Source organism: Pseudopipra pipra, chromosome 5 (assembly GCF_036250125.1).
Source record: "Pseudopipra pipra isolate bDixPip1 chromosome 5, bDixPip1.hap1, whole genome shotgun sequence".
In the NCBI taxonomy this organism is placed as follows: Eukaryota; Metazoa; Chordata; class Aves; order Passeriformes; family Pipridae; genus Pseudopipra; species Pseudopipra pipra.
In genome coordinates, this window is record NC_087553.1 from 24,732,659 (window position 1) to 24,858,183 (window position 125,525).

Below are 125,525 nucleotides of genomic sequence, written 5' to 3' on the forward strand. Positions count from 1 at the left end.
AAGAGCCTGGCCTCGTCTCCTTTAGCGTACTGGATATAGGGCTATTAGGTCCCTCAAATCTTCTCTCTAGGCTGAACAAGCCCCTGTCCCTCGGCCTCTCCTTCCAGGGTGGGTCATTCAGACCCTTGAGCACCTTGTTTGGCCCCATGCTGAACCTGATCCAGTTTATCAATATCTTTCTTGTGCTAACAGATCCAAAGCTGAGACAAATATTCATGTATGGTCTAGTAAATACCATATGAACGAAAATAAACACTTTCCTTAATCTACTGGTTACAGTCGTGTTTATACAGCCCTATGTGTTCTTAGCTGCCTGTGCTGCTGGGGCAGAGCACATACTCCTGAACTTTTCTTTGGTTTAAAGCATGCTGTCCAATTTGGCCAGTTGTGGAGCTGAGTGGGGATCACCCTGCTTGACAGTTGACTGCTACCCATCTGGGTCCCAAAGGGAAGAGACATGGCTCATCATTTCTGTTATGAATTTGGCATGTGGGAGAGACAGTCTCCTGAGGGTGGTAAGGGCTCTGAAGGTAAGGTGGAACTGCTGACCTTGCCATCAGAAAAAAAAAGGGAGAATTTGATAGTGGGTGGAAGCTATTGTAAAGGGATCTGCTGCTTGGATAAGGACAAGCTTGCCTCTTCTAGGGAAAAGCAAACAAAAAACCCCACTTGTCATAATCATTTATTTAGAAATACTGATGTTTTAGCTTCTATCATTTAGCAGCATTAAATTAGACCCAATGGAAACAAAGCACTTTGAATTTCTATGGCCAGGTACTCATATGGAAGAACATGTGTTGCCAGGTACTGCTAGAAGACTAGGATCTTGTTTAGGTCTGGAAGGTAACTGTCATGTTGTCCATCTGTCACACAAGAAATCAGTTTAAATAATTTCAGTCGTCCAGCAGTCTTAGGCCTCTCTGAGTGTGGTCAAGGGCAGAAAACAGTCTGTGAAAGTGGTGCTCAAGTAATCTATTTGGACTCTGATGTGTACTTTAAATTCTGAGTCCCAGCGTGCTGTGATAGACCTTTCCATTAACATGGTAGACACTTTTCTTCATGCAAGCAGGTGTCCTCACCTACGTGGTTTGATGTGACCACTGAACTATGGGTTCATGAAAATATAACTTCCAGTAGATTGCTCAAAAGCTGTTTTGTTTCCGATGTTGATTTTATATGACCATGTGGTTATGGGTTAGAATTATTCACTTGTACATCTTTGCATCTATATAGCTGTAATATAGTATTAATGAATTACATGGCATTTCCTAAGCAATTTGAATATTCAGAAATACAGTAGAAAATCAGCAAAAGGAGTAACAGATAATTTTTAAGGAGAAGCCATTCAGAACTGTAAGCTGAGTCTCGTTTCTTTTGAATTTGGTTATAAATCATTCATGATTAGGGTCTGTAGGAGGATGCTAGAAAATGGAGATGTAGGAAACTTCTAGGAAGCTGAGAAGAGTGCACTGTCCTGGTGTAACCTGAAATCAATAAAAACTTTGCTTCAAACATGTGCTCTGTCTACATTTGGGGGAATCTCCAATGGAGCCAAGGATTTAGTGTTGTAGCAGAAAAGGGCCCAGTAATAAATCAGCTAGTCCAACTGATAGCCATGAACTGTATGGATGTTCACATGCTTAAAGTGATTTCCCTCTTGGGGTCTACATCAGAGGGCAGGGTTTGGATGACAGGAGAGCTTCTGGGCAAGTTGCGGTTTCAGGCTGGAGTAGGAGTTAGACTGGGGTGAATTGGACACCCTTTCAATGAGAAAGAGGGGTACATGGTGGCTCTTGGCTATCTGATGTGGCTGGTTGGCTTAGGAGCTTAGAGGTTGTCCATCTCCATGCTGCAAAGGAAAACACTCACTAGATACTTCAGGGCTGTGATGGACTTTGCTTTACAGAGTGTTTTAAGGTTGACTGCGTGGGTGATGGATTGTTGTTACTGGAGCCATTTTGGTAGCACTAGACCAGACAGTTCTAATGCACCACCATTGAGTGTAAATGGTGAAAGATCTTGGAGGCAGAGCCATGACTTCAGGGAATAATGATCTGCAGCAGGAAATGGGTGCTGTGGTTTCCTCTGCCTTTTGGTATCTCCTGCTCCATATCCTGTTGACGGAGAGTCTGGAGAGACTCCCTTATCCAGGATTGAGGTGACTGTATCATGGTGGGAGCTGAACTTTGCTGCTCAGGGAGTGGAGCCCTGGTACTCTCTGTGCCCTCCTAGTAGGGCTGTGAAGCCCCCAAGGAAGGTGGCAAAACATGGACACAGAAAGACGCAGGTGATGCAGAAAGGCTGCATTGACAGGGGACTGTACTTTTTATCCTGTAGCTATCCAAAGCCAGCCCAGAGGCCCCTGGCTGAAACACGTTTGAGCATCTTTATCTGTGGCACGCTAAACGCTTGTGATTAGTTTTAATTCCAGCTATTTTCAGCTATTAAAGCGCTGCTTTCTTTGTATGGCCTCGTGCTTCTAATTAGCCAAAGCAAACCCATATGCCACAAAATCCTTTCCTTCATCCAAAAGGAGGAGAGTGTTATCATTTCTGCCACAGCTCTTCTTTCAGACACACAAATCAGGACCCAGTAGCTGGGCAACCCCCAGAGCTGCCAGGAGCCTGTGCTGCTGCAGGCTGTTTCCTTGGCATAGGAAGGGAGGGGTGGAGGATCCCTTTTGCTGCATGTATCTGCTCTGTTCCGTGGTGAGCATCACCTGGGACGGTGGGAACTGAGGGTCTGTGACACACATGTGCCATCTCCCCCTGGCTATTTGCTATTGAGTGGCACATGCAGTGCCACGAGGCAGTGCCCACCTCGTTGCTCTAGTCGAAGTACCTTCACAGACCCCCCACCCACTTTTCCTGTAAGTGCCCTCTCTCCTCCTTTCTCCTCTGCTGTAAGCACAGATTTTCAGATAAGTGATACAATATCATCATATTTTGTGAGCTATCTACCATGCTAGCTGTATTCTCCGAACACAATAGCACAAATTACTTTACATAACAGAAGTAGGGAATTCAATAATAGCAACAGCGGAGGGAAGGGAGAAATCAACCACTGAAAAAATGAGATGTTTCCAGCTACGAGCTTTAATATTCACAGGAGTTAAATTCAATGCAAGGCAGATTCTTCTGTGCCGGTTCTGAAACAAGGGAAACAGTTTGGTAGAGAGTGACATGGGGGGAAATCCAGGTGACTGTTTTGCCTGAAATGCAGTGCAGAAGGTAGGGACATGTGGAATGGCCTTAGGCTAGATGGGTACTCTATCTACAAGAGCTGTCAGTGTTTCTCTTCCTAAATTTGTAGCGTGATCAGGGTCACAGCTTCGTTTTACCCACCCTCCCCATTTTAGGGTCTTTTGCCTTTTTTTTCCCCTTTGAGATGGTGACCAGCGCTGCATGTAATAATCCCAGTGTGATCCCAGCCCTGAACTATAGAGGTCTCAGCACAGTCTTTGTATGGCTTCATCCTGTTCCTCCTGTGTTCTGACATTAGTTGCGTTGGTTTTTTGGATTTGTTGGTTTGTTTTGTTGGGTTTGGTTTGTTGTTTTTTTTTTTCCCACAGCTGCACTGTAAGCTGAGCTCAGCATTCAGCTGTTCCTATTGCCATCTCAATTCCTTTCTTTGGTAAGAGAGTTATTTCATAAATTTGAAAGATGTGTGAATAATGTACAGTTTTCTCCTTTTTAGAGGTATTATTTGCATTTAGCAACATTGAATATAACTTATTATCACATTGTCTCTTTGCTTAGGTTTCACTCGGGTTCTACCTTCTTCCTTCTGGTCTTGGCTACCTCACATAACTTGGTGTTGTTTGCAATTTTGTCACTCACTGGGTGTCCTCATTTCCAGCTAACTGTGTTTAAGTATAATGTGACACAACCTAGAAATGAATCTTTATCCGTCTCAAAATTCACTGCCATAGTAAGGATTTAAACACTGGGATATATACATTGACTGATTTTATTCGTTCACCAGCTTGTCATGTTTGAAATATTCAAGGGGTGGCAAGACACAATCTTCTTTAGAGTATGCGTAAAAAAAAAAGCACAGAGTTTGTCATGGCATATTCTTCCAGATGTTTAGGTATTATACTTTTGGAGGTTATTTTATTCCAATTGCTGGACCTTAATTGAATAATTCCTTGTATAGAAACTTCTAGACTGGCTTCTTAAACGCTTTCCTGCTGCAAAGTGTTGCCTTGCTAATTCCCCAGTTTGGTTTATGCTACTGAATTATTAAGTGGTGCAGTTCCTGCATGCTGCAAGTCACTTAGAGATCATTGGTGTAATATTTGGGAGTAGAAGCTTTTTGCATTTTACCATATTGGTTTCTTCCTGAGCTGCTTCTCCTCCTGGCCCCTCAATCTTCACAGGTATTGTTTCACTTTTAGTGCAGAAAAGGATGGAAAAGAGGCCACAATTTTTTAAAAGGGGTAATATTAAACTAGTTTCTTCTAAATGCATTGGAGATTAGTGAAGCTATTCAAATGCAAGAAAGATGATAGTTTTTCCTTGTACAATGTGAACAGTAAGAGAGTGATACTAGGGACATGGTCAAGTAAAGTGGGACTTGAGGCAAAATAGGGAAATGGGTCAGGATAAGAAGAAATAAAAGTGTGGATCAAGGTTGCAGTGAAAGCAGACTTGAAAACTGTAATGATGATTAATTAGACTCCTCTCTAAATAACTGTTTTCACCTGTACATCTAAAAGCCATTCAGATGTGCAGCACACCTTTAGAAAGTCCTACAGATAATAAAAGTAAGTAAATTAGCTATGAAGTTGCAAATCAAAGTATCGGAGGAAAAGTTCAATGCAGTCTTGAACTGCACTGTTAATGTTATTACGACTGTTATTTTTAGCTCTGTTCCCTTAGGAAATGAAGTGGATGCGATCGATGTACCCCTGTAAGAACCTTTTGGCTGATTTGAGTCTCAGGTGGGTGGGTGGAAGAGAGCAGTCCTACTAATGCTCTCACCAAAGGAGAAGGATGGACAGGGCAGAGCAGAGATCTCATATAGTCTGCTTGGTACACCAACTGCGGAAAGGCAATGAGCACATGGACAGTCAGCCTGCCATGCCTGATGGCCAGCCAGCACTTGTGCAGTGCAGGTGCAGCCATGGTGGCTGCTGCCACTTGTTCTGCTGGTAGGGCACACTATGCTGAGTAGGTTGCACTGGTGGGAACAAGGAATGGACCTAAGCATAGTGGCAAACTGTTGAGAAGATGTTGGGAACACTGGGAGAAAGTAAAACACTGTGGTGTGATGCAGAGTGCACAGAGTTGTATGAGAAGTTGACCTGAGATGTGCTGGAAGGTGGGGAAACCCAAAGAGGATGAAGGAAATAGTTTTATGAGCAGGATAACCAATGATGCCTCATGTTTGTATCCCATCCCTTGAAACCCACTCTCCCTGAAGTAAGAAGGGTCACCCCCTGAAGCACTGGGAAAGAGACCTGTTCCTGAAAAGGGGACTTTTGGAGGGATAAGACATAAATCATAAAAGAAGCTTGAATTCTGCAGCTCAGAGCACCTTGCTCTCACTAGGATCCTAGTAGGATCAGGAACTGGTTGTAGTAAACCTTGTATAATCATAGGAGGAGAAAATGGTCCCTGCTTTAAAGAGTTTGTTTAGGTGTACAATAAGACATCATAGTGTAGACCTGGCATGTAGTTCTTTTTCCTGTGTGATTGGGGTCATTACATGTTAAGTACTCTGGACTCTGGGGGGATTTTGAAAAAAGTAAAATGGGAAGAGCAGTGAAAGAGAAAACAAGGAAAATACCAAAGGATCTGGAAGGATTGCTGGTGTTTTTGTTGGTGGTTTGTTTGTTTTTTTCCCATCAGGAGAGATTGAAAGTTCCACTTGTGGGTTGTTTGACTTAGCAACGAGTCAAAGGGAAACCTGGAAGGAATTTAGAACAATGGAAAAAGTTTCTGTGCCAGGGATAGAGAGAAGGCTGTAGAAATGCTGAAGGCTTACGGTGGAGGAAAAGGACAAAATATTTTGAATATTCAAAAGAGCTTCATGCCTGTGAAGGTGTTAAGCTGATGAATGCCCCATGGCTTGTGACACTTGCAACCCAGCTCAAATGCACTACAAACTGTGTTGCTAGGATCCTTCAAGTCAGAGCCCAGAGAAAAGGTCTGGCTGCTGCATGTGACTGTCACTGCTGACTCACATATTTCTAGGGAAAGAAGCATCAGCTCAAGCACAAAATTAAGAAGGAACATGGCAATTACTAATCAATCAGACTGGAAGCCCTATCACTGTTTCCCTGGTTCTAGCCAAACCCTACAGGCCTCAAGAGTGTCCTAGATTTTACTGGTTTATCAGGAGTGATAAAGGCCTGAAGCATCCCAATCCACAGTGGCAGCAGTCCCTAGTATTGCTGCAGTCTAAGAGGGACCATTTATGGTTTCCTTTTAAAAAGGGGATCAGAAGGCCACAGCAGGCAAGAGTGTGTATGAAGATAGCTCTGCAGAAAAGGAGTTACCTACAAAAAGAGGAAGAGCAGCTGCATGAGGAAAAATGAGGAGAAGCTGGGGAGGAACAAGAGATGTCAATGCTGAATTCCAGAAGGATGGAGCAGCTCAACATTTAAGGCTGTGCTAAGGCCAAAGAGAATGAGCAAAGAGAAAATCTCATGGTTTGCAAAAGATGAGATCATTAGCTATCCCAGGCAATTCCACTGCTCTAACTGTCAGAGCCTGATCTAAAAACAGGCTGGATTTATACTGTGTATAAAAATGAAAGTGGTGTGTGTGTGTCCCTCCCTTCCCCCCCCCCCCGCTTCCCTGAGAAGATAGAGGGCTGCAAAGTGAGAATATGTCAGGGCAAAGGTGGAATTGTGCAGGGAATATATGTAGTGACATGTAGCAAGGTGGCAGGAGAGTCATGGAGGAGAAGAAATTTGGAATTGTTACATGGGGTCATGGAAGTGGGAGGGGGGTGAAAGGAGTAGGAAGTGGTGCAAAAAGAACAAGAGATGAGGAATACCCTGAGTGATGTGAGAAGGAATAAATAATATCCTGGGAGCAGTAAAAAGCAGCAGCAGCAGGGAGCAACGTTATTGAGACTTAGACCATTCCTTACATTGAAAGGAAATTACATGCTCTAGCTGCTCCTAATACACGTGTGTAAGCTGCAATCCTGCATATATACACTCTTTCAGCAATAAGGAAATGAGTAGCAAATTAATTAGGAATAGGGAGCACTGTCCAGATTGTCTGGCAATACATAAAGAAAAGATTGTCAAGTGCCATGCCTGAAAAGGAGTTTGGAACACAGAGAATGCTTGGGCACTTGGCAGTCAGGCTAACTGAGCTAGATAAAGCATTGCAAAAAAAATTTGGCTGGCAAACCAAACTACTTATTCTGAAACTGGCTTGTGTCTCTTCAGCATTTCTCAGTGCAATACCATCTTGTAGCTGCATTTCTCTGGGCACTGAGTTAAGCAGACATTCCTCTGCCTGTTTACCTTACAGAAGAAGCTGTGAAGAGGATAAGGATATTGAGCATCTCTAGTGTTGGGTTAAGTCTGATATGTTGGTCTGGCTTTTCTCTGACAGTGAATGGTGGGGAAGGTAACAGCTGCCTGAAAGGTGTCTCTACATTCTGGGCTGTTAAATAGCATGAATCACAGCAGCTTGTACTAGTGCAAACAATTGTTTTTATAGATTGAAAATGGGGTGTTAAGGAGGGTTTGCTTGGTCTAATCTATGAAGGTCTGACTCAAAATGATGGGAGCAAACTGATCCTGGAAGGAGAAAAAACCCAGTTGATCATCACAGAAGTTAATGCTGATGCCCACTTATCTGCTGCCACTCATAGCTGCCCCTCACTTGCTCCATGCTCCAGCTTGGAGATGAAACCTGCTGCTTGTCTGCTTATGACTCCAATATGCTTAGGTACTTAAAAAAATCAAGAGTAAATTTGATTGCCTTGATTATAAATGTCATCCAGCCCAGATGAAAGAGGAATGGCTGAGCTGGGGCTGGTCCAGTACATAACTGCTGGTGATTAAGCACAGCAGGGAGCACCTCACAAGAAAGTGTCCAGACCTTGCTGCAGACAAGTGGGGATTTATGCGATGTGTATGGGTTAGAAATTGGTGTAAGTGCTGGGGCTTTGAGTCTCTCTAATGATAATTCTGCATTTGGTTTTATCTTCCTATGGATTACTTAGTTTGTATTGAATGAAGGTCTTGCTACCTTCTGTGACAGTGAGTTCTGCTGTTTAATCATATCTAGAAATTGGCGACAGGGAAGGGTAGGGGGAGGAGCAGAACAAAATTTCATATCTGACAGCTTTGGATTTGCTATTTGCTATAGTGACACGGAGTATCCTCTTGGCCCTGCTCTGGGGGCACAGAATGAGCTCGGGACCAAAAAGGATGGCTGGAGTTGTCTTACCAAGCACCCTGCAATCATGAGCCACTGTGCTGTTAAGTCCAGAATGAGCTGCCAAAAACATAATCTCCTATGTCAGAGGCTGTGAAATATTTTTGTGTGCTTTACAGCAGATGTAGGACCAATCCACTAGCAGATCAAAAATCTCAAACAGTAATATATTGTGGTGGTATCCCTGCCTGGCAGGAATCCAGGGTATTGCTAATGTAGTCGGTGCTTGTAGTGGGGAGGAGGATTTACTTGGTAAAAGGGACCAGAAACCAACCCAAAGTTTCCCCTGTTTGGAGACAACAGTATTCCTAGACTGTCCATTACTTCTGTCACCTTTCTCTGAACACCACCACCTCTCCCTAGGTTCTGCAAAAGCTTGCAACCTGAGATGACCAGTCCTACCTACTGCTATCTGTGGCTTTCTCCTTTTCAGTCCTTCTGTAGCTGGAGACATTGCCTGATGGCACTGTGCTTGGCTGAGGAGTGCTGAGTTGGTTACAGGGACCCCACTCCTGTGCATAGGCTGCTGCTGCTCAAAATCCCGTGAGATGACTTGTAGCAGCCTGAATGTGAGTTTTCCAAGAAAATCAGTTTGTTTTTATTGACAGTCACTTACCACTGTATTAACCATCCAACTTACTTTGGTTAAGACTCAGTCCAACATCCAAGACTCCTCTCTGGTCTTGAGAGGCTATTTTGAACTATCCAAAATAACTTGTATCCTGTGATGTAACCAAGAGGTTTCTTCCCACATCACTTATATATTATTCAAACCATCTACACAGCACTTGCTTCTTTTACTCTGAACTAATGTCCTTCTGAATGACTCCTGCTGTGCTCCAAACACTCTTCTAAAATCTAGTGTCATTCGTGCATCTCTTCATTCACTACCTCCTCCTAGGATATTGTACTTAATTACATTGTGAACCCTATTACTTAAGGGCTCAGATATTGTCACTTCTTGAATTAGCTCCTGCATGCTGCTGAAATTAAGTCAGGAATATCTGCTTTTGCTCGTGGGTGCTCGAATTAGCTGTTCCAATCAGCAATTGTTTAAAGCACCGAGGAGCTGTTGTGTCCTTTGTGCCAGTTTACAGGTGAATTTCCTCATATTCATTTTATTTAAATTGTGTGTTTCTTTCAAAACTGTACACCAGTTGTCTTTAGCTAGAGCCCTAATGATAGATGTGCAGCATGGAATTATAAATGTATTGCAGCTCCTGGGGTTGTGAATTCACGCAGAGTTGATGGTATGATCTTCTGCACGTAGTTTTCCCCCTTAAGAGTTTTAAGGTTTCTGAGTTAACTCCATGGAGGTATTGAAAAGACTGCATTCTTCCTCCAACCCTTTGGCTTCAACGCACTTTGCTATATAACTTGCAGCCAGGTATTATAATATCGCTTTTTAGTGTTCCACCAAGTTTCTGTCATTCATAGTGTATTAGTCATCATCCATTGCCAGGATTTCTTGTTCACCTTAAAATCAGCCCGTTTTGAGATGTTTAAAGCTAGGCTTGAAGGGGAGAGAGGGGAGTAAAGGAACAAAAATGAGGCAGTAGTAGAAATGCTAATGTTGAACCTTCCTCCTTATTTAAGTCTGTGTAAGATGTTACTTGTCTGTCTTTCCTGCTTGTCTCCTCTGAAACTGTGTGAGTTGCTGTGGGAATGTGATTTCTGGCCTTCGATTTGCCGACTAACTGGTTTATGTTTTTTTATCTGCTGTAATGAAAGCAAGCAAATTGGAGTCAGCAGGTGAGAAAGGACTGTCAGTAATTCCCTTACTTCACTCTGCTGTATAAACCTGATAGGTTTAAGGGGTGAGGGCTATTGGGCTTGATTCTCTGCCCCTACTAGCATGATACAAGGTGCTGGGAGCAAGGCTGCTAGCTCCAGGGTATGAAAAATGAGTGCAATCTCCTGCCCCATACCACTGCAAGCCTCCCATGTCCTTCTGGCTTGGCCCTTCCCTGAAGGTGAAGGCAGGCACTGCAAAGGGGCCAAGCCCAGTTTGGAGAACAGGATTGGGTGTCCTGGGGAATGTGGTGGCTTCCTCCTGGGTGGGGGGCACACAGCATAGGCTGTGAGATTATGCTGATTCTTCACTGTAGGGCTCTGCAGGGAAGGGGCTGAGGAGATCTCCTGCAGATTAATCCGGTTAAACCATTCTTCACAGGGCAGATAATCTGTGTCAGCATTTGTGAGTTCAGACCCACTGACGAAAGTTACTCTACAGCCAGCTGGGAGCTGGATAAATAGAGCAGATACTGCTGAATGTAATGACTTTCAGCACTCTGTGCAAACATCTGAAAGCCCCAAAAAAGAAGCTCATTGAAGAAAAAGGGGCCAAAGTTGAATGTTTGAATCTGTCCGGATGTGCGTAGTGTCTCAGATGAACACAGGGGACAGCATATGAGTTCCCGCTGATGCTCTGGAGAACTTTGTCCTGGAACTGGTTTCAGTTGGAAATTGTTGATTCAATGAAACCAGCATTAATTTACTGTCACCCTTCTACCCCCTGGAAACTATGTGCATGTTTTAATCAGCTCAGTGTGTTTCTTTTGGCTTTATATGCTAATGTAAAAGTCAACATGGTGATAGTCAAAACCCTTAGGTCAAAACAATGTACTTCAAACAAGTCAAAGCAAAATGTATTTTTGAATATATTGTTTTGGTCATTGTAAATTAAGACGACACAGGCTTACAGCACATGGCATGACATTTGGCTTCCAACAGCCTATTAGGAATCTGTGGCCTTAATTTCCAAACAAACTCAATGTTCAGTTTGTTTCTCTTATTTTTAATAGTTTAGTTTTGATAGTGGCTGTGGGGCTGACAGCTCTGAAGAACGAGCCTTAATGCATTTCTGCAAAGCATTTCTTTAAAGCTTGATGCGTCCTGGCAACTCCTCTGTTTCTGAAGCTATCTTTTATAATTTTTCTCTCAAAGCTTGTAATGTTTCACTACATATGTCAAAGCACAAGTTTAGCTGTGATGTGGACAGTGGGGTCTGCAATGCAGCCCATGTGGTTTCCCACACGTTGCTGGCTCTGAGCCCACCCCCTGTGCAGGCTTGGAGGGTTTGTACTGTGCTCAGGATGCCTGTGACAGCCCATCCAGACTGCACAAATGAGAAGAGGCAGTGCAGGGCTGAGAGTGCAGCACTTGGGCTGGCACAGAAACTTACTGTGGGCACTGGGCTTTGCAGGGGGGTTAAGGATGAAGCCCAGGAGGGATTGTGGCTTTCGGATTCCTGCTCAACCCACCTGTCCAAGACATTTGCTCTGCTTTCAGTTGGTTTTGGATAGTAATCTACTTGCAAGCTTATGTTAGAACTGGGACAACCCCGCAGGAAACAAGGAAGGGATGAGTCCTGAAGGGAGAGCTTCCTGCTTGTCCTCCTGCCATCCCTGCAAGAAGGGAGAAGGCAGGGGTAAGCATTCCTAGTCCTCCTTGCTCTTTTGTTGACAGTTTCTCGGGACAGGTGAGCAAGCAAGGGCCTGTGTAGGACACCAGGCAGGAGACAGGGCTGCTGCCTTCCCCCTTCATCACGGCATGGAGGAAGGGGTGAGATACAGGACCAAACATGTCAGTTGTCCTTGCTGAGCATAAGCAAAAGTATATCTCACTAGATACCATGACAGCACGAGCTTGTTCCTATAGAACAGAGCCTGCACCACCCCTACTCTTGTATCCTCCCCCATCCCACAGCAATGTGGGGCAGTGGGGGGAAACAGAGTACAAGCTCCCTTCCAGAGCTGGAGTGCTGCAGGGAGATGTACAAGTAATGGAAATCGAAATGCAAATTCTTTTTCTGAGTGGAGAAAAGGCCCCCATAAATCAAGAGTGACAAGAACACAAAGACACCATCAGGATGCATTTGCACAATCAAGGGATGTTTCATATATCTGAGAGAACGAAGGCACAACCTCCACTCCTGAAATAAACCAAATCCATTTTTTTCTCATCAGTGAAGCAGTCTGAAATTCCCTGTTTGAGGATCAACAAAAAAACAGAAAGGAGATTTGAGCTAAATTTTACTCAGACATGGCATGTTTTCTAATCCAGACAGGAAAACATTTGTTTTAAAGGGTCAGTGAAAAATAAACAGTTCTTCCCTTCCTACACATCCAGCAACATTACAGGGATCTGCATTTCTTTTTTTTCTCTAGATTTGATCATCTAATAATAAATAGTACTGCTGCTGAGAATGATGATATAATTGTGTAGTCTAGAAACAGAGTAACCTCATGGCAAAGAAAAAGAGCAGAAATGCTTGAACAGAGACCCTGTCCACAGGACACCAGCAAAATGAGCCTGGCAGCATAGAGAGCTCTTTCCAAAGCTTGCTCATACAACCACAGCTAAATGTTACACCAGCCTGTGCATAGGTCTAGGCGAGCTGGAGGTGCTGCTATAGCAAGAGGTGGAAGTTTTAATCTGAAATCAGAAGTGACATTTCTGAGTGATGGAATTTGGTCGTGCAAGTCCTGCCCTGGATTTTGGCTTCTCTCTTCATTATTCTGTCACAAGCACCAAATCCATCCATCTTTTACTGTAGTAACTGATAAAACCCCTGTGTCTCACTATCTTCCGTGTTAGACTTGAGACAGGTCTTTTCAGGCTTACCAACTGGCTTTCCTAACTAGACAATACATGCTGGGTGTTTGTCTACTTCCATTTAAACGTTCTTGCAGAGCCCAGCTCCCACGGGTGAGATATCTTTATCCCAGCCTTGCTATGAGGTTGCTTTTTCTGCAGTTTTTAGTGTGTCTCAAAAACAGGTTGATTGTCCAACGTTATCTCTGCATTGCAGAAAATGTGATTATTTATGTGCAAGTGGTCTAATAAATCAACTGTAACAAATCTGAGCTCTGCTTTTGACTATAATTGTGTGGTCCTGTCCCACATGTAGCACTGGATTACACTTGAAAGACTAAAGCAGTTGCCATCTTCTGTTCCCTGGTTTAAGGCTGGATTGGATGAGGCCCTGAGCAACCCAATCAAGTGGGTGGTATCCCTGCCCATGGCAGGGGGGTTGGAACTTACATGATCTTTAAGGTCCCTTCCAACCCAAACAGTCAACCAAGATATGATGCTATGTTGACAGGTAAATGGGTGTAGAGCTCCACTGACTGATGGAGTCACAGACAATTCCTGCTCCTGTACAAACCTGGCTGGAAAGCCACTGAGTGGTAAGCACTGGAGTTGTCCTAGTTTCTATTTCCTTCAGCTGAGCCACCATTCTCTGCTATTCCAGCTGTAGAATGGGGATTAGGCAGACAGGCTTTATTGACGTGATTTGGAATGGATTAAAACCTACAATTGAATTATGCAGGTTCTGTGTTAATAAAACCTTTCCATCACAGCATCACATCCTCTAAAGTGCATTAAAAAGCGGCTGCATTATGAAGGGCTTGGGGAATTCAGATCTGTTCTCCTGCAGCTGTTTTTCTGTCCCTGCCAGGGTCAGGTGTGTAATGTGCAGTCAGCTTCCATCTGCTGGGGTCGGAAAGAACCATCTCTGTTCCTAAAAGATAGCCCATGATAACTTTCTCCAATGCTAAACTGCTTTTTCTAGTTTTTTTGAGCCATTTCAAAACTAGAAGGGAAGCAGAAGAACTGCTAGAATGTGGGAGGCTCCTTCCTATGCAAGGGTGATTCCCCCTGGATCAGGAACAAAACTGGTTGCATTTCCATAGGAATGATGTGTTTCATGGGTTCCTGCTCTCCTCTGCCCTGATCACTTTATCCCAGTTTGTGCTGTGGTAGAACTGTCAGTGAGGACAGTGCTCTGGGAGGAGAAACAAGAAGCAAAAACCTGACCCAGAGTGGCCACAGTGTCTGGAGGGAAAGGGAATGTGTTAGTTCTACTCTTGCCCCAAACAAGCAGACAAACCTGAACATGCATGTCCATGCTGGTCCCGCTTTATGTATTATGTACCAAAATAAATATGAATTGCCAAATTTATGTGCTATTGAGATTAGAGGTGCAGTAGCTAAGATTTGATGGAGTCTGGGAAGGGGAGCTGGAAATGGTTGTCTGACCTTAACTCAAGCTGTTAAGGCTTAATCTGTGTTTGGAGAAATTCTCTAGGCTGTGGGCTGACAGATGGACCCTGTCTGTGTAGTGTGGAGGATTTTGCTGGCTTCAGTGTCTTTGTTTTGGACCTGGATGGTGGTAGTTACAGGAAAAGGTGCTAAAGGATCACAGCAGCTCCTTATGCAGAGCACAGGGTTTCAGTGCAATGAGGAGAGAGAATAATGATTTCTTATTTCTCTGTTTCTTTTAAACTAGGGTTAATTGGAAAACGTGGGGGAATTCTCAAACATGGGAAGAAAAGGCCTTCTCAAGAGATTTTTTCCAAATAGGTATGAGTGGTTTAAAATTGAGGATTTTGACAAATCGAATGTATCATCAAAACGCCTGGGCTTTCTATGGGAAGAAACAAAACACTTGATAGACCATTGAATCACCTGAATGTACATGACTCCCCAGTGAAAGAGCTCTATCAGCTGATGATTGTCCTTTGTACGTGGTCTCTATCCTTGCATGTTACACATGCCTGGGCATACTTCCTTTGAAAAACTGTAATGCAGCAGCCTGTAATGGGCCATTATTCTGTGAGTTTTTTTTAATGCACTTTCAAACAAAACTCTGTCAGGCAGCATATGGGAACCTGAAAGGAAGAGTGTGAGAGAGAAGTGTGACTGCTAACAGGAGAGGAAAGGATCAGCTGTGTGTGTGGAGTCTTCATGGAAATGGTCTTAAAGCCCAGTGAGACAGATAGGACCAGTAAAAGCTTTGTACATGACAGTGCAGCCTGTCATGACAATTGCCACTTGGAAATTTACGGCTCTGTGAGGCTGAAAAGTTTTTTTTGAAGGGTTGCTAGCACTAATTATCCTGGAGAAACGAAGCTAGATTTAAACAAAAAAAATTATAATAGGGGTCACCATACACAAAATATTAGCGCAAATTTGATTTTCCTTTGTACCCTCCACCCCAATTTTAGTGGTAGGTGGGTGGGAAGGGTGCAGAGTGAGGGAGAGTGGTGTGGGGGAAATTGCTTTATCAGCCTGGTGCAGCATGCAGGGGTTTGAGTGCATGGCTCGCTCCTGACCTGGCATGCTGTGGCTGCCCTGGCCCCTATCACTCCCTGGCAAGAGTCCCTTACCCCATGGGACCACAGGAACTCAGCTATCTTGCTGTTGGCTGATGATTTGTCATCCTCCTTGATGGCAGAGGGGTTGGGAATAGAAATGGCTTTAGGGACAGGCTGTTCTTTCTGGGAAAGTGATGGGAGCTCTTTTGGTTGCTTTTTGAGATTTACTGTGGGTTCACAGTGACTGTCTCTTCCAGGCGTGCCAAGACTGTTTTTACTATCCTGACCTACGCTCTGGTTTTTCTTTTCCCTCCACTCACTGTCATAAATATGAAAGCTTTTTAAATGTGATGAAGCTAAGTGGGCGCTCAAAGCGTGCCTAAGAGGAGGCTGTGCTTTACATGTTGTGGAGGCGCAGATGCCTTCTGCTTCAGCTTCCTGCCATAGGAACAGGTATGGCAACTCCTTCCAGAAAAATTTGGTGATGCAGAGGAGTTTTCTCCTTTTTCAAAGAGGTGCTATGGTAGGACCATCCTTTTATCTCCTTTCTGATAAATGGTCACTGCATCTATTTGAGGGAAAATGTTTCTGACCCTTATCTGACAGAGACCAAAACAGACATCCTTTCTACACAGCACAGCATCCCATGGGAATGGGCACATGAAGCAGTGTGTGTTCAGGTCCCAGCAATGACTTCTCACCCCTCAGGTCTCTATCTGCATCCTGACTCTCTAAGAAAACTCTTCTGCTTTTTTTTTTTTTTTTTTTTTTCACGTTCCTTGTCAAGTCCTGTCATTGCTGAGTTGTCATTTCCAGATAAGCTGAAGTGGGACAGGCCAAGGACTGTGCTCTACTTCTGCTTGGAGAAGCACATGTGGTCAGCAGAGTTATTAGACATGCAACTAGACAAAGGGACTTCTTCCCTCCAACTCCCAACTTTCCTCTCCAGAACTCCCATCCTTGCTGATTGTGATGAGGAGGATGAATTTGTTACTGTCAGTTTGCATCTGTGCTGCTTTCCCAGTCAGGTGTCATTCTGAGTTTAAGAGATGTTGGCTTTGCAGTAGTGCAGACAGCCTCTGGTTTGCCTTTGACAGTCACTATATAGGCTGTGTAAGCTGAGCAGGTGTGATGTGCAAACAGGTTATGAGGGGAGGAGATAATTCTGTTGTCTACCACGCAGACAGTTGGATGTGTGATGGCCATAAGATGTGTAAAGTGATTTGCCTTCTGGATACAAGGGTGTCAAATCACACAAGGTATATGAGTACATTAGAGACAGCTGTGGTTATGGTATAGCTTAGTGTCAGGCATATAAGAATCTGCAGGAAGTAAGTCTTGAAATATAAAGGTAGATTATTAGCAAGAAAGCCTAAAGCTAAAGCTTCTATGATAGTCTTTTCTAGTACACCTCTGGGTCCAAGTCTGATTGTATCTGGATGGGAAGAATCATTGTCAGCTGAAAAAAAAGATTATGTAGAGAAGATGAGCTTTGTTAAGTCACTGCTAAATCTGTTTGAAAAAGGATACTGCATGTAAGGGTTTGGAGAATAAATTTGCAGAAGTTGATGGGTCTGCCAGCTGCAGGTACCCTGAGTCTAGTAGTAGCTGGTGTGTTGTCTTGGAGAACAGCATACGAAGCTACTGCTCCTGATGGGCCCTTTGACAGAGCTGCACTGGGCATGAATCAGCCATTCTAATCTACAAAGAATTAATTTATCATGTATATCTGGTCCCTGGTGACAATGTCTCATCTTGCTCAGCTGGGCAGGTTATCAATAACTTGGTGTCTCTTTGCCTTGGTGATCTACTGATCCAGGGGCTGAAATGTCTGCATCATGATGCAGCCTTCCCTGCAGTAGACCTTTTCAGGCTGCTGAGACCCTACTTGAGCCCTCCTCTGGGGTAGGGGATGATGACTGGGTTTTGTACTCTGCTCACCAGCATTTTGTCCTAGCTATGTCCTAGCAAAACAATCATCTTTATTCCATCTTCATGGCAAAGTCTCTATTGCTATAAGTGAAAGGGAAGCATTCTGCTGGAACTTACATAGTTAAGTGTCATAGAATAGTTTGAGTTGAAAGGGACCTCACATCTCATCTTGTTCCAACACCTCTGCCATAGGCAGGGACACCTTTCACTAGATGAGGTTGCTCAGAGCCTCCTCCAACTTGTCCTTGAAGATTTCCAGGTTTGGGAGTCCTTCTCTGAGCAACCAGTTCCAGTGCCTCACCATCCTCAATAAAATCACAGAATGGTTCAGGTTGGAAGGGATCTTAAAGATCATCTAGTTTCAACCTGCCTGCTGTGGGAAGGGATACCTTTGCAGTGGGCAGTGTTGAATCAGTATGTACTATGGAGAGGACGCAGGAATCTGAGGATAGCTGACTAGGGAAGGTAATGGAACCTGTAGGACACAATGGAAATGCATATGATCCTTTGGTGCTCAGTAATTAATGTGACAGAAGACGGATGTCTGTGAGACAGTGAAGAGCAATCCAATAAGGGAGCAGGTCCTGTAGAATCACACAGAATTCGGGATGGTTGTTAAAAGTTAAAACAAAGCCAATACGCTCATAAGACTCTGAAGAGAGAAAGGGAAATACTTGGCATGGCTGGATAGGATGGGGTAATGGGCTAAGCTGCAACTGGTATGTCCAAAATAAAATGGGTTTAACACACGTCCATAGTTTGTGAGTGGAAACAGTAGGGAAAAATAATTTAGACTGTAAATAAGAGGAAGAAGCATGTATTTCCAGAGGCTGTCAAAAACTCTAGAATAAATAGAGTGTGAAGTTGAATCTATATGAAAACAAATAGGTCAGAGGAATACAAATACGGTACCAGTCCTAAATCTGAAGAGAGGTGATGAATACAACAGGCAGAAAGACATCAAAGAGGCAGCAGAACTCTGCTGTACTGATGATGGAGACTTTAGCTAGCCTGTGCTATTAGCAACACACTGTGTAGGAGCTGCCTTTTTCAGAGATGGCCATTCTGCAGTCAACATGTTGATAACTTGTGCTTACACAGGATGATACAGCATGCTTTTATTAAAGAAACCTGGAGTGCCCTTGGGAGGTAGCAAATTCTTTGGCAGATGGAAAAAGAGAAAGGTGTGATGGGTTTTAGACTGGCTTTAGTGTTACATTATCATAACTATCTACAGGCTGAATTTTATCTTGAGGTCCCAGTGAAGGTATCAATGGAAGATGGAGGTAGAGAACTTAGGTATTCTGGCTCTTGCTTGTCCATCCACTGCACACCTGAACAGCAAGAGACCTCTCTGGGTTCTAGGGGGTCCTACACTTATGGTAATCTATATGCAGTACATTACTTGCCTCTACAAAGTGGAACTTGGACACTTTTCCCATTGTTCTCAGGAAAGATCTATGGGAGAGACATTGTCCCTGTGAGCACTGTCCTCATCAAATGGAGTTGTAATTGAGATAGAGAATGATCTTAGGTCAAAGATGCTGGAAAAGAATTTGGGAGACTCTTGCTCAGTTTCCAGCTGTGCCCCATGTCTCCTGTCTGCCCTTGGGTAAATGCGCTCATTTCTCTGTGCTCTTGCTTCTTGTGTGCAAAGCAGGGATCATAATGCATCGTTAGTCTGTCCTGTTCGGTTAGATTAAAAACTCTTTGGAGCGGGCAGCATGTTATACCGCATGTTTATGTAACATTTTGCATAATTTGATCTTGGCTACCATCATCTAGGACACGTGGAGATACCTCATAAATAATACTAATAACATTTTAATATTGATAATGCTTAGCACATTCACAGCATTTAACTTCCCCCTAAAACAGCACTCAATACTGTCGACATCGCAGTGATTGAGCATGAGTCATGTTGGCTCCTTTCCCTGGCATGGTGCAATCTGTCAACTAGCCAGAAAGCTGAGGTCTTCAGTGAAAATGTACTGGGTGTCAGGAACACCTGAATCTTAATGCAGTCCCAGGCAGTGACTTACTGTGTCGTTGCTGGGTAATGTTTTTGGTTTGTTTTTTTTAAAGTGAACTCTGATTTTTGCCATCTGACTTGAGATGTTGGGAGCCAGAGACTTGGAGCTTCACAAATCCTGTTGGCTGTATTAGAAATTACAAGTGTTACACACTCCTGAAAACCGGTCTCTGTGAAGCTTGTGCATTGGAAAACCCAAACCAGGGGACACTTTTAAAAAAACCTGCTCATCTCCTGCTTGTCGCCTTATCAGTAACAAAGGTGAAGTATTTATGCACCTTAAGGGGTATATGTGCTAATTTAGTGAATTTAATGAAAATTTACACAGCGTTTGGAAGGAAAGCACTATACAATTTAGATAATCTCATTTTCACCGACTGCTCTTTGTTGCAGGATATAAGAGGAGGGATGGAAGAGAAAGAGACCAGATGTACAAGGAGTGCTGACACATCTGCTCATCCACCACAGGGTCCCTTTTCCTCCTCAGATGAGAAGCTTAAATAATGAAAATCATTCCTACCCTTCGCAGGTATCTCTGTCACACAGATACAACAGGACCTTCCTTTTCAGGAGTCCATCCATAGCCCATTTGTGTCCTCGAGGAGGTTCCAGCAGCTGCTGTGATCCTGCGTGCTGGCTGAAGCTCCTAGCTTCCAGTTATCTGCTGAGACAGATTGGCTCAGTCATTTGCAATCAGTCTTTTCTCCAGGCACGTGTCCTGCAGGCCATCAGTGCCAATTTTTGCAGCATATTCTGGGAACCAGGGTAGAGGGGCCAGCGACAAACCTTCAAAAAATAAAAACTGTTAGGGGAAAAATGTGCATTCAAAATATGGGGTGGTGGCAACTTAAATTCTGAAAATTGTTTAAATTACACCCAATAATGAAAAAACCAACAGGAGTTCATACCCAGCTCTTTCTGTTATTGCCCTATGTTTTGCTTAGACTGTATGCAATTTCTTCTGAGTGACCTTACCGAGCACTCCCTACACTTCTGAATTAATCTTTATTTACTTTGCTGCAAAGCTTTGTCACCACATGACTTTCTTTTCTGTACTGAAGCACTCATCAGAAAAGCCTGCTAAGCCAAGCAGCAAGCATAGGATTTAGTGAGGCTGTATCCACTGAAAGCGTCACCTACCTGGGAGAAGGGAGAAAGGCAAAGTGGCTTTATGTCCCTCCCGTGCAGTACTGCTAAGGGAGTCAGAGTACCCTCTAGGATAATTTAGCCTTGGAAATGGGCCGTCTGGGGGAGCAAGGTGCTCACTTCCACATCCTTCACCAAGTGATGTGCTGGGGTACAGGGTACTGCCATGACACTTGCAGAGAGCAGAGCCCCTGTGCAGAAGGGCACACACACCTCTTAAAACTGTGAGAAGATCCATAACCTGTCTTTTGTACTTTCATTGTCATCTTCACATTCCTGTAAGGCAAGATGGCCTTTTATTAAAGGTGCTCTGTACTCCCTTCAGAGATATTTGAGTTGTACGTCCCTGTAAGCTCAGCTTGAACTCGTGTGACATTTTACAAGGATAGGTGGGAAGTTGCAGAGAGTGGAAAAAGTAATGTTTAACATCTGAAGACTAGTATGGACTAGAAAGACAGCAATTATGAACAGAGAGATGAGTGCAAGAAAAAGGAACAGGAACACAATGAGTGTTAAGTGGGCTTTAGACCTTCAGTGCTGGTGAGGCTTCTGCTGCTCTTTTCCCTTTCCATAGAAACAGCTTCTTATTGAAAGACAAATGTTTCCATCGTTCCTTGTATTTGCAGTAAAGTTCAGTATCCAGGACCCACATCTGTCTGCCCCTCTGTCTGCCCCTCCACCTGTCTGTCCCTCTAGTCTTGGGGAGGTGACTCCCAGTCCTCCAAACCTGGGCAGTTGACAGGCAGCTGCACAGCAGCACCTGTTTCAGGAGGTTCTTTGGAATATCTTCATGCCCCACAGACCATTTCCCAAGGCCCACTAAGCCTTAAACCCACAACAAGAGAACAAACTCCACACCTATAAAGCATCAAAAAGTAAGATAAGAAGATAACCTTTTACTGGGAAGGTGAAAGTTCTGCTGGAAATTGAAGGAATTGACCTTGCTTTAGATGCTACAGAGCACTTTACAGCCAACTGTCCTTATTCCATGTGTGTCCTCTTTGCACCTGTTTGAGTTTGTGAGCTACCAGAGAGATCATCTTGTAGGTTTGAGGGGGACAATTTGGTCTCACCAATGTCAGTGGGGAGGCAGGGATCTATATGCTGTAAAAGGGCCCAGAATGTTCCTCTGCATTCTTAAGGACCTGCACGTCTTCTAAAACGTGGGCCTTTGTTCTTTGTTCCTGAAGAAACACTTATTCCCCTCTTTATGCTGTTTCATTCCAAATATTTAAGCATTTCTTTTTGGTAGAGTGGGGAAAGAGAGATCTGGAAAGCAGAAGAGAGATGCCAAGGCAGAAGAAAAAACCCCAGACAAACCAGAAAACATTAGGAGCAATAGGGAGGTATAAAAGCAAGGCTTTCCTTTTTTTCTGTCTTCCCTGTCCTCCTAAATCCATTTTCACTAGTTTGTTCCTCTCCCTTTCTTGAAGTTGGGTCACACAAACACTGCTATTATGGGACTGTATTTATTTAGTGGTTATGTCTAGTGGGCCCAGTCAAGATAAGGACCCCATTCAAACCTATGATGACATGAAGGCAAAAGAAGGAACTTCAGTACCACCAAACATGTCAGGACTGTTGCTTTAGTTTGACAAATGCTAAGGAAGACTTACACAACTTTGGATGGGGTTGCTGGGAGGCAGGGCAATGAAGTGGAGGGAGGGTTGGGAGATATTTTGAGCTTTTTTTTTCCTTTCAAAACACTGTTTTTACATTTTTGGAAGGAAATTTCCACCAAGTAAGCTTGACCACATCCAGATTAAATCTGATAAAAAGTCAACGCTCATCCCAACCTCCACGGCTCAGGCTCTGGTTTAAGAATGGTAACTCCACCAGTCTCTCTGATCATGTCACTTCCTGGGGTCATATATGGTGGGGCATATATATATATATATCTCAGAGCATTCAACTGCACTGTTCAAATTCAGATTTTGTCACTCTGGAGCACATTACTGAATTGCAAATTCCTTCCTGTTTTGGCTGCCAACTTCAGCTCTTCTCTAGAGCAGAGGTCCAACTGAGTCCAAAATCAAAGACTAACTCTTCTAAGGTCTGTATTTTGCCACTGATGCCAGTAGAGAATTGCCTCTGCTGGGTGAAATATCAGTAAACAGTAAGGATTTTAAAGTTTGGACCCTGGTTTTGTGGTTCAGGGGGTTTCCTCAGGTGGTCCTTCTCTGATATCTGTTACCCCTACAGCTCCACCTGCAGCAGGAAGCAACTGCTAAAACTGCCACTTGGACTAGGAGATTTTGGAGCAAAATTCTTTCACTTGTCATATAGCACAATAATGTTCCAAGCTGCAGTCCTATTGCCTCATACTGTGACCTTGTTGAAGCTCCTAATGTGAAGCTGGGTCAGGTTTTGGATGGCAGTCTCCAAGGCAGAGCCAGAATGCTGCAGGAGGCACCATTTGGGAGTCAGCGGGAGGTGTGATTCCTCAAGTCAGTCTTGAACTGGTTCCACAGCATGGTGGAGTATTGCTTTCCTGGCAAGAAAGACAGGCAGCCACAATCCCAGCCATCTGAGGATATTAAAAAGCTCTTTCTCCAGGAACAGTCATTACCTCTAATACCCTGCTTAAGTTTAAATTTGGGTAATTACTTTCTTCTGACCTAAAAAAAGATTCTTGGGTGGTTTTTTTTCTAGGTACTATATTTTTTCCATGCTTTCTACAGTAAACAGCTCTGTAGGAATGATACACACTGTTAAACAGATGCTCTGTTGTACCCTGAAAGCTAAATGCAATTTGAAGGTGGGTCATTATCAGTCAAGAAGCTCTGGGGCTCAGCTGCTGCAGGCAGGAGGTAATCATTAATAGCAGGACTGTGTAGCAGCATTGATGAAGATGCATGGCATTTTTGAGATATTTGAATAATTAGCAGTGGATCTGCATAATTCTTCTGAGGAAAACACCAGGTTGCTTTAGAAGACCAAGTTATATCCATCCAGGTACCGTGACAGCCAGCCAGAATTCTTGGTGTAACTTGTACTGGTTTTAGTACCAGTGAGTCCTGGGGTTGCTGTGGTGAAGAGCATCTTAAAGAAGCCTTGCTTTCTCCCTGCAACCTCCCATTTGATTAGGGGCCTACTGTGGCCTGTTGTGGCCCTACACTAGGTCAGAGATCTCCCATTGTCTTCCTGTTTCTGGAATATCTGAAGACTTGTCTCATTGTGTTAATACATCTGTTTATTTGTTCTTCAGATTCCTTCTGAGCTTCTTAATCCTTATTGTATGTTTTTCCTGACAGAAATTTTTTTTCTATTTTTGGTTTTACTGGACTTGAGATTTTAATGGATGCAGTTAGAATAACTGAAGTAAATTACTATGTAAAGAGTTTTAAGAGAGGAGAGATTTGCTTCATTTTGTTTCCCTAATAATAAAAAAAAACCCTAACAAAACTTTTCAAAAGCCATCTTCATCCTTGCCTAACTCTGCAGGGGAATATGATGTGGTGCATAAGAAACAACTGACTTTAATGCAAATAAAACTTAGAGCCTAATGAAAACTGAGCTATGCAGCCAAAAACCATTATAGCCTCATACAGGACCCACTTTCTGAGCAGTTCTTGGAAGTTAGATCAGAGAGGCTGACCTATGGTGCTCTGTTTTGTTGCGGTTTATCTGATTTAACATGGATACAACAGTCTTTCTCTTTTCTAATGAATCTGTTCTTGATAGAAAATCCCTTCCAAATGGCAGAAACATAGAAGCGTTGCCAAACATTTAAAATCTCCATACTGCCTCCCAGTAACATCATCACAAGTTATTTAAACCTTCCCTAGTGCCTCTCATGCAACCAGACGTACCTGTCTCATATTGGCCTCTTTAACCACCAGTGCGCTTGTAACAAATGTGGGTAGAGCCCTTCCCAAATCTTCGTTCACAAAGCCTGGCCATGAAAAGTGCCTCTCAAATCAACGTATAAGTCTTGCTGTGGTTGGCAGCGTTAAAGTCCTTTCTTTGGTATCAATATTATTGAAGACTTGAAGACCTTAGTGATGCATGTGGCAGGTGTCTAAAGTTCAGGTGCTCCTCTTTCATGAGAGGAGTGTGTAAACGATGATGTGATGAAAGCAGACATGTACAAGTTACGTGACATGGGAACACCTAGAGCATGTCTATCTCGAGTACTTGCAAAAAGGCTTTATAAATTGCCCCTTGTGGCTTGGCCACCATGAAACCCCCCAGCACTGCAATGCTGGATGTTGGCATTTAATTTCCAGTGGACTCAGAACTCAAACCCAGTCTTCTATGTAGGTCAAAAAACTCCAACCTTTTTCTGTAATGCTTTGCTCTAAAAAAGACAAAGCCGAAATGCTCCAGTCTTTCCAAAATAGGATTTTTAAAGCTTTTTGTTCTGAGAAATGTTTTGATTGTTTTGATCTATTTGAACACAAACACATTTTGAGAGGTATTTTTCTTTGAGTGAACATTAAGTGTTACATTCAACTTTTCTAGTGAGTTAGCTTAGCAGATTGAGGCTGAAGAGAAAGAACCCTGTTGATTCTGTCAGCTTGTTTTGTAGAAAAAGACAATGAAGCTCCTATGTATCAACATAGAAAGAAAAAAAACCACAGAAGCTAAGTGGTAATAAGAAAAAGTAGGAGGGGGCAAAAAATGAAACTTGCCTGTGAGAGCATTTGGAAAAGACAAAAGCAATGAGATAGAGAAAATGAGCACCCCTTTCCTTGGAGCTACTTGTTTCTCTGATCTTTATAAGAAATCACTCCTTCCACTCTAAACGAAACATCAACTGTCCTGCTGCAGGTACAGCATCCTCCTGGCTCCTTGCAGGACAGTCACAAAGCAGGTGAGGAAAGTAGGGAAGGAACACAGCTCTGTCCTTAGCTCATTTCAAAAAGGAGGGAAAGAAAATCTAATCACTGCAGACTGGAATGACAGGGTGAAGCCATTTAACTGGTGGGAAGGATGGTAGGATGAGTGGTAGGGCTCAAAGGGGAGGCAGAGAGGAGTGATGGAGGTGTGACGTTTCACCTGCACATTGCCCTCAGCTGAGTCTGCCTGGCACCAGCTCAGAGGCAGGAGGCCACAAGGAGTTGTATGATGGTTGGCTGGTGTTTGGGATGCATTGCACAGGGCTTCACATTTCCACTGCAGTGACTGAACTGCTCTTCTCTCCATTTTGGGGCAGGAGCAGGTTCTACTGTGATTAGCCATACCACAGGGCTGGCTTTTCTGCTTTGCTGTAAGCGCTTTCTTCTCAGGGATTTCTACTGCAGATGAACCAGGTCTGAGATATTCAGGATCTTAACTGGCACAAGGACCCCAGGAGTGGTTTGTGGACAGCAAAAGGAAAGACTGAGGGATTGTCATGCTTGTAAAGCTTATATATTTTCTGTGGTTTCAGGATTGCCAGCCAGTAGGGAGCTCTTCATGCCTGCTTGTACTGTTCAGCTGATGATAGAGAAAGAGCAGAGGGGACTCAAAAGTACTGTTTTATTTTGCTCTGTTGTATTTTTGTCAGTGATAGAAAATAGAGATTAAGGCCAATCCTAAGAATGTTGTTGTACTCAGTTTTTTAAGTGCAAGCTATTTACAGCTCCAACATAGCAGACGTTGCTTCTGCTATTTGTCATTCAGGAATCGAGCCCAAAAGCTTTGCCTGTCTCCTATCATCTGTTTCTAACATCATCTTCCATTATATATAGTCATGTTATCAAGCACTACCACAATACGTCCAGCTCCCAGAAACACCTTAACTGTCTTGCTACTTGTGGTTTTTGGCATGTGCTGGATGGTTTGGAGTGGATTAAGGGTCTCTCCTGGCATGTGCTGGTGATGCATATCCCTCTTGAGTCTCTCTCTATCCCAGACTTGCCCTGTCCGTTGGAAGACATGGTGGTCTGGCCAGCAGCTGCTCAGGTGAGGTCCTGCTCAGGGTGCAGGACAGGGATGGCACCCAGCAGCAAAGAAAAGTGTTGTTGCCACAGGCAGGCACCAACTATAGAACCAGTACAAGTGTTTTAGTCAAAATATAGTTAACCTAGATATGGATCTTGATGTCACAAGACAGTACTGAAACCAAGAGCTTAACAGGACTTTTATAAGGTGGAGATATTTATGTGCACAGTGAGAATAGTCCATGGTTAAAAGGAGTCAGGAAATACTTTTTATTGTTTTTCTGTTTTTCAAATGAGGGCCATGACCCTTTTATCTGAAAGGGCTTGAATCAACTGTGAACTGTCACTGTTAGGGGAAAACACTCCCTTTAAGGGCAAATTATAACATAGCAGATTGCTGCAGGTTTTCTGGTACCTTCCTCTGAGACACCTTCTGGTGGCCAAGGAGAGGAGCTGACCAGAATGGGCAGAAATTGAGTGTGTCTTCTTTTAGTTTTTAAAACCTGCTGGAGGCCTCAAATTTCATGGGGAAAGATACTGGGAGTGACGCTGTGGGAAGGGAGAACAGCACTGAGGAAGGGCTGGGGTGGGGAGAACATGTGCATGGGTTTGCTTGTAATTAGTAGATTTAAACTTTGAAAGAAGTTAATTAATAATGAAACTTCTGACTGAATGATGCAGATTATGAAGACTGGCTTTGTCAGCAGCTGCAATTAATTACAGGCTCAGGCACGGGGAAAAGGAGGGGGGTGAGGGATGTGGGAAAGGGGAGGTATCACCAAGAGAAAGATGATAAACCTGGCTGCAGGCTGTTGCTGTGGTGACAGGAGGCAGTAGCTATGGTTGAGAGCAGCGACGGATTGAAGGAAGCAGGTACTTCTAATTACCCCCTCAACCAACCCAAGCAGGCAGCAACCCCTCTTGGGGTTGGGGCAGGAGATGCTCAGGTTTTCTCTTTGTACTTTCTTCCTTTCTGCTGCAGATTGGATGTGCTTTTTCAAGGTTCCTAACTGCTCCAAAAGGAAAGCAGTGAGGCAGTGGCTTTTCCTAATATCACTTTGATAGCCTGGGAATGGCCAGCAATCCAGCACCGTCCTTGGAAAGCATAGACAATGCTGGCAAACTTTGAGAGCTGATATCCAAAAGGCAGGGAAGAAGAAATTGTATAGATGGCCATAGCTTTTTTAACAAGAAGATGAGGGCCTTGCACATCTGGCCCAAGTTACAGCCTTTTTGGGAGCACTTGTTATGACTGGTCAGATCTTGTGCTTTGGGGTTTTGCTAGCTGCCCAAAGACACTCTGCCCTGGTCTGCATGTTCTTGGGGGGGGACACTGCAAGAGGCGTGAGAGGGGCACGGGACCATCCTCACCATCCACACAGTGCTGCTGCCAAAGCATGTGCATAGACGTGTAGATCTGCATTAAATAAAAACTCCTGACTTTCAGCCCCTTTGCCTGAATTTCCTGAGTTTGGCTGCAGTCAAAGAGTAGTACTCTTTGCCTTCAGTTCTCTTGTGTCATGTTTTCTGAAGAATAAAAAAAAAAACACTTTGGCTGTTAAAACAATTCCTGCTTTCCACTTTTTTATGTATTAATTTCATCCAGGGCTGTTCTAAAGCCCTGGTTTTGTCCATTTTTTGACTTCCTTATGCCTAGGGAGAGGGACTTTTGCAACCATTGGCTCAGCCCACTCTGACACTCTTGACCCCTTGCAGAATGTCCTTCAGCACTGCTCCCTTCACCAGCACTTCACTGGTGCTGCCTTTCCAGTAACTGTCAAAGCACCTCCTGAAAAAGGGAGAGACTGATAGAGCTGGAACTGCTCAGCCTGGTGGAGAGAAGGCTCAGGGAGGTCTTATCCATGTGTATCAATACCTGATGGGAGGAGTAAAGGACAGAGACTGCTCAGTTTTGCCCAGTAACAGGGCAAGAAGCAATGGGCACAGCCTGAATAGTGGGATGTCCTATTTAAACATAAGAAAACACTTTTTCTATGAGTAAATACTCAAATGCTGGAGCAGGTTGCCCAGAGAGGTTCTGGTGCTTTCACACTTGCAGATATTCAAACCTCAACTATATGTGACCTTGACCAATCTGCTGTAGTTGATGTTATTTTGAGCAGGGGAGTTGGACAAAATAACATCCAGAGGCCCTTCCAACCTCAACCATTCTGTGGTTCTGTAATTCTGTGAATGATGATGCCAAATAGATTTTGAAGAGTCCAGAGGAGAATTGCAGTCTTATCTGAAAAGCCTGTGTGAGCTAGTGGGAACCTCTCAAATTGTTTTCCTGGACTTTGGATCAGATCATTAAAGAAACTTGGAAGGGAGAGAAGGCAAAAAGCTGAAGTTGTGTTGTCTAGACTCCTGAGGGCAAATACTTTATTTTTACCCCTCTTTTGGCACAGTCCTCTCAGAAAAGGTCTCTGGTTTTGAAGCCAGCCTACATCAAGGGTGGTCTCCATGTGCATTGCTTTGTACAGCACTTGGGATAAACTTTGGGAGGTATAGTGATAACACATTCTTGAAATCACCTTATGGCATAATTGGCACGGTAGAACTAGTGCCCTGCTCTTGTCTGATTTTGCAACTGAATGTAGCTCACCGAAAAACAGCTGGGGGAGAAAAGAAAGAATTAATAATCTTTTTGATCAGATTGTACAGGTTAGTCATAAATCACTGTCAGAGAACGAGCATGGAAGACTTGCTCAGAACAAACCATAGTTGTTGAATGTCTTTCAGAAGTGATCAAAGATACAGGCCACTGTTTTTAGATGCAGTACTGCAAGGACTGAAAAAGGATGTGCTCAGAGGATTGTATTTTAAGTGGATAATTTCATGGATTTCATTATTGAAAAAAGATAGAAGACAGTTGTCTGACAGTGGAAACTGGGCAGATATGTTGCTGTGAGGTATATAAAATACCCAAGAATGATGGTTCTGCCAGAGGCTGGAGGTCTACTCTCATTAGTTCTACATCACCACTTTACAAGGGGAACACTGGAAGAGTATCACAGAAACGCACCCACTTTCAGAGCTAAAATTCTGTAAATGAGTTCTTGGACAAGTGTCTATCAGACCTTAAGACTCCTTCAGTCTTAAGGAGGAGGGATGGTGAAGAGAGGGCAGATAGAGGGTGTGGAAAGCACAGAAAAGGTCAGACAAATACACCATTTTTATCCTCTTCTCTAATATATAAATGAAGTAGCACTTGATGAAATTAAAAGGCAACAAATTAAAAATAAATAGGAGGGAACAATTTTTAATGTAAAGTATAATTAGCCAATGTAGCTCAGGGCTGCCAACTATTATCAAAGCAGATATTTTAGCAAGATTATCAACAAAGGATTCAAATGAATAACCAAAGCATCTGCAGGGACACAAGTGTAGCTGAGAAAACAATTATAAGGACTATCAATCCTCTTGCTTTAGGCCATAAATAGATCACCAGCTGGGGTCAGAAACACAATTTCTCCCCATAGTTACTAAATAACTTAGGCACATCGTGGAGTTTATCCATAGTGGGTTACTGCTGGAAGCAGAATAACCAGATGGAGCACTGGAAACTCTTTACCCCCAGGTTCTTCTTAGAGGGAGACTTCTAGCTTTGCGTTGTACCTGCTTCCCAGAAGGGCAATAATCGCCAGGATTAAATAGACATCAGTCTATCCATTTTGATTTAGATCCCTAGATCTTAAAGGTCTTTGATGCATTTTGGTACAGGTCACCATGGAAAGTCTCTTCCACGTATTTGGAAAATTCAGTAAACCAATCAGGGGAGAGGCTCAGCAAACCAACTGGAGAGGAGCAAGCATCTGTTTAAGTATAGCAATAATTTGACTTGTATAAATGCCTTAGGCCTTCTGTGCTACCTCTACTTTCCCTTTTTTAAAAGAGTTTTGGCTTAATCAAGGAGTGGAGTAGAGATGAACTGAGGGGGGGGAAATGTAAGAATGTAATGAATCAGCCTTCCAACACTTCTTTCCCTTAATCTTCCTATTTTGCTACCCCAAGCCTAGAGCAAGCTTGTCTCAGTCATGATGCTTTTGCAGTTTTCCTTGACTCTTTTCCACCTGGTTCGAGTGTGTCAGCATGATGGTGATTTTGCTAAACTGCGTTACCCTGGGAATGTACCAGCCATGTGAGGATATGGACTGCCTTTCTGACAGGTGTAAAATCTTGCAGGTAAGCGGTCTTCCTTCTTGTTGTGATGGTGCTTCGGTCCAAGTCACAAATTTTCACGCATGCTTTCCTTCAGCGTGTGGGCAATACCTTCCCAGAGAGGTTGGCAAGATTGTCCCTGGCAGTAAGCTATCCTGTTGTAAAGTGACAAAAGCTTGCTTTGAGGAGAGGAATGGGGTGAGAAAGAGAATGAAGTCTACCTGTGACCATGCAATACAGAACAGCTGCTAATCCTCCGGATCCTGCACGTAAGCAGGAGTTTCCTGATGTAGACAGTTACAAGATATATAGCTCAGAGTTCAGCCAGCAAGAGGCAGGCAGGAGAGAACAGCAGCCCCCATTGCATTCACTGCTCTGCTGAGGAGCCAAGAGTATTACTGATTCAACAAGTACTGTGGCATTTAGGATGCTCAAAGGAAGAGGAAATAAGAGGAATGCTTAGAAGGGCCATGAGTACATCCAGCTAGCTGTGCTTGCTGCTTCCCCAAAGAGAAGGTGACAGCAAAGGGTGTCATTCATAGTATTGTTGTGACTAAGACCTTCAGATATCTGAAGGTTTTATCTGTGATTAGTATGTGCTATTCAGACTCTGCATGAAGCTGCACTATGTCCTCAGCTCAGCTATTTGCAGCAGGGTGATGAGGAGCCCATCCTGGGGGACCTCAGAAGAACAGTGTTTTCCTGGCTGGATTTGGACCTGCTGGTGCTGAGCCAACACCTCCTTTCAAGTCTGTTTAAGGAGTCTCTGAGTCTGCATCAATTATTTCACCTATAGGGGAAAAAGAAGCTACAGAAACCTTCTGCAAACTTGAGCAGCAGGAAGCTGTGATGCCAGGCTGCATGGGAGAAGCTTTTCCAGCCCTTCTAACTCATTTTCAGAAGTACTTAAATTTGTATTTATGTGCATTCTGGGTTTTAAAGTCAAAGGCTGGGAACGCTTATCAGATGTGCTCTTGGGTTTCTGTTTGGCAGGTATTTGATGATTTCATCTTCATCTTCTTTGCCATGGAAATGGTCTTAAAAATGGTTGCCCTGGGGATCTTCGGCAAGAAGTGTTACCTTGGAGATACCTGGAACCGCCTGGATTTCTTCATTGTCATGGCTGGGTAGGTTGATATTTTCTGGGTTTATTTGTTCTGTGTTTACTAGATTCTTGCATAAAACAGAAATGATGTAACTGAAGGGAAGTTTCTACTCTGGTGCTACTCCAGTACATCTGCCAAACTGGAATCAGGCATGCTGGGGTTAGCAGTCTATGGAAGAAAGAGTAGACAAGGTAGCTCCCCAGCTGATGTGAAGCCATCTGTCTAGCACAACTTCAGCAGAGGGTGTTAATTTGTACCAGCTGAAGAGCTAACCCAGAAACTTTTCTGGGGTTTTTTTGGTTTGTTTTTAAAATGTCTGAGTAGAAGAGGTGTAACCTTTACCAGAACCAAACTGAAGCTAATGTTTCTGTTTCCAGCAGTTTCAAAGGTAGGAATGTAATTTTTGTTACTATGGGCTTTTTGCTATTGTACTGCACCAGGGTTATCCACACTACTATCAGGACAAGCTGACATTAGAGTGTTTTTTACAGAAAAGTTGCTATGGTGAAGCTCTGATTTGCCCCTCTGCATATATGAAGTGGAAAGTCTATCAGGATTTGCCTTTTGAATCACAGCAAAATGTCCATTTCTGATATCAGTGGGATGTGCTTTATTGGAATTATAATTTTCAATTAGAATGCCTTGTGGTATAATAACAATAAAAAAAAAGGTCAGAAATAAATATGTAATATTGCTGTTCTCACTGTAAAAAAGCAAATATCTTTCAGAGAGAAACCCTCACTTTTCTCTTCCTCACAGTGAGGAATTACTAGCATCCACCGTTGTCTGGAAGTGCAAGTATTGCTGACTGAGCTAGCAGTGATTTCGAGCTTACTTTGCAGAGTTTTCCCCTGTGGTGTGGAGCAGCACTGTCTTTATATTTGCTTTTGACACAGTTCTTCTACAGCAAGGCTTGAAAGTCATTCTCTCTAGAGGGGCTTATAATTGTTTGCTTCTGGGAGGAGCAGAGAGTTTCAAACTCAGTGCAGTTGTAAAAGTTTGAAGGCTGATTCTGGGCCAGGTAGTGCATGAAAGGAGGACAGGTAGATGAAAGCTGTAGTCTTTTCTGAATTAACACAATATGTGTGAGATAGGAAGACCTTTCTTGTGGCTGAGCTTGCTGCGATTAGTGTCTGGTTTTAAATGGCCTGACACGAGGACTGTGAGCTAAAGTTAAAGCTCATGGCGATGAGAAAAGCCAGATCATTGTATGTTCTAGTCTGAACTCCTGTTGGCAAAATTGCTGGAAACTGGATGCAGTGAAAGCAAGACCCTAGCAGAGCAGCCTTTGAGGAAGAAAGGGAAGAACTGGTATGCTTGAAAAGGGGACATGGGACCCCATGGTGCTCCTCTGCGTGGGTGATATGCTGCGGTGTGTTGGGAGAAAGACTCTGCTCTAGGTGGGCACAGGAGCACCAGCATATGAAGTAAAAGGCTTGGGAACTCAAGGTCTTACTCTGCCTGGTGTCTCTGCAAGCATGGTATGTGAGTGATGCTGTCTGAAGAGATGATGAAATCAGTGGGACAATGTTAAATGAAAGAGGGCGAGCTCAAGTACTTCATGTAGAAAATAAGTGAAATCCACACTACATAGACAAGAAGGGAGAATATTTGATTTACATATTTCCTTCAGTCGCCACTGCTGGCAGAATTTTGAGGAGAGAGAGGCTCTTTTGTGCATCTGATAGCAGTACTAGAAAAAAAAGCTCATATCTGAACTCTTTTCAATGCCAAAGAGACTTAGTATCAACTTCTTAGATATAAAATAATCAGTGTGGAGGACTTTTCAGTTCAGGTCCAAAACGGAAAGAAATTTGTTTCCTGATATCTATGCAATTGTCCTCATGAGGTGTCAGGCTGAAATGATAGCAATCTCATTAGAATATCTGATCTCAAAAGACTTCTGCTAAAGAAAGATTTTTCCATTTAGTTATATAGAACTAATGACTATATAATGTATTTCGAGTTAAAAAAGCTTGTGGTTATTAATTCATTTAAATCAAATCCAAGGCTTAAACTTGCCCTTATGTACTGTAGGCTTTTATTTAACTTGAAATGTAAGCCCCAAGCTTTATCTTTATTGATTCCACACCTGGATCATGGCTTCAGCTTATGTTGGTCCAGATGCTGCCTTAGCGTTCTGACTCAGAGAGGACAGCCTGCATTAGGTCTTATACGTTTTCTCCATGCCAGCAAGTTAGATCTTGATCAGAGACTAATCAGTTTTCTCTAAGAGCTTTATCCTTTTCATGGTCTTAGATTCTCATTTTCTGCAAGGGAGGTGATAAACTTCACTCTTAAGAAAATGTCCGTGGTGTTGGGAAGTAATGCCCAGCCTAGAGTACACGCAGCTTCTCTCAGTTTCAAGAACAAGGACTGTACTTCCCAGCCCATTCTTCTCCCTTCTCCCTTTCCAAATGAACACCAAGGCAGCAAAGGCTGGAAGAATAAGCTGTAGCATGGAAAAGTGAAGTGCAGGCAAGGGACCATTCTGCCGGTCATTCCCAGGCAGCTGAGATATCTCCCTCTGGCTCACTGCACGACGGTAGGTTTTATCAAAGAGCATAACAACAATTGCTGCTATTGCCCAAGATGGTGTTTTGGCTACATAAGCAATGTATTCAGGCAATAATTTGTAGTTTTTTCCTCACTTCCTTGTAAAGCCAAAAGCTATAGTTTTAGTTACCTGAATTCCCTAATGTGCCCCTGCCCTGCTTGCCTCTGCTCCCCACACAACCCAGCAGCTCAAGCAGGAAGACTCCACTGTGACTAAAACTGTTCAGTTTCCATGGCAATAGGAGATGACATCATCAGAACTTTCTCCACTCTCAAACACTCCTTCCCCCAACCACCTTCAACAGGTTTTTTAATTAAAGGATTAGAAAAAACCCAAAACAACAGTTGTAAGTCAATGCTCTACCTCATTGTTCCTCTCAGAGCTCCTAAAACCATGCAAGGCAATTTGGTTTAAAGAATGTCAATGCCCTTGTGTGCACAAACAACCAGGGCTGCAGATTCAGCTTGTCAATACTCCCGTTCCAACTGCTTGTTGGTGACAGGAGGTTGCAAGTTCCCAGGCATTTCAAGAAGACTGTGCTCATCACCAGCTGTCCTGGTGGGAGTCCCTCTTCCCCTGCATTTGTGATTAGGTCTTGTCTGTCATCATTTGTTTCCCACAGTGATGGGTGCATTTGAAGAGCTTGATCTGAGGCAACTTCAGAGGGCAGCTTCCTAAAGTTGAGAGCCTGCTACGTGTTGAAAGTTGAGATAATGCGAACACTAATCACATTGGAAATGTCAGCCAGAGTCTATATGTGTGTGAATTTAAGGGAAGAGTCACTTATTTTTGGGCCCATACTCATCAACTTTTTAAATCAGGCAGTTCTCCAGCAATAAAAGAGTGAGCAATTTCTCCTACTCACCCTTCTGTGAGACAGTTGTGTTCAAGTGTGATTGGAGATGATGCCACTGTTCCTCTAGGAAGGGAGACATCATCCCTTTATGTCACTGGCTCAAGTGTCCCCCTGGCCTTGAGGGCATGAGTTCCACAGAGGGAGTGGTTGTTCTGCCTCTCATGAACCAAGTGCTGTAATTAACCGTCTATGGTGGGAATTTTGTCTGTCTTTGTCCTCTTCTGTGGCATTCCTAGAACATGTCCTGGTATACAATTTACTTGTGTAAATAGGTAGGTAGGTACATAGGTAGGTTAAGGGGGAGAGGACTTCACTACATTGCTAGAGGGCATGACTGTGGTTACGAGTGTGTCCCCAAAATATGCCCAAAATCTTTCCTTAACTACTTGTTGCTTAGAGTCCAATGGCTAAGGAGAGGCTGGTCTGCCTTTCAGAGAATGCCGTCTTTACCTCTCCCCATTATTGCTGTGGAGTTTGCCATGTAGATTTCATGCTGCGGTCAAATCTCAACCTGACCTTGCCTCTGATGAGAGGAATGGTATGTTGGTTATCCCGGCATTTTGAGATATTTTTTCAGTGTTCTTAAGCAGCTTTTAAAAGTGGTGGATATCAGAACAAGACACAGTACTCTCTGTAACTGCTCCAGTGCCTTTGGCGGTAATATCGTCTCTCCATTCCAGCCCAAAATTTCCTGGTTCCTACAGCCAAGTATTGCGGTATCCCATCCAGTCATTTATGGCATCTCCCTATCAATTAATTCAGCTGCTTTCTTCATTGGCTCAAGCTTTATTCGTTGGGGTTTTTTTCCTGTCTCCTCTTCTGAAGAGAGAAAAAAACCTTCCAATTAGTAGGAACAGGAAACTTTGTCCCCAGATATATGTTGGTTTCATTTTTTCGCATTGGAATACTGGAACGTGTATTATTTGCATTTCCAAAGCAGTTCATGCTTTTCTATCACTGACTTGTCCTCTTCATTTCTTTTGTCTTCTCCCAAAAATATGCTTCAACTGCAAAATCCACCAGTGACTTTTTTTAGTTTTCTGTCAGGTTGTGATAAATAAATAAAGAACAGAGTGGCAAGAATTGTGCATTACAGAAGTACATCTGCGCACAAATGAGTTCCCATTTAGTGTTGCATGTGGAGTCCATTACTTAGCCAGGTTTTTGTCTCCAGCTAATGTATGTCATGATGATTTCATATCATTCCGGCCATATCAACATAATTACTCGTGTGAACTAGACTTGTAATCTCGTAAAAAATTATAGCATATTAGTTTGATGTCTATTTTTCCTTAAACTTGTGTTGATTATGGTTAATTTTATTATCCACTTTTAATCCATAATCTATCAAAGCAGCATATTGGCGATTTTATTACTGTATTGTGATGAGCATCAGTCCAGTCAGCCTATTGAGATCACTGTGTACTGGTGCAACATTAGAATTCCTTCAACCCTTGGATGCTTTCCCAGTTTTCTGAGTCTAATCAAAAATCATCAGTACTGGTCCAGATCTTTTCTGGCCTTTTTAAAAAATCTTTTGCAAACAAATTCTCCAGGCTTGCTTATCTTACAATGTCTCTATTTAGGTACAGCCTAAAATATTTGATCACAGCTGGAGCTGAAATTAGCTCATTATGATCTATGGTGTACATATTTCATCTGACCTTCCCCACAGAACTTTTTTTTAATTGACATTTTCTACTTTTTTACACTGTTCATGACAATTCTGTTTTCTTGTTCCAGGGATTAACTTGTACGGTTTTATGTGCTCATTCAGTTCTATTACAATTTTTCTACAATTTCTATCTCCTAATTTATATTCACTGGTATTAACTTCCCTTCTCCTGCTATTATGTTGCTGCTTTTGCTTTCCCTTATGTTGTACTGTTTTTTTAGCCTGTTTGCCTTTCATGTCTCTCTTAAAGCTTCTTGGATACCTGATAAATATTCCTAAACACTGCTTGACTGTCATGCACATGTCATGAATTGAAGTCTGTCTGGTTTGATGCCTGGAGGTGTTTAAAAGATGTGTAGATGTGACTGGCTCGTGATGTAGTGTTGGACTTGGCAGCGCTGGATTAACGGTTGGACTCAATGATCTTAAAGTTTTTAACCAACCTAAATGACTCTGTGTTTCTAGGGCTGTTTCTATGTCGTTTCAATTTCATGAGCAACGAGGCTGGTGAAGGGACTTGAGCACAAGTCCTATGAGGAGAGGCTGAGGGAGCTGGGGTTGTTTAGTCTGGAGAAGAGAAGGCTTAGAGGCGACCTCATCACTCTCTTCAACTACCTGAAGGGAGGTTATAGCCAGGCGGGGGTTGGTCTCTTCTCCCAGGCAACCAACAATAGGACAAGGGGACATGGGCTCAAGCTCTACCAGGGGAGGTTTATGTTAGATGTTAGGAAGAAATTCTTTACAGAGAGGGTTATCAGGCATTGGAACGGCCTACCCAGAGAGGTGGTGGATTCACCATCCCTGGAGGTTTTTAAAAAGAGATTGGACGTGGCCCTTAGTACCTTGATATAGTAATTGGAGTTGGATCAGGGGTTGGACTTGATGATCTTGGAGGTCTTTTCCAACCCAATCTATTCTACGATTCTATGATCTCTAATCCACAGAATATATCTAGTACTTTGATGATCTTACTCGATTTGTACATAACATATGTAACCAAGTGTTTAAGTCCTTTAATAAATTTTTTGTTAAAACGAAAGCACTTAAAAGACAATCTCTATATCTTCCATCCTTGAATGCAGTTGTCTGTGAGTTGTAAGGCTGGGAACTTGCAATGAGATTTAGATACCCACAGTGCATTGCCCAAATTCAGCTCTTAGAGATGGATGAAGAGAATGCTTTTCTTCTATGATTTATAGACCAATATCAAGAGAAGCTAGTCAGTCTGTTTTTCAGTGTGATCTGGACATACCCAATTGCATTCAGAGGATCATAGGTAATCAGGGTTGGAAAGGACCTTGTGGAGTCTCGAGTCCAATCTTCTTGTTTGAAGGAGGGTCAACAGCAAACTCAAGTTGTTGCTCAGAGTTGTCCAGTCAAGTCTTGAAAACCACCACAGATGGAGATTGTCCCATCTTTCCTCACCCCAGCCCCAGTGCTGATGTATACTGTAAGTAGTTTGAACCTCCTTTCCCTCTTTGGATTTATGTCTATTGTGTCTTGTTCTCCTGCCATGTAACACTGTGAAGATTCTGGCTTAATCTCCTTAGTGACTGCCTAACAGGTATCAAGGAACTGTTGTTAAGTCCCACCAAAATCGTCTCCTCTCCAAGTTGAACAAACCCCCACCCTTCAGCGTCTCCTCACCAACCAAATGCTCCAACCCTTGAGCACCTCGGTGACTCTCCACTGAACTTGCTCCAGTTTATCAACACCTTTCTTTTGTTAGAGGGCCAAAAGTCAGCACACTATTCTAGATGTGGTCTACCAAGTGCAAAGTAAAGGGGATAATCCCTCCCTCATCTACCAGCTGCACTCCTGTTGGTGCAGCTCGGTATATCATCAGCCCCCCTTGCACGGACTGTGTGTCACCTGCTGTCCCCCAGGACTAACAGGTCCTTTTCAGCAGCACCACAATCCATCAATCCTTGTCCAGCAGGTCAGTTCAGCACAGATGCAGGACCTTGTATTCATCTGTTGAATTTTATGAGGCTCCATTTCTCAGCCAGGAGGAATTCTGTACTTTATATGGCAGAAAATTAATCCATAAGTACTCATTTCCAAATAGTCACTGATTCTGTTCTAGAAAATGCCATTTTTGACAGAGTATGTTACTCCCCCTCCCTTTCTGTCCACTCGAGCCTCCCTAGCTAGGTTAAAATCCTTGATTTTAATATTCCTTTCATGTAGATTTTCCCAGCAGGCTACCCTAATGTCATTTAGGCTGTTTATGTTCATAAAATGGACAATTCTTATTCTCTTTATTACTCGGGCCCCTGGCACTGGTGTATAGACGACACTGTTTTTCTCCTCTTTACATCTTTTAGTGCCTTGATTAGTTTTGTTCTTGATATGGAGGTTCTGTAGAACCAACTTTTTTTCCAATTTCATCACTTTCCCCTTTGTTCTTTCATTTAACAATCTCCTGACTGGTGTCTCTCAGTTCTCCAAAACCTAATTATTCTTCTAATGAAATGCTGGTTAATATTTCTGCACAGGATTAGCCCAGTGCTTTGCAAGTCTCATGCCCTATGTGGCTGGTCAAGCCAGCAGTTTATCACCAGATTCCTCCGTCACCTTTTTTGCCTATTGTCCAGAATGTGCCACTAAGGAGCTCAGTTGAATATTTCTTGTCCACCTTCTTCAAAAATGGACATAAATCTAAGTCTATAATGTGTAGTACATCTGCCATGATAAGAAAAACTATTAGTTTCAAAACACATCAGCATGGTTAAATACTGTCCTTCCGGTCTGGAAAACCTTCCTAAATTTGCTTTCTAAATTTCATATCACTTATAGTATGGCAGCACAGCTCTCCTAATATCTTCATTTCTTTTCCAAAGCATCCTTTCTGAGTAGTTACGCAGCCTTCGGAGAGGATTTTCTGGCATCTTTATCCAGCTGAAGATCTCAGGCAAACCTGATAGTCCCTTAGATTGAGCAGAACATTTCTTCTCACTCCCTCTGCCTTTTGGCTAGTTGCTTCTTCAGGAGTGCTTTGTGCAGCTTCCACACTGGGAGCCTGGAAAGTATTGATATTAACCGAGGTATTATTTTTACTTTCTTTTTCTGATAGTTATCTACTGTCCTTGATTTCTGCTTCCCATAATTCCTTAGGTAATGCATCCTTTCCATAAACTTGCAGTGATGATGGTCCCCAAATTCACCCATCCAAACTCTTTTCAAATCTGTGCAGCATCACTGTGTGTACCTCTGAACACCAACTGTGTCCTTGCATGGAAAGCACTTATGACTCCAAGTTCATCCTCCACATTTCAGTCCAGGAAAGGGAGATCTCTGAAGGATGTGAGGAACCAGCCTCCAAGCCTTCAATGCCCACCTGTTCCCAGGAAACAAAATTGTCTCTGCGTGATGCCCTTCCATGCTGGGAAGATGCCGCTTAGCCTGAAACACACTGATTGGCCTTAATCTCACAAGATGGGGGAGTGTGTTGCCAGTCTTCTACTTTTTCTTTGCTTTTAATTAACTATGGTTCTTCAGGGACCTGGCCAGAATTTGCATAGTTATGACTTCAAAATCTCAGATCATTAAATACTTATTAGCAGCAGTGTAAACAGCAGAATGCACAGAAAATCTTAGTTAGCTAACACTCTTCGCCAAATGAAAGTTTCTATAAAATTATGGCAAGTTAAAGAAAACTGTAATAAATATAGCAATTAGGTGTTTCAAGTAGTGATCAGATAAAGATGGAAATCAGCAAGCAGCAGGCTAAATAGCATCTTAACCAAGGGTAGAAATATCAGTAGAACAGCCCTTCCCTCCAACATGCACTCTTTTTCCATCCTTAATGATACTAATTATTTCATTTGCTTTCTCCTAGTAAAACTATTGCTAGATGTGCAACATATTGAAATGAAAGCAGTCATCAAAATGAAATGAATCATACCAGAAAAGAAGGAGGGAGTGGTACCCTCTCTGTGTAATGTGTAGTTCTCAATTATTGCCTCTGATTTTTTTGCCTTCCTAAAAGCTAATTCCCTACTCTGTGAATGTTAGGTTTATTTAAAAAAACAAAACACACGTAAAAAAACCCAAAAAGCCTAAAACCCAGAAGAACAAAGCAAAACCAGCAGGCTCACAGGACCAAATGCAGACATTCTTTTTTCTTTTTCTTTTTTCTTTTTTTTTTCCTTCTCTAAGCAATGAAATACAGAGCTCAGAGCCTGTGTTCTGACTCTTGATTTTTAAAAGTGAGGCCCCATCATTCGTATTCAGTCATCTGAGCTCAGCGACTCCTTCTGGCTTTCTTATCACAGTGTGAAAACCTGCTTATGTCTTTTTGTATCATGTCTCTGAAACTATTAAGAAACTCTGACATTTTCTCCTAGTACACAGTTTGGAGAGAAATCTGAGTGTTCCAGGGTGTGAAATAATCACATTCCAGGCAGCAAGGGACCAGGCTCACAGGCTCTGGAAGCTTTCAGCATCTTTTGCTTGCACAGCAATAAAAAAAAAAAATAAAAAAAAAAATATATTTTGCACTGGAAGGGGGGACAGTTGCAGGTTATTTTTTTTAAGAATACAAAGCATCACAGCTCTGGAGCTGACTGTGTAATTAGCAATTGATCTAACATTCCCTGAGGAAATGTCTTTTTACTAACAGAATTATACTCTCTTTATTATTATTATTTTTTATAAAGGGGAAAAAAGGGTATAATTTTTGCAGTCCTTGTTTTACTAGCAAGGGATTTTTTTTCTTCACTTATCTTTCAGCTTTTATGTCAGCAGAGAGTTGTCATTTTGCAGCGTAATGAGCTCTAAATTTAAAAGAGATAAGCAGGACTACTTAGCTTAGTACACTGTGGTTTGCAGAGCAATTTGGAGGCCTACTGTGTAATGTCTGGCCACACCCCATATGATGTTATTCTGTTCTTTCTATGGTAGGTGTTGAAAGGAGTTCAAATCAGCTGTTTAGGATGGATTTTGAAGCCTGGCCCTAGAGGCACCAAACTGTGCAAAATGGGGCCAAATGCACAGTTTGCTCTTCCAGTATATCTCAAGTGATCTGACAGCAGGGTCAGTACTGGGGACTGCCTGGCAGCCCTATGCCTCCTGCACCATGGAGCAACCAACGTCCATATAGCAAAAAATCAGGTCCGAATAACCCATTAGTTGGGAGTCAGAGCATCCATGAAGACAACACTTTTAAGGAGTCATCCATGAATGACTGCAGCCCTGATGTGACTTGAGGGCTTCATGTGCTTAGCACAGTCCATGCAGTCTTGCCGCTGCCCATTCCCAATGTACCAGGACATGTTCTGCTTTCTTGCAGCTGTGAGCAAGTAAAGGCAATGGGAGCACAGGCCACGACTCAAAACTGACCAGGGGAAAAGGGACACCTAGAAAGAGTCTAACTTTTACCACAGCCCCCAGGACCTTTAAGAAAAGTGAGGATGTGGCTCTGGTTGGAAAGGAGAAGGGCAGGCATGGTGCAGCAATCTTAAAAAAATAGGTCCTGCTGGGCAGGCAAGTTTGCATCCACTAGTACATGTGCATCCTGTAGCTGCAGACTCAGAGTGGAAGCAGTAGCCCTCCTCTCTTGCCCAGCATCTGGGCAGACCTCATCAAAATCTCCTGGCTCTGCTTTTAAAATGTCCAGATGGGTTTACAAGAGATTGGATTCATGCCCTGCTCTCCTTGTGTACAAACTCAGGCATATCCAACCTTAGCAAGCGATGACTGGAAGTGTCTTGGACGTCACACATGCCCCATGCTCTACCTCTTCAGCTCTGTGCTCTTCCTCCTGCCTCCTTGCTGTTACTCCAATGCAGATAGTCTCCACTATCCAGGCAGTTGTGGACACCAGAAAGCGGATTTTACTGCCTGCCCTCCCTTGGAACACCAGAGATTCAGCTCATAGAGCTTCTGAGGGAGCCTAGCCAGCCCTGTTCTCCACGTTCCCCACACATTGCTACACCTCCAGCCACAAAAGACCCAGGGCTGTGTGGATCTAGTGATGCACATGCTTTTAAATTTCTTTTCATCAGAATGGCTCAATAACATAACAGTGGAGATGCAGGACCATTAGGAGTACGGACTTTGCTCCTTCTTTGTGTTGTAGCCATAGTCTTTGAAGCCAGAACAAAGGTAGCAGGACCTACTTCTCATCCTGATGTGTATGACAGAAGTGGAAGTATTTAGGGGTAAATCAGTCTCCTACCACCCCACAAACTGCAGGTGGGAGATTTGAGCTGTAGGATGGCTCATCTATCAAGGGGGTGGACATTTTGGTAAACGGAAAGACGCCAGCTCCAACTTTTGGCATAGATATCTGAATAAAAAATTCAGATAGGGAAAGCTGACAGACTTAGTCTTATGTTTTTCTTATGCATCCTATGTTTTTTGAAGTGGTAGAAATTAGTTTGTAAAATTTGATGGCTGAATCAAGGAGACAAGGATGGAAAGGCATATTCTTGTACACAGAAGACATCGATTAAATCCCATCTAGTCATGGCATAGGTGCATGTCAGTCTTAGACCCCTGACATAGCTGAAAAGCTGAAGGAATTCAGAGCAGAGAGCAATTAAAGTCTTCTGCCTTGTTCGTATCAGATACTCATAGATGTAAGAACCAAATAAAAGTCCACAGGCAGGAAAAGCTTCACTTCCCACAGACACTCACAGCAAGTCCAAAATTACAGCTAGGAAGTCACAGCCTTAAAGTTTTTGGATTCAGTGCCAACCTCAAATTTATTTGACAAAGAAATATGAATTGATTAGACTGCAGTTAATTAGATTTCAATTGAAAACTTCTATCAGAGAAGGGGAATTAGGTAGCTTTTGAATTTGACAAAACATATTGGCTTTGTGTCATAAGAAAAATACTGCCTTGGTATTTTTCATGAATGCTTCCATTATACATTTTAAATACTGTTTCTTGGCTTCTAATTTTTAGCAAACAGAAGTTCAGAAGCTAAGATTAGGAAAGTTAATGAGTGTTTAATAAAGGTATAAGGAGATGTAAATATGAAAATGTAAATGGTAATGTTTGAAGTGTTTTAATAATGGATTTCATTGAATGTAATTGTGAGGTAGCAGGTAGCCAGGCATTGCATAGCTACATTATCTTGGGTTTCATGTGCAGCAAGATAAAGTCTGAATTTTCTGGACTCCTTACGTGTTTTTCATAATCTCTATTTTAAATAGCGTTAGTTTTTATTCCTCTGTCCTGCTGGTCAGTCTGCTCTCCTGTGTCTGGCACAGAGCCACTCTGGCCATGCATTTCTGCTGTTGGACAGTGAGCACTGCTCTTCCTGAGTGCCAAGACAGATCCAAGCCCACGCTTGAGCTCACAGGTACAGAGGAGCAAAATTCCAGGCTGTAGCTGATGAAGCTATTCTGCTGTTGTTGAGGCCTCATGAGCACTGAAGGTTTGTAAGCCAGTGGTTTGCACGCCCCCTCATCCCTGTGTACTTGCTGTCTACTCCAGTGGCTTGGCCTGGGGCGGAGCTATAGGAGACCAGATACTTTCTGGACAGGGTCAATGTGCTAACAAATTGCTCACTTGCTCCCTGCGCTAGCTTGGTCTCACCTGTCTTTAACCTGAGGTCTATTGTGTGCTCAGCTGAGCAGACGTACCTGGACGTAGGCTAAAGTTTATCAACAAGGCAGAGACTAAGTTGGAGGAGAAAGCAGAAAGATGATCAGTACGGAAAGGGACAAAAAGAATAAAGATGAAGATGGAAAAGAAAATAATGGATTGGGAAGGGAATTGAAGGATATGAGGAAAAGTGAAAAAATCTGAAGGAAAGTCAAGGGACAAGTGGCAAAACTGTAAATTAAGATGAAAGATTAAATTGCAAAGTGGAAATGTTGCAGGCAGGTGTGAATCAGAGTGATGTAGAGAGAGAGAGAGGATAGGAAACAGGTGGGATACCTTGAGAGTAGGGAGGGAGGCAGAGCTTGAGTGGAAAGGTGTTCCCTGCCAGGCATCTCCCGGCTTCTGCAGGATGAACCCCATACATGCAACTGGTGTCCCTATCCCATTTCCTATCCTGACAGTGTTCCCAACATGCATCAGTCTTGAGCTGTGTGATGTTGGCACAGTGGACGTGTCAATCCCCTCTCCTTCTAGAAGAGTTTCATATAGAAAGTTTCAAAGAAGAAAATCTCCAGCGAGGGAAGAAGTAAATTATTGTATATATTCAATTATCTTGACAGCTCAGCACTCAAATTCCATCACAGATCAGGAGTTTCTGCATAGTTTAAGCTTCTGAACCTGTCCCTCCACTCGTCCACCCACACCAGAGGCCACAGAATACTTTAGTGGTGCCAGAAATGAGGTGTTGTTTCCCTCAGAAGAGATGCATTCCACCCTGCCCCCTCATGATAAAGGGAAAGGACTCACAACCAGCATGGGCTTTTTTTTTTTAATTTCTCCCGCATCCTAGACTTTGCCTGACTGCCCCTGGATGTTAAAGAAGCTAAGGTGTTTACAAACAAGATGTGCTTTAAGCAGCCAATAAAGGTGGGAGAACTAGATGAAGGGTAGTCAGGAGGTGGGGATTACCCTTGCCCGTGGCACTGAGCTGCTACAAAGCAAGAACAAGGAGCCTGGAAATCTCCTGGAGTTCAATAAGGAGGCAAACATTTTGTGCTAGCTGTAATGCTCCTTGCTCTTGGTTTACAAACACTGAGCAAACGTGGGGTTCTGCAGGTTGCTGGCATGATAAGGATCCAAGCACTGAGGGTTGAGTGCCTGCCTGAGAGTCCAAATAAGCACAGTACACCTGATTCACCATTGCAAGATCTTTAGACACAGACACAGCAAACGTGAACTTCCTGGCATAAATGTGCTGCCAGTTGCTGACTGATCACTTTTTGCGATAATCCCTTTTGACTCTCTGTCAACCCAACGCCACCTCCATATATGGCAGTAGGAGATCGGGTGCAGCCCAGACCTAGAGGGGGTTATGTGTCTAGGGTGTCCAGGCAGTGGGGAGCAGGGCTGGCTGGAGAATGATAATAACAAAAAGAGCTGGGCTAACAATCCCCGAAATGCTGCAGATGCCTGCAGACTCCAGCAGAGTCACTTAGAGATCCCATTTCATTAGAGGAAGGAGGCAACATTTGAATTTATCAGTTTTACTTATACAGAAGATGTTTTTTTTTTTCTTAATGGAGTTTCATTTCACCTTGGTCATCTGCCAGCCTTGCACAAATAGGTGTGTGAAGGTAGCTGATACTAAAGCCATCACTAAGAATGAAAATGCAAGAACAAGAGGCTCTAATACAAAATACACTGGAATTGCATCGGAGTTGTTTTGGTTACAGTTTGCGTGACTACAACAGACATAACATCCATGGGGATTCAAGCATCCTGGATGTTCTCTGTTATTACAGCCAAGATCAGGAGGTCTCAGGAAGAACTGTAGGCAGAAGGGGTCTGTTCATCGAGCTGAAGCCCTGGGGCCTCCTAGGGCTGAGTTCATTTTTGTTAGTAGATGATCTCTGAAAAATTTAGCAGTTGCCCTTTTCTAACCCATCCTTGGGAACAGCCTGGTGTTTTCACTGGCAGTGTGATTGTCTGTTCGGCTTTTTTTGTCTGGCTATACTGGAATGTAATCATAGCAAATCTGCAGTCACTGAGGGCTGCAGGAGGCTGGCTTGCTGCTGTCTGAACCGCACAGTTGCAGCTAAGACAGCATTTGTCTTGCCCTGAAAGGACCCACAGTCACTACTCTGATGATTAATAATTTTCTAGTGACACATGGACTGTACTACATAGGTGGCAAACTCATTCCAGCTAGGAGAGGGCAATGATGTGCACCTGGTTAAGGTTACTCCCATTGTAATGCTAGCAACATGGCTGTAGCCACAAGAGGACAAAACTTAAATGGTTTGTAAACAGCAGTTCTATATTAAAAATAATTTTGCATGGTTAAGGCTAAGAAGAGATGTCACCTCTGTCCACTGATTTCTTGTCAGCCTGTTGCTTTTCCCCTGCGTTCAGTTTCTGTGAGGGTCACCATGTTCTTCAGGACTTCTCATTTGGTTCCTTGCAGTTCAGAAAAGACCACTTTTTGGAATTAAATGTATTTTGAACTATTTGCTTACTTGGCATTTGACTCTGTTTCAGGTTGTTCTGCTGTTGCCCCAAAAGAATTTTTTTTGCCTTCAGAGATTGGATCTCAACCCAGTGCTCTAGTGGATGCATTTTTTTAGGAGAGGAAAGTTCTGTGGGACTTCACCAAGCTTGGACACCTTCATGTTTCTGTGCATATACCTACCCCCTGTAACAGACTGCAGTGTAGGGACTCCTTCAGCCGTGAAGCTACCTCTTCATGTCAAGTCTGTGCTGTGAAAAGCTGTTAGCTCATGTCCTAGGAGCAATACACCTATGTCTATAGGGTGTTTTGTCCATAACTGTAGTTCTAAAGTTTCAGCAGGTCTGTCTAATTCAGGAGTAACAGCAAGCTGATGAGGCAATCTTGCTTTATGCTTTTGGAGCAAGGTTGGTCAGTGCTTACAAAAAGCCCTTGGTTCTTTGAACCACACAGGTATGTCCTTTGTATGATGTTCTGTAGTCATGTCTATGCATTTATATTTGTGTGCATTCCTCCTTTATACCCACTTCCCACTTTGATCTGACCAGATAGATCCTAAGCCTCTATCAGTGTCTATCACTAATGCTTTCTGTAGGCTAGTTGAATATTGCTGCTTGATTTGAGGTGGGTTTTTTTTAGGTTACATTTTTTTGGGGTGTGAATATTTTGATTATCTGCATGAAATCCCTTGTTTCTCCTTCTGCATTTGGCATATGTGGAACTGACAGCTCCAGGGAGGTAAATGAATGCCACTGTGTTTCAGAGGAAAAATTATTGCATGCAATTACCCTAAAAGTGCATGAGAGAACAGAGTGAAAGGAATGAGGGAGAGAAAGAGAGAGAGCATGAGAGAGAGTAATCACAACACTTCGACAGGTTTACCCCATCGTGTTTGAAAATCTTTCACTCTGACAAGTCCCCTTTGTGAAAGGTGCAGACAGATAACCAGGCAGTAGCTCTTTGAGTTCCTCTTCAGTGGAGGGTAATCAATAGAATGACCAGTGCACTGGTCCATTTCACTAAAAGCCTCTCCCTGATATTTTTTACAAACTAGATGTACCCCATTTCCCTCTTGATGTCTCACTTTGGCTCCCTCATTCACTTTTCAGTGGTTCCTCGGCAGACGGATCTGAGTCAATATTAGGTTGACTTGTGGGTCTTTCTGTATAAATTATAATGTATTTGTTCTGAGAAGGGGTGCAGTAACAAAAGGCTGTGTCCCCAGTCCCTCTCTATCTCTTGAGCCTTATTAAAAGGCCAAGGAAATGGGAGGCTTTGTAGCTTCATTATTCATGTCTGAGAAGAGATTCAGTAGAAGCAGTCCTTGTCCTGACTCTGCTGCTATTTCACCCACCAACTCTGTTACCCCCTTGATCCCATCTGCACATCAGGGGAAGCTGGTGACAACAGCCCATGTCCACCTGGAGGCCTCATGCACCTACGTTCACAAAAATATGTAAAACGTTTTGAGATCCTCAGGTAGAAACTGCTGGCCAGGGTAAATGGTTAGTGTAATGGTTTCTCACCATGCTTTCAAAGAGGCAGGACATTTGCCATACTGGCAAGGAGGGAAGCGCTGGGCTAAGGGATGCTGAGCCATGTCACTTTTTGTCACCTGCACCTGCAGCTCTCACAGCAAAGCCAATGCATTAGTCACACCTATTTACACTTTGAGGTTATTTAGATAGCAGGTTGTTGTGTTAGGGAAGCTAAAGTCTAGCATATGCCCTAAAATTAGGCTTTTCCCCTTTTGGTTGGTGTCAGAAAGGAGTGATTCACAGGTATGGGGGAAGCCTCTCCACCTAGTCAAAGCAGTTACCATTTTAAGTAAGAGAGTTATTTTCTAGGTGAGATAAAACAGGTTAGCTGAAGCTGCCTCCAGGGACTGTATCCTGCAGTGTGAGATGAGGAGAACACGGGGAGCACCGCACTGTGCTGCAGGTAACACTCAACAAAACTGGCTACACAGCCCTCTTTTCCTGGCCTTGTGTGAAATGGCCACTCCATGTGTGTGCCCTCACCAGCAGCACATGCTTCTTGTCAGTGCATCTTCATGCAGCTCCTTCCCCTCCTGATGGTCACAGCAGGTACGTGTTATCACATCTCCCAGCCTGCATCATGTGCGTTCTCACTGCTCACTGTGTTTTCTGCCAGAGGAGCTGTGGGCTCTGGTCTTGTTCCCGGAGAGCTAATGGAGACTCCAATTTTGCTTCCAAAAACTCAGACTTCATCCCCATGGCTTCCAGGAACTCTTCAAAGAAGAAATGATAAATCTGTGGCTCAAGCCAAAATTCTGGATTCTTTTAAACTTTCTTTTTCTCTCTTTCTCTCTCTCTCTTTCTCTCTCTCTCTCCCCTTCTGCAGGATGGTGGAGTACTCCCTGGATCTCCAAAACATTAATTTGTCTGCAATCCGTACTGTCCGTGTCCTGAGACCCCTGAAAGCTATCAACCGTGTGCCTAGTAAGTCATGTTTCCCTGTCACACCTGCTCAGCTCAGTTTTTGGAGAGTACATGACCAATAAGGCTGCATGTGGTGGTGTTCTCCAGGCAGGGTTCGGGTACAAAATGAGTGGAGGCTTCTGCAGGGTATGTGCAGGTTTTCACCGATCAAAGGGCCAAGAGGTGTCATAGGATGGGCAGGAAAACAAGAGTTTCCCAGCATATCTGGTCATGGGCATTCTGTGCACAGCCATTTTGATGGCACAGGAAGTGAACAATGTGCAGTAAAGGAAAGTGGTTTTTTTCTTCCCTTTACTGAAGAGCGTTGCAGGTTTGACAATGTCTTCAGCCTCAAAAAGGGCTGTGCGAAAGGTCTAAAGAGGGATGAGCTTGGGGAAGCAGGAAGAATTGGTTTGCTCAGGCTTTCACATGGTTTTCCAGATCCTCTCCTCTGAAAAATTTTCATGCCATTACAGCTTAGGGTCATGTAATACTGACTGTTTTTTCTTTCCTCCTTGCCTTGTGCTTTGCACTCCCCCTTTTGTGCCAACTATCCCCGCTGTGAGCTGGCGTGTGTATGAGCCAGGCTGAGCACTACTGGGAATGGGGATGCCAGGCCTGTGCCTGAGCCTGGATGTGTCAGTAGCCAAATTGCTGCTCACCAGCACCATTCTAGTCTGACATACAACCCTCAGCTCAGGTCTGCATCTAAACCAGAGACATGTTGTAGCCCTGGGGCATATCTGTGCACGTGCACTGCACCCACAGTGGAGGTGGTCCCTTCATAACCCTTGCATCTTCCCTTCCCAGAGGATGGGGAAGAGACCACCCTCTTCACCATGGTTTGAAGTTTTCGGTGGTGCTGAACTTCTTCCTTCATCTTCCCTTCCTTTGTCTCTCTTGTTTTTCTTTTTCTCATCAGTGGTGCTCTCCTTGCAATCCTGAAGCAAGTAAGCAAGAATTGCTATTGTTATTGAACTGCAGGAAACATGCAGGTGGCTCAGGTTTTTCAGTGGTTGTATCTAGGTGTATGGAAGTGAACTGGCAGACAGGATGCATGCCCTTGAGATCAGGGGATTGTGAGAGCACTGCACTCAGCCTGCCGTGTCACTCTGATGTTTCTGGCTGTTCCCTGTGCAAAGGCAGCAGCTCCCACATGCAGCCCCATGAGACTTCAGGTATTTCTTCTGCAAGTTTTTCAGTCTTACAGAACGGTAGGAAGTCTCTTTGCTCTTCCCCATAATCTCCCTAATCAGGTTGTATGCAGTGGCTAAGACCTCACCAGAGCTCTCCTAATCCTTCTCTCAAGCTCAGATGCTCCTTTTTCTTTTCCAGTTCTGAGGGAGTTTGCACAGTTGACCCAGTCTGCATCATATGCTTTTCCTTGTGCTAAAGTCACTTCCATGATGACGCTTATTTCCTGAACATGTTGTGGAGGTGGATTTGAGGGTCTCTAGTTCCATGCAAAGCCCTTCTAGAACAGAGTCTTGTCCCTCTTCCTAGGTACACTTTTGACTTTGAGCAACAGCCGTGAGCAGAGAGTGCTGAAAGGTGTGATGGAGAAACTGAGGCGCAGTCCTCTGTGCCCAGCATGGCAGGAGGATGCCAGGCAGAAGAGCGGCTGGTTGGGGCACTGAGAACTACACCCAGGAACATAACAAGTCCATCATGGGGTGATAAGGATGGGAGTCAACACAAGCTTTTGGCTATTGACTGTCAGCAGAACAATTCCCCCAGCCTGTCTTCATCTCTCTGGCCCTTCTTCAGAGGGGGAAGAGGACTGGGAGCCAGTCCTGGTCCTGGCAGTGGGTATGCACTGTAGTGTCAGGAAGCACCCTTTCTGTGAGGGGTAGGCTGGAGGTTGTGCGTGGCAAGCTAGCTCCTTGCAGAAAGCGTACTGCCAGCTATGTGAGAGCAACACCATCATGTTATGCAGCCTCCTTTCCTCCCTGCTTCATCAGGAGTCCCATGAGTTTGTGCTCAGACTGCTTTGAGACTGATCCCTGTTACAGGGTAGACTTAACCCTGATGGAGAGCGGAAACATCCTGAGTGACATCCAATTACCTCCTACAGGTGTCTGCCATTTTAATTGATGGACACTGGTGGTCAGGAGCAAAGACTGACAGAAAATCAAGGCCTTCTTCTATTTCTGTTTATCTTCTGGAACAGCCAGAGATGCCCCAGGGAAGAGTAGTGTGAGCCACGTCAGAACTGACCCATCAGGGACCTGCTCCATGCATGCAGAGGCACCAGGGATGCTTTTCATCATCTCTCCTGACCTTTGCAGAGCACAGGCCATTGAATTTCCTCTAGCTGTCCCTGCCATGACACTACCTGTCTGCTCCTTTTATCAGTATGAAACTTTACCTGTATGAAATTGATGCTGTTTTAATTTCCACTCTGTGGTTAAATATTTATGTATTTTTCTTGCTATGTAAATCTGTGGTTATATGCAGAGAATGTTTTGGAAGAAAGACATCATGTCATTAATTAAAAAACAAAACAAAACAAAACAAAACAAACCCAAACTCAAACTGGATTCCCTGGGAGAGGAAGCAATGACTTGAGGGCTAAAAACTGGCGAAGAGGCTGTAAACAAAGGCTGGTGATAAATGGAGCTGCGTTAGAAGAAGGTGCCTAGTGGGCTACAGCAAACATAATTAATGGGACCTTTGGCCACAAATCTTTTTTTAATGCCTTTTTAAAGTTCTTCATTACAGATCTGAAGTAAGAGGAAAGTCTATTAGTGAGATGTACTGATGATATGAAGCTGGAGGTGTTGCAGGTGCTAACAAAGAAAGTGGGAAATCACACAAAAGGAGGTAGAGGGAGATTGAGGTCATGGTTGTGAGTGTGAGATATCTGGAGAGAGGCGGTAGGGTTAATCCCAGAGGCAGATATTCAGCCATGTCCAAAAGGCTGTGATGGGACATTGTGGCCCAGTGTTCACCAGTGGCCATTTCAAAGGCTTCCACGTGGGAACCCGGGTAGGGACAGATTTTCACTGAGAAGTCTGGTTGTGTGGACTGAATAAAGGCAGATTATTATTAGGAGAATGGACAAAGTGATTAGGAACCTGACTGATTACAGTATGAGTGGAAGAATGCTCAAGTGTCTGTCGGGGTAGATTATTTAGCACCCAAAGAACAGTAACACTCTACCAATTAGCTAGTGTTTGAAAAGTCCACATACTGAAGTGAAAAATTTCTGGAGAATTTTGAGAGAAATTTCATATTACATGACAGAAAAAAAATAACGATGTCAGAAAATTAGAAGAGAGGAAATTCACAAGGAATTTCTAAGGAAACAGTAGCAAACATGGTAGAGGAAAAAGTGTCACCTATTAAATAAGTTAAGTAAACTTATTTTATACTCTTGGCAGGTGGGCAAGGCTGAAGTTTAAATGCCCAAATTGGGTATGTCTAAATACTGCTTACCCATGCTCATTTCTTAACATGTTACTGAAAGCCCTTCCTTACAGTGAGACTTCTGAAGCTTTGAAACAATATCGCACAAGGAGCTGACAAATGCTATTTGTGTGTGCCATGCTCATTATCTATGGTGTAAAGGATGCATAGACTCTCTGAATCATGACAGTAGAAGAAAAAGACATCCAATGTAATCAAAAGGTGGTAAATGTCCATTAAGAATGACATTCTATACCCAGTTCATAATTAGGCTGTAAAACTCTGCCTTTGGGAGTCCTTCCAGTCTCAAATCAACTAAGATGCACTGTGTAAGTAAAGGAAGCAAAATGGGATTTTCCAGGGGAAGCCCCATCCCTGGAAGTGTTCAAGGCCAGGTTGGATGGGGGCTTTGAGGAACTAGTGGTTCTTGTCCATGGCAGAGGAGCTGGAACTAGATGATCTTTAAGGTCACTTCCAACCCAAACCATTCTATGATTCCATGAGAGCTCACACACAGACACTTCTAGATTTCCAACTTTCTTATGTCAGGGTTAGAGCTGATCTTTAGCTACTGGTTATAAGCAACTGATTGCATTTTTTGCAGTTCTCAGCAGGATGTGCTACTGACCATTGACAGATTTCCCTTCTGAATGAAGAAGCCTGGGGTTCTGCCACACTTGATCATGTCATTTCCATTCTCATGTCATCTTTGAAGTGTACTAGAGAAAACATGAGGAGCCCTAGTTTTGTAATATGTATCACGCCTTCTTCAACATTCCTTCTTATCTCTTGCATTCTTGATTACAGCCCCAGGAACTCAGCCTTTTGGGGCTTTTTTGAAAATGTGAGGGAAAAATTAGAGATAGTTCTGGTCCTATTAGCACGTGATTTGATTCCATGGCAGTGAGTCGGTGTGACAAGCCCTGCAAGTCACTGGAGAAGTGTAAAAAGGAAAAAAAATACCCTCTAGATCTTGTCAGGGGTAGTTGCTTTCTACTCCAGGCATGTCTGTGTCCTAGTCTTGGGGTGAAATTCCACATCCATTTGTTGTTATTATCATTTTGTGATTGTGTGTCAGGTTGCTAGGTGAAACATTGCTGTTTGCAGCTCTTTCATTGCTCCTCATGGCAAGGCACAAGATCTGGAGGGAGAGGCTGGTTTGGTTTTATTTCTGCCTGCTTTTGAGTCATTTTTGATAATTTGAATTTCTTGCACTTCTGTTATTAAGTTTTTTGACATTGGAGCAGAAAATGTTTCTTCAGTTTATTCTTTCTTGTTGCATTGGCCTTATGCAAAGAAAAGCCCTTGCATTATGTTTGATGTCTTCCAGTTTCCTCTTATAATTTAGGAACTGATTCATCATTTGGAAGCAGATTATTTCAGCTGACCACACTGTATGGAACTGAAGGAGTCTGTTGCAGTGTTGCATAGCAGCTTTATGGAGTAGAAAGGGTATACATGTGCTAATACTCGGTGTGTAAGTGCAGTAATATGTATGTGGAGTTATAAGCATTAGAAATATGTTATATGTTTATTACTAGCTGTGCAGGAAATAGAATTTCAGATTTGTGGGGAGTTCTGCTTTTTCTAAATGTGGTTTATTTTTAGTCACAACAAAAATAATCTTTTCCAATCCATTTTAACATGGCCTTATGCTGCCTAATTTTAGGTGGTGTGTTTGGTTTTTTGATTTTTTTCCTACACTTAGTCATGACAAAGAAATTTAAAAATCAAAAATCCTCAATCATACCATTCTAGTATAAAAATGATTTTCTCTCATCTTGTCCTCTTTTTTGCTTAATGTTTTAATAACTATTGCATCATTTTTATTTCAATGAAATAATATTTTTTGCTGGTAAATGTGCTGTGTAGGAAAATCTTGATCTAGTTTCATTTTTCTTTATCAATGATTGTAATTATAGTAGCTCCATGGGTCCAAATAGACTGGAGTTTTCTACTTTTCTTCTCAAAGATATAAAGATCCTAAAGATATAAACCAAGATTTTTTATTTCAGTCTTTCTCATGTTTCAGACCAGGTGAATGAGACCCAGTGATTGTCATCAGCAGAATACAACTGACATCTCCTAACTCTTAGCTCTGCATTCATCTCACTAGACCGAAGCACTAATATAAAAATAGTCTAAAGCAGATGAATCCTGGAGTTGGAAAAACAGATGTTTTGCATTTATATGCCTGCCTTAAATCTGTATTCCACACCAAGCTACCTGTGCTTGGTGCTGTAACAGTGCCTAAGATAGAGCAATCTGGCTATGAACCCTGCACTTGGCATGGGGAAAAAGTGATGACATTTACTTCTCTAAATGTGTTTTTGAAGAACTAATTTCACTGATGAGTGTGTGTGAAATTAGCTTCTGACTGAGATATATTAGGCTGCAAAACAATCTCTTTTAAAGCTAGATCAGACAAAGAACAAGTACATTTGACAGGCACAGTCCTGCCCTAGCAGTTGGAAATGCAAAGGGATTATGAAGTTCCTCTTCTAAATCCCTCCCCCCCCAGGGTCTTCGCTTCAGATGCTTCCATCTTTTTGCAAGTGGACTGTCACTCGCTTGTTCTCTTCCAACGTTGATTCCCCTTCAAAACTGTCCTCTTCTATTTGACTCTTTTGGAAGTACATTTTTCCCCTTTCAGCTTTATTTGTGAAGTAATAACTGAAAATCAGATACTGTTATATTTTCCAAATATTTAGACTTACCTCATTCACAGTTCTTTTTAGAAGCTGCTCTGTAAATCTTTATTGTCACATCTCAGTGACACACAAACCAAAATGGGCAAATGTGTATACATACAGATATATCCACATGCAGCCAAAGTCTTGTGCAGGTTAGTACAGGTACAGGAGTGATGTTCTCTCACCAAAAAAGGTCACAAAGCACTTTTCATTCCCTAGTCAGGCTGTGTGACACAAATGTATTGAAAGGCAAAGCTGCCAGCTTTCTGTAGACTCTGTCCCAGACAGGTGGGCAGTGAAAGGATGGAGAGAAGCTGACAGGGAATGGACTTGACCAATGGGGTCAAGTTCAGTCTGTGTCCTCTGTTCCCAATCCAATCTCCTAGCCAAATGGAGCAAAGCACTCAATAGAACAATGTGATTTATGCCTGGAGCAGGCCATTAAAGGATGTCTTTCCTCTAAGAAGGGTAGAGATCAGAGATGGAAACGTATTCAGAGCTGCAGTATCCTGTATGTGCAGCTCTCTATCAAGTCAGTCAAGCCCTAAATGCTCAGGCTTGCTCAGGATACAGGGAGCAGTGCAAAGGGGAGCAGAGCAGAATGAGGATCAATAGAGATGAGAGCAGAGAAGGAGCTTGGCTAGAAAGAGAAATGCACAGGAAGCAAACAGGGGGGTTTGCCGGGCACAGCATGTGAAGGTGTGATGCACCTCTGTGTGTAAGATAATGCATAGACAGTGGGGGGGGGGAGGGAGGGAAGGAAACCAAAACCAAAACAAAGTCAAGGACTAGTATAAAGAAAATCTATTGACTCTCAGATAAATATGCTGGATGAGTTTGTGAATTGATGCTTTTCTGGAGCTGTTTAAAACTGGCCCACATATTGTAGTGATGGAGGAAATCTTCATAGAATTATAGAATGGTTTGGGCTGGAAGGGATCTTAAAGATCACCTAGTTCCAACCCCCCTGCCATGGGCATGAACATCTTCCAGTAGACCAGGTTGCTAAAAGCTCCATCCAGCCTGACCTTGAACACTTCCAGGGATGGAGCATCCACAACTTCTCTGGATGTTCCAGTACTTTGCAACTCTCACAATAAAGATTTTTTTTTCCTGTATCTAATTTAAGTCTTCGGTCACCGAAGACAGGTTGCAATTTTATTTACTTGTTGTCTGATCTCAGTGCTGTTTTTCATGTGGACTCCAAGTGTGTAATATATTGCCAGGTAATCATGGGAGAAAGTAATCTTTCCCTCTCTGAAGCAGTCCACTCAATTTCACTATTATTAGCAAGTATTCAAAAGTCACAAATCGTGTGCTTGTAGGTTATCAGATGGGTTTAAAGCTGTGAGATTTGAAAAAGCAAAAGGAAAACCAATCACAGATTATATTTCTTTTTCCCATGGCTTTCAGACCCTTAAATCTGTGACTCAGATCTTTTAGTCCTCTTTTTTTTCCCCCATAGTAGTGGGGAATAGAAACTTCTTTTTTTTGCTGTAATCTGGCATTGTCAAGTCATAACAATATTTCACACCTAAAGGTTTCTGCCATGCTTCCCAAGACTCACAATAAAAATCACAACAGTCAGTAACAGAATCTTGGAGTTTGTGTAAAGCAAACCTGGAAAAAAACAAAACAAAACAAAATCATAAAAAGACCTTTGTTGGAATCTTTCTTTCTTCCTTCTCCTGGAGGAGAACCTGCACAGCCAGAATTTTAAAAAATGCTCATTGCCTCACAGCTCCCATTGTGACAATTCTACTGCCTGTTCAAACAAGCTCAGCCTCCAGTGTACACAGCGCTCATGAAAGCCCAGCCATGTATTTTGCTGCCTAAATGGGAGCTGAGCTGTTTTGCAAAATCTGTCCCATGGGACCTATCAAGAAATGGATACCATGGAAATGTGAGCAATAATGACAGTGTATTATGGGGTGAAAGATAATGTCATATTACACTAATGCAAATTACACTTTGTGTGTGTGGGCAGGGCAATTTACAACCATAACCTTAAATTTCTCTATCTTTGTGTATTTTGGGCCCGATTCTCCTGTTCACACTCATTTCACCTAACATCATGTCACTGCCTGCAGTAGAAAGAAACATGATTCATGCCAGTGACAGCAAGAGGAAATTAGCTCCCTTAAATCTGAACCAGAAGTTGCATTAACACTGTTTTACATAATATTTTGCATTATTCTGTCCCACTTACACAGCGCTAGAGATGTGTAAAGAACTTGAGGATATTTATAGAATGGAGGCAAGTGGCTCACAGCCACAGCACTGAAGTTACCTTACCTGGCGTTGGGTGACCCCAGCAATTCTGAAAGAAAAGCTGGCGCTGTATGTTTTTAATAGACTCTTCACTGAAAGTGAATGCAGTCATCATTGCAGTGATAAATGGGGAAAAAAATGAGATTATCAGTGAATGAACTACTGTAGCAGGTGGTAGTAGGTGTTGCTTATTAGATGTTCAGTATTACAAAAAAGAACAGAACGACAGCAATCCCCCAGAGAGACACCTCTCTAAGAATTAATCTGACACCTGTCATCACTCTCCAAGACAAGGTTGCTTAACAGTCCAAAGCTTGCAAGGTGATAATGGAGAGAGAGTGAAGAAAGGGCTGCTGACTGAGACCTTTGCCTGCATTTGTTTCTGCTCATGTCACCGATTATGTGGCTACCAACCATGCTATGGTGGCACATACTGAATGTGAATGCTTTTGGTGGAGGAGCTTTCTGTCGTTATCCATGAAACCTCAGCTGGGCTCATAGCACCCATAACAAGGTGTAGCTTGCTGCAGAGCTTGGATGTCTCCTTTGTGGATGACAGGAAAGCCTGGACTGGGGCCATCCTTTTTCCAGAGATGTCAGCATTTAGGTGTCAAGACAAATTCGCTGGATTTCACCCTCTTTCTTGAGGCCACTGTAACCCTGGGGTCAGGTCTGCAATTAGGAGGCTTCACTTCTGAGCTTGCTTCTTCAAAACACCTGGAAGCTCCACCTGGGCCCCCTTTGGCAGTCTGCTGAGCACTGTGGCTATGCAGCACCCATGTGTTTATTTGCTCATCTTCCCCCTGCCCCAAGGAAAACTGCTTATCTCTGGTTTCATTTGCACTCTCTTTTTGGCAATTGTTTTAGCTGAATGCCTGTTGGGAGATGTTCTAAGTGGTGTATTTTTTCTCCCCTCTTACTTTTCTTTTTGATCCTTATGTTGACCTGACCCCATCCATATCTTGCTCTCCAACTGAAAAGAGGTGAGGTCTGTGTCAGTCCCTGGATCACAAGGGATTTGTTTCTACAGCCTTGGAGAAAGCTTAAGAGAGTTCTTTCTCTTTTATGAGTATACTCTAAACATACTCTGGAAAGCTCTGTTGTCCCAGCAGGGGGAAGCTCTGGCCAACAGATTTTTTTCTGGAGTTTTTTACCTCAGGCTTAACTTGAGGAATACTTTAAAGGTAAGGACTGAGGAAACTTAATTCTTGAACTTGATTCAGTATTCTAAGGGAAGTCACTGTACCAAGATGAGGCTTGATGTGCCCATGTTACTGTGAAAATGAACAACAACTCTTTGTACTGGCTGAAGCTTTATAAGTGCTGGAAATGTCATGTTTTGATATTTTCTGTGGTCACACTGAGGAGTGACAAAGATTAAAATAATTTGAGGTTATGTCATGAACAGGCTGTACAGGATGTGTCTGAGCCAGTCAGAGCTGCTAGAAGGCTTTGCTTGTCTGTAAGGCAAAAGTGAGGAATTTCTGAGGAACTTAACCAGTGCTCCTGAACTATGGATCATGCTGAAAATCTGCAAGTGCAAATCTGCAGGAACTTGACGAAGAGATCAATGGGAAGACTTTGCTCATCTCTGAATGAGGCCAGTGTTTCTGAGGCAGTTTTTCCATAGCAGCAGAACTGGCTTAAGGTCTCTCACTGTCTCATATCATCAACTGGATCTGCCTTTCCATAGAGTTCATTTAATTTGGGTTTGGCTATCCATCTGGACATGCTCTCTCTTGCATTGGTGATGGTCTACAACGTGAATGAGGCTGGATTTGCAGCTTGAGGACAAGGCACCCGGAGCTGCGCACCGGCTGTTCCAGCTGAGCTCATTTCACTTACACTTGTTGTTTGCAGGAGAGGCCTCAGTTAGGAGGAATGCAGCAAAGGGAAAAGGTCTGTGTGGCAGGGAAAGCTGTGAGTTATAGTATCGGTGAGCTTGGCAGTGTGTCTACTATTGGACAAACAGCTGACTGGTGTCTCTTTGCAGCAGTTTGGCTCCACAGTTTAGCTGATGTTCAGGAATGTAATGTGTGAAATGATAGCTAAACCTCAGATCAGCAAGAGATCAGTGAGAAGGGCCACAAGCTGGAGCACCAGCTTGCACTGTGCACAAAAAATGAAATTATTTTAACTACAGGCATTGGCTGCAAAAAAAAAAAAAAAAAAAAAAAGTGCATTTCTTTCAGTGTACTTTCTGCATAACCTATCTGCTGGAATGGTTCCTCAGTTCTGAAAATTTCCATAATGGAGCATGCACAGGAAAATCCTGCCAACCACATGCTAGCGGGATGGACTGCCATGTGTCCTGGGGCAGGGGAGGAAGGAAAGAAGGCACGCTTGGACAAGCAGCCTGGCCAAGGAACATAATGACACTTCACTCTCTGCATTCTGCAAAATATCCTGCCAGCTACGGTCACAAGTGCTGATGGGAAGGAGATTTGCTTTTGCTCCAGTTAAAATGACAATGGGTGGCTTGGTTCACGATGCAGATGAGATGGGTGCTGAGAATTATGTTCTCTTCCATCTGGTTTACTCAGAGCGGGGGAATGATGCTTCAAACAGCTATCTCCTTTTGACTTCACATGCATTAGCTTTCTCCCTCACTCTATAGCTGGGTAGGATTTGAAAGCCTCAGAGGTGTGTGAGATATAAGAAACCAGAAACAACAGGATTTCTCACCCCCCTCCTCAGATCACAGTGTGATTAGCACTAGGGAGTGAATCAGCTCAGCTGTCGGCCCTCACTCTGGGAAAGAGGCAGGTGGAAAGAAGGCGAAGTGACAGAGCGATGCTGAGCTGGGGCAGGCGGGGCGTGCCTCCGGGCACACCTGCACTGCACAGCCGGCTCTGGCTGCCCGGAGCCTCCTCGCCAGCCCTGCCCCGGCTGCTCGACCCCGCCGGGCCGCTGTGCCCGGGGCTGCCACGTGCCAGACGAGTCTGCTTGGCTGTGACGGCCGGGCTAACCAGGGTTGATGGCAAGTGTCTGGAGGGAGCGAGGGTCACTGAAGAGTCTGTCAGGAAGGGCCTCTGGATGCTACCGGGGTGAGACAGACGATTTCCTTTTTTTTACAAACCCAGGAGGGAGCTCAAAGACGGCTCAGCCCTGTGCTTCCTGCTGCTAGCTCACTTCCTGGCACTCCTTTCACCCTCCCACCATTTTTTATCCCTGTAACATACTTTGCCCCATCTACTGCTGTGTTTGAGTGGTGGCTTTGCTCCTGAAGGATGTCCTATCAAGATTAGCCCTGCCAGCAAGGTACAGTCGAGCACCCTTCTCTACCCCTTGCCCAAGGGCATGGGTAAGCAGCAGGGAAGCATTATGTGGGCATTGTTTCGTGGAGATCCTTCCTTGGATGCCCACAGCTGAGGCCATTTTGTTTCTTTCTTTCCCTTACTCTCCTTGTGAGAGTGAGTGGAGAAAAGACCTTTCAGAGCCCACACCTGGCACTCATGAATATTTCATGTTTCTTGCTTTTCTTTCCCTTGAAGAGCAAAACCTTTTCATATTTGATGCCCTGGAAGGCTGTTTGGTTGCTGAATGTTACTTCATCAGTGCTCTCCCTCCCTGCTTTTCCTCCAGACTGCCCAGCCCTTCTTCCTTTCTCTTCTTGAGCAGTGTCTTCTTTTTTTAAAAGGATGCTTAGGAAAAGGTCACTCTCCCTTTCATATCCCCTCCTTGCTGTGAGCCAGCATGGCTTCTGCTCTGCCAATGGTAAAGGATAAATGGGGATGTGGGTAAAGGCAGCACTGGGGAGGGAGGCCAGGAAATGTGTGCACATAAGCTGAGGACCAGCACAGAGGCAGAGAGGAGTTGTAGGCACAGCAAGAGGAAAGTAAAGTGACAGAGGCAGCAGAAGGATTTTGCTGAAGAACTGGTTTTCCAGCACCTTACAGAATTTGTCATGCAAGATGCACTGGTGTTGCTGTGGGTGACAGCTTGTCCAGTGAAGGCCCTTTGGAAAAAGGGAGGCATCCCAGTTCCCCAAAACAGAATGCTCCCGCAGCTGCGCTGACAAATATGCCTTCTGCCCATTTCTGTTGCCCAGCACTTGCTTTAAAGACCTCATTATTTTGGCCTCCAGGCTCTACAGTATATCCTCCCCTATTATCCTTAGGCTTTTCAGCCTTTCTCCCTCTTTTCCCTTGTAGTGTTTGAGGAACCAGGGACTGTTTGCAACTGTTTGCTTCCAGTCAGGCTGCGTAGACCCTGAAACACTGTGAGTCCTGTCTGAGTGGGGTGCGTTCCCTCCTGCCCATGAAGGTGTTCAGACACCTGGCAGTGAGGGCCTTTCCTTGGAAACCTGCAGCAGATGCCCTAGCTTGGCTGCTAGACCAGCCCCTTCCTTCCTGGGGGATGGAGGACTGCAAAGAACTAGCCACAGACAGACTGGGCTGCTGGCTCAGGAGTGAATAGGGAGGCTGAGAAACCTTCCACTCAGAGTTCTCATGGTGACATACAGACACAGCACCAAAATGCCATAGCAGAGGACGGGGCTCAGGGACTCTGGCCTGAGTATTGCAGGTGGCAGGGGAGGCTAACAAGGAAGGAAAGAAAGGTACTGAGCTTGTATTTACACTGTGCCTTTCATCTATGTGGAAGTAATAGCTGAAGTACTGCCACTAACTGGGTGAACTCAGCCAAGGAGGTCCATTTGATGGACCAAACTGATGCATGTGGTGAGAAACAGGTTCTCAGAGCAGTTGCTTTGTAGTTTAGGTCAGGAAGCAAAAGAGGCTTTGCATAAAGTGAAGTGATGGATTTGTTTTAGAGATACTTGGCCCATAGGAGAATTGCAGTTGATGTTTGGATGGGTGTAGCTTCCGCGTTCCTGCTTTTGGAAGAGCCAGTCTCATATCCACAGTCGGCATAAATGGGAAGAGAAAGATGAATCTGTTTTAACAATGAGATTTAAAAAAACCAGACATTTAGTTTCATTTAGACTTAGAAGTGGAACCTATCCATGCTGAAAGTCTTTGTGATGTAGAAAAGATGCCAAGTGATGGGTCCACCTGCCAGTTCTTGGGTCATGGCCCCAGGTACCCAGAGGGCCTATCATGAGGGCATTAGCTATGATCTTGGTGCTGTGGTTAGCATAATCTTGTACCATCAGTAATCCCTCTGAGAGTCAAGATGGACAATGTATGGGTAGGCAGGGATGTTTCCAAGAGAAAGGCAGACAAGTTTCATGAGTCATTTGTCTTCTCTTGGAACATGGACAAAATCAACATTTGCAAATTATGATCCAACAAGTGTGTTGTCTGTAAAATTCTGGTGACAATGTCTTTTTTATCTGTTCTGTGTTTCAGCATAAGGACAGTCTCCTTCTTGTCATTACCCAGCTCTGAAATGGAGCTAGCATCGATTGTTCTGAAAAACATCACCCCCTCTTGCAGTGCTACTGGCACAGCTTCCCATGTCACTTGGCTCTCCCTAATGTACTGACCAGGACAGTTTATGAGAACTACAGAGTTCATGCTGTGAAGCAACGTTAATGCTGGGAACATGCTGTACTGCAGTGAGGGTACATGGTCCTGAAGTCAAAGTGCTATCCAGAGTCTTTCTCCAGGGCCTGACAGGTCACAGCGACTGGCAGCAGAGTGCTGTGGCTCTGCTGTTGGACTTTGTGTAGTGAGAGATCAGACAGCTGTCAGTGACTCATGGAAGGTCCATGATCCCCAGTGAGTGACTGGAGCTGTGCCTCCGCACTACTGAGTTACTGATGTACTTGTCTGGAAGCTGCCTTACATGGTGACCAGTGACGCACCTGGGCAGTCATGCAGCAGGGCTTAACTACTGCTCCACTCCCTGACCTTAGAACTAATGCCATTGTTCCTTGTCCTTCATGATCCCGCGTAGCCATCATTAAGCATCTTCTTCCTACACATTGCCTACAACTCCTGTCTATTCCACCCCTATTTGTCCCCAAAACTTTCCCTGCTAATATAAACCAGTCTGATATCCCACATCTGTCCCACATCTCCCTCTTCTTTCAGTGTGTGTGGATCCCATGCCTGCACACTCCACTGAAGGCACCGCTTCCCTCCCTTCTCTGTGGCATGAGCAGTCCGGGGAATAGACATGGAACATAATGTGTAGCATCATGTGGCTAATTACTTGATGCTGGGCACACAAGGGCGATTATCCTGTGCCTCAAAGGGCTGTCAGAGAATCCTAATCCTATCTTTCCCTCCTCTTTCCCCTTCTTCTGCCATCTGAAGTAATGAACTGGTTATAAATACCTAATTAGCTAATTATTTTCTGGCCTATATGGAACATCTTCAGTGAAGGAAGTCCCTGGGCACTTGGGGGAGGGACCTCCATGGAGGCGAGACAACCTCATGAGGTGTGTGCAGGGGTAAAGGCAGTATGGGATGCTCAGAAGAATTTCCAGACTTTCACCATCCCCAGAGAGCAGAGGAAAAGTCATTAGCTCCACCGAGAAATGAGCCTATCTTTACCCCTACTTGCAGCTGTGTGAGCTGAAAAGCCAGGGGCAAAATAAAACCACAGAAATAATTCATTAAGTAATTAGAAATTTTTTTAAAAATGGCTTTTTGGAAACATTTGCATTGGGCAGAGGTTCTGTGCTGGCAGCATTTCGGGCTGTGCCTGCTACTTTTGTGTTCCAGTCCTGTTGGGGCAGGAGGACTAGCCAGGGAACTGTCTCTTGATAATACTGTCACTAAGAAAACCAATATATGCTGGTTTATATGTGACAGAGAGGTTCCTCCCACTGGCAGGCTGGCCTTAGTCTGTCAGTACAATTCTCACAGGTTGCAGCATGCAGTTGTTGAACTGGGATGGCTTTCAGTCCTAGACTGAGGATGGGGCCGTTGAGCTGTGTCTTTGGGACAGTCATCACTCTGTTGTTTTTCTGCAGGAAAGGAGAAGCAGGGGGTATCAGTCAGATAGCTGATGGCACCAAAAGTCTCATTCCCCTTTCTTCTCTCTCCTGCAGATAGAGGCCGAGGGTTAAGAGATCACAGCATCACAGCAGCTCTGCTGGCTGCCTGTCAGTAAAGGTTAGGACAAGAAAGGGCAATAACCATAAATCTAGCCTGGTTTGGACAGTAGCTAATTTCTGACACTCTGCTTTTATCTTCATGTGGCTTTTTTTTTTTTTTCTGCATGTCTTGTAAACTTCTTTCCTTTTCTTTTCCTTCCCTTCCTCTCTCCCTTTCTCTTTCTCTGTCCCACACTTGCTCCTTCTGGCTCTCTTTTTCCTTTTCAGGCATGCGCATCCTTGTGAACTTGCTCCTGGACACCTTGCCCATGCTGGGGAACGTCCTTCTTCTCTGCTTCTTTGTCTTCTTCATCTTCGGCATCATCGGGGTGCAGCTGTGGGCTGGGCTGCTCCGCAACCGCTGCTTCATGGAGGAGAACTTCACAATGTGAGTGACCGGGAGACAGTGTCTCCTTCCTTTCTTCCAGGAATGTTTCTCTTTCCCCTTCCCCGCTCTTGTCTTCTACTGCCTGGCTCTCTGTGTATCACTTACTCCAAAAAGCTGTAGGGTGATAGCGTGCAGAGTGTTGGTCATGTCTTGCAATGGTAAGGGAGGGCAGGCAAAGACAACTGCTTTTCATTTGTCTTCACGATTCACAGAAGAACAAGGCTGGGCTCATTTGGGTTGGATCAAGGCACAGGTTAGCATGGCTGCCTCCTCCAGCCATGTCCAGTAATACAAGATGCTGCTCCTACACCCAGAAAGAATTGAAACTCTGAAACACCAGCCATGCTGTCTTTCTTCTGAACTTGCTCCCTCTTCAGAAAACAACACACAGAGGAATCTTACAGAAAGCCATAGCGCTACCTGATGCTTCCAGGGTCATCTTTGGCACCTCCAAGATAGAGCTGAGGTCACTGTTCGAACATTACCTTTGGAGACTTTAGAGGGACACTGGGAAATTATTGGAAAGCTTCAGGAGTAGAAGTGCATGTGAGTGGGGCCATGTGGAGGGTACGGAGGGCTGGGGGAAGAGGTATCCCACAGCTGGGTTAGCAGAAGTGAGAACATCTGAATGCAAAGAATGGCTGTTTGAATGGGACAAAAAACTCATGGGGAAATGTGGGCACAGTTTGGGCAGAGCCTGAAGTCACACGGGGATCAACTACAGGTATCTGGGGTTTTAGGGGCAAGTCTGCAGAACACAGCTTTACTCCTCTCCACAGGCAGTGGGGTAGTAAAGCTCCCACCTGCCATGAATTCTCCAATTACCCATTTTCAGGGTACAGCTCCTCCTGTTGACTTTCTGACTTTAGCAGATCTCAGGCTTTAAAATGTTTTCTTAAAATCCTATGCTAATCCCAGATGTGCTGTCAGCTTAGACTGCTTAAAAAAAAAGCTAGAACTGTAGATCAGTTTAGACTGATTAAACAGTTCTGAAGCTTGGGAAAAAAAAAAGTGTGAAAATACAATCTGTAGAACAGAGTGGAGTTGGAGAGTAGGAGCTGCTTAAAGCAGGCATTTCCTGTGATTATTTATTCCTTGGGGGAAACTAATGTTTAGGATGATTGTCCTTTATGTAAATCAGGAGTAGTACTACTTTAATGAGTGTAATTAAATCTGTGCAGAGTTAATGTAACTGAGAAGTGAGTTGGTGCCACAGCCTTCAAAGTGACAGATATTAGAAAATCTTTGGCTGACCATTACTAGAGAAATCAATTCTGAAGGTACCTAGTTCACCAATTATGAGGATGAGTTACGACAGATCTTTGTGGTTTAGTCCTGATTAGTTTAGAATCAAAGACTTTCTGTCTTTTTCATCAACAGCTGTCCTCTTCCAGTGACATTTAATGCAAAAGTCTGCGTTCACAAAGTGTGAAAGTTGTATATTGTAACAGTGCAAGGACTACACCAGATAAAGTTTAATCAAAAAAAGTTTAATCTCCACCTTTCACTTTCCTGATCATTAACACATCTGCAGCTAGGCAAGCATAGATTATTTTAACTGTTTGTGCATTTGGAAGGTGCTTGCATTATTTGGAAAAAGGCACATGAACTTGTCATGAAACATTGCACCCATAATGCCAACTGCCAAGGAAGAATCAAAGTTAAGGTTAAGTCAATTTTAACTTTGCGTTTCCAGATTTTAGGGCTTATCTGTGCAGCCTTAATTATGCATGAACTGGATTTTTTCTTTTTTTAGAAGTACAGAGGGCTCACTGCCAAATGTTACAGAACGCGTCTATCAACAGTTACATACATGAGCACATCACCGTAAAGCCTGATGAACTACCTTAATATCATTGCCTCTGATTTAGCTTGATGCTAATGGAGAGAGTGATCAGACTGCAAATTTCTGCATTCCAGCTTTTCTTCATCTCCATGCAAGCAGATTGTATAATTTGGCTTCAGATGATCTGATGGAAGACAAAACTCTGAAAACTGGGGACTCACCCTGGAAATTTCCTGTTTTTCAGGAACCTTGTCTTCCTTTCCCATAAACCTGGAAATCCCTTACCCAGTGCACTCTCTGTGTCAGAATGGGAGCTCCCAGCTTCACCAGTGTCACTGATGGGAAACTGTCTGTCCCAAAAAATTTATGACCATGGGTTTTTTTACTCTTGCAGACAAGGTGACGTTGTCTTGCCCCCCTATTACCAACCTGAGGAGGATGATGAGATGCCCTTTATCTGCTCACTGTCAGGAGACAATGGAATTATGGGCTGTCATGAAATACCCCCACTGAAGGAGCGAGGCCATGAGTGTTGTTTGGACAAGGATGATTATTATTACTACAATTCAGTGCGGCAAGAGTTCAATATCAGTGGCATGTGTGTCAACTGGAACCAGTACTACAACGTGTGCCGTACCGGCAACGCCAACCCGCACAAGGGTGCCATCAACTTTGACAACATTGGGTATGCCTGGATTGTGATATTTCAGGTAAGTTCGAGTTAGCCTTCTAACAAGGCTTAAGCTATTTTTCTTTTTTTCAAACTCAATAGTTCTGGGCTCCAGTGGTGGTTTCTGCAGCCTGTGACACAGATGCAGAGACTAAAGGGCCTAGTAACTACCCTAGCAAGGGAGACAGCCTGCACACCATGAACAGTGTTCCTGAAGATGGGGAGGGACATAGAGCAATTACAGACCCTTGCTAAAATAATCTGCGCTCTTCAGGCTGACTTGTACAAGTTTCCCCTTCAATGCAAACTGCTATAGTAAAGGAGTCCTTTTTTTTTTCCTTTTTTTTTTTTTTTAATTCCCAGCGTGCGTTGCAGATGGGAGCTAAAAATCCATGCCTTTTTACTTTTCCTCCGGCTGTACGCAGTGTCCAGTCCAAGGGGCACAGAAACCTGCTGCAGGTTCTCCCCCACTGCGATCCAGGGAAATGAACTATTTTAATGAAATATTCCTGCTGTGGACTAGAATGATCTCACAGGCTTTGACAGTATGCCAGTGTCACCAAGCAGTACCATGCTGATTTCCTGAAATGGAAATTTGGCTTCGTTGAAATGAATTGTTGTTTCTCACCTTTCTTGGGTTGCAACAGCTCTACCAGTATCTGTCTGTATACAATGAGGAATGAGCTCTGGAAGCCCACTTCCCTCCTGTTTCTCTTGTTGTTATTTATCTTTGCAGGTGATCACACTGGAAGGGTGGGTGGAGATCATGTACTATGTGATGGATGCACATTCCTTCTACAATTTTATCTACTTTATCTTGTTGATAATCGTAAGTATAAGACTTGATGAATGTCAGCAATGCAGGCTAAGAGCATACAAATAACAGGTCTGAGATCAACATACATACTGGGGAAGCAAACTTCTGGGAATCTCAGAAATCCGGCTAGTTGATTTTCACCAAGAGTCTGTGGCAGAATCACAAACATAATTGTCAGCCAAGTTATTATCTTTTACTCCAAAAATATCCTTAGGGTTGATGTCTGGAGTTCTACGTACCCAGTGTAGGATAATGTTCTCATTAGCAGATCTTCTTGCAAAGTAAGTTCCCCAAACCAATTGGCTCAAAAGAACAGAAAACAATTTCTTTATCTGCCCTTCTACTTGGTCTCTTTATACATTTTAAGCTCTTGAGTAATTTTTGAACCATGTTGAGCCAGCAGTTTTTGGCAGCACCTGGATTTCTCAGGTTCACAGTCTCAGATTCACATTTTGTTAGATTCAGGGTCTGTCACGCTGAATTACTTCCTCACCATGAACAAAAAGGAGCTGCTGCTCCAAAAGTGTCAGCAGTCCAAAATAAACTGGCTGTGTGAGATCCCTTGTGGATGGTGGGGATGGAAAGAGAGAACTGTGTCCATGATGAGAACTTAATAAGCAGTTTATAAGCCCTGTGGATTTACACAAATAAAGTCTGAAGGTTGGTTTTCTGTAAGGATGTTTGCTGTCTGTACCTGGGAAGAAAGGTGAGAAACATGGTGCTGTTGCCTCTCCATTCCTCAAGCCTCCTCACATAATTGCATTTTCTTCGAGGGAATATACTGTTTCTGACAAGGAAGGGTTTTGTTTTTATGAAAACTCTTGCACTTTTCTCGTAGGGGGACCAAAGTGAAGAATAGAAGGGAAAGACGTAGGATGAATTATGGGAAGTATAAAATCTGTACAGGAAGTATAAAATCTGTACAGGAAGTATAAAATCTGTACAGGATAGATGCAATGTAGTTCTGGGTCACTGACCTAGGTCAGTAAGGACCTCAGTGTGTATCTCCAAGGCCTATATGCATTTGGATGGGATGACAAATGGATCTGGCTAAGACTCTGATCTTCACCTAATACTTGTCCTGGGGGGCTGTGCTCTCCTAGAAATAAGATCTCTAGAAGCAGTCACCCAGTAACATTAACAGACTCACCTAGCATCTAGTTTAAATTCAAGTTGACATGTTGTGACTTAAGAGAAAGCAAACTTTAATCCAGTTTCTGGGAGAAATTCTGCAGCGTGTGCATATGGAAAGTGGCACAAAAACCAATCCCATTCAGTTCAGAGAACTTAAGAAAAACATATTATATCCTTGATTTCACCCTGCCTTATCACCTTCTACCATCACAAGGGAAAGACAAGGAGAGAAAAACAGAAGGATGACAGAAGGATGTGGGCTCTGTCCCTGTGTCTCTGAGCCCTGACAGCAGAGGTGAAATACATCTTAAGGAATGTTGCTTTTACTTTGAGCCTGGAGAGTCCCAAAGAGATAGTGCTGAGATGTGATTGCAGAGGATGAGGTAGAGAGGGGTGGAGTTCCCATGTGCTCTGTTCTCAAAAGCAAACTGAACATCCACTGCTTTTTGTGAGTACAGAAAATAATTATTTCCCATGAAGTTTGTTCATATATCCCACAATGCAATAGATGCTTAGTATCCACTTGCATTTTCACCTTGAGCAGCATGGTGAGGATACCCAGATTTGTAGAATATGTAGTTCAAGACAGAATTTATTCCTTATCCCAGAGCCACAGTTTCTCTCAGAGCCAGGAAGGACTGTGCAGGGTGAGCATTTAACTGCTGGAGTGGGCATGCCCAGTCTGTTGTAGGCCAGTTCCAAAAACTGCCCGTCACCTCCCATTTCAAACCACGTAAATTCTGTCAGTATATTTTTGGTTTCTAAGCATCTTTCTAGCACTGGCTCACCTCATGTGGTTTCACAGTGATTCAAACTTTTTCTCTGAATTTCCAGGCAATGAAAACCCTCAATTAAACACTCCACCTGAGATGTTACTGCAGAGTGTCATTGACATTTCTAGACACTCCCTCCTCATTTGCAGAAGCCATATAGGTTTATTTCCATCAAACACAGGAGAATATGAATCTCAAGTTACTTTGGGGACTGCTCAGAACAGAGGAGCCATATGCTAGGTGGGATATTTCCTTTACCTTTGATGGAGTTACACCAAGAAAGTATTTAGCCTTTCTGTTACCTTCTTGGCATGTGTGATGCATCTTTTGTAGCACATAGCTACACAACAGTGCAAACTTGCTATCACTTGGTTGCATTTTCTGTCTGAGTCTTCTTATAGAAATGACACTCCCTCTTTAAGTCTCATGAAGGACAGTCCTTCCAGCCTTTATCCTTCCCTCCTTCTCCATGGTTGAAAGGCTCGGGTTTCTAAGCAGGAGTGCTCTGGCAGTCATACTTTAAGCCCTGACTCTTTGCTTTTCCACATACATTCTAGCCTTGGCTCAGACTTGGTTTTCTGGGCCTGGATCTCTGCAGCTTCTCTTTAGAGCTGTGCTTTCATCCACGACTTCTTCCCTCATAATGATATTTTCAAACACCTACATAAGGGCATTACCTGCTACTGCTCATATGGCAGGAAGAAGGCTCCACCACCTGGATACATTCACAGCACAGTTAGAAATCCTGCACAGAGGTGCTTCTCCGAGGGGAATAGTGCTGGCTGACCCTGGCACTCAGAGTGGTCTTGTAGAATAACATGGCAAAAGAATTTTATATATTCAGCAGATTTTAAATAGCTCCCCATTTGACCAGAGATCAAGGAGGTGACATGAAGGACTGCTTTCTGCTCTTGGGCCAGTGTTTCATTTTGGTCTTCCTGCCTGAGGTCCAGCTGTCTCTTTGTCACCTCTCCAGCTACTTGGCTACTGCTATGGCTCTTGGACAAGAGCAAGCTCTTCTGAACTCTCAGACTAGCGTCTGCAGTGTAGCACTCAGAGGCCTCCTTGAAGTGCTCTGTGCTTACACAGGTGAGCTTCAGAAGACAAGCTGGATATCCAGGCATAAACAATAAAAATAATTGACTAGTAAGTCAGCATCTGCAGCACTACTCAGATTTTAGTAGATATTACAGAGATAGGTGTTATAAGTAAATGAAACTTATGCTGAAATATAGCAGCAAAAATTTATTAAAGATTTATATAAAATGCAAATAAGCAAAACAGCGCGCTGGGCTGCCGGGGAGACCCCTGCTCCACACATGGCCAGCAAAGCAGTGGGCAAAACCAGTATTCTTTATACCATTGTCAATTCCCTTCCCAAAGTCACTTGTTATCCTTCTATTGGATCCGAGTTCGCAAGTCTGGTTCTGGTTGGTTCTTTTGCAAACTCGCTTTCAGTTGCCAGGTACTTCCCTTTCCATAGTTTTAGGTAATTTTTCATCCTTGAAGCCTACTATGTGAATCTCTCCAGATGTCCATCTTGGATCCTTTTTATCGTCTTCGTACTTGACCCTTTGATCCTTGTCCTTCCCTTCGTTACTTTAGGCGTACACATTTAGACAATATACAAAAGACTTATTCAGTAAGGCATAATAACTTGTTTTGTCAGCTTAAGAACTGCAGCTGCAGGACTATCAGCTTATAGTACTGACAGGTTAATTACTCGGTTTGCAACTTACAGTCTTTCAACCTTAACAGAACATTGATTACAATAATATATATATATAGAAATATAACATGCAATACCATTGAATGAGTAAATTACTTTACTACTACTAATTTGATGAGTAAATTACGTTACTACTACTAATCTATTACATAGGGGTTGAGCCTTGGGCTGAATGTGGCCAAGATCTGCTTAACCAAAGCAGAGCTCAGTCTCAGGACTCAATGGGACTCCTGTGTTGGGGCTCTGAATTAGGGGTCTCCATCTGCTTCTGTCAGATGCTTTGTCTGACTCCATGTCAGACACTTTGTGTCTCCCTGCTCAGCTAGCTGAGATGGATCACTCAATTAGGAGCCTTTTGGGACTCTTCCTGTCCTCCTAGCTGGGAGGCATTGTCAAGCTCAGCAGAGACTGAGAGCTTATAGTCTTGCCTGTGGTCTTAAGGATTAACCAAGCTTTTTTGTTTTGCGTTTTATGTTCCTAGATAAAAGGATAAGGATTGAGGATTAGTTGCCATATCCAGTCCTCTCACTCCTCCCCTTTTTGGTCATCTGGTGGTAGATCAGAGCAAATGGTGCCTGTGAGGACAGGGCTCGTTGATGTGAACCTGAACCCCACTCAAGATTCAACCCCAGGCTGACAGTGAGATCCTCATGAGGACATCTTCTTGCCTCATGTTGCCTCATGAGAAGCCTTCTGCTTCTAGCCTAGAATGAAGGTGTTCCAAGTCTTAATTGCTTGTTGTTTGTGGAGTTGTAGGAAGTTACAAAGTACAGGAAAGTGTCATAAGTAGTGTTTCAGCAATGCTCATGCAGGTGGTGTCCAGCTCCCAGTACTGCCTTGCTCAGTGTAAGCAGAGGGAGATAACTGAAAGGGAAAGCCTGTGTGAGTGTCAAGTGTTGCTGAGGAGAGTCCATCAGAGAATTTGGATTCGCAGTCATACTCTCATCAGTTAGAACACTCAAGACATCAGGGACTAGGGACAATCTTGGGTGAAAGTGAAAGAATCTGAACGAGGCATTTTTTTTAATTTTCAAGGCCACATTTAGAAGCTGAAGGGAAAATAGGCTGAAATATGGGGGAAAGGACAGAGAAGAGGAGAGTTCAGTGATGAAGGGAAACCAAATTAGAACAGCTTTGAAGGGTGCTGAGAGGAGGAAGGGGGAAAAAAGCCGTTTATTTGGAGGTAGTTTATTGTCCTTATGTTGAATCTGGTCAGAAAGAGCTTCATGTTTCAAAGGGTTACTGAGGTGCTACCAGGGACTCCTTTCCTTTGAAATACCCACAGCCACTGTATTGAGCCTCTGGACAGAGCTGCTGGGCACCTGTGTGCAAGAGAAAGGGACTTCCAGGGGAGCAAGCTGGTGAGGGGGTGGCAAGGGCTATTAACTGAGGGGAAGGCTGCTTGGATAGGTAAAACAAGCTGGAGTACTTGCTGAAAAAAACACCTTTTCCATGCACGAGGGCTGGGATCAGGTTACCACCACCTTTGCTTGCTCTCTCCCATTTGCTGGAAAGGTTATAGGGGGGAGGACATGTGTGAAGATAAGGGCAGGACTGAATCCAGCTCTCTGTCTGGGCTGTTTGCTTGTAAAGGAGAGATAGTGAGGTGAGACTGGGTCCTGTGTGGGTTCATACAGGAGAAACATGATGCGAGGATGTTCCTTAGCAGGGATACTCACTGGTCCAGGGGAAGCAGAAATCTTGACCTTGTGCCTTGTCTCCTCCCAGAGGCTGTCCCACAGAGTCTGTTTCAGAGCAGGGTAGATGTGTGGTCTTTGTTCAGAGTTCAGACTCTGCATTTTATCAATGCCCTATCGACACTTACAACTCTGTGGGGAGTAGGCACCAATCAAGGCATTATAGCTCTTGAAAATGATTTTGAATGTGTTACTAGCCCTTTTATGTATGAAATTCTCATCATATTGAAGTCCAGGTTTTATCCTAAATCTCTCTACCTATGGATAGATCTGCTAGTGGAGTTTCATTTCTAATTTTATAATATGTAACACAAAGTGAGATAATTTTACCCCCAGATTTCTCAGCATCAAGAAGTCTTTGCTCCATTTTACAGGTAGAAAAACTGAGGCTTAAAGGGAGCATGCAAAGTTGTAAAATAAGCTTGGTAGATGTTTTGGCTTCTGTATGGAACAAGGAGAACTTGGGGCATTTTATTTGGTTTGTTCCTAAGAAATTGGGAGAGTTAGTTGTGTAGGTTTTTTGTGTTTGAAATGGAAAGCCTACCTAGGCTGATGGACAAGTGAAATAAGAGCTAGTATAATAGGTCTTGTATCAGAAGAATAGGAAATGAGCTAGGAAGCATGGTTTTTTCAGACCATTCAGTGTTCTCAGAGTCATTAGTTTCTGTAAATTCCTCTTGGATTTCATGAGCTCATTCATTTCAGAAAAGTGCCATCTCCCTGTATGGTGAATTAAGGTGTAAATGTAGAAATTAATAATATGCTCCAGGTATACTGATGCATCCTTAAAATGATCTGAGAATACTGACATGTCCTCCAAGAGCTGAAGATCATAAATGGCAGTGCATGATTTTTCCAGTAGTAAATGAATAAGCAGAGGAGAAAGCAAAAAACTACTAAGCTGGTTCTCTACTTCCCACCATCTGTTTAATGCAAAGGAGAGGGAAAGAAAAAGTCCAGTTTTCATTAAACCCTTTGTATATAACTTCAAAGCGACTTGCTAAAGGTCCCAAAGCCTACCAAAAGAGCCAGAGTTTGGACCTGTATTTCTTGAATTTCAGTTCACAGCTCTAAGTTCTGCATGGAAATGGTGTCTAGTGAGATCTCAAAACCAAGGTCACACACTCCTGGCTTTCTCTGAAACCCCTTCTCCACATGCAGACTCGTTCCAGTTAATTTCTCCTCTTATATTCCCCCTCCCACACGTTCTTCCTCATGCTGACATTGAGCATCCCTTCTTCTCCTTTGCTATTAGGTGGGCTCTTTCTTCATGATTAACCTGTGCCTGGTGGTCATCGCCACACAGTTCTCGGAGACTAAGCAGCGGGAGCACCAGCTGATGCAGGAGCAGAGGGCCCGGTACCTCTCCTCCAGCACTGTTGCCAGCTACATGGAGCCGGGAGACTGCTACGAGGAGATCTTCCAATACGTCTGCCACATTGTGCGCAAAGCCAAGCGCCGCACCCTTGGGCTGTACAACAGCATCCAGAGCTGGCGCCAGGGCAACGTGGAGCCGAGTGATGACAAACTAGGCACGAACAGGAAAAAACAGAGGCATTACAGTAAGGATTGCACTGGTAAAGCTGGAAATGCCAATAGTGTAAATGTGAGAGTAACTGGGAGCATCTTCATGTGCCAGCTTGCCAAAGGACCTGTGCCTACAAAGCACAGAATTAGAATTAACATCGGCCATTGAGCATGGTACCATGGCCAGCACACCAGACCAGCAAGGTGGAGATGACCAGCCAAAAATGGGAATGAAACAGGGGCAACCAGCAGGGAATGTGGGTTATCCAGATCTGAAATCCAGAGACAACAAAGAGATAAAATTAAAGGCACCATCTGAGGCTTGTAAAGGGCTCCACGTCTGGTATAACTGGGTGATGATAGCAGTCTGGGAGAGAGAAGACTTAGGGGGATATGACAAAGTCAGACAAAGGATTGGACTTGGTGACACAGCAGGTCCTCCAGAGCTATCCTCCCAAACTGAGTTGCTGTGGGACCTCAAGAGAGAGACAAAGAGAGTAGAATTGCAGTAGGGTGTCCTCTGAACCTAAGGGGGCAATGCTGAAGAAGTCTGTTTGATATGCAAGGGCAGCAGAGATAATTTCTTTTGACAGGAGCACATGGTGTTGTGCAAAATATCACATGAGATATCATTTAAATCGGATTCCTTGCCAGAAAAGTCACTGTGAAAGTGGTTTTACAAACTTAGTATTAACTGGCTGCTGACTCCCATTAACAAGCAAAAAGCAGATTTTCCTTCAGCTGGTCTTGCATACTCAGACTTTCATTTTCTTTACTTGCTGGGAGAAAAGTTTCTACAGGCTTTATGCATGGTGTTAATGAATTAATTGTTTCATTCCCCCAGTGTCCATGTGACCTTCTAGGTCCAAATGGAGGATCAAGGAACACAAATTTAGTTTTCTTACTGAAGTCAGGAGTTCTGTTCTGATTCAGAACGCAGACTATCAGGAGGAAGTGTTCTTGTGCTACCTCTTCTGGCTTTTTGAGATGATTTGCTAATGTAGTTTCTCTAATTTAGAGAGTTCAACTCAGCCTGGATGTTCTTGGACCCCACTTGTAGCAGTTCAGGACAAAATCTGCTCTTGTGATCATTTTTCCCCTCAGCTGATGATGCAGCTACTGAGCCTCAAGCTGCAATTTCTGCATTAGACAATTCTTTCTCTGATGGACATGAACCCCTGTTGAGCCTAATCACTGGCAAGCTGAACAGTACTATGCCTTTTGGAGACACAGCTCATCAGTGTAGAGCCTCCAACAGCAATGACTTTTACTGACCTTGAGATGATGTGTCAACGTTTAATCATTCTTACAGCTAAAAAGCCCAGTTATCCTGTTTAAATACCCAAAATCCAAACACATGTCCAATTTCAATGTCTTTTTTCAATGCCTTCTCCTTTAAGCATAACCATTTCTCTTTCCAGGACTTTGCCAGCAGCACAACTCTCTTGGCTGCCCTCCTCCAGGCTTGGTCCAGCCTGTTGCTGTGACAGCAACCTCAGATCTCACCAACTGCCCACGATGCCATAGCGAGGAGCACGAAGCATCCAGGAGGCTCTCTGTCCTGGATAGTACTTATTCAGACCAGGAGGATGGAGGAGCCAATGAAGGGGAAGGAGAGGGCAGCAGAGAGGACCAGGGTGCCTCGGCACTGGAGAAAGAGGAGGAGGTGGAAGAAGGAGGGCGGTTGAAGCTCTGCAGTGACATGTGGCGAGAAGTGAGGGTCAAGCTCCGAGTGATTGTGGACAGCAAGTATTTCAACCGTGGGATCATGATTGCAATCCTAGTGAACACTATCAGCATGGGCATCGAGCACCATGAACAGGTAAGGCACCTCAGGGCACAAAGTGGGAAACATGGACTGGTGAGTCCTGCTGGGGGTTATGGCCTCGCTAAGCAGCTGATGCAACTCGGTGGAGGGAGAGATTGAGCAATTTGGACCCCAGACTGCAGCACAGATGGTCCCAGCATGGCTTTGGAGAAAGCCTCAGAATCTTGTAGGGTCTCTTATTTCCTTATTCCTGCACTTAATCACTTTCACTGTCTCTATGTATTTTCCTCTCACCTCTTTTCGACCCCTCTCTTTTCCTCCTCCCTGCTCGCTCATCCCTCTGTTTTTCTTTTTTTTGCCCTATCTTCTCTTTCCATCTGCTTGTCTCTCCTTCACCCTCATCTCTTCCATATTCCCCATTTCTCTCACTCATTTCTCTCTTCATGAGCTTACTGAATCCTTAGTCTATTTGGTTAATTTAATGTGCCCTCTGGGGATGTCACAGATACTTCACCAGCATCTCAATTCAAATCCATTAGCTTGCTAGCCTTCCCAACTTAATTAAGAGGTGCCTGAGCACATTCTGTCTATACAAGAAAGCTAGGAAAGGCACCACCTCCCATCTCCAGTTATGCTGGGGGCACAGTCATCTTGAGCCTTTCTTCTGCCCTGTGAGTAAGAAGTAATAGGGAGGTCAGACACAAACAGCAGGTGTGGGCACAGGTTTGACTTTCGTGCGAATAGTTTGTAGGCAGCTCTGAATCAGTCATGCACTTTATCCTAATGACAGACTTGTGAAATGGAGAAGAATTGTGTGCCCTTATTTTATAGCTGGGAAACAGAAACTGTGTCTACTTTGTGATGTGCAGAGCCAACTTCAGAGGGCATCAAGTGTGTCCATGACCTTGGATCTACATTGCTGTTGGGTAGCTCTGCTGCACTTTCCATTAAAAGAGTCCATGCTGTACATCCATGTCTTAGATGTATGCTTCTAGTCTGAATGTGAGCATGGTTTGCTCCATGTGTCTGCCCAAAACACAAAAATAGGAGATTGCTGTGCTACTGAGATGCTGACTGTATTGAAGCTTTGGAGCCAAGGTGAAGTCTAGTCCCAAACACAGTCTTAGGCAGCAGAGACAGGCAGTGTGCCTGGTTCAAGCAAGGCACCCAGATTTGTCCTGTGCTGTATCAGGATGGAGATATCTTGCGACTCACTGTCTCTTAAATTCCCTGTTTGAGGCAACACGGTGTGTGAGCTGGTATTTGAAGCCTCAGATGTCTGGATCCCACCCACGTGCCAAGCTTTAGACCATTTTTCAAAGCCCAGCTAGTTTCTGATACAAGGGTGGGAAACCTTACTTTGATCCCAGAATGCAAAATTGCACTGGATCCTTCAGTACCAGAAAAATACTGGCGGGAGCTCAAAAGAGAGGAGAATGAAGAAGAGGCTGGAGGGGTTAACTCATGGAAATAGATAAAAAAGAATGATGAGTTTATCCCACAGCAGAGAGATGAGTATAGACTGGAGCCTGGGACAACTTGAAAACTGCCCATTGGTGTTTTAAAGATGTGAGCACCAAGCAGGGAGAGCCATTGTTCATTCTGATTTATTGGAGACAGCGTGAATTAACAGTTTAACAGAAGAATATTTGAGCTGGAGGTAGAGAATTCACTCTCATGTTTTGGCTATTGTCTGTGCAGATTTAAGCCTTTCTAGGATGCCTCTGCTGTGTTTGTACAGCCTGCAGCAGTGGGATCTGCCTCTACAGCCTTGGGGTTTCTAGTAGCAGGTTCTTAATGACACATCCTTAAAATTATGCTATCACTTTTTATCCATAAGTAGCTAGGAAAAGCTTGTGACCCTGCATGCTGTTTCTACTAGAAGAGATGTCAGTCAAATTGATCATAACTGAAAAATGTGGTGCAGCCTGTTTATTTAAAACACATGTACTGAATTCTGTTTCCCTGGCACAAGAATATTCAGGCCATACTCAGGTCCTTTTCAGTCAGCAGTTAACTCAGAAGCACACAGACATTTGTCCTTTTCTTTGCTCTCTTTCAATTCTTCTCAAACCATTCTATCAGTACATCTCAGGCTGGTACTTCATTGCCTCCTTTTCTCTCCTTCCTCTTTTTCCTGTTGTTTTTCCTCCCAGAAACACAAATTTTCACAGTAGGAAATCTGGAAAAGCCCCTCTGCCCACCAAGATCTGTGATTTGCCATGTGACACCACCCTATTACTGAAAAAGCTTCTGTTGCTTCAGCTACTTCATCATATGAATGTCTTCTGGCCCAGAGCTAAGGCGTATAGAGACCTCTTGAGCTTTTGTTTTCTGGTGCATAGGAGATCACAACCCCAGCCACTCTCTGAGGTCATTTCTGGCTGGGCAGGATGTGTGAAGGTGTCACAGGTTTGAGCAGACCTGGGAGCAGCTCATGGTGTGTGCATCAACTCCTTGATGCTCCACTTTTTCATGGACTATTCACAGGCGAGCTCACCAAAGCACACACAACTGTTAGGTCAAGGGGTGAGAAGGACTGCAGGAGTGAGGCACAAGGATCAGGCTCAGAAACACAGGAATCCAGGGGACAGAGCCCATGTGTGAGTCTCACCTTCAATTCCCAAGTCTTCACCAACAGATAGAAAAACATTAATTAAAACTATTTGTTTGTTACAATCCAGGGATTTAATACTCACAATGTTTTTCTTTGAGGAGATTTAACAACTCAAACAACTTTACTTGGATTCAGATAACCTTGGAATTTGGCTTCGTTTATCTTATTCATCCATTCCTTTGTCCTGTCCTGATTGTGTGGCCAAGGCAGCTTCCCACCTCCTTATATATTTCTTGTGAGGAAAATCAACTAATTTTGGGAGAAACTGCATTGCTATGAGTAATTTTTAATCCATGATCTTATCACAAGTTATCACTTGTAAATAGATAAGTTTATACAAATCCTCAGTGTGCAATATACCATGTAATATTCTCAGTATTAGGCCTTCAGATATTGCTGAGACATTGCCTAAGCCAAACCCCATCATTTCAAGCTTTGTCCTGCTTGAAATAGTTTTTGCAGTTCTTCAGATCTGCTTCTATTTGGAAGTGTCTATTTTTAAAATCCAGTGTAGAAAATATTAGATTCTTGTGGCTGTCCAGAAGGATCCTTTTAAGAGGCTTACTTTTTTTAAATATTCACAGTAGATCTGGTGCTGCCCACTTTTCTCCCTTATTCAGCATGAAGATGAAAGGCTGGTCCCAGCTGAATGTCCCAGGTTGCCTTTCACATCATGTATTTTTTGAATGGTCTGTTGGACTCAAACCTCTTTCCCATTAGCAGCCATTTTAGACAATTGCTGAGTAACTTGGTTTATCTTCTCCAGTATCTACTTACAGTTTTCCTTCATGCATCAGATCAATACTTTATGAGGTCTGTCTGTGTGGATCATAAGATGATCCCTTGTTTCCTAACTAGACCCGCACTGTGGATCAGTATCTTCATATCCTTTAGCTTGTGTGATTTCCCTTTATACCAGCATTTATTGCATTCACTAGTTCATATTTTACAGGTATTGCTTCTCTTTTTACTATTTGCTGCTTGTCAGAAACACTCAGTAAATGTCCAAGCCAGCTCATCGTACTGACATTTAGTAAATGATAGAACGGTCTCCCTGGGGTAGTAGATGAAACCACATTACTTCAGTCTTGTAAAACTAGGGTATAACAAGCCATCATGAAATCCTGCATTGGTTGTGGGGTGGTGTTTAAACTATATAAAAGCTACTTGGTGTGTTTCATGGCTGATTTCTATGGCTCTTCTAATTATTGTCAAGTGACTTTGAAATTGTGAGTAAAAATAGGCTGGAGAAACTCCTTTATGGAATAGTTCTTTCTTGTGTCCTCAGAGGCAGTGCTGTGCAGGTGCAGTTTGGTAGGGTTGGTCTGCATAGATCACATCAATTACTATTCAGTTTCTAGACAGATGCAAATTTACTCCTGAATCTTTTCCTGCAGGGGCTTCCTGGTGATCTGCATCTTCTTAACCTTTCCTATGGTGCAGGACTTTCTGGCTATTGTCAGATAATGTACTAATTACGTTTTCAGTCTAATCTGACAAAAGAACTCCAAAGTTAGTAAGAAACTGAAAAGGAGGAAAAAGCTGAGCTACTGCCCTCTATTGCCCCAGTTCTAGTTTCTGATCACTGGACAAGTATTCTGAAGTAAATCTGAATCATATATTTCACTCTCAGTATTTGATCTACATTGTTAGAGATGAAAGACTTCATGCTCTGAAGATGTGAATTAGATAGTTTCATGGATTGGGAAAGAGATCTGTACACAGAGTTAGTGAATCATTCTGGTTCAGACACTGGCTCTGGGCATGCTTTGCCTCTGGGGTCTCTCTCCCCTTCAAGCCGCCCTCCTTACCTCAATACTCAGCTCAATACACACTCTAAGTGTGATGGGTAAATCAATCTATGCTGTCTTGGCAATATGAACAGACTGCTTGTGGGGAGATTTCAGTGTTCTTTGGTTTTTCTTGGACTAAAATAGCCTTGAGTTCAGGCCTCTCCTTGGGGATGCTTCAATTTAGAGTTTCTAGGTAAACCTGGGAGGAGGAAGGTTTGCCAAGGGTTTTGATGACGAATGCCTGAGTGTTGTGTGTGGGAGCCTGGGGAGCCCTCACAACTGTGAGGTGACACATCCACTGTGTTGGAGATACTGTATGTCAGTAGGAAGAAAAGGAGAGAACCACTTTTTCTCTGTTCATTTGTCTCTTCATCAAGTTTGCACTTCCCTGGCCAGAGAAGAGTCCCCTGGACCAGCAGTATTCCAGCCACCCACCTCATCCATTGTCTCTCGCGGCCACACTGACCCAGGAACAAGGGCATCTCCACACAGGACACAACCCCTGGTGGCTCCCACCCTGCAGCCCTGGCCCCCAGCTGATGGCTCTTTACACTCTGTCAAATTTCTGGTATCTCCAGAAACTACTGCAATGCTGTATCTGCCCTTAGACAGTGAGAGTGCTTCTCCAGCTGGCTCCTCTCTCTTTATCTCCTCTTTTTTTCCTGAGTTCATTTGTTTTGTGTTGCTCTTCCTTCCCCAGCCTTTACTTCTTTCCTACTCCATTTAAAACATATCTTTTCTTCTCTACTTATTGTGGATGCCAATGAGTTTATTTTTTTTAGCTTTGTTTTCTCATTTCTCTTTTGCTGATTTTCTCTCTGTCCATCTCTTCTTTCTTTCTCTGCCCAATTTTTCCTGCCCCTTTCTCTAGGAAAGATGCTTTTCTGAGGCTGATTGATGGCCCATTAGAAACAGATTGCAGGTGAGGCTGGACTATAGAAACAGACCTTAAGGAGGGAAGGAGAGACTGAGGAACAGGTGACCTTTTCCACAGGCAAAGGCAAGCATGGCTTTTCAAACATCAGTTACTCACTACAAAGCACAAGAGAGAATGTATGGAAAGCAAAGACAAGGATAATCCACCATCATAATGTGGCTCTGGGCATGCTTTGCCTCTGGGATCTCTCTCCCCTTCAAGCCACCCTCCTCCCCCCAATATTCAGCTCCCACAGTTTTGTTCAAGTGACGCTCCAAGTGTGATGGGTAAATCAACCATCATAACCTGTTGCTTTTTTACATTGCTCATTTTCACTAACATAATCATTTGTTTCAGACTGAAATTGGCATCTCTGTTTAGCATGTAGACCTCATGTTCTCGGCAAGTGTCATTTACTGCCTGAGTCTCCCTGAAGTAATCTTCATCTCTCCCTTCCCACGTACCCTTGCTCGTTCTTTCTCTCTTCACTTTTATCTCCCCTCCTTTCCCTGTAACTTTTAGGATGGTTTTGTTATTTAAATGTAATTATGGATGGAAATTGAGCCATCTCCCCTTTTTTCATTTTAAAGAGATGGACTAAGAAGCTGCAACGAGGAGTGCAAGAAGTTAGCAAAGGGCACGGGAAGCCATAAACGTGAGGAGCAGATTCCAGTTCATTCGCACACCTGGGAGGATCTGGGCCCATGGGGGCCTCAGAGCAGGGGTTAAAGCAGCCCCCAGCTTCAGGCAGAGGGTCAGAACCAGAACTGACTGCCCTAGGAGTCTCATGCAGTCTGAAGGCTATGGGTTGTCTAGACTGGCCCCAAGATGCAACCCATTACCCTGGGAGGAATTTTTTTCTCACTCTGGCAATATTTTGTACCTTGCCATTGCTGTGGTAGTCTTCCTGGGCTATGTATGTGTGTGCCTGAGTATGTGCAAACATGGGCAGGCTTGCATGTCTTACCTCTCATGCATCTGATCTTGTGTGAGACCTCAGCCCTTGCTGTTTGTCTGGTGCAGTCCTAGTCCCTGGGTGAGAGGTGCTTTGAGCCCGTAAATCCATCCCAAAATCAGTGCAGGAGATGCCTCCATTTCACAGGGGATGGCAGGTTGCTGGCATCCCTCGTCAATGATATCAGCACAGCCTCTGTGTCCCTCGTTTCATCATTCCTGAGGAAATGGTCCAGACCCTTTCCTGACCTTGTCAGAGAAGTTTCCAAGGCTGCACACACACTGAAGAAAAGGTCATTAATTCGGAAAACAAAAGGAAGAGTAATTTAATTTGTTCAGACTTGTTCCACTGATGGAATCATTAAAACACTTTTTATCATACACACAAACACACCTGTCTCTGCTGGGGAAGACAGGGAGTGAAAGTTGTATCAGAGGTGTAACAGAAAAAAAGATTTGGAGGAAGATGGGGAACTGTTTTCCTGCCATTCAAATATTTTCAGAATTTCTGCAAAAAAAAAGTGTCAGCTCCCTGTGGAAACCTGAGAGTACAAAATTCTTGAAGGAAAAGGTTGATGGCAAATGAGCCACTTTTGCCCTGTTTCAAAAAATACTCAAGTCCTTTGCACAAAATAAATCAGCTTTAGCTGAGGTAATGGGATATGAAGGGGAATGTGGGAGACACTTGGTCAACCTTGTCTGTGTGAATGGCTGTGGGGCTCCTGACCACCTCTAGTAAAAAAATTTGTTAGGGACATAATCCATGATGAAGGTAGCAGAAGTTCAAAGGAATTGGAGTGCAAGTGGCTCTATTCAGCTCCACTTTAATCTCGCCAATGGAAGCTTTGCAGCTCCCAACAAACCCTATACTCTGGGAAGGGTGGCATTTTATTTCCTATAATTTCAGGGCTGTTTCAGTTCTGACTTTCTGAATTTGCATTCTCTCCAGCCAGAGGAATTGACCAACATCTTGGAAATCAGCAATGTGGTCTTTACAAGCATGTTTGCTCTGGAGATGATCCTGAAACTTGCTGCTTTTGGTCTCTTTGATTACCTTCGCAACCCCTACAACATCTTCGACAGTATCATCGTCATCATCAGGTGACCAGGGCCTTGGGGATCAACTGAAATAGATATAGAAAAGCATACCACAGAGCTTGGGCACTTTTGAAAAAGGATTTAGCAGCTATTCTAGGAGGATCTGAGCTGAACACAAGACCAAGGATTGGGAGACCAAGCTGTCTTTTTCCAACACTCTGTGTTGGTGCAACACAAGCTACAGAGCATTTCTGTCCGTCAGTTCTCTCCTCTGTAGAATGGAGGCAATTGCAGCTGCCTTGTTAAGTCCACAACAAATATTTTTGTGAAATATTTTTAAAATGCACAAATTGAGGAAGCTACAAAGGTTTAATATATGATAGAAGAACTTGTCTTGCTGGAATTTAATGCTGAAATCCTTCCCTCATTCCTGCAAAATCCAGTACCACGTTCGTGTTCTTAAGGCATAAATGCAGCTTTCTACACATAAGTATAAACCTATGCTATATACTTCTATCTTGCTCAGACAGATTTTCTCTCTCACCTCCTTACGCTGCCAGTGCAGATATGAAAACAGCACTGTTACTCCTCCCTCTTTTCTGTTTGTTCACTTGTCTTTCATTTTGTCCCTCATGCTCCCTGTGCCTCTCTGGACAGCATTTGGGAGATCATCGGCCAGTCAGATGGAGGCCTCTCTGTGCTGAGGACTTTCCGACTCCTTCGGGTCCTGAAGCTGGTGCGTTTCATGCCTGCGCTGCGCCGCCAGCTTGTGGTGCTGATGAAGACTATGGACAACGTAGCCACGTTCTGCATGCTCCTCATGCTCTTCATCTTTATATTCAGGTGAGGAGGCAGTTAGTTGGTTCACAGTGTTTTGGAGTGGCACTGCATGGCTCATGGGGACAGAGCTTCAGAGCATGATCGTGTAACTCATCTTGCCCATTGCTCTTATAGGCCAAGGCAGCACTGACAACCATTTGTTTGTAAGGGCTGAACTTACTCCCGCACTAAATTGGGTTCAGTTGCTGAAAGTTTTGGCCTGGATGGGGTGTCAAAATAGTGTCACCAAATGTGGGTGTTGAGCATAATGTCCCATCGAGGGATAGGTCAGGTCTCTTGCTAATCAGCACTGGCTACAGGGAACAGTTCAGTCTGGAGGCTGACTACCAGAAGGGCAGCAGGAAGCAACCAAGAAAGTTTGTCTGTGCATCCAATGCACTGATAATAAGATGAAGAAATATGACAGCAAACAAGAACAATAGAGAGAACAGATGTGAATGACAGGTTGGGGGTAATATGTGAGCTCTGAGTGAGCACAGATGGAAACCAAATTTTTTTGTGAACTACAAAAAAAATAAATATGCAGTTCCTTCTTCACAAGTAGGTCCTAGTAGTCTGTGTTGTCATACTCCTTGCTGCTGTGTCGTAACATTAGATTTTCATAAGGAAAAAGAGAATTACTCTGATGAGCTCATTGTGGTCCCAGAGATATTTATATTTGACACCATCTCCACTTCTTGTCCCAAAGCATCCTAGGAATGCACATCTTTGGTTGCAAGTTCAGCCTCAGGACAGACACAGGAGATACAGTTCCTGACCGAAAGAATTTTGACTCCCTACTTTGGGCCATCGTCACTGTCTTCCAGGTGAGCCCACTTTGCTCTCTATGGGTGGACCAGGGCAAAGTGAAGAGGATCAAGAGATGCTTTTTCCTCATTGCAGAGCACTGCAGTCACTCCTGACAGCACAAAAGGCTGCATAAAACACTCTGTCATGTGATATTTGGAGGAAGAGCAATTGCATATTGGAACCAAACAACTGGTATATATCTCTAACAGGGGAGCTCCTTCCTTCCCTGGGGACAGTCTGCAAAGGTCACTCCTGTTGTGGCAACTCCCAAGTTTAACACTATCATCTCACTACTGCCCTAATTGTTGCTCGTTTCCTCTTGCTCAGCTAATGTTTTTGGCGCAGAACCACAGCTGGATGATGACAGTGGGTGTGTGGTTATGGGAAAGTTAAGAGGCCTGATGTGCTCCTGATGTGTATTCACTGTCCTTTTCTGGGAACCCTCATTGTGTACTTCCTTCACGTTTATCTGACTTTAGCTTCTGATTGCAGATCTTAACCCAGGAGGACTGGAATGTCGTACTCTATAATGGCATGGCCTCCACCTCACCATGGGCTTCCCTCTACTTTGTGGCTCTCATGACATTTGGCAATTATGTACTTTTCAATCTGCTGGTGGCCATTCTCGTGGAGGGGTTCCAGGCTGAGGTAAGTTGCCACCAAGGCCTCCTCAGGAGGAGGAATAGAGGTGCTAAAAAGGTAAACTTTGGGACACTTTAAGGATACTAGACTGGATGACTTCCAAAGTATCACACCTCTGTCATTTCACTCCTGAAGTTAGGGTGCTCTTTAATTGGAAAAAAGAAAAAAAAAAGCAGTGTTAACCCTTGTAAGGAAAGAGACAAGCTCTCTGAAAGGGAATTCACAATTTTCATCCTGTGTACCGCAACAGCCCCTGCCCTAGGGCGAGTTCTTTACCCCTCCAAGAGCAAGAATGCAGTACATCAGCCATCCCAAATCACACAAGATTCTTTCCAGTGATCACACTGGATGCCTGACTGCCAAGGACAAATCTGAAGTAGTTCCAGCAATGAAAGACAAGAACAAGTGATCTTTTCTGTTTGAGTTCCCAAATTCTAAATTTGTGTGTTACAGGGTGATGCCAACCGGTCATACTCAGAGGAAGACCAGAGTTCATCAAATGTGGAGGAGTTTGATCAGTTTCAAGAGGTCCAGGAAGGCCCAGGTACAACAGCTCAAACAATTTGCTTATGTCCTGTTGCTGTTTGGTGAGAAATCTAAAAACAGATTCTGCAGAAAATTCACTCTCGTCTCCAAGAACTTGCCAGTTGTCATTTTGAATTTTATGGTAGTTTGTGTTGCTGTCTGTGGAAAAACTAGAGACATGTTGGCATCCTGAGGAATGTGGTAGCTAAGTGGAGCAGTTCTTGAATGACCTCCAGAACAGCAACTGGAAGTCAGAAGTGAGACTGTCTCTGCTTAGCTTCAGGGGCATTATTTCAGGAACAGTGTGTCCAAATATGGGACCCACATTTGTAGAAGGGATACCTAGACATTAAAAAGAACTCAGGTGAGTCTGGAAGTCTTGCCTCAGCGAGAGAGTAATGAAGTTTAGAGAAACCAGAGAAGTGACTTGATCACTCGCTCTGTAATTGTAGACCATAAGGAGAGATTTCTGATGGTAGATAGCTCTTTAATTGAGCAGAAAAAAGCATAATGAGATTGTAAAGGTTTGAAGCTTAAGCTAGACAAATTCAGGCTGAAAAAAAGCTGCATATTTTCAAGGAAAGATAGTTAACAGTTGGAACAGTCTGCCTACAAACTGCCTAGTAACGTCTTCATCCCTCAAAGTCTTTCCTCAGACTGCAAGTCTTTCTACAAGAGGTATTATACTTCAGACAGGACTTAGTGGCAGGGAGCAGCTTACCCTGCAATGGATGGTGAGCCAGGAGCTGAAGGGGACAGAGAACCAGGCAGGAGGTCAGGGACCACACCGACAATACTTGCACGAGGTGAGCAGAGCAGGTCCTCTGACACTAGCAAGGGTCAGCCAATGGTTCAGCGATTTCCAGGCAAGTCCACAGTGGTGAGGCAGGTCTGAGGTCAAGCCAAGAAGTCCAGTCAGTAAGGTAAGATCAGGATCTGAAAGGTGCAAGAGCAGGCACAAGCATACTCACAGCATAACCCAGACATACGCCACAGGCACATGTCTGAGCTTTAAATGCAGCTCCCACAACAGGGAGCAGTGGCTGCAGTATTGACTTGTCCCAGCTTTTTCCTGCAACTTAGCTCTTTTCAAGGCAGCCCAGTCCTGAGTTACATGGCTGCACCACATTAGAGCTTGTGTTGAATGTAGGCAGTAAAAACCCCTGAGATGGAGGAGGTTACAGAGGTGTTGGTACAGTCATGGCTGTGATGCAGATATGCATAGGTGACCTTCATTATACAGTAGTCAAGCAAAAATTATTGTTCCAGTCCTTTCAGGCATTAAAATTCAAACCCTGTCCTCTCCATGCTGCTCAACAAACGCTGATGGTCATCCACAGCACCTAACATATCCCTCAAAAATGTCTTGGATCTTGAAGGTCAATGATCAGTCACTTGAAGAAGCACAATGTAGTAGGATAGACTGGGATGCAGTTTTTGTGTGCAGTATGATTGCAGGAATTTTAATGTGACTGCAATACATGGATGGCTGTGGTTATCCCTACATCTTAGTCTCGGGCTCAGTGTTTCAGCCTAACTGCTTAAAGTAGCCAGCCTGACAGTTGGTGGTGTTTGTTCAGACTTGAAGATGCTGTTACCTTATCTTGGCATGCAACACACCCTTGTCCTCTTGTTGCCAGGGTTCAACTTCTTGCTCTGTCTGTTAGCCTGAGGCTGCCCGACCACCACTCTGCTCCCAGGGAGAGCTGCGGTCAGTTTTGGAAACCGAGGATATTACTTTAAAGTCTTCTCAACTTGCACTGCTTTTGTCACAACACCCTAAATCAGGGGAATTGATGTTGATTGATGCTAAAGAGCTAATATTCTGTTAGCTGCTGTTAACATGGTAAAACATCAAAGCAGTCACTGCATAGTGAGGAACCCACCTTCTTCTTTTCTCATTCTTCTTTCTGCATCTTTCCACTCAGATCCCAAGCTCTGTGCAATTCCTGTAACACCTAATGGACACTTGGACCCATCCTTGCCCTCTTCCAACCCACCGGTGGCTGCTGGGGGCGTCACCAATTCTTCACGCAACTCCCTGCAACTTGACCAGATCCTTGTTGCTGTTGGATCCCGGAAGAGTAGTGTGATGTCCCTGGGGAGAATGACCCATGACCAGCGGTCCTTGGTGAGTGACTGAGTGTAAAAGTGTGTCGTACCCTTCTTTTGAAGGCCAAGCACTATATTGTCTTTCTTTCATCATCTGGAGATTGCTGGGAAGGATTTCACTCCTGCTGCAGGCTTCTAACACAAGTGCATTTCCTGTCTTTGGAATCCATATCAGTTCACATTACTTATCTAAATTTCCAGATTTTTGAAGTCTGTTTCCAGGTTGCTTACTTATATTCCATTGAGTGTGGGATTCCATTCTCTCTCTCTGCATCTCCCTCTCTCCCTCTCTCTCTCTCTCTCTCTCTCTAGGTATCTGTAGACATATATATCTATATTCCATTAAGTGTGAGAAAGGGAGAACACCAAAAACAGTCTCCCTCTTTGAGAGAAACACATTTTGTCCCCTTCCCCTTTCTTTGTTTTGTTAGAGTGCAGGACGCGAAGTGATGCCTTGAGTGAGTTAAGAGCACAGAAACATCTAGGTAATGCCTAGTCCCATTACAGGTGGGTTTTCTGTGAACTTTGTAACAATGAAGAGAAAAATCTTGATTTGGAGCTCCCCGTAGGAGATCCTGCTACCCCATGGCACGTCCCCAAACATTGCAGGCTGTCTAACCAGTGCATCTCAGACCTGTCCACCTTGTCACATTAGCTTCTGGGCTTTCCACCCACTGATGTGCTCAGCTCTGGGGGGTGTATCAGTGCTTAAAGGGTTCATGCCCCTGTTATTTCTAAACAGGAAGAGCTAGCAGCCACGTACTACATGATAAGTTACTTATGTGGTTGAACTAAACTGTAGCCAACAAGCCTGTTTCTCTCATTTCTTCCTTTTACTAAGACTGTACTCAAAAGACAGTGTGTCAGATTATCCATCACCCTGTACTTTGCGTTATCCTTTACCCCAGGGCAGCATAAAAAGCTGCCAGTCAGATTTTTTGAGAGCTTTATTCTTGCTCTGTGATGGTGTAAGTAACAACATCAGGCACCTGGCCTTTGGCTTTATTACTTACCTTCCCCAAAAGTGCTTTGCACACAGATGGTGCTATAAAGTAATCACAGCCAAAACCATTGCTAATTCATTATCAATTTATTGTCAGATTTACAGAGATTGCTGCTAAATTCCCACCGTGCAACTTGCTCGACATCTGATAAATGGTAACCTTCTGGCTTAGGGGCCCAGGGAGAAGTGTGCGATCTGAAATAGCATCACATGCTCTCTCCTTGTGCCTGGAGTCACTGTGTCTCCATCCCACTCTCTTACAGTCCAGTTCCCGCAGCTCCCACTATGGTGCCTGGGGCCGCAGTGGAGCCTGGGGGAGCCGTCGCTCCAGCTGGAACAGCCTGGCCCGGGGACACAGCCTGAAACACAAACATCCCTCAGCCGAGCATGAGTCCCTCCTGCCTGGGGAAACTCACAGGGCAGCACATGGGGAGACGGATGGGACAGGAAGGGTATTTCATCACCGCCGGACACTCTCTCTGGATAATAAAGGCTCCTGTGACCTGCTGGAGTTGGCCTCGGTCCCATCCGGCCACAGAGTGACCCATAAGCTGGGAGCACTGCCTGGAGCCAGCGAGCATCAGGACTGCAATGGCAAAATGCCCAGTATTGTCAAGGAGATCTTCCCAAAGATGAACAATCGCAAGGAGCGGGGAGAGGATGATGAAGAGATAGATTATGTGCGTATTTGGTGAAGGGACCGTGGGATTACGCCGCAATGTTGTGGGAAACACCAAATCCATCCTCAAGTTTCACTCTCCTTGTATGTAGATAGGAGAGCTTGCCAAGATGCTTTAGGAAAGCTGGAGGACAGCGCTGAGTGCAGATGGGACCTTTTTGTCACAGACAAGCTCAAAGCACATTGTGAGGCTGCCTGCAAGGCAGCTGTACAGGTGGATGGTAGGAGGAAGGCAGATGTGAGACGTGCACATGGTCATTTGGGAGCTGTTATTTCAGAGTTCTGCAACCAGTGATTTCTACAGCATAAGGAGAAGTCAGGCTGTGGGAGCTTTGCATGGGGAACGTCAGCAGACCAGAGCAGGAAACACAGGCACCAGAGACAAGCAAGTGAGTTTTGTGGTGCCAGTGTGGGAGACAGCAACGCCCAATCTGTGAGCAAATCAAAGGGTGGAAAAAGTGGAGGCAGGGTCAGTAGAAATTTTGGACAGACGTATGTGCTGTATGAAATTCCAAGCCCAAGTGCCAACAGAAGGCCTTTTTGTCCTGGCTTCTCATTTAGCTGAGGTAGGGAGGTAACGTTGTCCTAATTTAAAAAAGCCCTTCCAACAGCTCTGAGAAGGTGTCTTGGACAACATCCTGATCTAAAAGGGACACCAGCAGTTTTATTTGTTGTGATCTGGAGGAGAAACCAGATGCCAAGAAGTAAACAGGCCCTGGCAAAGCAGCTTCTACCTTCTTTTCCATGACTTGTTGCCTTTGAGTTGATTTCCTCATTCAGGGGCTTAAAGGCAGGTAGTGCATCTGGCAGACTGCAGGTAGTGATGTTTCTGGGTCAGATGTGAAAGGAAGAGTGTCTCTCAGGTAAATGGGAGCGTAACCAGAGGCACTTGCTTCTTCTGCACCCCTACAGAGTCTGTGCTTTCGCATCCAGAAGATGATGGAAGTCTATAAGCCAGACTGGTGTGAGTTACGGGAAGACTGGTCCATATATCTCTTCTCTCCACAAAACAGGTTTGTGCAGTTTTTGCTAAGAGAAGGTTGAAAAGATGGGGCAGATTCTCTTGCTGTGCTGGCCACATCCCCTGATGTTAGGTTGTGACTTTAAACTTACCAACTGGGAAGTATTTTCTCCTCCACTGTCCCTTCTACAGCCAAACAACTTTTCCTAGATTCTGGAGATGAAACAAAGGTTGAGCATTCTAAATAGCTATTATGATCTTCCCTCCCTTTGGAGGATCCCAATTTTATTTTGTATAATCATAAATATTTATAACAAAGCAAGGCAGGGAATACTAATGTTAATACAAAAAGGATAAAGAATGTATTATTAATGACTCCATTATACTGATATTTCCTCCCCTGGTACCAGAACAGTCTCTCCATTTCATTTACAGGCCCAGTACCAATTTATCAGCAGTCATATCACACCTTTTAGGGTAAAGTTAGTATTCTTCTTGCCTAAAAAAAAGAAATTTGGGTTAAATTCTTCCTACTAAAGAGGTCTTCCCACCAGGAGAAAACGTCCATGTACCCCAGCCAACAGTATTCTCAATGATGTGCATCACCCCTTGAAAAGAAAGGGCTTTCATTGTAGATCATAAGGGAGAGCTTTTTGCTCTGACACCTATGTTAATGTGCACAGTGTCTTTCGGAGTGGACAGAAGTGTGGTCCCCATGACTGACAATCTACCTGCCACTCCTCAGCTTTCAGCATGTGGCCTCTTTGCCATGGGTAGGTACAAAGTGTAAGTTTGGGAGGAAAACTGAAACACAGCTTCTTCTTTACAAGGCAAGATAGGAGCACAGTCATAATGGTTAGGATGCCCTTGCGCTGTTCCAGACTCCTTGTATGACTGTGGACTGTCCTGGGATATTGCCATATCAACAGACATCAGTATCAGTGATAGGAAAGCTGCTATGTCAGAGTCCAGTTTTGGCCAGAACTCTTAATTCTCTGTCCTCATAGCTCCTTGACTTGATCTGCCTGAGGCACAGGTGCCTACTGGAACTCTCTTACAGGTTTCGCCTCCTCTGCCAAACCATCATTGCTCACAAGCTCTTTGACCATGTTGTGCTGGCCTTCATCTTCCTGAACTGCATCACAATTGCCCTGGAGAGACCGCAGATTGAGCACAGAAGCACGGTGAGCACAATTACCTGCCACCTTCTTTTTAGCATAACCTCTGAGAGTAGTTCTTAAGTGTTCCCAACGCTGGTATGACCTCTGGAAGAACTTCATCATTAAACACCAGCTCCCACTCATTTATTCAATACCCAAGTATTAGTAATTAACATAGCGTGTGCTTCCCCTGCAGGGTCTTATAATGGGGCAACCTACTTTATAATACAGAAATCCTGATTCCTTCTGTGTTTGAAAGTAAGAGAGTCCTTCAGGAATCTGCATAGAAGAGTTGAATGGCAAAAGGGACAAGGTCTGGGAACTGAAAGATAGAAGCAGCTTCCATCCTGTACAAATGGCATGCCATCATTCATGTATGCTACTCTTGAGCTATTTTGGAGATGGCTCAAGCTGGCAAGTGAAATTACTTTTTCTGCTTGTCTGCCCTAGCTGACTCCCAGACTCCACTGCACTTGGATACAATCTGTGGTCAGTGGTCAGCAGCTCTTTGGGAAGTAGTCTCAGGTCAGCGCAGCAGGTCAGGACTGAGCAGCACTGGTAGAACAGGGCAGAGAGTGCCTTGAAACCAGATTTGCAGGATGCGTTGCAAATCCCATCCACTATGCTCTTCCAGAGATGCACAGGATCCTGTCCCAGCTGTGGCACAGGGCTGAGCCAAGGTGTATGAGCTGAAAGCTGCCTAGCGCTGACCTCTGCCAAGGGCATCTCCCTTATTTCACCAACTTTCAGGTCCTTCACAGGATTGCAAAAGATATTATCAGAGAAACCTGACAGAGTAACAAGAAGTCAACATACATTTAAGGTCTTTGTTTCTTTGTTTTGTTGTTTTGTTTTTTTTTTCTAGGAGAGGATCTTTCTCACTGTGTCCAACTACATTTTCACAGCAATTTTTGTAGCTGAGATGACACTGAAGGTAAGTTACTGGAGTTGAGCAGCTCAGGGCCTTTTTCCCATGTCAAACATGGTTCATATTTGCTCAGCATCCTTTTAAAATCTGTACCTCCTTTCAGTGTGCCAGGCCTTTCCTCTATCTTGGCAAAGGCAGATACTGCCTGGGGTTGAGTCCCATCTTGTCTGGTGCGGAGGGGATGTTTATCCTAGGCTTTAGATCCAACTGGATCTTAGTATCCGTGAGGGATAGCTGACCTTTAGGTATGGATTTTGTAATGATGTTAAATGTCCATTCCCTTTCTTCTGGAGCAAGAATGGGGAAATAACAACAATATTAATAACATGTTCTTAAATGAGATAATTATTCAATAGATGTCTAAGTACTTTGCAACAATCAGGAAACCTTGTTATTCCCTTCTTGTGAATGGAGAAGAGCCCTAAAAGTGTGTGCCTGAAGTTAAACCCGTAAAATTTATACCTGAATTTTGGCCATTATTTCCAGGGTGTTAAGCTCTCTCCATGGCCAGCAATGTCTGTAGCACCTGCTGTTTTTGAGAACTGCTGACAAAAAAAGCTACTCCCTTAGAGCCAAAGTATGGATTTAGGTGCTTGACTTTACCTCCCAGGTAATCTTTGAACAGGGACACTTGCCCCAGGTCTGTGGTATGGCAGGGAAAGGTTTCCTGCATGTTCCCTGTTACTCAGGGAAGTAGAAAAAAGATGAGAAGATGCCATGGCCCTGTTATTTCTGGAGTCATGTGCCACCACTTTCCCCAAAGACATTCTCCTTCACAGACATCCAGGTGAAAGGAAAATATATGAGATACACTTGAGTGTCATGAGGAATTGATAACTATTCCCCATCTTCCAGCTTTCTCCATAGTTGCCCTCTACTGGGTAACGTGGAGGAGCCATTTCACCCCCTCCCCTCTCCCCTCTCTTGCAGGTAGTCTCTCTAGGCCTGTATTTTGGGGACCAGGCTTATCTCCGCAGCAGTTGGAACATCTTGGATGGCTTCTTGGTCTTCGTTTCTCTCATTGACATTGTGGTCTCAGTGGCCTCTGCTGGTGGTGCCAAAATCCTCGGGGTGCTACGAGTTCTCCGGCTGCTGCGCACCTTACGTCCCCTCCGGTCAGAATCCCACCGAACCCTGCTCAGCCCCCTCTTCCCACTGGTTCTCCCCAGGAAGGGTGCCAGAGTCAGATCCAGCTGTGCCAGGCAAAGTGTTGTCTTTGACACGGGGAGGTCCCCCTTAGCCATATGGGTCTGATGCTAGAGGTACCTCATCAGACAACAAACCCATGGGAGAGAAGAGGCTTTTTGGTTACAGGAGGGTCATCTCTACTGGTGGGTCACTGCGTAAGGAGAGCAGGGGCCTGCTGCTGCTGAAAATGCTTAGCTTAGGCCAAACATCCCTGCCCTGCCCCTCTATCACTCTTCCCCTTCCTTCCCTTCCAGAGTCATCAGTAGAGCCCCTGGCCTGAAGCTGGTGGTGGAGACACTCATTTCTTCCCTCAAGCCCATTGGAAACATTGTCCTCATCTGCTGTGCTTTCTTCATCATCTTTGGCATCCTGGGTGTGCAGGTAGGTTGTTACTGTCCATCAAACAGCCCTTGTACCCCCACCCCTACTACCATGGGCACCTCTGTACCCCCAGGTCCTACAACAAACATGGGGAACAAAGCAGAACAGGAGGGATGGGCAAGCCAGGAAATTTTCTGCACCAGCTTTCCCCCACAAGCTGTCTCCCACATAATGAACCTATAACCTTTGGCAAGGACAGACAGGTGCTCAGCAAGGGCAGACATTGTTGGATGTGAGAGAAAGAAGTAGACACACCTGGCAGGAGCTGGATCAGAGTTTGGGTCAGCATTATAGGGAGAGCCCAGGACTGGCACAGCATAGGGCTCACTGGGCACATCCATGTCAGCTCACAAAGGCAAGCAGTTCAGTGCCTGCTTGCATGAACCCTGCCTCCAGTTAGCTCTGTTTCTCCCCCTCACTCTGAGCCCTAAATCCACCCACAACCTTCTTTTTAATTTTTTAATTTAATCCTCTTTATTTTTGGCTGTTGCATTGCAGAGGAGCAAGGGTGTGGGCGTTACTTCCATCTCAGGGAATGTGCTATACTTAGTCTGCTCTGATGCATCTGTACAAATGCACAATCCAGTACCTTCTATATGGGGAAAGGAGCCCTGGGCAGGAGAGCCACAGCAGTGCAGTGCAGTCTTGTAAAAAAAAAAAAAAAAAAGAGGTAAATGAGAAGAAGAGGATGGCTTTTTCTGGTTCTTTACCCTCAGATGAGATCTTTTCCCATCAGCACTCTCAGTAACTGGGAAGCAGGGAGAGAGATTACTCTAGGGGACTGATTAGAAGATACTTTTTCCTTTTGTACCCAAAAAGGCTTCCCTAAGGGCTGTCAGATGGTAAGGACTTAAAGTCACTGCTGGCCTGGGGGGGTGGAGGAGGCTGAAAAGCCAGGTGTGAGTTTACAAGGGTGGTCCTGGCTCCTTAGCAATGTTTGAGGCTGTGCTCTACATTGTGGTGGTGGTGTCCCTGTTATGCTCCACATGGCTTGCGGTCTTGCAGCCCACCCAGCATTTCAGGAGCTTTTGCACATCCCAGGGAGCATGGGGAACCCTGTGGGGAAAGGGGCTGATGGGGTCATTCCCCTTCTGCAGCTCTTCAAGGGCAAGTTCTACCACTGCCTGGGAGTCGACATCAGGAACATCACCAACCGGTCCGACTGCATGGCCGCCAACTACAAGTGGGTACACCACAAGTATAACTTCGACAACCTGGGACAGGTGAGTGTGTCACAGCCCCTGCCTCTGTCTCCTCCTATACATATACTCCTCTCCAGGGCACAGATACACTGCCTGGAAAGCCTGATCCCTGGGCCAGAATGAGTGATTATTTGGCATGGGTATCCATGCAGAAGCTGTGTCACTAGTGGGTTGGTATCAGGATGATATTTACAAGTTGTAGGGGAAAGAAAAGTTGTAGCAGCAGAGAGCTTGATTTTCTCTTTTCTCCTGCCACGAAGCAGATGGTCTTCACAACCTCTCTCCTCTGCTGAGTTTGACTGCACATGGCTTCCTGTTACCCCCTTTCTGTCCTCCACATGGGAGGGAGCAGGTTTTGATGTGTGCAGAGACACAGGCAGGAAGAGTATTTCAGTGCTGTGTGTGTTAGACCATAAACCCATGATTTTTTTCTCCCTGCCTGCCAGATGCACCTGCTCCACATCTGCTTTGCTTTGTATGTTGCAGGCTCTGATGTCCCTCTTTGTTCTGGCTTCCAAGGATGGCTGGGTCAATATTATGTATAATGGACTAGATGCTGTAGCTGTTGACCAGCAGGTACAAAGATTTCCTTGTGAAAGGACCTTTTTCATTTTCCTTGGGCTAGTAAGGCAGAAGTATACTTTAACATCCTGCTTCAGATACCTCCCTCAGAACAAGATTCCCTTCTGAATCCTTTGCTCACCTATTTGCAAGGGGTCAGGTCCGTGGACTTGCCTGGTTCATGCAGGGAGGTGCAGCTGTGCCTGTTTAGTAGGTGTCTGTAGTAATTCATACCTTCTACTCAGCTTAGATCTTACAGCGGGCCTTTATTTATAATGATGGAGCAACCATGCCCTGTGCTTTTCTGGGTGTGCTGGCTCCCTCCTGACCCACAGATGGTTATTTTAATGCCTTATAAAGCAGGAACTGTTGGGCTGCTGCCCACTGCGTCCCTATTCCTTTACTGCTAAGACCATGACCAGCTCTGTTTTCCCTCTTCCTCCAGCCAGTGACCAACAACAACCCCTGGATGCTACTCTACTTCATCTCCTTCCTCCTCATTGTCAGCTTCTTTGTGCTCAACATGTTCGTGGGGGTGGTGGTGGAGAACTTCCACAAGTGCCGGCAGCACCAGGAGGCTGAGGAGGCGCGCCGGCGGGAGGAGAAGCGCTTGCGACGCTTGGAGAAGAAGCGAAGGAGTAAGGCACAGCCTAAGTTTTTGGTTGGTTCGTAGGCCAAGGTTTTCTGAGAAAAACCTTTTCCTCTTCTTTTTCTTTCCTGATGGACTGGTCTCCAAAATACATTGCTCATGGCTGTGCTCTCAGCCTTCCTCCCTGCACCACTGCCGTGCCACTACACACCTCACTAGGGCAGTCTGGGGAAGAGGGGTGACTGATGAAGTCTGCTGGGACTCTAGGGAAGCCACTGGGGCTTTAGCACCCTGCTCCTCAGGAGATAATGTACCAAAAATACCCCTGTGCACATGCTCGTGAGCACTGTTGACACAGAACATCCACACATCAATACACCTCCCGGGCTTGGGACAGTCCCACCTGGGCTTCCTGCAACTCAGCTGGTGATTGAAGGAAGACCTGGAGAGACCATCCTTTGTGTTTAACCCTAAATTTAAAGAAGAAGGAGGGGAAAAAAAAAAAGAGGAAGACCACTGTGTTTTGTTCCTGGTTCTTTCCATCAGTGTTGCACTGTCACTACTTGGGATCCCAAATCCTCTGTGGTGAAAGAAACTCTCTTTTCCTGGTGTTTCTGTCCTCTTCTATGTTACCTTTAAACAAAAATTGCAAAAGTGTACTTGTCCCTGGAAATCATCCCTACTACCCAGACTGATGGTTTTCTTACATTCACAGCCTGTGGGCATGCATTCCCTTTCTGTGCTCCAGTTTTTCCCCTCTCTCCGGTGACACCTCAGGGCCTCTCCTTGAACCATCTGCTCCCTTTTATCAAAAGTGATCTTAATTTGTCAGGATACGAAATGCTGATTTAGCACCATTCCTACAAACGTAGACTAACAGATTTCCTTTCTAGCATTCCTTTCCTTATCTTTTTTCTACTTATTTTTTCCCCACTTCTTCTTTCCTCTTTTTTTTTTTTTTTCCGTATTGCCCTCCTCCTCCTTCTTATGTCCCTTATCTTTTACCTATCCTTTTCTGGTTTTTCTCTCTCCCACCTTCATTCCCTTTTCTTTCAACACCTGTCACCAGTCTTATGCCTTCTTCTTTCTCTGTTTCTTACCCATTTCTTTCTTTCTTTCTTCCTCTGCCCATATCCCTCTTTCCACTGAAGAGGCACAGCGTTTGCCGTACTATGCTACCTACTGCCCCATACGCCTCCTTATTCATTCGGTCTGCACCAGCCACTATCTGGACATCTTCATCACTTTCATCATCTGCCTCAACGTGGTCACTATGTCCTTGGAGCACTACAACCAACCTGTGGTGAGTGAGATCATGGAGATAAGCCCTGCCTCTAGACATTATGTTACTTTGCTACAGCTCTCTGATGACCACTGCCCACCAGCATAAGTAGGACACTTGACTGTCTCTAAAAACTACTGTTAAAAATTTGTAAGATTTAATGTAGTAGGCGAAGTTGGGTGAAGAGTCTCACAGGTGTCCAGAAAGATAGTTCCTATTCAGACACTTGTTAGCCATTAAAATCAATAGAGAGAAGGCATCTAAGCAAGAGTCAGGCCCCTAGAAAACATGGTGCAATTAAGTCTCCGTGCTTTATATGAGTAAGTGGATTTGTGGGTCACCCAAATTTAGCTCCCTGCTCTGCTTTTTATGTTCCTCTGGATCCTAACAGGAGTGGTGGAAGCAGCAGTGTCCTGGGAGCTTCAGGCTTTGCATCAGATTTCCAAATATCAGTCCAATTCCCCTGCCATATGACCTGAGCTCAGAAAATTAGAGTGGCTGGTTGTGCGTCATGGGATGGGATGTCTTTACCAAGCCACCTTTTTTTAGTGAGAGAAGCTGTAGGACCAAAGTGCCGAGTAGAGCCTCTCTCAGCTGCAGGGGATGATTCCCAATACAACACCTTGGAGGCCAAATAAATTTTACACTTTGGCTGGGGAAGACCATGTACCTCAGTGTTCCTGGCAAAGCTCTAGATACCTTTGATGGAAACAATGTATGCTGCACATATCAGAGGAGCCTTCTGCCTCCATATGTAGAAAAAGCATTCATCATGACATCTACCCAGTGGCATTTCAGTTTGGTTTAGGCTGGCAGCTCTGATGTCTGAACAGGTTGTCCAAGGTAGCTCAGGCTTTGAGCAGCAGCTCAATCTGTCTGTCCTCATTCAAATCTACCACCAGGCTCCTCTGTTTCTTGCCTATCTTGCCCAACTGCCCAGCTTTTATCTTGCCCGTGATAGTGCCCAGTTTTACTCTACAGGAACTCTCAACTTTTATCTGTTGGCATCCTCACATCAGGCCTTTGTTCCTGAACAAGTCACTCCTCTTCCTTACTCCTCAGCTCCTTTCCCTGGAACATAGGTCCAGCCATGCCAGCCTGTTGTCAGGCTTTGTTAAACAATGTTATCAAAGCTCTTCAAACCCTTCCAGTACAAAACGCCCACTGCTCACACTAGTCCTTGATGGTAGAGAAGGGGCAGCATGTAAAAGAACCAAAAGCCAATCAGCTCAGAAGTGTGACATGCTGGCCCCAGACCAAGGCACAGCAGGGTTTCCTCCCATCAGAGATGACCTGTATCCACAATCAGAGTAACCTTTATTCTTCACTCCTGGTTGATAGCTATGCCAGTGCCACTAACAAGGTGTCATCCAGGTGGCACAGGCTACTGGCAGAAGAGAAGGCTGATGGTATTTTGTGGATTCTTCTTGCAATAGCCTCCTCCTCCCCATTATGCTAAACAGTACAGGAGAAAGGATCCTGATAAGAACATGGGGCAGAGAGGCCAGCTGGTGCTTCCCTTAGTAGGCAGCCTCCACATTCAAGTAGGTAGGAAGCATGGGGTAGTTTCCCCACCTCACAATGAATACCTGGCACTTAGGAGAGTCCCCGCGCAGAGGAGATTTGTGCTTGATGTTGCTTTTGCCTAAATTCTTTGCCCTCTTTTTTGCTGGAAGTCCCTGGAGACCGCCCTCAAGTACTGCAACTACCTGTTCACCACTGTCTTTGTGTTTGAGGCAGTCCTCAAGCTGGTGGCATTTGGTCTGCGACGATTCTTCAAAGACAGGTGAGCAGGGGGTTGTCAACCATGGCTGTAGAACAGCTGGGTTTGGGGTAGAGGTTTTGAGGACAATCCCCTATTTAGAGTGTGAGGTGGTGGCAGAGTGCCCTGACTGCCTCCCAGTTCTGCACAGCATGGACCTCACCTCAGTCTGCCTGAGCTACAATGCCTAGGCAATAGTGAGAGTTGTCCAAAAATTGCCTCTTCGTTGGCATCTGCTGGTTAGGCTAGAAAGCAAAGAAGATGAGGTTAGAGAGAGACATTTTTTTTCCTGCCCTTGAGGCAAACTGTGAGCATTCTGAAGCAGAACATACATAACAACGTCGATTTGAGGTAGTAAGGCTGTAAAAAGCTGAGCCCATTAGTCAATGCATAGCGCCACAGTAACACAGCTCCATGCTTCTAAATCAGGCTGGCTTGCCTCTGGCTGCTCAGGCTGTGTGCAAAGTGAATCTCTGTTTGTCTGCAAAAACCCATATAGGCCGACTCAGAGTGAGGCCTTGAACTCATACATAAAGAAATGTTTAGGTTGAAGTGGAAACAATTCACTTTGTTTTTCAGGGAAATGGAAAAACTCTATCTTTCTTTATTGTCTTCAATTTTTCTTCTTAAGGTGGAACCAGCTGGATCTGGCCATTGTGCTGCTGTCTGTCATGGGCATCACACTGGAAGAGATTGAAATCAATGCTGCTCTCCCAATTAACCCCACTATCATCCGGATCATGAGGGTGCTGCGTATCGCCCGGGGTGAGACACTGGCCAAAGGCAGGGTACATGTGGCCATGGAGTGGGACTTGGTGCCATGACTCATTGAGCAGTGGCTGTAGAGTCATGGGCTCACCCTGTCCCCAGCCCTGGAGGAGCCTCTAGGGTGTCCTTTGTCACAGCCCAGCAGGGATTCTTCTGGGATGTGATGAAGGACGGCCTAGAGGATAAGACTTTCTGGCTCCCTTGGAGGTGAAGGACTAAGAGGGTGGGCAGATCATGTGAGAACTGAACTTTCTCTGTTTCTTATTTATGGGGCAAGCATGGCAATGGTATGTGAAGAAGAGGCCACAAAGCAGGTTGAAGTTTGCACAGGCAGGGGCCTGAATCTTCCTGGTGGTGGCCAAAGTGTGCTAAACTGGATTAACAGTGGTATCTGGAGGAAGAGAAACTGATGGAAGGAGAAATCCAAGCAGAGGGACAATTGGGGTACACATTACTGAGAAAAGGAGCACTTGGTAATAGTGCCTGGGTGAACCAGAAGTCCAGTAGGCATGGGTGGTAGAAGCAGAGTATTTAGTAAAAAGGATGTGGACTGGAGTAGAAGGAACAACTAGGGTTGTACAGTCTAAGGGAAAAGGAGGATGAGGGGGAAAGTCCAGTTTTTCTAGGGCAAGGGGAGACAGGACATCTATCTTGTGCTATTGTCATTAGTAAGTCACACAAAGGACAGACTTTCTGAGCTCAGTCTGAACCACACTTCTCTTGTGCTTGTTGTGGCAGTCCTGAAGCTACTGAAGATGGCCACAGGAATGCGAGCGCTGCTGGATACTGTTGTTCAAGCCCTGCCACAGGTAAAACAGACCAGCTTCCCAAAAGACTCCTCTGCTGTCCCTTTCTTCTGAAGGGCTGATTCTTGTGTAGTCTCAAAGATAGTGCCTACTGTGTTGTGCAGGCAACTGCCTGAAGTTTATGTCCAAGTTTTCATGTCATTCAGGGGGGTACAGCTCACCTCACATCTCTGTTCTCCAGTGGGTGAATGAAATAAGGTTCAACTCCTGGATAAGGGCAGATTTCTTCGCATCGTGTCTAGCTAGTGTCTAACTGCAGTTAGTCCTCAGCTCCTTTCTCTCCTCTCCACAAGCAGGGAAGAGTGACTGGCAGCCATTTCAGGAGGAAAGGAAGTCTTCGTATCACTGGCCCTCTCACCCTTCCCTGCATATGCCCCCTTTTTCCCCCTTCTCTTTCATTCACGCTCTCATCACTTCTTTTCTTAGCAAGTGCCTCCCCCTTCCTTCTTTTCCTTCTTTTCTCCTCCTGGGTCCCTTTGTGTTTCTGAGCCTCTCATATATGAGAAGCAGTGACATGCTCTGTTGTGGCTCACGCAGCCGGCAGTTAAGTGTCTACTGCAAGACAGCTAGACAGAAGGATTTCATGAGCTGTGAGCGGCAGCTGTTCCCGAATGAGATGCTGACACAGTGCCTTACACAGGCTTCAAACCCACTGTGAGTATCCTCCATGATGGATGAGCAGCCAGGGAGTCTGGTCCCCTTCCCTTTGGACTGTTAGGAGAGAATTGTTATGCAAGAAGTAGTGGCACCAAGTGGCTCTACTGATCATACATCAGGCCATTCCCCTGGCAGGCCCTGAGAAGGCAACTGTATTGCATGATATCAAAATGCACAGGCATTTGTCAGTTGATTTATCAGCTAATGTGCCAGTGCTGGTGAGTGATGATGAGCTGAGATTCAGTCTGAAAACAGCATGAGTAGTTACCCAAGGAATTTACTTCTGATGTTGGTGACAACAAACGTCAATCTGAAAAAGAGGAATCTGATCACACAAAAGTGAGAGGGGAACTCTGTGATCTTTTATGGATCTTGAGCTCTGTCTGATCGCTCATGCTTTTTATTAAACAATAATTATTTTTGAGTAATAATAATAGTAATAATAACAATAATTCATATGTAGGATATATAATATCATAATTCAGGATAGTTGTGGGCTGAGATACACTGCACAATGGAAGGAACAGGAGATTAAGGATGTTCTTATAGCAGGCAGATTCGGACCAGTAACATTTGTTAGTTCTGGCTCTGCTGCCCCAGGCTGACCCAGTGAAGCTTCTTTGCACCTTGCTCTTTTCATTTCAGGAGCCACAAGAGATGATTTTTCTCAGGCAAGGGTCTGGAATGGAGCAGGTCTTCAGATCCAGCATCTGCATGTCTGTGGCATGTTTATTCTGCAACCCAGATAAATGCACACAGATGCACACAGAGCTGGATGAAATAGTATCCATAAACCCTTGGTAAGAGGACTCTGCAATATATTTGCACCTAAATGATGAGACTCAACTTCTATCCCCAAAATATAGAGCATAAATAAGAGACGAGGAAATATTCATATCCCTGTCATGTAGATGGAGAAACTGAGTCATCAGAGAGTAAAGTCTTTTGTAAAGAGCATGGCTGGGACCTATGAGTCCCTGCTTCTGGTCCTAGCCACAAACATATTCTTCCATACTTTGTAAATTCTGACTTTTCTCTCTCCAGTTTACGTACATGTCCTTTGCTCACCAAGTTGGTAGGTCAGGTCTTTTGTAGGTCATTAATATCTGCCCCAAAACAAGCAGATGTCAGAAGGTTTAGCCTCTAGGTATTTCCTGGGAGGTAATAACAAGCAGTACTTAATCCCTCCAGCATCAAAGCCTATGATTAATGCACTTCCTATTTACTGGCTTTTACTTCCTCCTGTAACAGTTTGGCTTTGTTTAATGAAGTTGTGTAACAGGGATAAAAAATCACTCCATAGTTGTGTAAAAATCCACACTTAAAGTGCTAAAATCCACCAGTTTCACTGTTAAAAGAATAAATTTAGTCTCCATATTTTATACACTGGGTCTTTGGGGGACAATTGCATTTTCTGTAATATTATTCTCCAAGATTTATTGGTTTTGCCAAAAGAAGCAGTTTAAAATAAGCTGTCCTTTCCCTTGTGCTTTTTCCTCTTCTTGACCTTTCTGTTTTTGTTCATAGAGCACAGACTCATATCAGGGATTTTGGCTTGCTAACGTCATACAAGGCATCTCCAGTTGTCCCGTTTCAACTCCCTTCCTGTCTTTGTTATACTGCAGCAATTCTTAATAGTGAATAGAGCTTTAATTTTAAAGAGCCCTTTGGAAATGTAGTCCTTAGCTAAGTTTTATTAACTTCTTTTTCTTAATGCCCTGTAGACACAGACCCAGTGGTATGTGTTCACAGCATTAACTATGGTGTCCACTTTAGTAATCAGAAATAATTTCTTCCACTGAGTATGTAGGGAGCCAGAATCTGGCAGCTCGAGGGAGTGGGTGGGCTGAATCATTTATTTCTCTCCTGAATTTGGATGGCACAGCAGTTGCAGTGACTAAATTAGACTCCTGAAGTGGATGATTCTAACAAAGGCCCAGTGACCACATGCATTCAGACCAGAAACTGTTCCGTTCTTCAGAAACACCCGTATGCCGGTTAGGTACCTAATTTTTCCATGACTTCTCTTGTTCCACCAACACTATGCTAACCATTACTAGTATTTTCTGCTACTGTTCAACCCACTTCTTCCAAAACCCACTCCAGGTCCTGACATATAATCTGACTGCCCCATGTGCCGGGGGGGGAGGAGATTCAGAGGCAAGCTGTGATTTGGGAGAGTGAGGACTGGGTGGCAGTGCCCATATTGCTGCTGCATTTTTGCACCATGAGGAAGCAATCCTCTCATGAGGATGTTTCCCAACAGCAGCCACTGAAGGTCTGGAAGTCAGGCTTTGACCTAGTATTCCTGAGATGCAAAGGTAGCTCTGCTTCCTCTCTTGACTCCTTCATAGTCCCCTCTCTTCTCCTCCTTCTCTACACACATCTTACAAATACATCTTTACCCTTCTTCCTTCCCACCTGCCTACTCCTCCCACAAGCCTTGATGTAACCTCCACTTGTAGCTGGTGCTGGTGTACCTGTGTCCCTGTCTCCTTGGAACACTGTTCTTGCACTGTTCACATGATCATAACTTCAAGGGATTTAGGCAGTTTGGTGGGGCACGTAGCACTGCAGGACATGTCTCCACGCTCTGACTCACAGCTTGTCCTTCACCCAGCCAAACTGGCTTCACCTTCTGTGCCCCTGCTACAATGTGCTTGTCTCCACCTGTCCCAGAAACTGCACACTTCAGTCAGCTCTGGCCAGAACTTGTGCTGGAATGAAGGCAACTGGATAAAGGGTCCAGCTGCAACTGGAGCCACGACCGATGATTTCCCTAGTGTTGAACAATTGTTTGGTTGCATTTGTACACTGGGAATTCGCTGCTGTTCTCTTCAGGCTCTGAAAGGCAGAAACACTTGCCTGTACAGCTGAAATGAGCTTTGTGATAGGCTGACCATGCTCTTTGCTTTCAGGTGGGAAACCTTGGACTTCTTTTCATGCTCCTCTTTTTCATCTACGCTGCTCTAGGAGTGGAGCTCTTTGGAAAACTGGGTAAGTCTCAAGCAGACCATGCTCCAGTGTGAGCTACAAACCTGCTGGCTGAGGTTTCTCAAAATCAGTACTCTTCAATAAAGAGACTGGATTATTTGATGAACTTTATTCTCTCTTATGTATAATTGATATAAGAGGAATTTCCTCTAAATTTTTGTTGTCCTAACAGTCTAACAAAATAAAAGCAGCCTCTAGTTTCTCTTATATTCTTAAACATTTGCTTTTCCTGCACTGTATGCCTTGATGTTGCCTTTAAGATTACAAGAAAAAGTTAGGGAAAGTTTATTTACATCTCTTGCCATGGAACATTGATCAAGGAGAAAGGCAGCTCAATGACATATTCGGAGGATACTCCTGAGAAACAGAGTACACTGCATGATATCCCAGGGCTGGGCCATCAGGCATTTTTCTGTATTGATGTCCAACAGCCAACTGTTGGGCAAGGTGCTGATGCCATTACCTGAGGTCTTCAGGCTATGAGTTTGTATTGTTGATCTCAGGGCTGGTAATGTGTCCTCCACTGAGTGCTGCAATCCCCTTTTTTTCAGTATGCAATGACGAGAACCCCTGTGAGGGCATGAGCCGCCATGCCACCTTTGAGAACTTCGGGATGGCCTTCCTCACACTTTTCCAGGTGTCCACAGGTGACAACTGGAATGGGATCATGAAGGTAACTGCCTTTGGGACAATAATCTCCTAGTTATGGGGAGGAGAACTTCTGATGTGTGCTCTGTTCAGCACTGCTTGGGCTAGCAAAGGGAAGGAACACAGAAGCTGGGTTGATAGATAGACCCTGCTTGGTCTAGAGTCTCTCTCCCCAACGTGGTAACTCAAACCTTGGGCTCATCTAGTCCTAGAGACATCTGATTGAGAAAGTGCCAATTTTCCTTGGGAGGAACAAGAAGACTGTCCAGGCTAAGAGGAAATATTCACTGTAGTAAGGTCTGTTATCAAAGCTGAGCACAGGACATATGTGTTAGACATGGCACCCATCTGCAGAGGTACCAGGAAAATCCAAAATAAATACTTACTTCCTTCAGAGGACAGAGAGAAAGGCAAGTTTTTTGATTGCATTTGGTGTTTTTGAGTCTGGAGGGGAGAAGACAGTACCAGACTGCTCATTTTTGGTCTTGCTCACATGCATGGGGCTACAGTGGCAGCAACATGCAATGGTCTGAAAGTGTTTGCTCCATATGCTTTTGGATGTTTTCCCTCTGAAGCAGATAGCATATGCACAGATAGTGTCCCAGGTTCTTTGGGGACCTCATTATCCCAATGGGTATGGCATGCTAGAAGTGTTTTCCTTGTTCCTTCCATTGGCATCAGTGATTTTTGGCAGGAAGAGCAACCAATACTTTATTCTTACTTCAGCTTTTCCTTCCTTCCATCGTTCCCTCTCAAACCCAACTTCCCCTCAAGGATACTTTGCGTGACTGCAGCCACGATGACCGGAGCTGCCTCAGCAACCTGCAGTTCATCTCCCCACTGTACTTTGTCAGCTTTGTGCTCACAGCCCAGTTTGTCCTCATCAATGTGGTGGTAGCCGTGCTCATGAAACATCTCGACGACAGCAACAAAGAGGCCCAGGAGGATGCAGAGATGGATGCTGAGCTTGAGCTGGAAATTGCTCATGGGCTGTGCTCCCGCAAGTCAGGCTCTCCAAATTCAGGACAGGGAAAAGGAGCAGGAACAGGAGGAGATGGTGGTAGAACAGATCCTGAAGGACATCTGTGCACGAGATGTTACTCTCCAGCCCAGGTGAGTACACCTTTGAGCTTACTAACCAAACTGCAGCAAGTAGCTGTGGGTAGAAGCTGGGCAGCCTAGATGACTGAGGGCTTAGCAGTAGCAGAGTCTTCCACCTCAGGAGGAGAGGTTTGCTTTCAGCAGTAGACTTTTGAGTTGGTAGCATCACGTAGGGACAAGGCTGTGACAGCAGTGTGTCCTGTTTATTGTCATCATGGTGCAGGAACCTAAGGGCCAGCAGAGGAGAGATGGAGCAGATTAGCTAAAGGTGTGACAGGAGCAAATTTGAGATGGGAGCTCAGGAGATGAGTGCAGGGGAAATGGCAGATCGAGAGTGAGGCACTAGAGAAAAGCTGAAAGGGAGGTGTGAGCAGTGCTGTGATGCACTGAAAGTGAGTGAAGACTGTCCCTCATTTTTTATTTTCTTTTTTTGCATTGAACTCTGGCATCTTTACACAACCTATGGAGCAAGTGTTCCCCCAGTGACCCTGTGCAAGTACCTGCAGAACAAGATGCTGCTCCAGATGAGTCAGGCTGGAGAACCCAGCCCCAAATTCACATGAAACTTTAAAGCAAAAAACTCGACATTCTTAAAATGATCTCTCCCGTCCTCCCCCCTTTCTTGTCCCCTAGGAGAACTTATGGCTGGACAGTGTCTCTTTAATTATTAAGGACTCCTTCGACGGGGAGTTAATGATCATCGATAACCTATCGGGCTCCGTCTTCCACCATTACTCCTCGCCGGCCATGTGCGAGAAGTGTAACCATGACAAGCAAGAGGTAACCTGCGTACGAGGATGTGTGAGGGGACCCTCCCCCCAGGGCCTGCACACCCACACCCACATGTCCACAGGTCATCTGATGTGTGCTCCTGACTGTAGACTGTGTAGCCAGTAGACCTTGTTGACTTGTGTTTGTTATTTGTCGTGAAGTGCTGATAGTGCCTCTAGTACAGGCCTGCCCTGTTCAGCCACAGGTGGATGTTTGAGGTGGTGGAAAAGTGAGACGTGACCGGCTACAGGTCAGGAGGGACTGAATGACCTGTGGAGAAATGATTATGAAGGCATCCTGGCAGCTCTTGTTGTGTCCAATTCTGCAAGAAAAGGCTAGGTTCATGCTCATGTTGTATGGAGGACTCAAAGGATCTCACCCCAATGACAGCACTCAGAAGCAATTCAGTAGGAGATTTAAGCATGTGTTTTTTCCTTAAGCACGTGCTTGCTTATTCCCTGTTGAGGTCAATGAATTAAGCACATGTTTAAATGCCTTGTTGAGTAGAGTCAGCCTCTGTGAGCAAGGATTGGTTTGTGGTGAAAACCAGTTAATTAGTTTGAGCAAAAACTAAATAAAAATGGGCCCACTGAGAAAGTTTGTTAGCTGACAAATGGGTTGTTGTTAAGAGCAGGACACCAAATGGCTTAGACTTGAGCTTCTAAAGTTGGTAGATGCTTTGGAAAACTACTTCCTAAGCTATTAGTCTTTTCATGTTGTGAAACTTCAGGAACAAAGTACCTGGGAGGAGTTAGGTGAGGAGTAGAATTAATTTTATATCTGAAGTAATTTTATTGGATTTAAGTGCTCCCATTTTGTGTGGTCAGACTTGTAGCAGTAGTGTGGCTTATCTAACAGTAAATTGATGCATCAGTGGCAATCTTCATTTTCTCCTTCTCCATAACTAACTTGATATTTTGTTATCGCTTATAAAGAAACGACGAAACTTGGGAAATGAGCTCTTATTGGCAAATTACTCTATCCATGTTTGAAGAAAGCATTATTTTGTTTGGCTTTAGATGCCTAGTTCTGATGTTCTAATTTTTTCTCAGTTTTTCAGCTATCTGCTCATCCCCATAGCTTCCCTTTGAAAGTATCAAAATGCAAACATTGCTTAGTTTATTATTATTGCAACACTTCACAAATGGATGCTTCATTAGTTCAACCAAATAACTAGTTTTCAATTAACTGCAATTTCCACTGCTTTACTTAAGTCCTTATGTTCAGCAATTGGTGCTCAGCTTTCTCAGCAAATGAGATCTCCTAAGGCATTCCAGAATGATTACCCCAAAATTAAGTCATTTGCAGCTACTTTGCTACATTTTAAAACCTTCCAGTCTTCCGTATCCCACTTAGGAATGAAGGCAACCACATGTTTTCTTACCTTTCCATCAAGAAAACTAGATAGCAAAATCTTCAAGTGCAACCCACAGCCACAGCAGCGTTTGATATAATAATCACAACTGAAGAATGATTCTTATATCATATTTTCTAATGGTTGTTATAGAGCCATAAATTATTTTTCAAAATTGACATTTAAATACATCTAAAATATGGATTCAAGAAGAAATTATCTATATATGCAAGAATAACTTCAGTAATAAAATGTAGATATTTTATGTCTGATGATATGAATCAAAGCTACAGCTCAGGATTTTAAGTCATAATTGATTGTGACCTTCTCTTCATATTCCACAGTAAAAAACACTGAGGAAATTTGAACAGGAAATCACTATATGGATATATAGCTAACACCAGGAATGCACATAGTCATTAAATTAGAGTTTACCCTGCTACATCAACATATTCAAATAGGTATTGTACACACAGACAGAACTATACCGTCTCAAAGCAATTGACAGCAAGTTACGTAGGAAAAATAGTTTTTATCTAGTCCTCTTCAATACATGTATATTAAAAAAAACCAGTATGCTTGCTGTCCCCCATATCACCCTTAACTCTGCCCTTGTGAGAAAAATCACTTATTAGCCAAAAATGTTCACTCTGATTTCATTGGTGATTTAATTAACCAAGATGCTGAGCACAGTGGATAGACACAACATTTAAACTTATGCTCAGACTTATTAATATGTGCTAAGCTTTTTGTGGCATTGAGCTCAGCACCTTTCCCAGTTGTGCTCCTGACACTTTATTTTCAAACCAATTATTTATACAATTAAGAATTTTTGCAATCACAGGTCTGCTTTTAAAGTTATATCTGCAACTAGTTATTTTCTGAGGGATATATGTGCATAGTTCAGTGTCTCAGGTTGATGTTCTTGGCAGTTTTCGTGGATTGTGATCTAGTGAACAGCCCCTTCTCCCCCCACTGCAATTTTTAAAACTTTTTTGTTCCTCATCTTTAGTCAGCAGATTTTAAAATATTCTACAGTAAGGGAATCAATAAGAACAAAACCTCCTTTTTCATGGTGCTAACCTCTTCTCTTGTCATTACTATCCTTCCATTCTTGGGATGGTTGACAGACATTTATGTATTGGTGGCTCAAGTGCATTTAACTACTTTTAGGAGTTTGTCAGTGAGCACTAGTGTTTCCACACCTGCAGTTTATATATTCAAGACTTTGTTGATTATGTTTTTTGTGTAGATCCCAGGTGGCCAGAATTTTCAAGCAGTGACAAACAGACTATTCTGGCTTTTGTTGAAATCGGTTTTTTATGGATGGAGAAGGTAGTCACAGATGTTACCACGTTTCACGCTCGTGTCTCTACAAGCACAGCTGTAAGGCTGTTCCGGTGTAACAACCTCTTAGGGGAGTGATAGATAAGTGCACACATGAAGTGGGACTGAATGAAGACTATGTTTCTCTACACAAGTAGTTGCTGACTGGTGGCTGTGTAGCGTGCTTGATGTAAGTTCGCTGTGGGCTCTCTGTGTGTTGGTGCTCTGAGCAGGAGTTGGTTTTGCGCTCTCTTCATGGTGGAACGGCACCGTGTTCCTGTGTCAGGATATCTCAAATAAGGGTGTCATTTGTGCCCTTTGTCTAAATCCAGCTCTGGTTTTCCATCTTGTTTATTTAAAGTGCATTATCCCTCAGATGGAGACCTCTTCGACTCTCTGGCATTGGCACAAGCTGCTAAACTTCCAGCTCAAAAGAGTCTTCTCTCCAAATGTTTCACCTGCTGTCATGGCATAAAAGCTGTACCTGTCTCTTACAAACACAAACACATGGCCAGAAAGATACACAGCCAGGAAGCAAGCTGTCCTCATTGAGACAACCCAGAATACAGCTTTCAAGAGTTAGCTGCTGTTGGTGTGAACTGATGGGACTCTAGAGACCAGTGACAGAAATCCAAGCACAGGAGGGACAAAGCAACTGCAGTTGTTTTTCAGGCCTTGTGAGACAGTTGTCAGGCAGAGGGGATTTGAAAGCTTGGAGGAAAGAGGATGGGAGGGGGCATATGTGGTATGAAGCAGGCCAAAAGATTAAGCAAGGTCAGACATGGGTCTGGAGCAGAGGCAGAACAACAAGAAAGATGCAGACTTGCTTTCAGAAAGCAAGAGTGGGCAGGAGGGGTGAGTTTAGGGATGAAGAGCAGAATGGGAGATGGTGTTAGGTGAAGTCTAGGGTAGGTTAGAGGGGAGGGGATAGGGAAGACCTAGGACAGCTGGAGGGAAACAGGGTTTCAGTAATGAAGGTAAGAGAATATGAAACGCATGATACTGGCATGAACTGCAAGAGGCATGACTATCCCTGGAATGAAAGCACCTTCATGTTTAAGCAGGGCTGTCTGTGGTGCCTTCAGAGAGAGGGGTTCACTCCTCATCCCTCAGCAGATCAGGCTGCCTTGTCATTGGCCTGAGGGAACCCTCTGCCTGCCTGGCTTTACTTGCAGGGCCTTGGGCTAACTGTATTGCTGTGACAGATTCAGGACTCATTCTTCCAATTCTGGCACTAGAGGAGCATGGACTGGTGGTGGGCTGCTTGCAGATCATCATATTTTTGACCTTCCTTAAAAAGTGAATTCTCCTGCCCAGCCCAGGTCTGGGTTAGGCAGTTCCTGATGTATCCAAGGGAATATAACCTAAAATTGATCTCGGGTCTACAGGCTCTCACTTATCCACCATAAACAGTGTGACTGCTTGAAATGTGAATGTCAGGCATGACCTGTGATAGCTCCTTTCCCTTCCTGCAGGTCCAGCTGGCTGAAATGGAAGGATTATCTCTCAACTCAGACAAGTCCTCTTCCATCCTTCTAGGAGATGAGTCAGACAATCGAAACACTTCTCAGCTGAGTCCCAAGCAGATCAAGGTCAGCCCCAGGTGGTCATGGGCATGTTACACCGTACACTGTATTTATGCCCCTGCTCATTTCAAGTGCTCTATATTCATCCAGGTGTCCCTGCTGAGGAATATAATTCTGGTCATTTTTCAAGAGCTTCTCCATAGAGATATACCATGGAGAAGGATTTGAGGAGAACAAAAGGATATATGTTTTTGAAAGTTCTCTTCACTACTGTTAATAACTTCCTCTGAACGAGTCTAAATTTAGGGGATTTGGGCGGGAAAACTGAGCATCTCTTAGCTAGCTTGAAGGTATTATCAGAATCAGCTTTTTCTGAGGTTTTGACAAGTCTGTTCTACCATCTGCCATTAAATTTCACAAGGCTTTGCCCTCACTAATTTTTTCCAGCAGGATGGCCAGGACAGCCCTGACTCCAGTGGGGCAGACAATCTTGGGGAATGCCTGCTCCCAATATCCAGTGAGGATGGCTCTACAAACCCTGACAGTTACCTGTGTGAAACGGAGAATACTCCCTTAAACTCAGTCCAGTCTTGGCTAAAGCATGAAAGTACCAAAGGTGAGCACAGTTCTCATCATTCTCCAGGTCTACTGAAAGTGTGGGTTGGTTCAGCTCTTCTATCTTTCCCCTGCCTCCCCTATACCAGGAATGGAGTTAATGTGACATGGGATTACACTAACCAAGAATTACCTTTCAGTTTGCTGATCTTCAGGAATGGTGTGAGGAGCAGTTCCTTCTTTAGCTGCCAGATCTTGTATCTTCCCTCAGACATAACTGTGTGAAGTATTGTAAAAGAGCTGATCCCCATTCACAGTAGTGTGCCCATGCATGGTCAGAGAAGAGTAGGGACAGATTCCCTTGACATGCCAGCTGGATGAATTGTGCTTACTCAGCACAGTAAAAAAACACTGCTGCCTCCTGCCACCAGGTACAGTTTCAGAGAACATGTAACACATGTCTGTCCTTGGTGGAAGTGCTCCAGTTGGAGCACTGGTCCCCAGGTTCCCAAAGCACCACTTTATTTATCTCCCTTCAACCCTTGCAAGACCTGGGATGAAAATCCTATGGCAGTAATACATACTTTGCGAGAGCAACAGCAGGGGCAAGCTGGGCTGTTACTTTATGACTCTGAGCTGTGTGGGTCTGGTGCAGGTTTTTGTGCAGATGGTCATGGGCACGTTACACCAGACTGGTCTGAACACCAGACTAAGACTTCTTGGCCAGTAGTGTGTGTCACTGAATATCCTTTGTACACTAGACTTGAGGACCCTCAGTGTAACAGCAGTAAAGGCACCAAATCAAATCAGAGGGCTCTTACACTTTTTTTCTTCTATTTCTGTTCTCTTCCCCTTTCTTTGGTGCTCTGTCAGTCCCTCCTAGCCCCTTCCCTCCAGGTGCATCTTGCCCTCTGTTACCTGTACCAGCAGAATTTTTCCACCCAGCCATGTCTGCCACCCAGACAGGGCCTGAGAAGGTCTCGAGTCCACACAACCTTCCTAAGATCTCTCTGCAAGGCTCATGGGCATCACTGAGATCTCCGAGTGTGAACTGTTCGCTTCTTCATCAGGTGAGGAACCCTTCTTCCCTCTGCTAGGAGAACTCAGTTTTCACATCACACCCCAACAGAAAGAGCTGAACGAGGAGGAGGGCAAAGGAAAGACTGTGATTATGGGCTGGGTAACCTGGATCTGTTGGAGGGGCACAGTGGACTGCAGAATGCAGGAGGGTTGGGGAAAAGAGAGGGTAGTATAGCAAAGGGGTGTTGTATAGCTCTTAGCCCATCAAGTCGTACGTTCTGCTGCTTTGGACAGACAAATAGTTTGACAGCTGCAGTGAGCCCCACATGAAGATGAAATCACATCACTTTGTAGCTCACCCCTGAGTCCCTGGCACTGAGTGTGCTGCAGAGACCTGCATGCACAGCAGCCACGGTGTGAGCCAGGGAGATGACAGCTGCACAGCCTCCTTGGGTCCTCTTAACACCATGACTCCAGATCACACACCTTCTTGGTTGGAACAGGCTGGAACAGGCTTCACCCCACCTACATCCTCCACAGCCCTTAGCACCACATCCGCACACTGTGTCCCTAAGCTCACTGTTTTCCCCTGCCCACGTAGCTCTCACATCCCAGGAAGGTGCTATCTCTTTCTGAAAAAGCATCCATTTCTCACTAATGAAAGAGAAAAATAAAAGCATTGGGGGAAGATCAAGTGTCTCTAAAGAGCAGAGGAGGCAGAGATGAAAGCCCAGTAGAGATCCCTGTTACTGTTCTTGGAAGGTACTCCATGAACAGGGACACTATTCCAGACAAACTAAAAAATAAAATCAGATGTTATCCAGCTACATGTGACAGACACTGTTGGTTCAATACAAATGTGTGTAAATTCACTAGGGATAAATTAAGCCTTCATCTGAGACTACTGAGTTGTTGCAGTGTCGAAACTTTTGGTATAAGTTCAGACACAAAGAGGAAGAGCTCTGAAGCTGGCATACCACTGGGACAAAAGTACTGAATTGTTGTAAAGGAGAAATTGGTAAACCTCTGATTATGTGATGCAGACTGTGTTGAATAACTGTGCCCCAGGAAACTGCTTTCAATCCTACATGTATCATTCCCAGTGCAGTGTCCCAGTGATAATCTCTTAGTGCAGACCAATTTCCTAGAAACAACTGAAATGCAGCTTAACTTGCTGAGACCTGATACAAGGAAATTAAGGCTGTTTCCTCTTCCTGCTGGAAGGGGAGCCCACCTTTCTGCCCTAAATACCATCATTGCTATTAGTGCTGGTCAGAAGAACCATGAGGACTCTCTTCTCTCCCCAGATATCACTGATTTTTTTAATGAGCGGAGCTCAATGTACGGAAGTCCCTAATTCCTGTCTGGCTGATAGTTTTGATGTGTTCATAGCCCGTATGGCAGGTTTATAGGGAAGCCATGAGAGAGGACCCACGAGGAACCTCTGCTCCACTGCCCCCTGGACCATCAGTGCTCAGGGAGAGCCTAGTGGCAGGGTCTGCAGAGCTCACAACTCCCCAGCTTCCCTTCCCTTTGGTGGAGCACTTCACATGGGAGGGCTAGGTCCATCCTGGAGTAGAATGAAATCAGTTCAAACTATTGAGACCTTTCCTCCTCCTTACCCAGAAGGAAATCCCCTGGGCAAGCTGCACGGCTGGTGCTTTGTAGCATTGCTTATGTGGTTTATAGCTGCCCCTTCCAGCAGAGGAGAGTGAGAGAGGAATCGGAGTTTTTCCCCTTTCTTGTGGTTTATTTTCACACCCCAAAGTACTCCTAAAACAAATAAGGCAAAGTCTCTTGCCCACTGCCCATCTACTTCCTGAGAACTGTGTTTTCATATTCCTGCTCCCCAGCCGCCTGAGAGTGATACCTCACTGGACAGCCGGAGCAGCAGCTCAGCAGGCAGCCTGCAGACCACGCTGGAGGACAGCCTCAATCTCAGCGACTCTCCCCAGTGCACCCTGGATCTCCCGGTGGCTCTGTGTCCCATGCCAGCTGCGGACAGCCAAAGACCCCTGGCAGCTCCCCTCTCCCCTGCCTCCCGCCGCCGGAGCCTGCGGGGCCGGGGGCTCTTCAACCTGCGAAGTATGTGTCGTCATCAGCGCAGCCACAGCAGCGGCGGGAGCACCAGTCCCGGCTGCACTCACCATGACTCCATGGACCCCTCTGATGAGGAGGGGGCGGGCAGCAGCCTGCGGGGGGGTGGCAACAACAGCGAGCCCTCGGAGACCCTCAGCAGCCTCTCGCTGACCTCCCTCTTCTCGCCCCCGCCACCAGGGCTGACCGTGGTGAAGAAGTGCAGCAGCACCAGCAGCCTCCACGCCAGCCCCTCGCCCCGCCGCCCCGCCACCCACCACGCCAAGCCCTTCTACACCGTTGACCCCCGGGGCTTCCTCTCGATGCCCTCCTGGGTGACGGACTTCTGCAAGGACACCCCCTCGCCCAGGGAAGGAGAGGAGTCAGACGGCCCCGGCAGACTGAGGGCAGGGGACCGCAGCTCCCCGCTCCCTTCTGAGCTGGAGCTGGGCGATGGTGTCAGCAAGAGAAACAGATGAGGGTCCCTGAGGTGCAGGGAGGGAGCATTCGGCCGCTGGCATGGGGAGCATATTTCACTAGCTTCTCTCCAGCAGCAATTCCAAAGGATTTGCAAGAAAAAGAAACAAGCAAACAAAAATTTATAAATATATATATACGTAAATATATATATATATTTTATATATATATATATATATAATAAATACTCTGATACCGTACCTCAGAGGCGTGGGAGAGTGCAAGCAATACGGGAATGGTCCTGCCTAAGGGCAAGACCTGGACCATCACCACAGAGACTATAGTGACAAGAAAAGGCCGTGGGGCTTGTAGGGACAGGCCCCTCCAGCCAGGTGACTGCCACGTGGCAGCTGTTTAGTTATATACATATACATATATAGAGAAATTGATTTATTTATTTTTTTTACCAAGAGATTAAGAATTTCAGAAAGTACTAAGGAGGAACAAGCGAAGGGGGGCTGAAGGAGCTGCTACACTAAACAGGCAGGGTGGGGGTGAAGGGAAGGGAAGGAAAGCAGGGTGAGCAGCAAGGGAAGAGCTTGCCTTGCCTGTTTTCTGGGAACTTCCTTATTGTCCATGCTTCCGTTTCAAATGTTAAAAATTGTGGGCCAGATCTTCATGGCAAGTGTAAATTGGCAAAACATGATTGTGTGCTATTGGTGTAAAGCAGCAGAGCTCTGGCTCGAGGTGGATTCACGCTGATTTACAGCAGGTGAAAATCTGGCCCCAGCAGCAGGGAAAAGCAAACAGCCATGGAGCACGGGAAACATTTTGAGGTGAAAAGCCTCACTTTGAAAGGAATGTGTGAACACAGCAGGCATGATCATGGGAGGAGGGGATGGAGGCTACATGGCGTATTTTTGTTGTTGTTTTGTTGGGTTTGTCTTTTTCATTTTCCAAAGAAAGAAAACTGCTAAGGGAAAAAATTACAAGACTCATGGAGAAATTTGAAGTGGGAGAGGCAGAATGGAAGGAAGGTGGGAGGTAAAAAGGGGAGAGCAAATTGAACTTTTCCTCCTTTCATTTACAGTAATTGTGATTTCCTTTTTTAGAAGCCCAAAGGTGCAAAAATCAACCCTAGAAAAACTTATCTGTTATTTTTGTATCTATAGCTATATATATTAAAAGCAAACAAAAACTAGAATATTAAAAAATACATAAAAGCAAAGGGGGCTTCAACAACACAAAACTCAGTCAGTTCCCTGGCCGAGGGCTAACCCTGTTCCAAGTTCTAGTGGGAAGACCCAACAAGGACAGTCTCAACTCAGTGGTGACTCTGCCTCCTATCCAGCATCATCCTTTGCATCAGTGTAGCTGGGACCAGCTGTCACTGCCAACTGTGGACATGGAGAGCATGGAATACTGATGGGTGTGGGGGGGTGTGTGCATACAATTGTAAGGGTGTTTATGTACATTCTGTCCAGGCTGACTGGCTCACCAGCTGGAGAGACGGGTGAGAGGGACAAGGAGAACTGCATCTCTCCTTGTCTCTGCCTTGCATGGCAGTGTGAGTGGAGAGAGCTACACTGTGGAGGGCGAGGGCAGATCAACTCCTCTAACCATGACCTGCCTCAGGATCCAGGATGCAATCCAGTGAACACAATCCTTTCCCAATGTGGTTGGAGCAAGGCCTCTAGAGGCTGCGTCCCTCCTTGCTTTTCCAGAGGTATAACTGTACAAATCTCCTTCCTAGCAGGGCCAACCTGGATCTCCTCCTGCAGCAATGTCAAGGTTTTGTACCCTTTCCAGATTTGCAGGTGGATAGGAAAACCAGCCACTTGAGGGGGACAAGGAATTTCAGACATCATCTGCCACCCCAGCAAAGTTCCACTAAGGTGTGTCAGAGAAGGTGGAGTGGGAAGGGCAGCGGGGAGAAGCCAGCCACCCAATGGAGATGTGAAGGTTTGGAGGCTGGTGCACTGAGAAGGAGCAGGGCTCCCTCAGGGCTTCCTGTCCCATTTTTTCCATCAGAACAAGAGGGCCCCTGCAGCCCTCACAGAGGTCTCCCAGCTGGCATACGAAGCATTGTGAAGTGGGCGGCACAAAACAGATGTTCTGGTATTATTGTGACCCATCTGACTTTAAAGCAGCTGCTGCATCTTACAAACCAGGGCTGTAAACAGTGAGCACAACAAATGGGACCAACAGCCAGGAAAAGGATAATTACTGTGTGAACTTAATTTATTTGCTGGAAGGAGTGTTTGCTATGTTGCAAGTGTGCATGCTGACTGCAGGGAGGTCAGACCTGTAAGGAGAGGAGAGCCTGGGTCCTTGTCCTTGCAGAAAGGATGCAAATCTAGTTTTATTAAAGCAATAATAAGGGTTTTAAATGCTTTTTTTGCACTGATGGTTCTTTGGGTGAGTTGCCCGTGCTTGCTGTCCTGAGGAGGGACGAGACACATGGTTTCACATCCTCAGGGAAGGAGGGAAGTCGCTCCCCAAATGGCTGAACAATGAACTTGGGTTGCACAAGGCTTAAACCCAAACCCAGAGCTGCTTTGAAGCCAGAGGTCGGGCTTACAAAAAAACCCCAAACAGTTGAAACCTATCCAAACCCAGGACAATTCAAGGCAGAGTGTTTCCTGGAAGATGGCCATAAGGAGAATGGAGATGGGACTCCAAGTTGTCCTGGTAGTTGTGTGGGCCGTGAAATGTTTCAGTGGAGGAATGGGAGAAAGGTGAGATCGGTGCAGCGCTACACAATACCCCAATATTTGATCATGAGAGAAACATGGCCTGCACTTGGGATGGCTGGGAGGGAAGAACTATCAAAAGATGTTGGGGAAGATTGTGGTGATGACCTCACGGGGGGACTACAGCCCCTAGGATGGATGCTCTCTCAGCTTATTCTTGGTTGTCCATGGAAGTGACTTGCAAGGAAAAACATCTTTGTTTCTCCTATGGTTTGGGGTTCATGGCAGTCGTTTTGCTCTGAGAGTTGTCTCCCCTTTGCCTCCCATCAGGGTCATGCCAGCTCTCCCATCTCCCTGCAAAAGGGCATTCACTCTCTGCCATATAACTTGAGCAAAAGGCTTCTGGCTTAGGAAGGAGGTTGCCATGGAAACAGAAGACTAGGTTATCTTTGGAGAATATTTTGTCTCTCTCTTTTAATTATTTACTAACAGTTTGAAGAAACATCTATCCTTTCTGAAAAGGAAGCAGAATACTAAACCCCAGCAAACACTTTGTTTTTTTGCTGGGTATTTCTGTGGCAGGGCAGGTTGTACAATTTCTCTTGTCAAGAGCTGCCTTTCCCAGCTATGCTTGGCTTTTGGCACACAGAAACCTCTGTCATCACCCACCCACCTCCCAGACAACACCTGAGGGTAGCCCAGGATTTGCCCAGGCATCTTTTCAGCCTCCTGTACTCCCACTTCCTACTGGGGACTATCGCAGGCAGTTCCTGCCAGGACGCTCTTTGCTGTCATCAGCCCGATATCACTCTGTTTTGTCCAGCTGCCACACTACCCTTGTGCCCAGCTCTCCCCCACGTCTGCCACTGAAAGCAGTACCTCTCCCTGCTCGATACTGAGCTCCTCCTTGAGCTCACACATTGCTGCCATGTCCTGCTCTCGCTGCTGCTGCTCTTTTCATCTTGGCTCAACAGGTGGTTTTCTGAGTCTTTTTTTCTAAACCCTCCCTGTAAATTTTCCTCCTCTACCATGACCTCTGGGCCTGTTAGTGTTTTTTATTGTAGCTGCAGAGCAGAGCCCATCCCTAGTGCTTCCCACCTTCTCTTGCACATGGAATCCACAACTGGTCCAACCTGCCCATGGAAAACACACCAGTATTCAGTATTTCTTCTGCACCCAGAGACTCTGGGTATACCACTAGATGTGCTTCTCACGGCTTCTCAATCTTCATCTGTCTTCCTTACTACTACCAAAAGTTCCTTATGAAATTAGGTATATAGGAATCAATTGCCAGTGTGACCACTGTTTTCTTTCATGGAAAGTTGGCAGTGTGGTGCATTTGGGTTTCTGGGGTTTTTTGTGGGGTTGGGGTTTTTTGTTTCATTTTGGGGATTTTTGTGAGGCCAGGTCCTGTAAAGGACTGAATACCACCAATCCTCTGTGAAATTAATGAGTTGAGCAGGACTGGGGGAGGGGGAAGGCAGAAGTTGAAAACATTACTGATGAGGAAAATAATTTTTCAGACAGAAGAAACATAAAGCAGAAATCCTTGAAGTGTTCAAGGAATAGAATTTTTTATTTTTCCTTTTAGCTGAAAATGAAAGGATTCCCACCAAAACGGTTCTCATGTTCAAAATGCTTCCACAGGGCATCACAGAGGTATTGTGTTCTGTTTGGGCCATGGTGACTGAATCCTCGAGACACCAGGCCAGTCATCCACCCACAGGGCACTGAAGATTGGTCCCCAGGCAGTGAGGTGTCTGCAGGAGATGTGCCCTGCACACACACCGTGCAATGAGGGCAAAAGTCTTTGTAACACCAGCTCAGGAGCAGAGACTTAATTTTAGCCAATATAATTAAAAACATAACATTTCTTATGGAAGATAAGGAGGTAAGCAGCTTTGGTTCGCTTGTTTTTATCACAAGAATTTCACAGAGAAGAAAAAAACTAAACCCCACTGATTTTTTAACTAGCCAAGATACAAAACACTTGTAGGAAGAGCTTGGTACTTTGCAAAGTCAGGCATCTGGATCTGTGCCACCCAGTTTGACCTGACTTTGCAAATATCTTCTTCCCTAGTCATCATGAATACTTTATCTGATGAGATCGGCCTTACTTCTGTCTTTTTTTCCCCTCATGTTATTTTTGTTCCTTGCTAGGGACTGGTTTCCAGTAGGAACTCACTACCTCCATATCTTTGAGTTACCACTCATTTTTTTCATCTCATTTAGACATATATATTTCTTCTCTAGCAATTTTTCCTTCTTCTGCATATTTCCAAGCCCCGTTTGCATCCACTAAGATCCTGCCACGCTTTGAGCAGGAGCTGGCAATCTGCTATTCAATATTTATGCCTCCCGGCCACTTCTAGAGCAGATGTGCTCAATTTGCAAGTAAGGAGCACTCACCCCCACCAAAATCAGCCAACCAGACTCTGTGTTGCACCATGCAATTCTTTACAGAGAGAGTGATCAGGCATTGGAATGGGCTGCCCAGAGAGGTGGTGGATTCACCATCCCTGGAGATTTTTAAACGCAGATTGGACGTGGCACTGAGTGCCATGATCTAGTAAATGGACTGGATTTGGACCAAGGGTTGGACTCGATGATCTCGGAGGTCTTTTCCAACCCAATCGATTCTATGATTCTATGATTCTATGCCTCTGCTTTTGCTCCAGCATCAGCTGTGGCAATAAGGGCTCTGCCCTTCCCCTTATGCCAGCAATGGGATTGCACAGATGAACCTTGTGACTGGGTTCATTCTCACTTTGCATATCAGCACAGCTGCTGAGCATCTTTCATGCTTGTGACATTAGTAAGAGCAGGGGGGACTCAGCACCTCATGAAGTTGCTCCAGTGAGCAGCTGGGCTGTTGCCATGTAAAGCACTGCAGGCTCCAGCTCACACTCCTTCTTTGCTGTGCAGCGCTGTGGGCACAGAGGAATACAAATCTTTTTCCTTAGCAGTGTTGTCTGTAGTCACCAAAGTCAGAAGATACAGCTCTCCCTTCATCTCATGGTCCACAGAGCAGAATGATAGGAGTAAGAGAGGCACTGTTTTTCCAAGACGTTTTCCTGGAGACCAGAGCACTTTAACCCTCTGTCTTATGCTGCTTTAATTATCTGTATTAGTTTGGAAAACTTTGAAAGGTGCTGTAGCTTTATTTTGGTTTTTTGAGGGTTTTTTTTTTGGTTCTGGTTGCTGCAGCAGTGTTGGTGCACGCAGTGCACCATGCAAAAAAAAAGAAGCTCCTTCTGCATCATTTCCCCTCTCTTTCCTCCAGCTTACTCATCCTGGATGATTTTTTTACACTGCAAGCTACCTGCTTGTGCTGACCACAGTGTAGTGGGATTTATCACTGCCCTGCTGCCACCACTTTCTTTCTCTTCTTTGCATTCTTATGACTGCTGCTAAGGGAATAGCATTGAACGTTCCTTCACTGGAGTCTGTCAGAGACTGTCAGAGTATCTCCAAAAAGAGGGCTAGCAACCACCCAGCACAAGCAAGCAGGGCAACCATCCCTCCTTCAATCAGAAACACATATGAGCTAAGATGCTGCTTCAAAACAAATTGTCGGCAATACCATGGGATGTGAGGATGACAATCTGAAGAGAAAATATTTTTCAGTGAAACATCTTTAATCCAAGCTTTTGTTCTTACATTGAAAAGTGCCTTTTTAGGGAGAGAGCCACCCACACATAAACAGAAGTGTCATTCAAGAACCCAAGGTATGTGGTCCATGCACAGGCAGGTATTTCTATTACCCTGCAAGTTCTTGGCATAAGTCTTGCTATCAAACTATCACAGCTTTGGAGATGAAGTATCAGAGGAATCCCCCAGATACTCCTCATCTCCAAAAAAGGGGACAGATGGGGCAGGCTGTATCAGGTAAGCTTTCCTCTGAAACTACCACTGTCACCCTTAGCTGCGTCTAATAATTGTTGGGCTGATAATAATGAAAGCAGATAACCCCATTTCTCCTTTCAATTACAACTTCACCAACACAGTTAATTTATGTTCTCACACACTTCTCCCACCTCCTTATCTGAACCGTATTAAGGGTTTGTTTCAAGATTTGTTCTACGCACAGAAATACTACACACATTCTAGATAACAACAGATCTTTCTAAGAAAAAAGCTGTGTGCAATGTAAATGGGGTGATGTGGATAAAATATCTGCTTTTGTGTGTATAGTCCCTCTATATACATATAACTGACCCGTCCCCCTGTATGTTTATATTTCTTGGCACAAATTTTTGAGATTACCTTCCATTGAATGTAGAGTTAATAACACGAGAGACTGTTAATCATTGGCCACTGATTAGTTTCTGCTGTTATTGTAAACCCAGGCATAGGAAATAAATCAGGAAGAAAAAAAAAAAAAGAAGGAGAATAAAAAAGAAACTTACAACAAACAACATGGCATTAAATTAAAAAAAAAAGAGAGACTATTCTGAAAATCCCTCATTGTATGCTCAATATTTATTCTTGTGCTCCCATAGTCACTGATGCTTTCTCTGTGTGTGGGTGTAGGCATATACCTGTTTCAGGGTGCCTGTGGCTTATAACCAGACCTCCCACTGGTCTCTTTTTTCAGGAGTATATTAAAGCAGTAAACAGCCCAAACTGCTGACCTGGGACACTGCTCACCAGGAGTTCCCACAGCATTGATACAGTCAATGTCTGGGCAACACTGTAACAAGTTGCAGAGGTCTCTGCTTGCTCCAGGGCAGTAAGCTCCCTCTAGCCGTGCACCATGGGCCTGGAGCAAGGAGCAACCTCAAAGTGTTGCAGCCTGAGGGGCACAACTTAGCTGCAACCCATGCTAGCCATCACTCAGGGAGCCAGTGTCTGTGGGCAGGGGAAATAGGGGTGTTGGGGCTGGTGGGGAGCTGGGGCAGATCACACAGTGGGGCACGCAGGGACCTGGGGCTGTTGGAACGGCCACAAGTGTCCATATGTGCATGTACTTGCATCGTTGGGGACCACCAGTACCCTCCTCGCACCGTGTACATTGCTACTCCATCTGCAATTCAGAATTTGAACTGTGGCGCTTCGGCATCAATGATTTGCTCAGGAACCCAAAGAGGTCACAGGTCCATATCAAAACATGTTGAAATACTCTCCCTTTTTGGAAAGGATGTTCTGGCACCTACACGAGGGATGCCATGGAAACAGCAGCTCTCTCTGCGGTAGAAACCACTAGCATGCAGGGCCCTGGCTGGGGTGGGCAAGCATGGCAGTCACCTCTGCACTGATCACATTTTTGCAAGGTTAGTTATCACCTATCTGAACATTGCTCATACATGGGGTTTTGCACATGAGACGGAGACAGTGCTGGCAGCCAAAAGGAACCAGGAGTCCCAACATCCTGGAGCCTGTTTAAAGTCTGACTTGGAATTTTGCTTTCAGTTCTGGCCACCTCTGACGTGGGCACGTCTGAATAGCCCAAAATTTCATAACAAACGAAGGGTGCCTGTGCAACTGCTGGTTCTGTGACTGGAGTTAAGCCCAGGGCTTTGAATCCTGCTCCAGAGTGATCCCTCTGGGCCTCATCCATACTCCCACTCAGTGACCACTACAGAGGCTGAGCCATTCACCTCCAACCCAGCTAACTCCAACACCCTAATCTGGTGGGACCAGTGGCAGGCCAATCCCTGGGGCTGAGGGCACTGACTCCTTCCTAACCTGACTGGTAAACTAACAGCCTTTCCTTTTGGGCTTGTGTGGACACAGCATTTTAATGTTTATTTGCGTCTAAGCAGCCTAGGTAACAAAGAGGTGAGAAGGCCTGAGAGGAACTTGCCCTAATGATGGAGAAAGATAATTAAGGGTACCTGGAAGAGAAGAGCTGACTGCTGGCTTGAA

The 125,525-nt window shown here is 44.5% G+C and overlaps 1 protein-coding gene across 4 annotated transcripts; it reads left to right on the top strand.

The window, feature by feature from the left end:
• Nucleotides 1-30,544: 30,544 nt before the first annotated feature.
• Nucleotides 30,545-119,354, top strand: CACNA1I (calcium voltage-gated channel subunit alpha1 I). Of its 4 annotated transcripts, none has more exons than XM_064655143.1 (35): nucleotides 30,545-30,676; nucleotides 31,646-31,779; nucleotides 49,277-49,374; nucleotides 64,963-65,122; nucleotides 67,303-67,618; nucleotides 68,315-68,407; nucleotides 74,984-75,290; nucleotides 76,677-77,077; nucleotides 84,253-84,404; nucleotides 84,999-85,184; nucleotides 85,870-85,987; nucleotides 86,463-86,618; nucleotides 87,066-87,156; nucleotides 89,066-89,268; nucleotides 90,516-90,932; nucleotides 91,844-91,944; nucleotides 92,953-93,076; nucleotides 93,918-93,986; nucleotides 94,911-95,095; nucleotides 95,423-95,549; nucleotides 96,647-96,772; nucleotides 97,238-97,327; nucleotides 97,758-97,950; nucleotides 99,053-99,204; nucleotides 100,860-100,969; nucleotides 101,577-101,710; nucleotides 102,452-102,522; nucleotides 106,095-106,173; nucleotides 106,722-106,843; nucleotides 107,593-107,931; nucleotides 108,553-108,699; nucleotides 112,846-112,962; nucleotides 113,344-113,512; nucleotides 114,325-114,521; nucleotides 116,325-119,354. In XM_064655143.1, exons 1-35 carry the CDS (start codon nucleotides 30,584-30,586, stop codon nucleotides 117,024-117,026), a joined length of 6,279 nt encoding a protein of 2,092 aa, XP_064511213.1. In that variant the 5' UTR covers nucleotides 30,545-30,583; the 3' UTR covers nucleotides 117,027-119,354. The 4 variants fall into 4 exon arrangements, with proteins under 4 accessions (XP_064511213.1, XP_064511214.1, XP_064511215.1 ...); XM_064655144.1 differs by having other exon boundaries at nucleotides 113,347-113,512; XM_064655145.1 differs by lacking the exon at nucleotides 108,553-108,699.
• The last annotated feature ends 6,171 nt before the right edge of the window (nucleotides 119,355-125,525 follow it).

Bases quoted from the DNA above. Each gene is read 5' to 3' on its own strand.
- CACNA1I (XM_064655143.1), top strand. From the start codon at position 30,584: ATGATGGTGATTTTGCTAAACTGCGTTACCCTGGGAATGTACCAGCCA. The intron at 67,619-68,314 runs GTAAGTTCGAGT...TTATCTTTGCAG, and splicing joins CCTGGATTGTGATATTTCAG to GTGATCACACTGGAAGGGTG. The intron at 97,951-99,052 runs GTAAGGCACAGC...TTTCCACTGAAG, and splicing joins CTTGGAGAAGAAGCGAAGGA to AGGCACAGCGTTTGCCGTAC.